Raw genomic sequence first — 144179 nt, 5'->3', positions numbered from 1 at the left:
CTAAGATAACATCTTCATGTTGGAGAGAAGATATGGAAAAGTCTTCTTTGTCGACATAGCTTTGGACATGAAGCCTCAACTTCCCAATCAAGGGAGTAACAAAGGCTTTTTGTCCCTTGAAAGCTGCATCAATGGTTACCATATCTCCCATCTTGAAAGCTTGAATGCCCAACTTGGTGGCCAACTCCACTGATATGAAGTTGTGAGTAGAGCGAGGGTCAAACAAGATGAATGCATCATGCTCTCTTACCTTTCTCCAAGCATAGGAGAGTGATGAGCCTTTGCAATGAGCATCCTCTTTTGGAGCTTCGATGGTGAAAGCCCTAGGAGTCTCATTGCGAGTATTCTTCTTGGGGCAAGAACGATAGCCATGTCCTTGCTCCCCACACTTAAAACACTTATGGTCCTTGCGAAAAGCTTCAAGCTCTTCAAGAGAGAGTTTGTTTTTACCTTTGTAAACTCGCTTCTCCTTGGACCGATGGTTGTTGTTGTTGTTGGAAGTGCCTTGGGAAGAATTTTGAACATTGGTTTTCCCCTTTGCATCATTTTTGTCTTTATTCTCCATGGGCTTGACATTACATCTAGCCCCTTGATGGAAATTGATGCATGAAGAAACCATGGTGTGATGGATTACTTTGCTAATAGTACCAGACCCTTGAGAGTTAATGTATTCGGCCATCTCTTCAGGTAATCCTACACAGAATTGCTACCTTTGCTTGGCAAAGTCTATCTTTTGAAATACAATAGCCTTGAGATGTAAATCCCAAAACTTGTCTACATATTTATGGATAGACTCATGGGAGAGAAGCTTCAAGCTGCCCTGTTCCGTAAGCACTTTGTCCTTTGCATCGCTTGCAAGGAATTGCTTCATGATGGAAACTCGTAGAGTTTTCCATGTCTTTGGGGCTTCACCATCGCCACAAAGGCTAGCCCACCATTGACGAGCTGATTTTTGGAAGTGCATAGCTACATGGCGTAGCTTGGAGGACTCTGTGAAGCCCTCGTCTCCAAAGGCCGCATCAAATTGCTGGATGAAGGCCAACACTTTGTCGGTAGCACCAAAGGTTCCATCATATGTGAGAAAAGAGATACTCTTTCCTCCCTCCTTGAACTTCTTTAGATTTTGTGACCTTCGCCATGCAGGAAATGATTTGCGATGTCCTCCCCTCTTGTATTCTCTAGGAGAATAGCCATAACTTTTGTCAGAAGAGGAGGAAGGTGAAGAAGAAGGAGAAGAGGGTGACCTCTTCCTAGCCCTTTTCCTCCTTTGTTTCCTCTCTTGCCTTTCAGAGTGATGAGGAGAAGGAGTATGTGTTGATATTTTCCTCTTGGGAGGAGTGGGCGATCGTCTAGACCGCCGTCTTCGTGGAGCCACATCTTTAGAGGAACTTAAACTTTCATTGTTTTCTTGCTCTTTGGATTCCTCCTCTTGAATGGAAGAGAGTCTTCTTTTGGGGGTCTCTTCAAGAGGCCTCCTAAGCTCTCTCTCCTCTTGGAGAGGAAGGGAAATTCCATAATCACGAAGTTGTTGAGTAACTTTGGCTTGCAAAGCAGGGTTGCCCATAGCTTGCTGCAACCTAGTGACGAGATAATTCACAAACATGGGAGCATCATCATTAGCACCTTCATGTACAAAATCAAAGCTATCAATGTTCATTCTACTCTCTTGATTATTGTCAGCCATGTTAACAAAGTTTATGTATGTACTTAGTGTATGCTTTGGCAATTCAGAACCTTAGTTACCACTCCTCTTAGCCTTTGAAAATTGGCTCTTAAGTATCTACACCCACAACTCAAAGTGGTTAATTATAGAGAGTAGAGGAGTAGGTCTAACATAGCAGAGCTGCCGAGGGCTAGCTCCTTTTGGACTTCTTATGGCTCAATAATGGTAAAGCCGTAGGCAATTCTAAAAATACTCCATTATTAAGTCCAAAGCTCCCGAGGTGTGCACCATCCCCCACATAGTGGGCTCAACAAAATCGATAATAGATCCCAGTTCCACTTACCCTAATATAATTAACAACATCAACCATTTATAGGCTACTTAAGTACCTCTCTTCTTAAGCAAGAAAAGAGAAACCAAATGCTCTGATACCAATGTAATGGAATTGGCCTATTTAACTTGAGAGTAGCGGAAATTAATGGGAGTACTTTTGAGAAATGACTTTGTGAGCATAGCGGGTGAACATAATTGAAGATAGCAACATAATCATAGCAATTAGTTAACTTGGCATGAAAAATACTTTTGCAAGAGAGAGAATTTAGAGAACATGACAACAGTTGAGGACCGGATTTATGTGGATCCGGTCCCCCCTCCAATAGGCATTTGTATTATGATTTCTCCCATTAAGAGAGACTTGTTACGATACAATCCTTGTGTTCCTTGTAACCTAGGTGATGCAATGAATATGGAAAGCTTTATGCATCACAAGCATAACATAAACTTGAAGAAAGCTTTAACTATCCCAAGCCTCAGTCCCAAGACCTCAAACACCTTTGAAGGTGGAGAGAGCTAGCAGGGAATGAGGGTAGGGAAGAGGAAGAAGAAACATTTCATAGGAGAAAGAATTAGTTCCTCACTTATCATAACTCTTCTTGCTAGCATACATAATAGCATATTAATGAAGAAGAAGGAGATGGCAAGCTTAATCATTGAAGCATGGCTCTTGGTTGGATTTGCACTCCATAGCCAAGAGTGTTGGTGTAGGCTCTCAACCTCTACTTCCTTGGAGAAGGAGAGGGAGCTCTTGCACTTTGCATAGCACACAATGAGAGTGTTTGTGAGTGTCTGTGGGTGAGTATACCTTCTAAGAAACCCCCTAGCTTGCTTGGGTGGACCCCCCCTTGTAGCTCATGCTTGAAGCTCATTGGACCCCTCCAGGCCTAGCCAATCACAAACAGAAGGCATTACAAGCAACAAGGGTAGCCTTGAGACAAGTTTCCCCATTTCCCCTTTGAGAGAGAGGACTTGATAATTGCAAAATCAATTAATTAAATATCCTAAATTATCATTGGACCCCTTGGGTGGCAAAGCAATAGGCTTCAAGCACACCATGAGGGCAACATGAGAAGGAACTTGACAAGTGTCCCTTCTGCTTTCTTTGTACCATGCATGCCTTGTGTGAGTGTGTGGGTGTTCTCTCTCATCCCCCCTCATGTAGGGCTCGCCCCTCCTTGTAGGGATTGAATATTTGACTTTTTTTGACACCTCAAGCCCCTCATGCATAGACCCAATTCCCACCACAAGCTTGGCCCATAAGCACTTTAAGCTTGGGCTGGGTTCTCACCTCAAGTGCAACCCTAACATCTCAAGCATGTCAAGCACCTCAAGCATCTCAAGCACCTCAATCATCAAGCACCTCAAGCACCTCAGTCATCAAGCATGACAAGCAGGCCTAGCACCTCGAGCTAGGTCGAGTTCCCGCCTCAAGCTCAGCCCTAGCTTACCTAAGGTCAAAGGACTTTTACACACATTATTGGAGGTCTTCAATGAAGCTAACCCTAAGTTATTATGCTCCATTGGTTAGCCAGGCTCTTTGATAGACCATCTCTCATTTGAGCCCCTTTACCATTGGCACCATGTTGAGATAGATCTATAAGCACATGTCTATATCTTAACACTTGTTCCCGTTATTCTCCCAATTAAGTGATCAGTTTAATATGAGAAAATCATTTGGGTTGGTTAGATATTAGATATTAGATTTTATGACAGACTTTGTAGGTCCAATTGGTCCAGCAGCTCATAACACTCAATCTCGATATATTATCGGGTCCACTGACTATGTGACAAAGTGGGTGGAAGCCAGGGTGACACGTAAGGTTGATGCAAGGTCAACTGCCAAGTTTCTCTTTGAGAACATTATTACAAGATTTGGTTGTCCCTTTGAGATTGTGAGTGATAATGGTACTCATTTTATAAATGTAGTGATAAAGGAACTCACAAAAAACTTCATGATAGCCCACCATAAGTCCATGCCTTATTATCCACAAGAAACTGGCCAAGCTGAGAGCACTAACAAGACCTTAAATTTCTATGTTGACCAAAATAGTAGAAGTTCATCACACAAATTGGGATTTGAATCTAACATCAGCTCTATGGGCTTACCATACTTCTTACAAAGTGACTATTAATTGTATACCATTCAAAATGGTATATAGACAAGAAGCAATTATGCCATGGGAGTTTGTAATTCCTAGTCTATGTGTAGCTTCACAAGAAGGTTGGGATGGTAAACCTTTAGTTGAGCGCTTATATATCCTTGAGAGGTTAGATGAAGAAAGACAATTGGTTGTGCAAAATGCACTTCTGAAGAAATTTAGGAAGAAGAAATGGTTTGATCGACAAGAACAAAGATATCAATGTTGGTGATAAAGTCCTTATGCATGCAGTGTGAAACGAGAAGAAAAAGTTGAAATATGCGGGAAAAGGACCATATAGAGTATGTGAAATCACCCCACTAGGTACCATTCATGTGGAGACTCTTGATGGAGTTGAAACTATTGGATTCCTCAATGGGAGCAAATTTAAAAGATACTATGATCCTTTAAGCCAAGAAGAGCTATGTGCCCGGGGAGGTCACCTAAGAAAAATGTAACCTATCACGTGAGTTCAACAGAAGGGTATTTAAAGTTCTTGAAACTTACAAATATATATATATATACAGAAGGACATTATTTTTTCAAATTTAAAAACAACTTACAAATTTAAGAAGAAAAGGGTACATTATATTCCTAACAAAATTAACAGATAAGGGGTTTTACAAACATGTCTATATGGTAGTTTTACACATAGTGAACCCCCCGAGGCTACGTGCCATCCATTAAAAAGAAGGCAGCCAAGGCACAAACGGAATTGAATAAGATACAAGCTCAAGTTGAGGCTAAGGAGTGGCAACAACGCATAAGACGCCAACGAGAGGCCAAACTTTGAGTTACACATGCATTCCACGTTGAAACAGAGGATGATTGGTTGGGCTCTGGCACACCTCTAAGATACCCTGTTGAACTAAATAGCACCTATGGGAAAGTGTTATATAACGCCTTGTTAGACACGGGTGCTAAATATAATCTGTTGTCATACGGAGTGTGATGTCAGTTGGGAAATCCATCCCTATCTGAGAGTACTATCCAAGTCAAGAGTGTCAACAAGAAAAAAACTGTGATATTTGGTATCTGGCACACTTCTATCAGTTATGACAACGGGATTGTAGCTCAAGATTTTTTTGGTCATGCATGTTGGAGCTATGGAAGGTCATATAAACCTAGGACGTACGTGGATGATAGCGACCAAATGCACTATTGATTGGGGGACTGGGAGTCTCACAACTTAGAAACCAACTCTTACCCCTACCACTCAAGCCATAGTCCCTGAGCTATTACCTCTCAAGAAAATAAAACTAAAAACATTGCATGTCCAGGAGGTTGAACCATATGTCCCTATAGCCCAACTCTCTAGAGATTCAACTTATATAGTTGAAACAAAGCTTAAGACACACAAGACGCATCCTAATATAGCAAAGAAAACATGCAAGTGGGTCCCTAAAGCTTCTTTAGCGACCATGGCTTATGCTAAAAAATAGGAGCCTTTTAAGAAATGCCCCACTCGCTCCTGGAAATGTAAGAAAATGTTGCGTTGGATCCCTAAACAACTATTGGAAGCCCAAGGCTACTATCAAGCAAATGATCAAATCTGGGTGCCAAAACGTAAATTGTGGTCTTACCTGTCACTTGACCCATGTGAGTCAAATCCTGTGACGACAAAGCCAATGAAAGATCATGGGAAAGGAAAAATCACAGAACACTATACGCCGGATCCAGAGCTAGTATGGGTTCCCAAGCGAGAAAGGCTTGTTTCGCTCCGCTCAACCATAGAAAAAACGAATGAAGCTTCTTGCTCTTCATGTAGTTCCTATATGGAAATAGAAGCTTCGACACAAGCTCCACCTACCATTGTGCATATCCATACAAACAAAAAAGAATTTGCACCTCCCGTTGTAAGTTCATCACCTACAACAATGTTGCAAATAAAATCATGGGAGAGTACCTTACCACCCTTGCAACTATTGGTTAAATCCTTTAGCCGTAACAACTTGGAACAATTGGTTCCAAAGGGTGACAACATTGTTCCAAAGGTATGATCTACCCAAGGAAGGGGGGAGTGTTTTCTGACATCCATCATTCACTTGCTTCCCTCTCAACCTTCCTCCCTGGCCTCTCAATCTCCCAATCTTAGGGAATGTGTATATAAAGCCTTATACTCACAAAAAACAAAAATAAAAAAGTAAAAGAGCAAGAGCCACAAAACAAAAATCTAAAAACCTACGAGCTCTATACATGACTCAAAATCATAAAAACACATTATGCACAAGGACATGACCTTTTGACACGACGCTTATAATATTTTCACTCTAACCATCATCTATCTGTGTGTACAGATATGGCTAGTACGATAGAGTCATCCACTCCTACCTTGGGTGAGAGGTACCCTCTTTACTTTGCACAAGTGTTTCACATAGTCTACTCGGTGCTTGCATGTGAATGGGATTTGGTAGATACGCTAGCGTGTGAGAGGAATTTCAAGGAGTTAGAATGGTTGATACGTCTCTTGACCACGGTTGATCCATACTTAGTAGAGGACGCCTCTCCAATTGCACAAACTTACCCTCTTGACCAAGATGACTACTGACGTCTAGTGATGTTCTTAGTGAACATTTGTGCCTCTAATGATGAGGAAGAATTACATGATTACACGGATGGCACGTATGGTCTCATGGATGATTATTTCGTTTTTCTTGATGATGACAAGGATAGGGGTTTAGCCTTAGGGTTGCCTCCCCGTCTCTACAATATCATGTTCCCTTGACTGTCTCAGGGGGGGGTTGCAAATAATTAGGTTAGGGTTCCTTATGTTGTTTGATTGTGTTCAATAAGGGTTGATGACTCTTTCCACTGATGTGCCTCCTAGCGGTATTCTTTGTGTTTTCTAGTGTGTACGGGATGTTAGGACTTTGAAATTCATGGATTCTTTCTCTCATTCACTCTTCAAATCAAGCACGATCATCAACACAAACAGGTGTTTCTTGACCATTAGCATTGCCCCTTGTCTTTGTTTTTTCATCCATGATTGTCTGCTTTAAATGTGATTGGTAGCACAATATTCCGCACATTTGCTTAGATTAAACATTAGATTCCATATAATTTTTTGACATAATCCCATGTCTAGGTTTTAGAATCAAGCAGTCTGACTAAGCTAGTTTGACCAAGTTAGGAGTTAGAGATCTTCTATTAATACCATGGGGAATTCCTTCCTAATAATCAATGGTTACTTTAGGTGCTTAATCCGATTTAGGCAGCATTGTGCAATGTACTAGGGCTTTCTAGTGGGCTTCATCCCTATTGACCTTTAGCTTAAGTATTATAAAGGGAGTTTACTAGTGTCATGAGCCTGGGGAGGGTAGCAGTGTTATATGACCCCCCAAAATTACAAAATTAAAATGCTGAAAACAACCAAACAGAAAAATCAAAAGTGCCACAATGTAAAATCTTAAGCTAGAAGAAAATTGACTTGGTACTTCACTCACGTGTATCGCCTATAGTACTAAAGCCCTAGAGGTTCCCAGTGTGGGCGTTTTTCCTTGAAAAGCAAAAAACCCAAGGCATACAAAATAAGCACACACATCAAAATTGAATCAATGTGAAAAGACTTTGGGAGGTCAAAGAAAAGAAAATAATTCAGGTGATGATTTCATGAGCAATTCCTTCTATCGTAGCTTAACTACAAGGTCTTCTCGGTATAGCCTCTAGTCAGTCCTCGGACATGAAATACTTGGCTCTCACGATTGAACAGCTTAATTGACCAGAGAAAATTGAGAAGCTTGCCCATGGTATTAATAGTTGACCTCTAGTGCCTTTTGACCATTAAGTTAGCGACCTCAGACTTGTTTAGTTTTTGACCTTTACAGCTATTTATGCATTTATTTATATTAGATTTTAATGTTTATTGTTGACAAATTATTTAATACTCTGTTACCAATCAATTTGTCTGCCTATAACTGCATATGCTTTTTAATTGTATATGAGAATGCAGTTACTGTGCCAATTTTGGTTCATTTTGCAGTGACTGAAGAAGACTAAGGACATTCAATGTCGGATGCACTTCCACCTCGATGAACGGGCTTCACCTCAATAGCTTTCAAGGATGGAATCTACATCAGGAAGGGGGGCATGTTAACCCTCATGGACACCCTATCACCTTTGATGGATGCATATTATTTATTTGATTGAGTCACGGACCGGGCTTGTCGATCCAATAGGTGTGTAGGTGATCGCCGATGAGAGGTGCAACACTTATCTTATTTTTACAATAGTTTTGCAACAACCGGCCACTGTGGACGCCCATGAGTGAATGGGTCAAACTCTTATGAAAGGTCCATTTGACCTAAAAATCCTCATTCTCTGAGGTGTAAGCTAAGAAGTACTCTTGGTCCATCTTTGTTTCCTTCTCCTTCGTGTATGTGTGTGTGTATGCTAGAGAGAGAGAGAGAGAGAGAGAGAGAGAGAGAGAGAGAGAGAGAGAGAGAGAGAGAGAGAGAGTGATCGAGCATTGCGGCGACATCGGCGGCGGCGGCGGCGGCGAGGCGGTAGAGCATGGCATCAACAGAAACTCCTTCTTCTTCGCAGCACATGATCCTTCACGACCGAAGCATTGAGAGGTGAGTAACGCACCATTGTTCTTTGAGCTTGCTAGGACTCTCTAGCTGTGTGTTTGTAGCCTTTCAAGGCTCGCATATAGTGCACAGGCAAGTTCCCATCCTTCGACACATACGGCAAAGCGTACAGCTCAAATAGCTCGTATTAATATCAGCAAGATATTGTATTTTAGTGCATAATTAATTCCATCTATAACTAACTTAAGGTACATGGATTGTAATCCATGTTCCTTTTTGGACCGTAGTGAAATTTTTAAATTTTCTCTACAAGGTATTTAAAAGCTAATACCTTGATATTTTTCAATTTGGATTTTATTTTTCTGATTTCCTAACATTTCTTAAGATTTATGGTATCTTTTGCTTAATATCATATTTTGCCAGTTTTTCTCTAACTTTTGCAACTGGTTTTGTAGCTACTGAGCCTTCTCCTATGACTTAAAATGGTAGAACGCAATGAAATGACAAAACTTTAAAAGATTGCTAATGATGGTGGTGTGTAAAATACTCTTAAAGCAATGAGAAAGTTGGCAATTCAAATGCTTTGAATTCTCAATCACAACACTCTTTGCTACCAAATGACAGATCTAGCCATTCCTTGACTCCTAAACTCTACCAAGTGACAAAACCTCATTTTTGCACTATGTTGCTAGTGAAAAATGGGATGAATTTTCAAAGGTTTTTTGGATAATGCAAATACAATCACAAGGTCAGTCGACGAACATCATGGGATCAAATCCCCAACAGTAGTGCTAATGTTAACAGATCACCAAAATAGACATCTATAGAATAGCTATATGGCACTAACACAATCTAATGTCAATACTTAAAGAAGCAAGCACAATGGGTGATAGCCTCCGATTTCGACACCAAAAAGGCTAAGAAGATGCGGATTTTCTTGTCAAGTCAAGAATTTTATCCAAGTTCATTTGACATATATGCCTACATACACCTTGCTGCCGTATTTTCATCCATTTTTGTAAATGTTATTGGCTTACTTAGTGGGTCCACAGTTGTAAAAGCCAAAGCATGTGATCTATCTCTTGTGATGAAAAGTCAAGCCATATGCCATGTGCATATAAATAAAGCCTTAAGCCTAAGGTTCATAAATGTATCACTTTTTAAGATTTGGAATAAAGGAAAGGAAGTTGGGGGGGTTGTGTGTTTGTCGGTGGTTAAGGAAGTTGGGTTCTTTCTTCCTTTATTAACCCATGAATGTCATCTTCCAAACTCTCTTGGTTGGCATAACTTTCCTGTCCATTTCTTGCTTCTCTCTTGCTTGAATATTTCCTATCTATGGAGGAAGAGAACAAGGATGAAGAAGAAGATGGAGTGTGTGTGTATTCTCTATGTGCCCTAGATTAGGCAAGCTTCCTTGTGTGTGTATGGCTATGGAAATCTTGAGAGAGAAGAATAGAAGTAAAATCTATGTGTGTGTCTATTGAGAGAATGGGAGGCATTACTTGCAGTTTTTATGGCTATGGGGCACCCCAAAGCATATATTTTTCTTGCTCTTGAGCCTGGATCATTGTAGTTTTGTGTGCTTGGAAGGACTCTCTCAATGGGTCACAAAGATGTGTTGGGTTTTCAAGCATAACAGAGTTACTATTGTAAGAAGGTACACTTACGAACAATCACAAAGATCAACACAAAACAATCTATAACCAAGAAAATGCTCAATCCTTGCTCTTATTACTTCAAACATTTGGGAGACTATAGGCAAGGACTAGAGAAACCTATCTAGCTATTAACTCCTCATTTTTGAGAGGTACATGAATCACAGCCCATGTAATTAGTCAAAACATGAACAAAAGTGGTCCATTAGCACTTGCTAAGGCTTCAAAATATTTTCCTATAAAAAAATTTAGCATTATCACTTGAAATACCATTAAAACATTAGATTTATGCTCACATAGTCTAGATGCAAACTTCACCCAGATTGATAGTCTTGGGGGTCATAATATGTAAAACCTATAAGTCACATGTGTTCAAGGATTGTTTATAAAACCCCTTAGCTATGAATTTACCACCAATAAATGAGACCCTTTTCCTATTGGCTCAATAATTTTTTTCTTTAAGATCATTTTTTCAACACCCTTCTGTATGTAAAAATGTGAGAAAATATAGAATAAGGTCATCCTTACTAATGAATCCATATGACATACTTTTTTTTTTTTAATTTTAGTGATCCCCCCCCCCCCCTTCTGTTTTGAGTTGGCAATGATTACACTTAATAGGAAGACCAAGAGGAGAGAAACACAATGCATTTGTTGGAAGTCGAATTGGATTACTAATAAAAAGTTATGCTGATTACAAAATAGCTCTATGTGTTTGTAGCTTCAATCATACATGCTTATCCAAAGTGTCCCCCCTAATCTCATTAAAATTTACCTTTATACCTAGGGCTTCTAAAAAAGGGCATCAAGCTCCAATTTCCATGGTGATGTACAAGCACAACAATGTGAGAAGGGTTTAAAATTACAAATGAGTTAGCGTGCTTATCAATATCTTTACATTAGGTAATAGCAAGAGAGGGTTTTGACAATAGCATTTGCAAACACATGGCAATGAGGTTGGTGGTACTTTGTATTTTACTAAGTTTTGAACTTTGATAAATTATGGATAGTGTGTTTGGGGACCCAAATATAAGAAGATGCATTGTGGAGCAATAAATGCGGTAAATTTTCTTGGTTCCTTGCATCCTTGAGGTTCATGGAATCTTGAGTTTGTTGGAGCGTTTTGATGTTGCTTTGAGTTGACATATGGACCATTGATAATCTATCATGGGCAATGGATTCACTTGTAATTGACCATTTCTTACAAATTAGAGAGTATCCATGGACCACTTTGGTGTATCTTTGGTAGGTATGCATGCATGGTACCCCCAAAACAATTGCTTCATTGATGTCATGGTCAACCATTATATGAAATTGATGTGGAATTTGTTGTCGCTCAATAGTATTTCTGACATTGGCACATCCCAAAATAACCATAATGCCCTTATTGGTAGCTTTAAGCTTTGATTGTTGATAAGCAAGAGGTTTTGTGGATAATCAGCACTAAGTGGAGTGGTTCACGACATTCACTCTAGCTCCTATATCCAGTAATGATCTCTCTAAAGTGCCATTTGGTAGCTAAGCATTAACTCTAACATATGTGCTACCAAGCCCCTCTCGTGATGTTTGAATTACATTACGGGCATTGGTGTTGACAAAGTTTTTCATGGTACTTCTTCTTGTGGTTATGATTGAGATCTTTTCTTGAGAATGCAAAGTTTGGGTTTTTCCTATGCCTCTCAAATCTTGTCTTTCTAATCCATCTTCTTTTCTTTGGGAGCATGAGCTTGCTCAATCATCTCTCATGTGAGAGGAAGGTTATACTTTTTAAGAATGCAACCACTAATCCAGTCAGGCCTTTTATCTCCCTCTAATGTAGCAAGTTTGATGGCACCACTTGGTGATATAGCTTGAATCACAAAGGGTATGTTGCCTGGATTTTTTATTTTTTGGCATGTTTCAAAGTACATACAAGGATATAGTCACCTTACTTAATTTTTTGTTAAAACAAAATAAGTTAAGCAATAATAATTAGCAAAACTAATCATCTATGGTCTTTTGATTTGTATGAAATGAACGCTGATGACTGGAGCTCAATAGTGATTGGTGATTGTCCTTGTGACTTTGAAGGATGCCATTATGCATGCACAATGGATGCAGGGGATAATACTTTTCCATTTGATTGTGGTAAGGTTATATGATGTTGATGTATGTTTACATAATGTATATTTGTACATAAGTTTGTGTGTAATCTACTGCTGAGCATGAATGCTCTAGCAGACTGGGGGTCTAGTCCAACATCTCATGCCCTATCCACTCTAGTTCACTTGCCAAGAGTAGGGTAGAAATAAGAAATTTTAGGGGTAATATAACATTGATCCCAAACACCATGTTGACTGGTGTTGTACCTATGATATTTCTAAATGCCACTCTATAAGACCATACAACTAAATGGTGCTTTTGATCCCAATCTGTTATTGATTTAATTACTATTTTGATGAGTACTGTGCAAAAAATTTTGTTTGTGCTTTTGGATTGTCCATTGGATTGAGGATGGTAGGGTGCTGATATCTCATGAGTTATCATGAATTCATCCAAGAGATATTCATTTACTTTGTTATGAAGTGTGTTCCTCTCATTATCTAAATTGGTAAGCCATACCTCATAAAACCATTCTCGTACAACAATTGTGTTGTAGTCATTGCAAAATTTATTTTTATGTATTCTCTAGAGAGGTGGAGTTCGTCGATGGACAAAGTCAATTTGGGATTTGAAAAAGGCTCTATCCCCATCATAGGTCTCAAATGCATATCATATCTCTTAATTGACACCTTAGTACGTTGGCATTCATGCCATCATTTAACATAGACTTCAACATCCATAGACTTTGAGTCACCAAATTTTAGCAACCTATACTGCATTGGTCATTTTGTCTATAGAGAAATGTCCTTCTGCTTGACCTATGTGTGCTTGCTTAAGGATGGGTATATACTCTCACTCTCTATTGCACACATTCTTAATTGCCTATCTCTCCCCCTTTTGTAGAGGTGATTGAAAATCAACTCATAATCACAAACTTAAATTTTAATGGACTTCATTCTTGCTTTGCTCAATCTCTCTACGAATGTTCTAGTTTTCAAATATTTAACAATGTTGCTGCTCCATTTAGGTACTACTAGCAAGTGAAACATGGCTACAAGATCTTGTGGCAGTTGCGCACTACATGCTTCATACTCTTTGATGTATTCATGAACCGTTTTTTGCATATTGGGTTTATATACATCTAGTCTCATTAGGCATTGTTATTTTTGTACTTTTCCATTGTGAAGAACAATATTTTGATATCTGCACTTGAGCTAAGTAGATTAATTGTTCTTCAGGCTCAATGCGTGGTCTACTCCTTGCTTATAGGGACATACAACCAATAGAAAGAGAGATTTGGATTGCTCAATTATGTGTGGTTTCCACTCTTCACAAAAACTCCCTAATGTGAGAAGAAATTATCAAATTAGTTGTGATAGATGGTCAACCCTCTAGTAGGTTGTTACTTTTTTATTACCATTATGACGTCAATCTCTAGTAATATGATAAACCATCTGATAATACATATTGTATTGTAGGGTTTATTCACTAGATACAACAAGGCTTGATGATCTAGAAAGAAGGTGAATTGGTTTGCCAAGATAGTTTCTAAACTTTTAATTGTGTAGATCATCCCCAACCCTTCTTTGCTCAATGGTGGTGTAATTCTTTTCAACACTATTTAGATGCCTACTAGTATATGAAGTGTGGAAATCCATCTTGACCTCATCTAGCTATAGCATCTAGTATGCACCCTATTGCATAAGTTGATGCATCAATGTGGACATGAAAAATATTTGTTTAATCAGGAGCTTTCAAGTTTGGAGCTAAAATGACAAAATTCTTCAACTAGTATTGAAAAGATTTTTCACATTTCTGTGTACAATCAAAGTCTGTGATCAATTGATAAAGAGGCTTTGCAACAATTACATACTTGTAGCTAAATCTATAATAATATCCATGATGGCTCGTAAAGGATTTTACCTCTTTCACTATTGTGGTTCTAAAAAATTATACAATCATCTTAATTTTTCTCAAATTACTGGTTATTCCATTCCTTAACAAATCGTAGCCAAAAATAATTTCTCATCTTACCATGAAGACACATTTTTCAAGGTTCAAGTAGATTTTATAGGTTCTAAACTTTTGAAATGCTTATCTCAAATGCTCGATGTGGTCCTCTTGCAACAAGGAATGAACACACAAGTCATCCATATAGATTTCTCAAAATATTCATAGATATTCTCTGAATGTGTGACTCATCAATCACGAAAGTTGTTGGAGAATTGGTTAGGCCAAATGGAATGATGCTATAAGCGTAATACCCCATTCATTGGCAAAGGCTATTTTGTGTTGGACTTCAAGTATGATTTCCAATTGGTAATAACCAGAAAAAATCCATCTAAAAATATGTAAGCCCCCTTGTTAGCCACTCTTTATAACATATGGTCTATTGTGGAAATAGGATAATTGTCTCTCATGATAGCAACATTTACATTTTTAAGGTTAATGCACACTCTTGGTTTCCCATTTTCTTGGGCACAACCACAATTGGTAAATCTATGTGCTCAATTTTATACACAAATTTGATCTCTTTCAGTGTGTCTATTCTTGTTTGATCTTTTTGGAAAATGTCTTATTGTACATGTATAGACACTGTCTACTTGGTTTTGCATCACCCTTAAGAGGAATAGTGTACTCAAAATCCACTCCTTTAATATTTCTTCTTCTTCATGGGTAAGGTCATTTGTAATGTGTGTTGGCCTAAACTCCTCTCTTAGCTCTAGTAGGTCAATTCTCTTGGATTTCTAAGGCCCATCATAGGATGTCCCTAGTTCCTTTACTTCTCTCATGGGTTGTAGTATCACAATCCTTCTATTTTGAATTGAGTACATTTTGTAGTGGGGTGGAAGACTAATTTGATCCCACTTGATGTCTTCCTCACTTTCCGTCTTCATTTCCCAAATCTCTCTTAAGGTGTATTTCAACTTTTGGTATTTCTTTCTACCCTCAACTTTGGGTTTTTTTGTTCAATGTCTTTGTATTGGTTATCTTAGGTTTTAGTCTCCTCCTCCCTGGGTTTTCTTGTTTTTTTGTTAAGCGATTGACATACTTCTCAATGATTTTATCTTGAACACAATCTATTATGCCCAAGAGCATCAAATAATGCATTTTTCCCATTAGTGTTGGCATGGGATTCTCCCTTTTGGTTTCCTATTTTTTGTCTTGTTTTTCTTTTTATCATGCTTGTATTTTTTATTTTTGGCTAAGAAATTCATAGAACTTGTCCTCGTTTCTCAAAATCAAGTCTTTGGCTTATGATATACCAATTTTTTCTTCATCTACGTCCTTTTGTAACGGTATGATTCTATAGAAATCAAGAAATCATTGAAGATTTCCTTTGCCTCGAAGAGATATCTTATTGAAATCTTATCCCTCACTCATCTACATGGTACATCTTTTGGACACTCCTTTTTGTTGTTATCCGGGATCTCTCAATTTATTCCAACCATCTAGAAGGAAATAATGTCGTATCCATCTTTGTCACAAAAGTTAGTAGGGATGATTCTTTTACACATGCATCCAAGGTGGCTAGTATCTGAATCCACTCAAGAGGTTCAACACTCCTCGAGGAAAGGCTCAACTATATTGGCATCAGCCTCCATTGATCTTTTTAATTTACAGTCTTCATTGAGGAGATTACTACAACCAAATGCCCTACATACCCAAATGTGAGTTTTTGTTTGAAGCCATGAGGAATTTTAGGTTCACTTATCATGGCCAAGTTAACTCCTCAATGGGTGTCCAACTGACATTTTTGTATAAATGATCATTCTTACAGAGGCTCATTCTCGACTAGTCATCTCCTTATATCTCAAGTAGATATGATCATAACCCCAATTTTGAACCATTATAGCTGTCACGTAAATGGAAATCCCAATATAATGTCAAAATTATTGTCATTTCAAAAATCCACAGTCACAAACATTGTTTTTATTCAATGCCATCGGATGTGACTACTATTTTCTCTAAAATTCCCATAGGCATTTCCACATAGCCATTTGCTACTTGTAATGTCATGTGTGTCTTTTGTAGGATTAGATTTTAAAATATATATATATATTTTTTGTATCTATGGCTACACCCTCTCCACTATCAAGAATAGACAATGTTTTTGGGGTTTTGTATTTCATGGGTAGGGTAGTGTTTCTTTCTTCGCCTTCACAATATTGTCCCACCTTATTTATAGACACTAGCTCTGTGCTCTTTTGTTTTGTGTGTTTTGTTTTCTTGGGCTCTGAACCTATGTGTTTGAATAGAAAACTAATTTCCATCTTTTCCAAAAAAATCCCGCTTTGGCCCATACTTGTGGTCTTATATTTAGCGATTCATATAGCATAATTGTGCATTCAATAAGGACTAAATAAGAGTAGACAATAACTCTTGTAAAATCCTTGAATGAATCATCTTAGGCATTGTTTTCCATTGTAAGGTTACAACCACGTTAGAACTCTTTTCATGCTCTCCCATACATGATGATAGAGTCCTCAATGTGCGTGGTTTTCTCTCTTTGGATGCCATAGCACCAAATGTCATTGTGACTCAAATTCTAGGTTTTGGTGCTCATGCTCTAGATTTATCTCAAGGACTGGGGAACATTGGTGGGTCACACATCCCTTCTTTATGTTCCTAATGGATTCCCATAATTCATTTGGTCATGGTTCCTCAATCTCAAGGATAGGTGCCATCAGATATGATTTACTATCCTCTTTAGTGTTGTAACCACTTGTTTGTTAAGTTGAATTTTTGGTTTGCCATTGGCTCATACACAATGCTTTTCATGTGAGCCTACTTAAGCCCTACCAAGGAGAGACACCAAGAGAGCCAATTATCGAAGACCCTCCAGAAATCAAAGACCAAGAAGAGGGGCTACAACCCAAAGATATCCTTTGGCATGAAGACAAGCTACTAAAACATGGTAAGATTATCAGATGGTATCTTATTAAGTTCAAAAATTATCCTTTTGAAGATACAATGGTGTTTCTTTTAAGTGTGCAATGGTGTTGTCAAGATTTAAATGATGGACTTCTTCTTTTTGAGGGTTGTAGCCTCTCTCTTTGAAGAGGTGACTTTTTATTGTAATGCAAATGTGTTGTGCTAAAGTGCTCTATAGATATATTTCAAGATTATAATAATGTGATAGTAATATTATTTTATGGAATTACTTTTTTGTTACAATTTGGCACATCCACCAATGCAAAGAATCACTTGCACCCATAGATGGCTAGCCGCTTACAATAACCTGGCAAGCCTACCTCTCCTTTGCCAACATATTGAAGAAATGTGGAGAGGTTTTGAATGGTGGATAGAAGTGGGGCCTACAAAAATGGCTAGAGAAGCCCATTAAAACTAGCTTCATGAATTCTCTTGTCCCTTTAATCCTCCACAACATTAGATTTAATCCCTTAAAATTAGGGATTGCTATATGGAAATTTTTTTAAAGAGAAACCTTACAATCCTCTATCTATCAATCAACCACCACCATCAAGATATCCACTGGGACACAATAATGTTAGGCTCAAGAAGCTAAATCTAGTGCTAAGACAACAAAATCCAGTTCCTAAGCAAATGAGTTGTTATTAGATTCAATTAGCTCATTGAACCACATGAAAACCAAGCTCTAGGGACAATTTTAGAATAATATGAAGAGCTTGGTGAAGTTTATGGTGTAGCTACACAAACCATTCCATATGGGAGAGATTCCTATTCTTCATGTAAGCACAGGAATCCAAGTATCCAACCATAATACATGTCTCAACTAGCAAGGGATCAATACTTGATGAGTGAGAATACTTTGATGTTCATATCCAACCTAAATAACAAATCAAATGCATATTCACCAAGGCAAGGACAGCCATCACTACCACAATAACAACCTCAATAGATAAGACCATGCTATGAGTGTGACAGTGATCACTATGCCAATAATTGCTCACATAAGGGAGAAATAGTGAGAATATATGTAAGATTTTCTAGAATGTGGCAAAACACATCTCATTCTTGTATTGCTCAAAGCACCCTAATAGAGCAGGAAAGACACCAAGTTCAAGTGGTTCAACTATAGAGAAAATTGTCGCTATCAATCTGGTAACAAGAGCCCATGCTTGAGAAGCCATTAATGAAAAGAGAAATGAAGAGAAACCAACTAAGAGAAACCCAATGGACACAAATGTTAAATCCATTAGGACTCGGCTAAATCTTAGAAGACCATGAGAAGAAGGATGAAAGCAAAACAAGAACTCAAACAAGCAACCATGGTAGTGGATCTCTCTCAAGCATAAGAACAATTGAAAGAACACCAGGTAAAGGAAGCTTGCATGGTAGAACCAAACAAAACCCCAACATTTAGTGCATGAGGATCTATGTTGGTAGACAAGGACTTGGATCCATTGGATGCCTTATTGCGCAAGCATATGAGGCTACACAAAGATTTAGAGAAAAGATAGATGACCTATCTCTGCCCAAAAGTTGAGAAACAAAGGTGAAAAATGTGTAAAAAATTGATAGAGGTTTCCCAAGCATTGATGGGACAACCTGTTCAAGCCATTCCACACCTTGAGATAAGACAATAAGATTGGTAAGCCATGCCATTGATTGGCTTCAAGATTTGAAAAGGACCATAGTAACTTTTTGCTAGTTTAGCATAATACTTTTGATGGTCCATAGGAGTTTTTCCATAGACACATGGAAGCACTATTTATTGGGGACTCCATTTGTTTTGCGAACGGACCACCAAAGTCTCAAGTACTTCATGATGCAAACCAAGCTTTCCGACAAATAAATGAGGTGGGGAAATTTTCTTTCGCAGTTTTATTTTCATATTGCTCACATTGTTGGTAAGCATAATCAAGTGGCCGATGCACTTTCATGACAACCAAAAGTCAATATGGTGTCTATAGCAACTCACAATTATCTATCTTCTATGATAGAGTATGCTATTGACCTTGAATTTAAAAAAATATGTCAGCCCTTGCTTTGGGGAAGAAAGAGAAACCATTCACCTTGCAGGATGGTTATCTTCTCCGTGGAAATAGGCTATGCATTCACCTTGCAGGATGGTTATCTTCTCTGTGGAAATAGGCGATGTGTTACCCAGTCCCTTTGTGAGAAATTCATGTAAGAATCCCATGCTCCTGCCTATGCGGGGCATAGAGGTATTCAACCTACTCTTTGAGGAGTAGAGACGTACTTCTATTGGCCTAACATGAAAGTGAACAAACAAGAGTATGTTCAAAATGTATGGTATGCCAAAAGACCAAGAATGATAGAGGGAAGCAACGTGGATTACTCTAGCCATTTCCAATCCCTAATTCACCATGGGAGAGTATACCAATGGATTTTATCTTTGGATTACCCAAGTCTATCCATGGGAATACATGAATATGGAGAATAGTCGACAGGTTTAGCAAGCAAGTACACTTTATTCCTATCAAAAAGATTATTAAGGCACACCAAATGGCAACTCTCTTCATATCTCAGATTTTCAAACACCATGGATTTCCAACATCCATCGTGTCAGATAGAAATCCTAGAATGACCAGTAATTTTTGGAAAGCTCTCTATGAAAATCTAGGTACAAGATTGAATTTCTCTTCGGCCTATCACCCACAAATGGATGGCCAGAGTGAGATAGCCAATCTTACGACTCTCGATCTACTAAAGACTTATGTTACGGAAGTAGATCAACGCTCACAATGGGAAAAGTACTTACCCCTTGTAGAGTATGCGTACAATAATATTGTCCTTACTACTACGAAAGGCACCTTTTGAGATCATAGAGAGAAGACAGAGTCCCTTGCTACTTCAAGTACATGGGAAGATCTTTTCTACTAATGAGTATAGCCGTGTCATACAAGAATCTTTTCAAAAGATTAAGGAGGCTCAGGTGTAAGAGCGTAGATGGACGGCTTCGCGATGAACTCGTCGGCTATGGCGGAGAGGTCACAGATCTGAGCAAAGAAATAGAGGAGGCTTGTGGGCATCCATACAGAGGCTTGCAAGAGATCTCTCAGGAGCTTCCTAGTGCTCACAGATCAGTCCACAATTCCTCTACAGATCAGCCCACTGTGTACAGCATTTTCCCTCTTCTCAGCAAGCTTTGCAACGGCTACATCGGCCGACAGATTGGAGCTTGGAACTTCCATAGACATGGAAGCATTGTGAGATTGATGCATTTAGTTCACGCATCGAGGTGGGAAGTGAGTTTGAGCCTTTCTATGAGCTCAAAGAAGCACAGAAGAAAGTCATTCAATTTTTGACAGTTTGACAGAAGTCCACTATTTTGCTCATAACTTGCGCTACAAAGCTCCGATTCCAAAACTTTTTTGTTCAAAATGGAGCTGGCTTCAAGCTCTACGACTTTGTAGAAGGAATTGTTTTCTGATTCGGAGTGCAAGTGGGTCTGAAATTAAAAACACAGAGACTGTTTTTCAGGACAGTTTTGGGCTCTGTTGTTTTCTTTGTTGTCTGCAGACAGCTTACCCGCTTTCGTTATGGTTGCAGAGAAGAGCATGTACGATTGCATTTTAGCACAGGTGTAGCTACGAGCAAGTGTTACTGCGTGAGAAGCTACGCTCCGAGTAAGAGATTCACAGATTGGATTTGGGAGAGCCAGAGAGAGATAGAGAGACGGATTCTCTCTCGGCTGATGCACTTGAGGCTATGTGAGCCATGGGTTATGCATCGGTGGATGCTACTCGCACAGGATACAGGTACTCTTGGTGTAGGTAGAGATCTCTCGGAGATCTGAGACAGCGGGTTGCTTCATGTATATTGTATGTGGAAGCTTTATGCTTGTTTGAGCATGTTTTCTCTCTTGGATAGGTTTCTTCCAATTGCCAAGATCTTGGATGGATTCTCTTACAAGTTTTTGCATTCTTCTCTGAGTAGATTTTGTGAGCTCAAGACTTAGGCACATGTATGTGACATGTATGGTCATATGAGGTGATTTACATGAGAGCTTACTTGACTCAGGTTTGTGGAGATTTGAGCATGTTGTGAGTGTGGATGATACGCATTTGGTAGCTCTTGTTGTGAGCTTGGTGTTCACTTTATGGTTATTTGGGTTTATAGCCATTTTACGTTAAAACTCTGGCGAAATTTTTCGAAGAGTTTTATGCGCATCATTTATGCGATCTAGGTAGAGACTGCATGTTGCACTCAGCACTTGCCTGCGGTGTTCTCTGCAGGTGGGAGATTTGTGTGTGTGTGTGTGTATGCATCGATATCGCACAGTGTGGGCTTGGTGATTAGCTCACAGATTGCAGTGTGATACTAGAGCAGGCGAGGCTTGTATTGACATTGCGGGAGCTCTATTTTGGAGTGTGTCTCACAGGTTTTACATTGTGTTTCTAGCCATATTTGTAGAGAGTTTCCAGGTGTTGTTGGTGAGGTGATTTTGCTATCTAGCTTGCTACTTGTGCTCATGGCAGAGACAGGTGATCGATCAGATTGTGACCTCTCACAGATGCGCGTGTTTGATGGGTCAAACTTTGCGGCATGGAGAGATTGTATGCTTGATGCACTGACACAGCGAGGGTTGCATCGACCATTGAGTGGTGATGCAGGTAGACCTTCAAACATGTTTGACGATCAGTGGCAGGAGCTAGAGGAGATGGCACTATCTACGCTCTCTTTGCACCTTGCGGAATCTGTATATGCTCTTGTTATGTATGAGACTACTTCGAGAGCACTTTGACGCAAATTACATGATATGTATGATAGATCTGAGTCATCAAGGACTCGTGTGAGACATGTACATTCACGAGTACGCCGACAGGTGATATGTTGGTATTGTGGTCATTTTGGACACGTTAGACAGCGTTGTTTTCGTCGTATGCGACATCGTAGGAGACATGGAAGTCTTAGAGATGTATATAGTGATGCCATGGACTCAGTTGCTTTGATAGTTGAGACAGATGTAGTGTCGGAGTATACTAGTGACGGGGATGTCACTTTTACCTCGATCTATGCACGAGATGCTATACATGTGGATAGTGCACTCCCTTCGCAGTGGTTGCTAGACGCAGATGCTATGTTTCATGTCATGTCGCATTGTGATTGGTTTTGTAGCTATTCTAGCGAGATGCTTGGCAGTGTACATTTGACCGATGGATCGGTGCATGCGATAGCAGGTGCAGGAGATGTAAGGCTGTCATTACTGAGTGGTGCATCTTACTTGTTACAACATGTGCGCTATGTACCAGATTTGACAGTGAGTTTGATCTCGATTGGTCAGCTTAGAGATTGTGGATGTTAGATTTCGCTTCGAGAGAGAGATTTTGTGATGCATTTGGGTTCGCTAGTGATTGCGAGAGGTGCCAGAAGTGGTCCAGGTTACCTATTGCATGTGGATCATGGGAGAGACGGTGTTGTCTCTGTGATCATGCAGCCATGTAGACAACGAGAGAGCAGGCGAGTCTCTTTTGCTTGTGGGTTGCAGGGTGCGGTGCTTTGCATGGATCGTAGAGTAGTGAGCTCATTATGCACACAGTTGGGGCACGACTTGAGCAGTCACACAGAGAGGTGACAGAGTCAGACATGCATGCTTTACTAGTGACTCAGCAAAGCAAAGAGTTAGTTGTGCGAGATACTTCTATGCAGGATAGACAAGTAGAGCGGTCTTACTCTAATGAGTCACGACAGGAGGAAGTTGTGCAAGAGTCTATGCATAAGGAGTTAGAGCATGAGAGCTCTAGTAAGTCACAGCAGATTGAGTGGTCATGTTTGCAGTGGATGATTGTAGAGGAGGCTGAGACGTCAGCGATTATGCAATCATTCCTTTCTATGCTCGACAGTGAGCATGGGGATATAGTTGTGCAGGATATGTCTTCCAGCAGACACCTAGAGCAGTTGGTTTGCTCTGAGGTTGCACGACAGGTTAATGCATCTTTTGCGGACAGTCAGGAGATGAATGTGGGTGACACGCCTTGTCAGCCAGAGATGCCTATTGCCAGGGATATATATGTTGATGCATGCTCCATAGAGCTAGCAGGGCCCGCTAGCATTGCATCGGCATTCGGTGGTCTCATGTATGAGATGCTGATCTTGAGACCGAATATCGCAGCTGCAGTGGGAGCATTTGCAATTGGAGTTGTCAGTCGTTTGTTGATTGATGATGGCATAGTGCGTCTGGTGGTGTATGGCCGGATGCACACAATCACAGCCAACCAGTGGGCATCGATTGAGAGCGATTTTCTCTCGCATTTTGTAGTCTTTAGATTAGGTTCCCTTGCTTAAAGGCACAATTGCCTTTAAGTGGGAGGTTGTTGGGGTATAGGCGCATGTGCCTTGCCCGGCTACCCAAAGTCTGGGCGCCCACCGACTTGTATACCTTATACATAGCATAAGTGTATAAGGGGTTGCTTACTGATTGAGTCTCCCCACCCATATCTGTGTCGTGTGCCTGTGCCTTGTCCGGCCGTTCAGAGTCTGGGCGCCCACCGACTTGTATACCTTATACATAGCATAAGTGTATAGGGGACTGCTTACTGATTGAATCTCCCCACCCATATCTGTGTGTCGTGTGCTCTTCTCCTTCCTCTTCTCTCCTGGACAGTTCCTTCACTTAAAACATTTGTGGTCCTTATGAAAAGCTTCAAACTCGTCAAAAGAGAGTTTATTTTTACCTTCGTAAATTCCCTTCTCCTTGGACCGATTGTTGTTGTTGTTGGAATTAACTTGGGAAAAATTTTGGGCATTGTTTTTCCCCTTTGCATCACTTTTGTCTTTGCTCTCTATGGGCTTGGCATTCCTTCTAGCCCCTTGTTGAAAATTGACGCATGAAGGAACCATAGTGTGATGGATTACTTCGATGAAAGAACCAAGCCGTTAAAAGTTGATGTACTCGACCATCTCTTCAGGTAACCCGCACAGAATTGTTGCTTTTGCTCGGCGAAGTCTATCTTTTAAATGACAGTAGCCTTGAGATATAAATCCCAAAACTTGTCTACATATTTGTGGATAGACTCGTTGGAGAGCAGCCTTCAACTACGCCATTCGGTAAGCACTTTGTCCTTTGTAGCGCTTGCAAGAAATTGCTTCATGATGGAAACTTGTAGAGTTTTCCATGTCTTTGGGGCTTCGTTGTTGCCACGAAGGCTAGCCCACCATTGACCAGCATATTTCTGAAAGTGCATAGCTACATGGCGTAGCTTGGAGGACTCCGTGAAGCCCTCGTCTCCAAAGGCTGCATCAAATTGCTACATGAAGGCCAATACTTTGTCGGTAGCACCAAAAGTGTCAACATAGTTGAGAAGAGAGATACTCTTTTCGAGAATAACGGCATACAGAGAATTAGAGTGAGCATTTTTTAGAGACTAGTTTGAGAATACAGAGGGTGAACTTAATTAGCGATAACAACATAACCATTATACTTAATTAACTTGGCATGAACAATACTTTTATGTAGAGCCAATCCCCCCTCCAATAGGCTTTTGTATTATAGATTCTCCCATCAAGAGAGATTTAGTACAATACAATCTTTGTGTTCTTTGTGACGTAGGTGATGCAATGAAGATGGGAAACTTCAAGCATCACAAGCATAACACAATCCTTGGTAAAAAGCATTAACCATCCCCAGCCTCAGTCCCACGGCCTCAAACACCTTTGAAGATGGAGAGAGCTAGTGGGGAATGAAGGTAGGGAAGAGGAAGAAGAAACAGTCATAGGAGAAAGAAATAGTTCCTCACTTATCATCACTCTTCTTGCTTAGCATAGCATAATAGCACAGTAATGAAGACAAAGAAGATGTCAAGCTTAAGCACGCATTGAAGCATGGCTCTTTGTTGGATTTGCATTCCATAGCCAAGAGTGTAGGCTCTCAACTTCTCAACAAGCTTGGAGAAAGATATGGAGCTCTTGCACTTTGCACTTCACACAATGAGAGAGAGAGAGAGAGAGAGAGAGAGAGAGTACCCTGCAAGCAAGCCCCCTAGTTGCTAGGGTCGACCCCTCTTTCTAGCTCATGCTTTTTGCTCATTGGCCCTCTCAAGCCTAGCCAATCACAAGCTTGGGTCAAGTCAAGTAGTACCGTCTTCGGACAAGTGTCCCCCTTTTCTCTTTGAGAGAAAGGGCTTGATAAATGCCTAAACAATTAATTTAATTAGCTAAATACTCATTGAATCTCTCTAGGGACAAACCAATCAGCTTTGGACACTCCTTGAGGGCAATCTAGCTACGGGCTTGACATGTGTCCTTCTTGCCTCTTGAGCAAGGGGTGCCCTTTAGGAGAGAGAGAAGTCATCCAACTATATCCCCTACTTGCATGGCTCGCCCACTCCTTTGTAGGCTTGCATGTTGGCATTCAAGCCCAAGATACTTGGCCCCCTACTTGCTTAAGCACCAAGTCATCAAGCATAGGGTTAGTAAGAGTATGGCCTCTCCTAGTATTGCCTCCCGAACTAACCACGATGTTGTCTTAACAAAGGGGAAAGCAGACAAGGTGCTCATAGATGACATACTTGAGGCCGCCACGAGGAAGTGAGCAAGGATACTTAATTCTTGATCAAGGAGCATATTAGGGAGGAACGAAAACAAGAAAACACAACTCTCAAGGAGAAGATCAACAAAAGAGACCCTATCAATGATACTGCTAAAGAACATCTTCTATGGCTTCTTCATGCGAGTGACCATCTTACCAACGCTCTTTAATGTATCCTAAACACACACTGCCTTGAGGAACATCACAAAATAAATTTCATTAAAGATGGATTGTAGTTGTCCCAACTTTATGTACCATTGTAAGCATAACTATGGAATACAACATCTATTAATCACTGATATCCTTTTTAATTAGAGTGGATCCCTATACCTAAGAGTGGAGAAATAGCCACTCCCACATGAAGATAAGGCTCTTGTTAGCAGCTCCCATATAGAGATAAGGGTCTTGTTAGTCATTTTATTTTATCACTACAAAGAAGAGGGATAGCTGAGTCTGCTGCAAAAAGAGCTCTTTGAGCACATTATGGTCAATACTCAATCTTCGCTTATTTTAATCCACAGTAAGTGCTTTCATTGTTGATCGCCATTAATAGCAACGAATGTCCCCTTTCTGCACTCTTTCCTACTACTCAAGCTCGTGTGGTGAGCTCTAGCACATATTCTGTGTTTCAATAGCATAATCTTACTCGTGCAAGCTTGTAGATGCTGCCCTGCAGTGGTTGGCAGGTTTGGGTTGCGCTACTTGACTGCATCCTCCAAGCGCATTGATTATGGTTTTTTCTTTCTTACAGCTCTGTGTGTGTGTGTGTGTGTGTGTGTGTGTGTGTGTGTGTGTGGGCATTGCATCATCGCATACCGCCCAGAAGATGTGCAATTAACTAGTCTCTGCTGCAAGCACCAAAACTACACAACTCACAAGCACAAGTGATGAATGTATGTATGCGTGCCTGTGTGGGATAATAAATATCACTACAAAGGAGGAGAGAGACCTCATCACTGCAAGTTTACATCCCTCCAATATTTCAGCAATCTGGTGTTTAAGGAGACATACATAACAATCCGCACACGAAATTGAAAGCACAAAATTGTTCAAAGAGTGATATGATAGCACCCACCATGTTGGCAGATGCCAAGGATCATGGTTTTCACAATTTAGCATTGCAGCATTGTGCTCCTAAAGCATGAAAGCCTTGGAAAAACTTGAGAATGTGACCATTGACCACCTCTGGTTGCTCTAACTGCAAAAAATGGTGCACACCTTCAAGAATTATGGTCTCCTTAAGTGAGGGAACATCTGTTGCCATTCCATGTTTAATGTAATCCTTGGCACCAGCAAAATTGTAGACAACATCTCGGTCGCCAACAATGTAGATTGTCGGAACTGTCACCTTGCTTCCTGCCCATGCGGCTACGAGTTCCCAAGACCTACATTCATAGTTGCCGACACCAGAATTTCCTGAAGCTTTTAACAAACGTACAACATGTCATCAAGCCTTTTGCATGGGTGCATTGCTCATCCTAACTGGGCTTTCAACAAACATACAGATTAACGTCTGCACGCATTTGCATATTGTATTGGCCCCAACAGAAAAGACCAGTATAAATCAAACATTTTCCAAGCATACATACTAAGGTTTGATGCAACACACAGATAAGTAGTCCCTTCAGAAACAAAAACATTCGGAGCCTTACAGATCCAAAGCCCGGTAATAATTTAGTGCAGGAGTGAACCCATGCTTTGCAAACTCGGAAACGTAGTATGCAAGGTCCTTCTCTGATGTCCACTCAGGAAGAAGCACCTTCTCGTTTGTTTGGCTCAAACCTTCCAACTTATGGTTCAGCTTACCGCCATACAATTTCCTGAGAAAGAGCTCTGGTGTAATTTGCTCAATCTTAGCTTCGATCTCACTGGGTGCCTGGGGAGATCAAAATTTCAAGAGTTCGACAAAAATATTACCATGCAAAAGAGGCTCTTATGCCTTTTCTGACAGAAGAGCTTCTACTGCAATATCTCCTCGTGCAAAACAACAAGCATCCGTTCTATGCTGATGGTCTGTTTTTTTGGCAAATCTATTTGCATATGTTTCAAGGCTTAGCGTACTGCAAAAATGGATTTTGCAACATAAGAATGACACCCTTTGTGGAACTTGCCTAGCTACATGTCCCCAGGCATACCTGAAATTGACAGATGTAATGATCTTCTCCGACAGCAGCTCTCATCAACTGCACAAGGCTCCCAGAAGGGTGCCGTGGAAAAAAATAAACACTAAGGGATGCCAGTGCGATGATTCGGTCTGGACGAAAGAGGGCAAATTTCCACCCAATTACTGCACCCCAGTCATGAGTGACCAGATATACCTACAAAAATGTTGATCCATAACATATTCCTGAGAATGTAATTTAATTCAAAGCTGTATGGGAAGGCATCCAGCTTACACATACCTTTTCCACTTGAAGAGCATCCAGCAAGCCGATTAAGTCTCCCACAATATGCAAGTAGGTGTAATTTTTGACACCCTCAGGTGCAGAGGTATCTCCATAGCCACGCATATCTGGGGCTATTGCACGGTATCCTGCTCTTGCAAACACAGGAATCTGCTTGCGCCATCCATACCACCCCTCTGGAAAGCCGTGGAGAAATAATACAACTGGGCCTGCACAAATTAGGCAACATTGGTATCTCTTCTTTGAAGCCAACACTCTCTCTCTCTCTCTCTCTCTCTCTCTCTCTCTCTCTCTCTCACCCACCTGCGCCCATTTCAACAAAATGCATAGAGATTCCATTGGTGGAGATGGTTCGGTGCGTCGCGCCCTCCATCGCCAGCAGCTACTACTCTTTGGCGCATAGGTGGAATCGACGGGCTAAGTAGTGACCCCATGCACAACGGATGGAGCTTGGAACGAAGCCCGGTTGAACCCACGGCTGGAAGATCCACATAGGCATCGGATGGAGCGTGAGAGCTGCCCGATGCACTTTCCGGTGAAAATGTAAATTCTGGTGAACCCAAAATGTCAACCATGGAAGCCGGCAGCAAATCTACGGTGGCGATCTTGCACATCGCCACCAAAAGCATGCCCGCCCTTGATCCCCTCCCACCATTCCTGTATCACTTAGATAGACTGCGCACATGCCATATGCCGACCGGTCAAAATAGCCGGGAATCTCCACCGGCCGTATTGGCCGCTTTGCGCACATGCACCGTCGGCTACAGACTTACCGGACAACATCGGCCATGAGGCTGCGCACATGGCTCAGAATCGGCGGTATTTTCGTCAACCCTGCAGGTTATAATTGACTGCGCAGCCAAACATTCAGGCGAATGAGGCCAACTGCCAGCAGTTTAGGGTTCCGGTTTAGAGAGTCCTGCACTCCATGCGAACTTTGCTGAGCACGTTAATTTTGTATGTTATCAAATTGAATTACAACAGTAGCCTACTGTATCGGTTGAAGAGAAAAGAAAACAAGAAATGCTAAACATTGTAATTCTCACAGCATGCTTAGGCATAAGTTTCATCTGCGTTGCTGCAGTAGATATGATGCAGTTACCTACTACTGTCGAAGGGCTTGTTGTTGCAGCGGCATTTAGCTCTCCTATTGCAATGTGCAGGTGCGCGTTGCCGAGCAAGGGACTGTAGAGGCTTAACTTTTGGCGCAGTAGGCCTCCATAGCAGTCACATGAAATCTGCCCATGTTATTTTGTATGGCTATGGCGAGGCTATTTATGCACAGGCGCTATGGCGAGGGAGTCTACATAACCTGCCAGAGCTTCACATGCAAATAACACTAATTTTAGTACGCCACCGCTTAAGCACCGTTCCAAACGGCTAGGGGGAAGGCGTGGGTTTCCGATTCTAGTGGTGGAATCACGTTTGAGCGGCGGTACACTAAAGTACAATTTTCAAGTGGGGTCAATAGGAATCTGCAACGGCCAGCGGGTGCTTTTGGGTGCATGTGCGCACCCTAAGAGAGGAGGGTGTCCGAGTGATGAAAACCCATGTCAATATAGCAACAACCGGCGCATTACCACTTGATTATACTCCATAAACTAGTAACTAACATATAACTCGCAAATTGAACCTTTGATGACCACCACAAGGTGAAAGACTATCAATTTCAGTATATTTATCGAAGGGAAAATCACCAAAATGTCCTTGAAAGTTGTGGAAATTCCCAAAATACCATTGAAATTTCAAAAAAAATCAATATACCCACACTGGTATTATTTTTGGATGGATTGCCCCACTTTTTTGCATACTCTTAACTTAAACTTTATCACAATAGAGATCTATCTTCAAGTGCCTTAGACAAAACCGTTTACCAATGAGCTCACAAAGAATAATGAATGATTTCATCTTGAGAGCCTTGTACAAGGCATATCCACCAGTCATTACTTATTCCAGCCGTTACTTATAACATTTAAGGTCTAAAATTTATTTTGATCTTAATATCTGTGTGGCTGTCTTGGGGGTCTCACGTGATCTCGAAAGTTACACTATTTAGTTTCCTAGAAAAAGCCTTTGTAATCTTGTTCCACACATCAATGAAGAAGAAGCATCTTGTTTTATCTTATCTCAGTCTGCGCGTATGTTCTGTTTTCTGTGTGTTTTATTGCTTGTATATCACTAAAGTTAACACTGCGATCCTACGAGTTTTTGTTTGTTCATAGCAGATTAAGAACGAACTATAGACAAGAATCAAATGAGAGGAATGTATGTCTTATATGGAATCAAGAAGGTTAGGGGATGTGTATTTCACGCGCTCTGTAGCCCGAAAACTAGCAGAAGGGGGTGTGGATGGGAGGAGCATAACCTTCCGTTTGATCAACCCGACCCATTTAAATATGATAGGGATGATGGAGAGTAGACACCAATAGACGAGGAGGCTAAAGATGATTCACAGTTAGACACGAAGGAGGAAATATTTTTAAGAGAACAAAGAGCAAGGCACCGCGTCCTTTTTGCCCTGATTGTTGGAGAATTGTCACTTACAACAAGAAGGCAGTTGGTGTTTAATCCAACAATTTTAGGAAACCGATCTCTACAGAGGAGGATGACTGTGGCACCAGACCAAATCTCAAATTTGAAGGTCACGTTCGGGACATTCAAGGGGAAAAAGAATGAAGACCCTAATTGTCATATAGATGAGTTCCAAACAAAATGGACAGCCAGCGGATACGACCTTCTGTATGTGGATCCAGAGAAATTGCATCAGTTTGCAGGCAACCTTGGAAGGGAAGTCCATGCAGTGGCTTAGTGGCTTTCAAGAAAATACTTTTGCAGAATTTGATGCACTAAAGGTTGCATTTTTGGGATGGTTCCGAAGAGAGAAGACGCCCAATGAATTGTTAAGGAAGACCAGAATGAAAAAGCTGAAGAAGTTGAAAGTGGATAATTATGCCCAAAAATTGAAAACAATCTTGAACAGGTTGGAAGTGTATGAAAAACCAACCAATGAGATGATGGCAATATATTTTATGCGGGGATTAAGGAAGGAGTTGAAGAGTGGAGTGGCAAGTTATGATGTGGCCGGGGGATTTGATGGGTTGGTTGATTTGGCACTTAAAGTCAAAAAGAGGCCGAGGCTTATAGGAATAGGGGGATCAATTACGAAAACGTATTCGGATTCAGAAGATGAGAGCGATGATTCAGATTCAGAGGAAGATTCCGAGGATGAGGATTCCAAAACATCAAGAAAGAAGAAGAAGAAGGGAAAGCAAAGGAAGCACGATAAGAAATCCAAAAAAGCTCGCAAGCAAATAAAAAAGAAGAAAGAGAAAGTAGGGGATCTTAGTTTTTGGTTCAACAATTGAAGAATCTGGGGACTTGAGATAGTAAGGATACCAAACCGTTTTGTGAGATTTGTGATAAGCTTGGGCATGCAATGGTAAATTGCCAGTATAATCGGAATTTCAAAGAAAACGTACCACAAATCTCTCAACTACGAGGCCCTTCGGTGAATCGGGTGGACACAAAAGCATAAGAGAGAATGGACTAGAATTGGTACCCACATGAACAGAGGAGGAATTGAAGACCTCCAACTGGTAGGGGAGATTTTTGAGGATATCCACCAAGATGGGATAACATGCCACCACATTATCAACAAGGTAGAGGAAGAGAGGGTTTACCACCATGGTTGAGGAACAATGCCAATCAAGTTCCACCACCGAGGGGGTCACCTAATTTTAATCCTCCAATAAGGCAAGAAGATCCGCCGGTACCACAAGCAAACTTGGTGGTTATGGAGATAATCCATGAGGAGAAAAGTGGCATCAAGGAAATACTGGTACATGTGACTGTTACGCTTGTATAACAGAAGTGCAGAAAGGCAAGCTATGGTAGTGACCAGAATTAAGGCTAAGCTCAAACCAACATTGAATTGGGAAGATCAAAAGGACATTCATGAGGATGTTATAGAGAAGTTGAAGAAAGTTCACAAAAATTATGAGCATGTTGTTGCAGAAGATAAGCAGGATATGAATGAGTTCTTTCAAGAATTGTTGAATGCCATGTTGAACATCACAATTGGGCATCTATTGTTTAAGGAAAGGATGATGAGGAAGTTGAACATACTTCAACAAGAGAATGCAGATAATCAGTCTTATGGATTGGAACCAAAGGATGATGATTTTTGGGTACTTATTGTTCAAGTGGAAATACCACAATAAGAAATTTGAGAATGTGCTTTTAGATGGAGGTTCAGGGGTTAATGTTCTCCTAGATCGGAATACAAGAAAATGAAGGATTTTTCGTTGGATCCTGCTCCATTCCAGATAAAGATGGCAGACAAGTGAAGGATTCAACCAATTAGGTTGTTGAGAGGGCAAGAGATTATAATTTTGGGATTAGCCTTTAAGGTTAGTTTTGTTGTCTTAAGAATGATGGATATGGAGGATTCCATGTTACTAGGGCAACATTTGTTGCGAGTTGCGAAGCTAAAGTGAGATTGGGAAATTAAGAAGGTGATTTTCAGGAAGGGGGAAAAATCAGTCAAGTGTAGCATGAAGAATTAAATCAAAGTGGATAAAACAGTTAAACCATTATACACACATCTCAAAGCCACTGTCCTCAAAAAGATAGATTTTGGAGAGCATAAAACAATAATTTTGTGCGGGCTTAACTGAAGAAATGGCGGAGTATGTCAACTCCCAAAGGCCACGAACCATATCGGTAGTTATACACCATACTTGTAAAGAATGAGGATGCAAGAGATTTACACAAAACAAGCACAAAGCACACAGAGATGGAAAGCTTCTTCTTCTTCTTCACAGAAAAGAGAGTACAAAATGACTAAGTGCTAAAGCTGAAAAGTAGCACATATGTACATGCGGTCACAAAGTGTGAACTCGCTAGAAGCGTACTAGGCTGGCACTATAAGTGTAGTCCAGCTGTAGAATCACTGGCAGAGATCCTCCGTGTCGGTCACCTAACGCGCCAGTGAGTAAATGCCGTAAGCGGCCAAGACCCGTAGTGGATGCCAGCTCAAGGTGTAGAGCTCGACATCTCAACACTCCCCCTCGAGCTCTGCATGTCGCAGAGTCCAAGCATAGTCCGGAAACGTCGAAGCTTCTCAGCTCCGAGGGCCTTGGTAAAGATATCCGCTATCTGCTCCTCTGTGCTGACGTAGACCAAGTCGATGTCGCCCACCAACACTCGCTCTCGAACGTAGTGGTAATGGACCTCTATGTGTTTGGTCCTAGCATGGAACACTGGGTTCCTAGCCAACTGCATGCTGCTGAGGTTGTCACAATGAATGACAATCTGCTGGTCCACCTCCACTCCCAAGTCCTCAAGTAATGTGCGTAGCCAAGCTACCTCGCACGCCGCAACTGCTGCACCTCTGTACTCGGCCTCTGTGCTCGATAAAGCAACCGTAGGCTGCTTTTTGCTGCTCCAAGTAACAGCAGCACTCCCAAAAGAGAACATGAAGCCACTCGTAGATCTCCTATCAACAATGCTACCTGCCCAATCTGCATCTGTATACCCATACAATGCTAATGGTGCATCTGCTGCATAGAACAATGCGTAGTCAAGAGTCCCTTGCACATACCTAAGTGTGCGTCGTACTCCATCCAAATGTGGCTTCCTTGGAAGCTGCATGAACTGACTCTCCAAGCCTACTGTGTAGCTCAAGTCTGGCCTTGTGATAGTCAAGTAGATTAGACTACCCACCATCTTCCTATACATATTGACATCCTCAACAACATCACCCTTCTCTGTACTCAGCTTTGAATTCACATCCAAGGGAATAGAAATCGGCTTACAATCAGCCATACCATACTTTGACAACATGTCCAAAGCATATTGTCTCTGTGACAGCCATACACCCTCTGGAGTCCTGATCACCTCAATGCCAAGAAAGTAGCGCAACTCGTCTAAATCTTTCATTTCAAACTCCTGTTTGAGAAGACCCTTCACATGGTCAATCTCCATAGCATTGTCACCAACAATAATAAGGTCATCTACATATATGGTAATGACCACAATCCCCACATCACTCTCACGTACATAGAGTGAATGATCAGCATGAGCTCTCCTAAAACCAATACTGACAAGAGACTCGGCAATCTTGTCATACCATGCTCTAGAGCCCTGCTTCAAACCATACAAAGCTTTGAGAAGTCTGCATACATAATGTGGGTAACCTGGATCGACATAACCAGGTGGTTGATCCATATACACTTCCTCTTGCAACTCACCATTCAAGAAGGCATTCTTTACATCCATTTGATGCATAATCCATCCTCTAGATGCAGCCACTGCTATGACAGCTCTCACAGTCGTCATCTTTGCCACTGGAGCAAAGGTCTCCTCATAGTCTATGCCATACGTCTGTGCATAACCCTTTGCGACCAGCCTTGCCTTGTGACGATCAATGTTACCATCAGCCTTATGCTTGGTTTTATACACCCATTTACAGCCAATAGCTTTCTTGCCACTTGGCAATGGCACCAACTCCCATGTGTTGTTCGCTTCCAATGCAGCCATCTCTTCATTCATTGCATCATCCCAATGCACATTTCCAACTGCATCCTCAAAACATGTGGGCTCCACATCCTGTATCACCTTAGCCATGTAGGCTTGGTGATGCGCTAGATACCCATCATAAGTCAATTTCTGAACTGGATTTCTGACTCTATTAGATCTGCGCGGTCCTGGGTCACTCCTTTGCCCTCTAGCATCTTCTTGTACTTTCCTTACACCAGGTGTCCTGACAGCCGGAATTCCAAATTCCTCATCAAGACTTTGTTCAGAACCATCTGAATCCATGTCTACATGTGAAAAACCTGATGATGCATCAGCCATAAAGGGAGGTTCATCAACCTTTTCCTTTCCTTTTCGTGATACATTCCCTGTACCTGTTGGTGGAGTAACCTACGTACGTAGTCTACCATTCCATGGTTTCTCAACAGAGCCACGAGAAGAGGACTCTTGTGGTCCACTCAAAACCTGTGACTGTGGCCTCACATTTTGTACAACCACATCATCTTTTACATCAGCCCCAATAGTGCCATGTGCATTACTGTACCAGCTGCTCATCTCATCAAAGACTACATCTCTGCTCACTCGTATTTCTCGTGTAGTAGGATTGTAGCACCTGTACCCCTTTTGTTCAAGGGAATATCCCACAAGAATACATTTCTCTGCTTTAGGATCCAATTTCCTACGCAACTCATCTGGTACATGCACGTAAGCTATGCAGCCAAACACTTTCAAGTGTGCCAAATCAGGCTTTGTACCTGAAACTTTTCCTCAGGTGTTACATCATGCACCGCAGCTGTAGGTGTCCTGTTCATAATGTACACAGCTGTATTTACGGCTTCATCCCAGAAATGATGAGGCATGTTCTTCTCATTCATCAATGCACGTGCAACCTCTGCAATGTGCCTGTTTTTCCTTTCTGCGACCCCATTCTGTTGTGGAGTATATCTGCATGTAAACTGCCTGTGTATACCATGCATTCGCAGAAAATCTGAAAAATCATTGGAGAAGTACTCTCCCCCTCCATCTGACCTCAATGTCTTGATTTGCATATCTGTCTCCTTCTCAATCATGATTTTGAAGTCTTGAAAGTGACCAAACACTTCACTTTTGTTACGCATGAAGTAGATCCATACTTTCCTTGTATGGTCATCAATGAAAGAGAAATAATACCTGCAACCATGTATACTTGCAGTATCGGTTGGACCCCAAACATCTGTGTGAACCACCTCAAGTGGCTTTCTACATACATTGCGCTCATGTGGAAATGAGCCCTTTGACTGTTTTCCAAACTGGCATGCTGCACACACTTTATGCATACCATCCACCTTGAATTTGGGCAAACCTTTTACAATCTGTTTTGATTGCATGCTGCGCAATCTTTGCTCATTGACATGGCCAATGCGTTTGTGCCAAATGTCAACATCAGCCACAACACCTGTGCCCTGTGCAAATAATGCAGCTTTTACCTCAGGCATGTCTACATTTAGCGTAAACATTCTGCCCACACATTTGCCCTCTGTGATCAGCTTACAGCCATTCTGGAAATCTTCTACATAACAGCCATTTGGATTGAATCGAACCTGCAAACCCTGCTCAACCATTTGTCCAACAGAAACAAGATTCTTTGTAATGTTTGGGACATGAAGTACATCTGCTAAGTACTTTGATTTCCCACTCTTCGTATTTAGAGGTATGTCCCCTACATGAGCAATAGGGTGAGCTGTGTCATCTCCTGTCTGCACATAGCCTGACACATCTGGTTTGCGCATATCTCTAAACCACTCTCCACGAGACGTCATGTGATTAGAGGCACCTGAATCCACATACCAAACATCATCTTGGGTGGAATTCTCTGCAGTCATTGTATTCATTACATGCTGCATAACAAACATGCGCTCGTTTTCGCTGTCATCTGCATCTCTGCTAGTAGATGCATAGTTGCCATGTTCTCTCTTTCTACTTGCTTTTCCCTTTGGACAGTCACGTGACATGTGACCTCTTTCACCACAAGTCCAACATTCTCTGCTATCTGGAGTATGTTGCTGCCTGCTTGATCCTGCACCACGACCTCTTTGACTCCCCCTGCCTTGAGACTGGTTTCCCCTGCCACCTGTATTGTTTTGATTTGATTGACCTTCCAGAAATTGGCCCCTGCAACCCCTTGGGCCTCGACCACGACCTCTACCTCTACCTCTGTTGGAGTTAGAATAGAAGGCCTGTTCAGAATTATTTCTACCATGAGAAGAAGATGTGTCAAGGTTCTTCTCCTCAAGAATAAGCATAGAAATCAAATCTTGGAACACGGGGATGTCGTCTCTTGTATTCATGGAAGACCTAAAATGTACATACTCATCTCCTAGACCATCCAAGCATGCACGGACAATGTCATCGTCTTCCACTGAGACTTTAATAGATCCAAGAGCCTCAATAATACTCTTGATCTTCAAAGCATAATCATTGATGGAGAGGTTGTTCCTCTTAACCTGATTTAGCTCCGACTTTAGTTGAAGCTTCCTGGCCTTGGTGTTCACCTCGAACACTCTGCCTAAGTTTCTCCATGCAATGGCGGGGGTTTCAGCATCCTGTAGATAGCCCATCATGCCATCTGTGATGCTCATAGACATCCAATACATCACTTTGCTCTGGCCTTGTTGCCAGTCCCTCAAAGCTTTCCTTTGTTCTGCTGTAGCATTTGCCTCGGGAATCTCTGGTTCCTTTTCATTGTCTCCTTCTACATAGTCCCAATAACCTTTTCCTTTTAGGAAATTTGTTATTCTGAACTTCCATGCAGGGTAGTTATTTTTCTCAAGCTTCTCAGTAACAATCTGACTGAAACCGTCAGACATCTTGAAGCACCAAGACAAAATAGCTGCAATCTGCAAAAACCTGCAAATCTGATGAACCTGCTATCGTGGTTCCTGTAACGCTTTCTACACTCAACGAGTGTCCACAATCAAGCGTTTCACAACCACTGTACTTGTACAGTAAATCTCTGTATACTGCACTTTGGAGACCTGTTCAGAAACTTCGGCATCTGGTCGTGGATTGCGAACGAAGGGATTGTGATGCTCTTGCTCTCTTAGCCTCTCTTGCCTACACCAGGCTCTGATACCATGTAAAGAATGAGGATGCAAGAGAGTTACACAAGACAAGCACAAAGCACACTGAGATGGAAAGCTTCTTCTTCTTCTTCACAGAAAAGAGAGTACAAAATGACTAAGTGCTAAAGCTGAAAAGTAGCACATATGTACATGCGGCCACAAAGTGTGAACTCGCTAGAAGCGTACTAGGCTGGCACTATAAGTGTAGTCCAGCTGTAGAATCACTGGCAGAGATCCTCCGTGTCGGTCACCTAACGCGCCAGTGAGTAAATGCTGTAAGCGGCCAAGACCCGTAGTGGATGCCAGCTCAAGGTGTAGAGCTCGACATCTCAACAATACTATGGTGACTTCTCGAATCAATTTCCAAACAGGGGCTAAGAGAAATTCTAAGCCCACGAAAAACAAGGGTTCCAATGAGCCTAAGGGGAAGGAGAATGTCCAAAAGTCTCCTAAGGGCAATTCCAACAACAACAAAGCTAAGGAGAAGGGAGTTACAAACTCTCTCCTAAAGAGCTTGAGCGTTATCGCAAGAATAACCGTTGTTTCAAGTGCCGCGAGCAAGGGCATGCGTAACGCGCTTGTCCCCAAAAGAACAACCGCCATGAGTCTCCTAGAGCTACCTTGGTCGAAATCCAAGAAGAGGAAGCTCACCACAAAGGATCTCCTCTATACCATGCTTGGGAAAAGGTAAGAGAACATGATGCTTTTATTCTCTTTGACCTTGGTTCTACTCACAATTTCATATCGACAGAGTTGGCCACCAAGCTAGACATCCAAGCCCATGAGATGGGAGTTATCCTACCCGCAGATGGTGCATTCAAGGGGCAAGAAGCTTCAGTAGGGATCTAAAGGGGGGCCATCTGCAAAAGAGCAAGGTGCAACAATGGGCTTTAAAGACCCTAAGGTTTAGCCCATTAAGACTTCCAAAATGCTAAGGTTCCAAAATTCAAAGGTTGAGTTCAATGGTCAAGCTTAGAAAAATTGGATGCTTTGTGTGTGTACAAAAAGTCTTCAATGATTCCTACATAGGAGGGGGCGAGCCCTGTAAGTAGGGGATGAGAGATAAACACGCACACAAACTCACAAGCTGCCTTTACACAAAGAGAATGAGGGACACATGTCAACTCCCTAGCCCAGATGCCCACAAGGTGCACTCAAATCCTATTGGATGGCCATGGAGGTGGACCAATGAGAATTAGGCTAGAGTAAATCTAGTTTAATTAATTTAAAAACACCTAATAAAAGAACCAATAAGAATTAAGCTCTCTAGAAGACTATTGGACACTCTCCCAAGGGATCCAATGAGCATTCAATAGGCCAATGGCTTGCCTCATTCCTATTGGCCAAAAGACAAAGGGGTCCAATAAGAGTTTAGTTGCATTAATTAATTACCTAAAGCTCTCACAAAAGGGGAAAGGGGGACACATGTCACAAGACTATCACTAATGCTTCTTAAATCCTATTGGCTAAGCCTGGAGGGGTCCAATGGGAAGCCAACAAGAGAAAATAGCATGAGGGGCGACCAAGAGAGAGAGGGGGGGCTGAATTTCTCAAGGCATTATTCTACACACTCACACAAGCTCATGTGTGAAGCAAGAAGACTCTCTCTCTCTCTCTCCTTCTCAAGCTTTAATGGAAAGCTTATCATCTACTCCAAGCTTGGAGAAGGGAGGCCTACACCAACAACAACTCTTGGCTTTGTGATGCAAATCCAACCAAGAGCAAAGCTTCAATGCATGCTCATCTCCTCTACCATGCTAATTATTAAGCTATGCTATGCTAATATGAGTGATTATATGAAGAGATGTACATCTTTCTCGTAAGACTACTCCTCCTTCCTCTAAATCTACTCTCATATCCCGCTAGCTATCACCATCTTTGAAGGTGTGTGAGGTCTTGGATCTGAGACCGTGAGGGAATTGATGTTGTGTTTTATAAGTGTTTGCTTAGTGCTTGAAGCTTCTATCTTCATTGCACTAGCTAGTTATTGAAGGAACACAAAGAATTGTATTGTAAAATGTCTCCCTTGATGGGGGAAACCTATAATATAAAGCTTTTTGGAGGGGAGACCGGCTCCATGTAAATCCGGTCTTCAATTGTTGTCAATAGCTTAAGTTCTCTCTTTTGAAGTATTGTTCATGCCTATCTAACTAGGTGTTATGCTTTTTGTTGCTCTCTCCACCCAATCACTCTTGTTATGCTCATTAGGAATCTATTCTAATGAAATGCTCACTATGTTCATGCTATTTTCCGCTACACACGTGTTACTAGGCCATTTAATGTTACACTGTACGTGGCTTCAAAAATGTGTCCATGGACCTTTGTATCTCTAATAAGTAGCACCCCAACTGTCTTTGATCTCGAGAGTGCATGATATCTCGGAAGGTAGGCTACCCTCTGAATAGGGGCTCGTATTGGTCTCTGATATCCGCAAATTTTTGCATCTGCAAACAAAATGCTCCTCACTCTCCACTTCCGCTCTCCATACTCTATACTCTCTCCTCCCTAGAAATGTCATGAGCTTGCCCCACCTCAATCTCTAGTCTATGTAATGACACTCTCAATTGACGAATCGCCACCTGTGATCTGTGGCATGTAGGTGTCCATACAGTGTGGTTGTTGTATGAACCCATCCTCCAATATGGTGAGAGAGAGAGCGAGAGAGAGCACATTGTTACATATATCTTGGAGGTTCATTACACTTAATCCTTACATTCTCTCTCTCTCTCTCTCTCTCTCTCTCTCTCTCTCTCTCTCTCTCTCTCTCACACACACACACACACACACACACACACACATCTAATTTGAATATTTTTGTGATTCTCACACAAGTGAAACTACAAGCAATCAAAAAACCCACAAGGATCACAACTATCTATTTTTTAAATGATTGTATATATGCAATAATTATCTACTTGACCCAATTCCTACAAAACAAATTCCCCTATTGAATCGCGGATACATAATGGATTTTTGGCCTTTGAGCACAGATTGTGGAAGGAGTAAATTTTCTTTGCCCAAGTTCAAACGATGATGACTTTTTATATGATTTGATGGATGTTAAAATGTTTTAAGCGTTTCTAGAAAGATAAGCATAATGTTATTTTTTAAAAGATTCTTTTAAGTATTTTATGATAAGACAGTTTATCCTCTATCCTATTTGTGAAGATAGTGTCTGGTTGTGTGTGTGTGTGCGTGTGTGTGTGTGTGTGTGTGTGTGTGTGTGTGTGTGTGTGTGTGTGTGTGTGAGAGAGAGAGAGAGAGAGAGAGAGAGAGAGAGAGAAGAAGAAGAAGAAGAAGAAGAGAGTTTAAATGTAGTAGGAAACTATCGCAAGAGACCTTAAAGATCTAGCCGACGACGAGTTGAACTCAAGACCTGTTATGAGAGAGAGAGAGAGAGAGAGAGAGAGATTATTCACTTTCATTGTCAATTTAATATTTACACCGATTATTTGTTGACATTAATCTTGAAGCTTCGATTAATATTTAATGTGTAATGTAAAAGTAAAACCATTTTAATTTTTATCTAACAGTCTATAAATCTTTAGTAAAAATGCACTACCAAGTTATGATGGTTTTGAAGAACCATGACAAAGATGCTTTGATTTATCATCCAATAGGAATATCATACAGAATAAAGCAGGCCAAAAGACCCCCCAAAAAAAAAAAAAGTTCCTATTTTTTGACAGCAAAAAGAATGAACATCGCGCAAGCCCAAATTTTCCCTTTTGGCAGACCAATCACAAACACAATGTATGCATCAATGCAGTCATGAGCTCAGATACTAAGGCCAAAAGTGAATACAAAAGCCAACGACAACGCGAAAAGATTCATTAACCAAAACAAAATGTGGGTGCATGACCCGTCCTCCGGACGCGAGAGAGAGAGAGAGAGAGAGAGAGAGAGAGAGATGGCAATCAGAGAGCCCTCACCCAAAAAATGACGCGTCGTTTAGCAAAATGGAAACTATGCTTCCTTTACATGGCAAAATGGGGTCGTGGGTTAATGCCTACTTTAGCTCAGAGGAGGCCAGAGGCCCGTTCTGCAAAAAGCTGCTCCTGGTCTTATGCTCCCATACCTGCTGGAAGCTTCTGTTGTGAATCAATGTCGCTGCTCTTCTTGTGGATGTTGCTTGCCAGAAGATTTATCTGGCAGACAACAATAAGAGAGAGATTATCATTTCTATGCATTCAATCGATACAGCCACTTATGCTTGACAAGCCAAGCCACACAAAAAAAGGTTCCTTCTATAGACTAGTACAACCAACTTGATAAAAAAGAGGTCCTTGCAATCATTTAAGTGTTCAAAGCAACCATTCTGAGAAACCCATTCTGACAGTCAGGGTCGAAGTAATCCTTGCGAAAATCTATGCTAACAAGCGCTTGTCAGAAGAGGCAAACCTTCAAAATTTCAGACTTCGGATGAGGGAGGAAGTAAGCCGCAAGCACACTCAAGTGAAAATCCTGATGGGAAATTTTAAAAAAACTCCATTAGCTAATCACATTCATTTCTGCCCAGCCATTTTCTGCAAAGAAAACATGAAGAAAATCATTACCCGGAATGGATCTCCTCGCAGTGATTGAACATAAATGGAGGCTTTTGAGCCTCGACCCTGAAACATGCAAGGAAACAATTATTAATGTACAGAAAAAGACACTGGAGTCTTTAGGCATGGGAGCCACACATCCAGGATAAGCCCAGATTCAGCTTTGAAGCAAAACACAAGGTATAGACCCTTGGCACTCATCCACAAGATAGTATAACTATAGCTCCATCATGCACAGTATTGACTAAATACTATCACATCCCTTTAATGTCATTAGTGCCCAAATATACACACACAAGTGCATGCAAAGATTTTGCAATTAGTTTATGATATGACTCTAGAGATGCCGGGACACTACTATATAAAGAAGCGTGGCACGAAAAGGTTAAGTTAGGCAAAATAGTTGCAATATAAAGTAGTTCATAGGGCAGATGAACCACTGAAGATAGCAAGACACATGTCACACAATCCCCAGACTCGCACACACAGTGCACACTGTCACAACTCGCTGACATGGCACTACCAGGACCTACCACCAAGCACACAACGCCCAGGATCGCGCACACACAGAGAGAGAGAGAGAGAGAGAGAGAGAGAGAGAGAGAGAGAGAGAGAAATGAAATGAAATGTTATATTAACGTCTTCAAAAGGCCAAAATGACCTATGAGACTAGAGCGTTACAATGTGCTGAATCTGATACAGAGTCAGAGTAACAAAATGAAATGACAAAATGTGTTAGGTGGTGCAGCGGAATGATTGTTTGCGCTTTGCTCAAGATGAGTGCTCCGAACTGTGCTCAAGGTTCCTTTTAGTTCTTATGGAAGGTAGAGCCTCCCGTTCTTAATGAAAGTGCTATGATCACGAACAAAGTGAATGGACAATGTGCGTGCAAGTGTATGAGACTGAGAGACAGAGAGAGAAGAGAGATACGACACCAGAGACGTTGTAAAACCCTCCTCCGAAGGCCCCACTCTCGTAAGCGAGAGTGGTCTACTTTTTGATTGCACAAAGTGGTACAATGCGTATGCAATGGACTGATGCAACTTGGACTATGCCGATGACGACGACAGAGATGACGACGACGACGACTTGATGGCTGAAATCTGTCATCTTCTATCTGCTGATTTTCGGGACTGTTTCGGTGGCTGAAAATGACTGTTTTGGCTGCGTTTTCATGGGCTGAAATTGGGGGAACTTCTGCAACCAATTGGGGTTGTTTCTACTGCTGTACCATAGGCTCAAACCGCTGTTGTCCTACTGCGGTAAAGGCTGAAAATGAAATCGCTGACGCCTTCCTGTTGCTAGCCAAAAACGCTAGGCTGATCTGGGCTTGGCGGGCTCTCTCAACAAGAGAGGAACTGATCACATCATGCATACTACATGGGTCAAACAATATGACAAAACGGTGCCCCGATGTATGACCATAACATTTAATAAGAGAATCATCAATGGGAAGGTCCTGAGAAACTTGGGGCACACTCGTGTTATCATTCATTGCATTGACAGATGTAGTGGGTGCGGTGCTGTGGGTTCTTTAGAGTCATTCGATTCAAGCTTAGGACATGTTCTTTTTATGTGACCCTTAATGTGACAATGAAAACAACGACCTTCTTTAGAATAAGTGCTTTGTTCTTCCGAGGTGATGTAACCTCCTACAATTCCTTGTGCTACCTTTTCATCTGGAGTAAGCTTAGGTTTAGCAGTTGTGTTAGCCTTACCCTTAGATTCATTGGAAGAATTCTTTGATGAGAGACTGTTGGAAGATTGGTTAGAAGAGTTATCATTCTTACCATTCTTACCGTTCTGCGGGTTCTGAGAAGTCTGCAAGGTACTTGTGGAAGTCTTGTTCTCCTTAGGCTTTCCCTTGTTGTGCTTCATCTCCAGTGCGAGAGCAATCGCTACCGCCCTGTTGAGATCGATTGGATCGAGTACTTGATATACTCGTCCAATCCAAAGAGAAAAGCCTCTTTGCGCTCATCATCCGATTTGCGTAACTAAGTGCCTAGCTGCAAAACACGATTAGAAAAAGACATAAATGGCATATTATTTTGCTTGAGAGAGCGCCAATCGTCTTTCAATTGTGCGAGGTACTGAGGTAGCATAAACCGCGCCTTGAGCTTGTCTTGGAAATCAGCTCAATCGAAAGAAAGGGGCAATCCATTGGCTTCCTCTAGGTGCGCGGCTAGCTGTGCCTCTTGCCATGCGTGGTACCAATTGATGGCATCACCGGCAAGGTACATAACTGCCGTCAAAACTTTGCTATTTCCTGTCTTCTTAGTTATCGCAAAATAAGCACTAAATTGATGCAACCGAGAATGAATAACCGTAGCATCCATCTTAGCGTCATACTTACTGAAAATCAACTTTTCTGGACTTGATGGTTGAAATCCGCGTCGTGGCTTGCGCCACTTGATGAACTCCCACGATCTTTGGGTGGTTCAGTCCTCGAGGCTAGCACTTGGGAAATAAATTCTTGAGTGCGTAGCTCCCTTTGAGCTTCACGCTCAAGCCTCCAACGCCGCGCTTCGTGTTGCCGCTTCCTCCTTCCTTAGTTCTTTTCTGTCTTTCCTTGCGTCGCGTTCGCGTTCTAAAGCAAGGCGCTTGTCTTCCTGTTGTGCGGCAAGTCTGGCGTTTCTTTCGTCGCGCTCGCGGTCCTTGGCTTCTTGTTCTGCGGCAATTTTTGCAATTCTGTCGTCGCGCTCACGGTCCTTGGCTTCTTGTTGTTTTGCTTTGCTTGCGAGTTGTGCCAATGCAATTCGATTCGTTTCTTGTTGTTGTGCCATCATGTCCAACATCGACTTGACCATTATCTCCATAGGAGTGAGTACAACTCGTAGCGTAGATGGCGAAGGGGGAGGGTTGAAAAAGTCTCCTGGTGGGGGGAAATCTTTGCCGCCTCTCTCATGCTCATCACCTGTATGCGAAGTATCCATTCCGCTTCGGCTGACGACCATGCACTATGATCTTTGGTTCTTAAGTTCGCGAGGAACTTGGGGTTCTTGAGAGTCTTGAGTGCTTGAGATTCTTGAGGTTCTTGATTCTTGAGGGTCTTGGGTTCTTGAGTTTCTTGAGGTTTTCTTTCGCTTGCAAATCGCGTTGGAGAAGGATCTTCTCTTCACCCGAGTTCTACTCTTTTCCGCGGGCGCACCCCTTGGCGGCCTTGCGCTCAAACCAAGGTTGCTTTTTCCCACCTCACTTTGATTGGCCGGCCGCTAAGTGCACAGTCCGCTCTCAATGACTGAAAAGAGACACAAGGGGAGGCTGGACAAGCCCTTCTTTCTTGGGATTCCTGTCACTCTTCAACAAAACACAATTAGGAATCGACACGCCCAAGCGAACTTGGGTTCGTGCGACCTCAACAAGCAAAAAAAAGAATTTGTGGTTCCTGTGGTTCTTTCCTTGAGTGATACAGAACACTGCCAAAGCTCTGATACCAATGTTAGATGCAGCGGAATGATTGTTTGCGCTTTGCTCAAGATGAGTGCTCCGAACTATGCTCAAGGTTCCTTTTAGTTCTTATGGAAGGTAGAGCCTTCCGTTCTTAATGGAAGTGCTATGATCACGAACAAAGTGAATGGACAATGTGCGTGCAAGTGTATGAGACTGAGAGATAGAGAGAGAAGAGAGATACGACACCAGAGACGTTGTAAAACCCTCCTCAGAAGGCCCCACTCTCGTCGGCAAGAGTGGTCTACTTTTTGATTGCACAAAGTGGTACAATGCGTATGCAATGGACTGATGCAACTTGGACTATGCCGATGACGACGACGGAGATGACGACGACGACTTGATGGCTGAAATCTGTCATCTTCTATCTGCTGATTTTCGGGACTGTTTCGGTGGCTGAAAATGACTGTTTTGGCTGCGTTTTCATGGGCTGAAATTGGGGGAACTTCTGCAACCAATTGGGGTTGTTTCTACTGCTATACCATAGGCTCAAACCGCTGTTGTCCTACTGCGGTAAAGGCTGAAAATGAAATCGCTGACGCCTTCCTGTTGCTAGCCAAAAACGCTAGGCTGATCTGGGACTGAAATCCAAAAACGCTGAAGCTCTTGCTTGGCGTTAGTGAATTGCTGCAGTGCTGGAGTTGTCGGTGATGCAATGTTGTGGAAAACGCTAGGACTTTGTGATGCTGATGTCAAAAACGCTGATGGGGCTGATTTGCTGGCGATGGCTATAGATGGGGAAAAACGCCAAGGAAGGGGGAGGCTTGCTGGCGCTAGGTCTTGGATCTTGCTGAGAGAGGGAGGGAACACCTGTTGCTTGGAAAGCCTGTTGTGCTCCTTGCCCATCTGCCCAATTGTGCTAACTTGGGTTTGCTTATATATTAACTTAGCAAAATTGCCCTACCTACTTTTGTTGGAAAGTCACTTAAAAATAATAAGTGAAAATACCAAAAACAGGGAAAATAGGCTAAATGCACTCGAAAATTCCCCTGACTGAATCTGATGGATCCTGAAGGGAATACTAATAATCATGCCGTGTGCAACCAAAGGATATGCATCTACACTAAGTGACTGGGCATGCACGGTCTACGAATAGACTCACAAAAGTGCCAGATCACTGCTAATCTAGACTGATTGGACTGACTGAACCTTGATCATGCTGTAGCTTGTCCACGTACACATAGGGTTGGGATGTGTCACGTGACAAAATGATAAAATGATAAAATAAAAGTACTATGGGATCCTAAACTGGAGGGTGTGAACTAAGCAGCTAGCTGGGATAGCTAAATCACAAGTCACAAGAAATCCAGTATCGATCGCTAGCGGATCTTATCAATCTCCTCCATGGACAGTAGTCTGACCGGGCGTCGTGCATGCCGGGCCAAAGTGATCCGAATCCTCTAATGTAGCCTCCCTCGATGCTGTGTAGTCCTCCGCAGTCGTGGGCGTCTCGATCTCGCCAGCTTTGTCGCTCGATCGATCAGTGTGCCTCTGGTGTGAGGCGACAAGATTTGTTGTGGTAGTAGCTCCTCTGGACACTCCTCCGCAGTCGTGGGCGTCTGGATCTCCTCAGCTTTGTCGCTCGATTGATCAGTGTGCCTCTCGTGTGAGGCGACAAGATTTGCTGTGGTAGTAGCTCCTCTGGGTGTCCAGTGTCTGCTCTAAAGAAGTCTGTGATGTATCTCTGAGACTGGCTAGCCTCTCCTCTCATCAGGCTATCTCTGTGTCTGCGCAGCTCGAGCAGAAACAAACCCAGGCATCTATGATCCTCGTATCTCATGATTCTGGAGAGTGGTCCAAAGCCCTCTCTGAACAAGCAATGGAAGCGGCCTCGTATCTCGTAGTAGACGGGGCAGTGGCATGTGTAGTGTAACTCTGTCTCAGACTCCATGTCACACAGGGTGCATGTCCTGCCTCTGCTGGCACTCCGTTGTATCTCCTAGTCTCGATCCGCAGTTGGTGTAAAGATGTATGTATATGGCCAATAGCACCCCGTATCCCATGAGACAAGTGGGTGTCCATCTATTTGGGCCTCGTCACAAAACCGTCCGTCGTAAGCTGGAGAAGATGCTCTCTGTAGAAAGCCAGCTCTTGTGCCCAGCTCTTGTGCTGGCTGTACCCATGTCCTCCTGGTGTCTAGCTGAGTCAGGTCCTGGCCGATGAGCCTGGTGGTCTCGGATTGTGTAAGAGTCAAAGAGGGTGCATCTAGTGAGTACTAGAAGGGGGGCAATCTGTCTATACTAAACCCATGTGCTTGGGAGAGAGAAATGAAATGAAATGAAATGTTATATTAACGTCTTCAAAAGGCCAAAATGACTTATGACCAAAAAGTTACAAGTGATGAATCTGATACCATGTCTGAGTATGGAAATCACAAAGTTGAAAGTTACCAAGTTACAAAGAGCTAACGCTACCACTAACGCGAGAACACTAAGGAAAAACGAAATAGGGGGGGGGCGGTAGGGGAGGGGGGGTTTGTGGGTTCAGATGAAATCTCTCATCGGTCGCTGTCGGATCTCATCGACCTCCTCCATGGTCAGAACTCTGGTTGGGCGTCTTGCATGTCGAGCTAGAGTGATCTGTATCTTCTGTTGCAACCTTCGTCGGTAGTGGGAGACCCCCCGAGGTCGTGGACGTCTGTATCTTCCAAGTTCAGTGGCTCTGTCAAGCAGTGTACCTCTAGTAGGAGTAGGCTCTGAGATCTGTTGTAATGATTGCTCCGTTGGCTCTCCTCTGTCCTGTGTAAAGAACTTTGTGATTCGTCTCTGAGACTGTCTTTCCCCTGATGTCCTCAGCAAGCTCTCCCTAAGTCTGCGTAGCTCTAGCAGGAACAATCCGAGACACTTCTGATCCTTGTATCTCATGACTCTAGAAAAAGGTCCGAACCCTTCTCTGAACAGGCAGTGAAAGCGGCCGTGTATCTCATAGTATGCCGGGCAGTGACATATGTAGTGCAACTCTGTCTCTGGCTCTAAGTTACATAGGTGACATATCCTGGCTCCTGCCGGTACTCCTTGAAATCGGTCAGTCTCGATCTGGAGCTGATGTGAGGATGTGCGTATCTCTCCAATAGCGCATCTTATCCCAAAGGATAAGTGTGTATCCATGTATGCTGGCCTAGTCACAAAGCCGTCTTTCGTGAGTTGGAGAAGGTGCTCTCTGTAGAAGGCAATCTTCGTGCCCAACTCCTGTGTCGGCTGTATCCATGTGCTCCTGGTATTTAGCTGAATCAGATCCTCACGTATGAGCCTGGTGATCTCGGTCCGTGTGAGAGACAAGGAGGGTGCATCAAGGAGTATTGAAGCGGAGGTAATCTATCCATGTTGAGACCATGCGACTGAAACCATGATGTCATTTGTCCATACCAACATGCTGTATCGCCTTGTAGAGCTAGTTGTCGAGATGACTCCAGGGCAAGCCGAGCGTATCTGTCTCTGGGGAGATCCCATAGACCGTGCATAAAGGAGGTTGATCTCGTCAGTGCCTCGACTACAAAGGGGGGGGGGGGGGGGGGCCGGCTAGCTCGGCTCGGATAATCTCATGTGGTACTGAGGCCTTAGCCCGAATCATTCGAGCGATCATCGAGACCAGAGGCCTCTCCATACATCTCCATCCATCTGTGTTGCCAGATCTCCCACGGTGGTCTACTGAGGGTCCCCATACCTGAACTCCATAGAGCATAGCTGGAGTCACTAGAGTGTCAGAGCCAAAGCTTTGTTCGCGGTTCCTGAAACTGAACCTGCGAACACATCCTCTCCAGTCCTCCCAGAGCTGCATATGCTCTCGTCAGTCTAGTCTCTGATGCTCTCCTTAGCGATAACACCGGTCCACTGAATACTAGCCCAAGATAGGTATATGCATCTGTGTACTCCACAGTCTCCTAACCGTACATAAATGTGGATGTCGACCTCCTGACCCACTGTGGTGTGGTGTTGAACACCATAACCTTGGTTTTCCCCCGATTGACCGACAATCCACTATCACGAGCAAATGTATGCAGAGCATCCAAATGACGTTGCATCCCCTCTAGGGAGTCTGAAATCAGCACAATATCATCAGCATATAGTAACAGCGGAATCCATGTCCCTGCTAGTTGAGCCCTCCTGTCCCCCTGCCGCTCTACATAGTCTGAAAACTCATCCACATATATCCCAAAAAGAGTCGGGGATAGAGGGCATCCCTGCTTTACTTCAATAGTGGAGTGGACCATGTCAGACATTTCCTCAGTGGTGCGTACCCACCCCATCACTGTCTTGTATAGAGCCAGAATACCCCATATCAGCTCTGTGGGCACACCCATGTCCTGTAGTCTGTGTATAAGTCTGGCTCTCGGCACTGTGTCAAAAGCTTTGCAGAAATCCACAAAGCTACAATAGATTCTCTTGCCATGGTGTCTACCCTCCTCAATAATAGCTCTAAGTGTCAGAATCTGGTCAAGAGTGGAGAAACTCCTGAAACCTGCTTGCCCTGGTGCTCTTATTCCCTCTCGCTCTGCCCATCTACTCAGCTCCTGCTCAAGAACGGATGCATACAACCTAGCTAATGTGTGGCCAACCATGATGGTGCGATAATTTGCGGGAATCATGGGATCTCCCGACTTGAAAATAGGCACAATCGTAGACATACTCCAAGTCTCCGGGAAGCCTTCATACATGGCTCGATTAAACATCATAGCCAAGAGCTCTGCAAGCATATCCCTGGCATGGATGAAGTGCTCTGCTACCAGACCATCATGATCTTGTGTTCTCCTTGTCTTCATCCTGTCAATGGCTTTCCTTACCCTCTCGGCAGTAAAGAAAGAACATGTCTCTAGGCATGTCTCTAATGGGTCCGGCAAAGGTGGTTGCCCTATGTAGAGCGATGTGGCATATTCCCCCCATGTCTCAGTGGAGGTGACCGCGGGCGGTGGTGAATGCTCGTGGAATAGCCTCCATGCTTCGCCTGAGTCCTGACTTATAAATAGCTGGTATAGATCCCGCTCTAGCTGAGATAGATAGACCCTTTTCTTTCGTCGCACTAGGCGGTGAAAGATAATCCGTGACTGTCTATGTGTGGTAATACCCGTGAGCACTTCCCTCTGTAGTTTGATCCTCGTCTCTCTGCACTCCTCATCATACCAACTGTTTTGGGGCATGTTCCCAGATCGTCTCCGTGTGGGCTGGCTGTGGGGGTATGCCTCTGATGCTGCATCATGGAGCGTCTCTGTCAATACCTGAGTGAGTTCATCTAGTGGCCGTCCCGGCTCCTGGGTGCATAGCTGCCTGTATGTCTCATCCATATACACAGAATCCGTCTCCCTCATGAAAGTATACCGAGTGTGCGTGGGGACCTCTCCTAATGGAGTTGTGCTGAACTAAAAGGTCAGGGTGAAAGACACGATAGCATGATCAACTGCTACTCCAACTGGCCTAGTGCCCACCATGATATCCTGAAAGAAAGGGATGAGACCTGGATGGGCCATAACATAATCCACTGTGCTGGCACCATGTCGGTGTGGAAAGCAAGTAAAACCTCCAGCTGTCGAAAATCTTTGTAGGCCATTCACAATGGCCAATCTGTGTGTGGTTCCCATATCTATCAAGTATCTGCCATATTCAGTGTATTCCTCATCTTGTGATAGTCTGGATAGACCCATCTCTGTGACGTCCAGCTCCCTAAGCATCTCTTCGGAAGTATCATAAAATATTGTCTGATGGTGGGCAGTTTTAGCATTGAAATCCCCTAGTATGATAATGTCACCATCCTTGGAAAACTCCCATATGTCATTATCCAAAATAGCAAAGGGGGATTGTCCTCTAGGTAATGCATATACTGACGTACTAGGAGGAAAGTAACAAAGAGCAAATGTAGAGATATCTGCCCGTCTCTGCCCTGAGCCTCACCCACATGTACCTACCCTGTTCATCCTTGCGTGCTATATATATCATTGGCTGCAGTTCCTCCCTGAATAGAAATGCCACTCCCCCTGAGCCCCGTCCTCGATGCTCGGATCTGGTCTCCTGTCTGCAGACTGTCTCCCATCTATATCCGCTCACCTGTGGCATGGATTGTCCCGGTGCTTGATGCGTCTCAGAGTAGAAAATGATGTCTCTCCCCGTGAAGCTATCCTCAAAGGCCCCTACATCAAGACGGAGTGACCCATTACAATTCCAGGTTGCCATCTTTAGTGTGGTCCCATAGGACTCGCACCGTCATGCGGGGCGTCACTCCAATATCACCACCTTTCCATCCCTGTAAAAAGCAATCTTCCCCTTTTCCCTTGCTGCTCTTATTTCCAGCATTACTTCTTGCATATGAGCAATCTGTGAGAGGGTGAGGTCATCTCCAAGAAAGATGCCCGTCTTACTTAGAGTCGCTCTCTTCTTCAAGAAGTCTTTCTTCGTTTCCATGGAGGGGAGCGGAGAATGAGTGCCCTTTCCTTCGAGGTTTCTCCGTTGCTCCCACTTTTCTTAGTGCCCACTCTCCAAGCCCTCCTTTGCGTCTGCTCGTTGACCCCCACCAGAGTCATGAGTTCTTTCACCTCTTTATCTACACTATCTTGGTCTCTGAGGCATAGTCACAAGGGACGCATTCCGGGACGGGGGAACGGGGGATGGGGGACGGGGCTGAAATGGATTTTTAGTGTAAAAAAGAGAGCGGGACGGCAAGTGGGGACGGGAAGCCCGAAAAAGGGCGTCCCCTGTTACTATGCTCTGAGGCCACATATCCTTACGTGTAAGGCCCGCACACGTCTCCTTTGCTCCTCTTCTAGTGTCAAGTTGATGATGGTTGGTGTGGGGGTGGGAGTTATTTCCTTGCCTTTCCCTTTCTTGACAATTCGATCCATTTTTCTGCCTTTTCTGCTTTTTGCTGGGTCTTTGTGATGACATCTACCCACGAGGTCGTCATTTCTTTTGGTTGCTCCCCACCTTCTTTGATGGCCCGTACTTGTTCCTTAATCGTTTAAGCTCTTCAATGACAAAGGGTTGAAGTTCTCCCTCTTCGAGGACATTCTGCGATCGCACCTCTACAAGCTCTTTCTTGAGTAGTGCGATTTCCTCATCTTGGGCCTTCACGCGATCTTCAAGTGTATGTATCGTGCTTTTCTGGGTTGCCACGCGTGCGTCAAGTCCGTTAATAGTACCTAAGAGGTGGCGGTTGATCTTGCTGATGGACTCGCTCAATTCTTCTTTGCATTTTTGGATGGCATCCTCCACTGGGTCATCCTTGCTATTCGGCTTTCTCATGATTGAGAGGCCGTGGCAGGGAAGGGAAAGGGAAAGGAAGGGAAAGGGGTTTTTTTTTTCTCTCTCTATGCGGGCAGACCTATTCTCTCTCTACGCTCTTGGATTTCCTCTCTGTACGCATTCTCTCTCTACGCCTCAAATCCATCCACTCTCTCTACGCCTAAACTTCCTTCTCTCTCTATGCTAGAAAAAGATCCATCCACTCTCTCTACGCTACAACTTCCTCCTCTCTCTACGCTTGTGCAAAAAGGTCCATTCTCTCTCTACGGGGGGGGGGGGGGGGGGGGGAAAGGTTAAGATTGCAGGAAAATGAGGCACAGGGACGGGAGCAGAGAGCGCGCAAGGGCGGGTGTAGAGCAGCCGCGAGCAAGGGCGGCGGGAGCCCGCGCCGGCAGGCCGGCAGTGCGTGAGCGGGGGGGGGGGGTGTGCAGAGCGGCGTGCGAGCAAGGGAGGTGCAGAGCAGCGCGAGCAAGGGGGGGAGGACAATGGGAGCAGGGGGGGACAGCGGGAGCGGCGGGAGAGAGGGAGAGGGACAGCGGGAGCACAGAGAGAGAGAGAGAGAGAGAGAGAGAGAGAGAGAGAGAGATTTTATTATCGTCCTCGGAGGTCAAATATGACCTATGGGACCAAAGTTACATGTGATGTAGTATGTGTATGGCTGATGAGAGAGAGAGAGAGAGAGAGAGAGAGAGAGAGAGAGAGAGAGAGAGAGAGAGAGAGAGAGAGAGAGAGAGAGAGAGAGAGAGAGAGAGAGAGATGAAATGAAATGAAATGATATATTAACGCCTTCAAAAGGCCAAAATGACCTATGAGAGCAATGCATTACAAACTTGTGAATCCGGTACCGTGTCTGAGTACAAAAAAAGAAATACTAAAATGAATCTTTAAGTGCTACTAGCTCGAACTGTGGGGTATGTGTGATCACTGATACAATGGGTGCCCAATCCAGGAGAAAGATACAATGGGTGATGAATCCATCCTCATCTGTACTCTAAATGTTGAGATAGTATGGCTCGAATCCTCTGTTGTAGTCTTAGTCAATGCTGTGAAGCTCCTCTCCTCAATCCTGGGCGTCTCGATCTCCCTTCCAATGCTCGGTTAATGAGAGTACCACGGGTGTGAGTATGAGTTGAGCTTTGCAATGGTGGCTGCTCCTCTATCTGTTTATTGTTTGGGGTGAAGAAATCAGTAATCTGTCTTTGGGACTGTCTCTCTCCAGGTCTCCTCAATAAACTATCTCTGTGTCTGTGTAACTCAAGTAGATACTGGCCAACACATCTCTAGTCCTCATAGCTCATGACTCTCAAGAAGGGTCCGAAGCCTTCTCTGAATAGAGAGTGGAAGCAACCTCGTATCTCGTAATACAATGTGCACTGACATATATAATGTGTCTGTCTTTGGCTCTGTATGGCTTAGGCGGCATATCCTGCTAGTTGTTGGTATCCCTCTGAATCTACCGGTCTCAATCTCAAGCTGGTGTGAAGATGTCCGTATCTAACCAATGGCACACCGTAACCCATGAGATAGATGTGTATCCATAATGCTGGGACAAATCACAAACCCATCCCCTATGAGTTGAAGGAGATGTTCTCTACAGAAAGCCATCTTCGTGCCCAACAATTGTGTCGGCTCTATCCATGTCCTCTTGGTGTCCGACTGGGTCAGGTCCTGGCGAATGAGTCTAGTAATCTCCACCCGTGTAAGAGACAACGATGGTGCATAAAGGGAGTATTGGAAGGGAGGCAAGTTGTCCATGCTAAAACCATGTATCTAGAACCATGATGACATCTGTGCATACTAGCATGATGTGTCCCACGGTAAAGCTAATTGTCTGGAGTACTCAAGGGCCAATCTGGCATATCTGTCTCCGGTAGTATCCCATAAGCTGTGCATAAAGGAGACTAATCTTGTAAGCGCCTCTATCTCTATTTGGGGGGGGGGGGGGGGGGGGGGGGGGGGGGCGCTAACTCCGCTCTAATGATCTCTTGTGGCGCGGGGGCCTTGGCTCCAATCAGCCGAAGCCAGAGCTTTGTTCGAGGTTCCTGGAATTGAACCTGCGAACACATCCTCTCCAATCCTCCCAAGGCCGCATACGCTCTGGTCAATTTAGTCTCTATTGCTCTCTTCAAAGAAAACTTTGGCCCAATGAAGATTACCCCAAGATAAGTGTATGCATCTGCGTACTCCACAATCTCCCGACCATAAGTGAATGTAAGTGTTGATCTCCTGATCCACTACGGTGTGGTGTTAAACACCATAACCTTGGTTTTACCAAGGTCAACACAATATTATCAGCATATAACAACAATGGAGTCCATGTCCTTGCCAGTTGGGCACCTCTGTCACCCTCTCTGTAAATGTAATCAGAAACCTAATCTATATACATACCAAATAGAGTAGGAGACAATGGACAACCTTGTTTCACTCCAATAGTCGAGTGAACTAAATTAGATATTCCCTTTGGAGTGCATACATGTCCCACCACTAATCTATATAGAGCCATGATCCCCCAAATCAACTCAATGGGCACTCCCATCTCCTGTAGTCTGCGCATCAGTCTGGCTCTGGGCGCCATGTCAAATGCTTTGCGGAAATCCATGAAGCTACAATAAATCCTTCTCCCATGTGCCCTACCCTCCTCAATGATGGCTCTGAGTGTCAGCATATGGTTTAGGGTTGAGAGAGAGAGAGAGGGAGAGAGAGAGAGAGAGAGAGAGAATATTAACGTCTTCTAAAGGCCATATTGACCTATGAGACTAGAGAGTTATTGAAACCGGCCCGTAGGGCGGTAGACTTTAGCTTTCACCCAATTCTTTACTTGATAAACTTTACTTGACTTTACGACACAGATGAAAACTTCACAAATAAACCTGTGACTGGAATTAACACTTCAAACAAAGCACGGCTTGGCCGCTAGATTGCTACTGAGCAGACAGTGACACCCTGTAGGCCCCAAAGACTGGCGCCCCTTTCGGTATTTCTTTATTCTTATAAAACTTGGGAGAAAACCTGCAAGTTCCTACGAGCTCTCCCACTTTTACCGGGCTGAAAATGACCTACTCTAGCCCGATTTCGGTAGCATAACCGCAGCAGGAGGCTTCACACACAAATTCCCCATGCCAAAGGTGACTTTCCCGGCGCACACGAACACTTTCCTAAACCTGGCGAGAATCTGCAGCACGCTGAATCCTCTGTTTTCTGCCCTGAAAATGCACCAGATCACCTGTACAGTGATCCCAACGCTTTCCTGAAGCTCCTGGGGGTACTAGGGATCAATTAGGTCCAAAACCTTAAACCTGCAAAAATACACAGCAGGCTGTATTTTTCTGTTTTGGGCTCTGTTTCGCGTGCCAGTCGCATCTGTAGCAAGCCCTCGAGCTCCCACACCTGTAGGGCTACTTGCCCTTTGAATCAAACAAGATTTCTCGCGTGAAATCTCTCCGAATTCACCTGTACCTGCAGGGGATTTGCAACTAGCTAATCTAGTACCTGTGCAAGAGGCTGTTGCCTCGGCAATCGCGCATGAACCCACACAACTGTACATACAGATGAAAAGCCCTCGAGCGGGGCATCACGTTTCTGTATTCAAAGGGGGAGAGAGATGCAGGATAGCAGAATCATCGCGCTACATAAGACAAGGGAGAAGCCAAGCTTTCCATTAAAGCTGTGATCACTTGCACCCACTACTCATACACACAGTAGTTCACTTACTTAGCTAAAATCAGCCTCCCTTCTTGAAATGGGTGCCCCCTCTTCATGCAAGTTGGGAAAACTGCTCTGGAGCCGCCATGTGTCCACCTTGCCTCTTTTGAGTTAATTTCCTAGTACCCACCGACTTATAAGTGTAGCGAGGGGCCTAAATGACTTTGAACTGAGCCTAGACACCCTTTTACAGCTTGGATTCCAGTGCTGACTGGCCCGACCATCTCGTGGCGACTTGCCTTTCCTGACTGCACGTGAAACTCTCGGCGGCCAGCCATTTCACACTGGCCACACAATGTCCGACCATTTGTAACTTCAAAAAAGAGGGTCCCAAAAGTTAAATAAAAATCAAGGGAAAGAAACCAACAATTAACGTTAGTGGTTACCACAGCCTTCTGACATACCCCCCTCTTGAAATCGCAAACGTCCTCGATTGCATGCCAAATATACATGACATAGATGATTTAGTGTGATTAGCACCCTTTTATCATCACATGTATCCGCATGAAAGTCCATGAAACATGGATACAAATGACTTAATGAAACCTTTATACTTTTGTCATTTCATCTACGATAGAAGTGAGCATAATACCTTTAGCATTTGTAGAGCAGTGTCCACTTCTATTGACCTAAATCCGTATGTACATTTGATGTGCTAGCTCCATCATTACCCCTCTTTCGAGCACGTTGGGTTGGGGCATACGTAGATTGTAACTCAAAGGCTTCAAGGTAAAGTTGCAATACATTTGGTCACTCCAAAAGTTCACACTCTTCCATCTAGTTTGCATCCATAGGTGGATAGTTCTTGAACTTCACCAAATAACATCCTACAACCTGTCCCTTAACTTTTCTTTCCTTATGTGCCAAAATCTGCTAAGGTACCAAGGTCTCATCAAGTTCCTCAACTTCTGGCTGATTTTCATCAGGCATATCTTCTGGCACATCTCCCATGAAGGGTCTTAGAAGACTCACATGAAACGCATTATGAATCTTCCAAGTATCAAGCAATTTCAGCCTAAAAGCAACATTGTGATCTTCTCAAGTACTTCAAAAGGCCCATAGTAACGCATGATGAGCTTCAGAAACAACCTTTCCTTGCCCTTCATCTTCTTTAACCTTGCCTTTTCAAACCGTAAAAGCACCCAATCACCAGGTGAAAACAACAATTCAGGACAATGACGATCAGCAACCCTTTTCTGCTTTGCCTTAGTCTTCTCCAAGGCAAGCTTGATTTCTTATACATTTCATCCATATTCTCAACATAACGATCTGCTTCGAAAATTGTCCTTTGTGTGCAAAATGAGAGGAACCTTTTTCCCACCCTCAACAATCTCAAAGGGTGCCTTGCCTGTTAACGAATGCACCGTATTGTTGTACGCATACTCAAGCATAGGTAGATACTGTTCCCACTTGCCCTTATTATCTGACACATAACACTTCAGCAGATCCAAGACAGTAGAATTAGCCTCTTCTAATTGTCCATCAGTTTGTGGATGAAATGAAGCTGAAAACTTGAGCGTGGTGCCCATGTTTTCAAACAAGCCTCTCCAAAACAGGCTCTCCATACGAGGAACACGATCACTGACAATTGATTGTGGCATACCATGGTACTTCAAAACATTGTACATAAACAATTGTGCCATCCGGTCAGGTTTTATCTTCTTCCTGAAAGGAACAAAATGGGCCTACTTGCTCAACCTGCAAATAATGGTCTATACACCATCATTCCCTGTCGGTGTTCTTCGAAGATCGAAGATAAAATCCATAGCAATGCTTTCCCATGGCTTATTTGGAATAGGCAGTGGCTGTAACAACCCTGGTGCCTTTTGTCTGTCAAACTTGACCTTTTAGCAAATCAGCATGCTCGCACAAAGGCATCCATATCTCTCCTCAAAGTAGGCCAATAAAAGAACGGCTTGACCTCTTTCACCGTCACATCTATACCACAACGCCCGGCATACGGTGGGACATGGCTTTCTACCATAACCTTATGTTGCAATGGCCTAGTGACACATAATCTGCCATGCATCATCATAAAAGCGTCCTTAAGGAGGTAGTGCTCATGACGTTGCCCATCTTGCAACTGTTCAAAGATTCTTGCAAAATCTTCATCAATAGCATACTATTCCTTCATGTCATCAAGCTCATGATGATAAGGAATTGACACAACTGAAATTTGTGGCTTTCTTGATAACGCATCAACCACAAATTCTTCTTGCCTTCCACATACAAAATCTGAAAGTGGAACATAGAGAGAATGTTTGCCCCATCGCATATGCTTTTCGGATAGCTTTGACTGTGTCAAGAAGTATTGCAAGGTCTAGTGATCTATCTGGACAACAAAATCAGCACCTAACAGGTAGTGCTTCCAACTAGAGAGGCATGAATGACGGCCAGTAGCTCTTTCTCGTAGATTTGCTACTAGGTGGAGCGGAAGTGAATGTTGAACTTTGCTCAAGATGAGTGCTACAAACTGTGCTCAAGGGTTCCTTTTACTTATGGAAGGGAGAGCCTTCCGTTCCTTTAGTGAGAGAGTGCAATGGACACAAACAAAGTGATGAGCACTGTGAATGAAGGTGCTGAGACTGAGAGATAGGAGAGAGAAGAATACGACACCAGAATGTTGTCAAACCCAAGGCCCCACTCTCTATGGCGAGAGCGGTCTACTATTGATTGCACAAATCTCTACAATGCTTGGACTTGCCGGCGATGTCGACGATGATGATGACAACGAGATGGGCTGAAATCTGAAAATGCTAATGGCTGAAATCTGCAAATCTTTATCTGCTGAATTCTGACTCTATGTCGGTAATGACGGCGATGACAACGATGCAATGACGACGCGCTGAAAACGCAGATGCTGAAATCTGCGTTTTCCAGGCTGAATCTGCAAACTACGCTGGATCTGATCGTGCGGCGAGGATCTACTGCGAGAAGGTGAGATCTGCGAGGTTTGGGACTTCTTCTGCGGTGTCTAGGTGGTGAAAACTGAAAATGTTGATGCTTCTTGGTGTTCCGTCGCGGTGAATCTGCAAAACGCTGAAGGGTTGTGCTGATGTAGAAACGCTAGGACTGAAAACTGTTCTGCTGCTGCCAGTTGTCCTTCAAATGCAAAACGCTAGGCTTCTTGACCTGTCTTGCTGCCGGGGCTGATCTGCTCTGCAAAAAACGCCAAGCTGCCTGTGGATGAAAACGCTAGGTCCTTGCAGATGCAAAAACGCTAGCTCTGTTGATGTGGGGGGTCTTGCTGAGAAGGTGTCTGTTGAACTTTGGTTCCTGCTGCCTCTTTTGCCAGAAAAGTGCTAGCGCTAGGTTTGCTTATATACATCATTGCCCAAATTGCCCTACTCAGTTCCCAACAGAAGTCACTTAAAAATAATAAGTGAAAAATGTCAAAAATAGGAAAAATAGGTCTATGCATTGTAAAAATGCTCCTGATGGGTTCTGACTGTAATCTGATGATCATGCTGTGTGCAACTAGAGGATATGCATCTAATCTAAGTGTCTGGACATGCACGGTCTCTGAACAGACTCATAAAAGCCCAGAACACTTCCTAAACTAACTGAACTAAACCCATGTCATGAAGTAGCTTGTCCATGTACACATAGGGTTAGATGTGCACGTGACATTTGCATAGTCTTTTCTGACCCTTGCAAAATTCTGCTCTCGTAAGCTACTACCCAACCATCTTGCACTAGCATTGCCCCAATACTATTGCCTCACGCATCCAACCGGACTACAAATGACTCCCTGAGATCTGGTAACACAATTACTGGATCCGAAGTCATCTTTTCCTTTAAGAGATTAAAAGCCGAAATCTCTTTTTGTGTCCACTTGAACGTGACACTCTTTCTTTTGTAGAGCATGAAGGGGTGAAGCAATCTCGGCAAAATTCCTAAGATAAACCTTCTGTAGTAAGAGCATAAGCCCAAGAAGCTACGGACATCAAGCATGGTCTTTAAATTTGGCCATGTCCTAATTGCTTCAACCTTAACAAGATCCATTCAGACACCATCCTTTGACACTATGTGGCCAAGAAAGTGAATCTCTTCGAAAAAGAACTCACTTTTCTTAGGATTAACGAGCAACCTGTGACTGTGTAGCTCTTCGAAGACAATGGTCAGGTGACGCCTATACTTCTCTTCATTCTTTGAAATTTGAAGAGACTATCATGTCATCAAAGAATGTGCCGACAAACTTTTGATGTGGGCGGAAAATCCGATCCATCATTCTATTGAACGTAGCTCGATCATTTGTAAGACCAAACGGCATCACTAAGAGCTCATACAGACCAAATGTCGTCCTAAACGCAGTCTTGTGCACATCCTCTGGCATGATACGAATTTGATGGTACCCACTCTTAAGGTCTATCCTGTTGAAAATTGCAGCACCCTCTAATCTGTCAAGAATATCATCAATCCTTAGGATAGGAAACATGTTCTTGATGGTATTCTTATTCAGGGCATGGTAGTCAATACACAGGCGCCAAGAGCCATCCTTCTTCTGCACTAAAAGCACTAGGGAGCAAAAGGGTGAAGAACTAGGTTGAATCATCCCTTTCTCTAGCAGCTCCTCTACTTGGCCCATAATCTCTTTCTGTTGAGCCACACTAACCCTGTAGGGAGACCTATTTGGTGGGCTACAACCTGGCACCAAATCTATCACATGAGCCTTAGGCCTCTCCGATGGCAACCGAGACGGTAATGAGTCAAAAAAAGTCATTAAACTCTCACAAAAATGCTGACCTTTCTTTATCTAGCACAGATAAATTTGAATGAGAATTATCTGAAACATCACGTGCAAAAACCAAGTACGCAAAAAGATGATTCTTAATTACAGAAGTGATAGCCAAAGCACATACAATAGGGACAAACTCCCCTTTAAGCTTTACATCCAGGATGTGAGTTTTGCCCATATGTTGAAGGGTGATCTTTTTGTTGAAGACATCCAGCACTCCATGTACACGGAACAACCATGGGATTCCCAACAGCGCATCGCACCCTTCCAGTGGCATGATGTAAAATTCTTATGTGTCCACATATGACTGAATATGCAGACATAGCTTTCCAATGATAGGCGTAACACACTCTGAGCGGCTAGGACATCCAACAATGCCTTTGTTGTGTACCCCATCTCTTCACCCAGCTTAATGGCCAATTCTGTTGACATAAAGTTTGCTTTAGCACTTGGATCAAAGAAGATAAGTGTTCTCTGGTCTCTGACTTTACCCCACGCTTTGCATAGCTCATTGGCATCTGAACTTGGCCTATCACCCACCATATCTGGCACTAGACATGTCGTGGGTTTAGGCTTCTTGCCTTTCCTGTCCTCTTTATCATCCGAATCAGCTGGTCTTCTTCTTTGTGAACAATATGTAGCAAAGTGACCAAGTTGTTCGCATATAAAGCATTTGTTCATAGCCATTAAAGCCTTCTTTTCCTCGAACAACTTGCACACAAAAGGCTTCCTTTTCATTTTCTTGGCCTGTCTTTCAGACGTCTTGGCTGAGTCCTTGCCTTTATTTGCCTTTTCAGACCCCTAGGATGCTTCAGGAGTCGCTTCACAACAGGCTTCTTTGCTGAATTTTTCTTTTGCTGCCCCCCTTTCACGTTGCCCGGAAACCCACTGTCCTCTTCCTTCAACAAGGCAAGACTGGTGTTGGCAACTTCCATAAGCTAAGTGAGGGTAGCCACTCTGTTCTTTGTACAGTAATCTCGAAACCCTTTAGGCAACTCACAACAATACTTCTCAATTTGCTCTGTCAGTGGCACAAACCTGTAGGAGGTTATTGAGAACAACGCTTTACAAAACCTCTGATTGTGCTCCTATAGGCTCTTGCAAGTAGCCGCAGTGAGTTGGTGTTAATCTGTCATGACATCGGCTTCAAATTCATTTGACATCCATGCAGATGAAAACATTTCCTTGAAGTATACCCATGTGGTGGGTGCCTGTCCTTGCATCAACAGTGTCGTTCACCATGTAAGCGCATTGCCTTTCAAGAAAGTGGCAACTTTCTTAACATTGGAGGCCTCTGTAAAATCCCCCCCTACATAAGTTGTATCAAAGTGTTGGAGGAAAGTAAGAGCCTTTGCTTTATCCTCAAAGCCGCTGAAAGTATCAAACTTTACATTTGCACCACCTTCTTTGTATTCTTTTGGCTTTCCAATGCTCCCAAATTGTCATAGGGAAACGTCTACAACATGAGCATTGTACTAGGGATCATTGGTGCCCCTTGGCCATTCACATTTTGTGACATCGGTGCCATATGTGGCTGCTGGTCGGGAAAACCAGCAATGCCAAAATTGCCTTGTGGCACCCGAAACTGGCCCTGAGTGCATTGAAACCCTTGTTGCATGCCAATATTACCATACATGGGGTTTGGCATCATGCCTTGCGAACCCCCAAACATTGTTCCTCACATATATTGCTGGTTTCCAAGCGCATAACCAGCCATGCTTTGAAACTCTGATCCACCACCAAAATACCCAAGATGTACCGTGGGTGGTGGAAAAACCTGTTGCATAGCTTGGAAACTGGTTCCCTATCCATTTAATGCAACATGCGGACTCTAAAAGGTGGCTGGCTGAATTGGTAAAGCCTGTGGAATAGGCGTCCTAACCACCTGTTCGTGGACAGAAGGAACTTGTCTTGGAGCTCCTTGTGACTCCACAACATGTGAGTGCTCCCCACCCTGCTGGGACGCACAAGGGACCTGGGCTTGAGCCTCAATAGGCTCTATTGCATGAGACGGTTGCCTTGTCTATTGTGACACTGGCGGCGCTTGCAGATATTCCATAAACCTAGGATTCTGCACCAACTGAGAGAACACATTCACATTAGCAACCAACTGTGTCCTGAACGCATCCTCGTCTAGTTGCCCAATCATAAACCCTTGACCTTGTGGAGCATTCACATCAACAAAAGGTACAGACAAGGGTCGCCGTGAACTCTCGCCAACCTTAAACACTAGAGGAATAGCTTGTCTGTCTTGTGAAGAGGAACCCTCTTCTCTGGCATCTTGTCCTTTCAGCCATAGTGTAATTCCAAGTTCCTGTACTCTGTGTCTTCGTCGTAAACCAACCAGGGCTCACTTATCGAGGAAAAAGTGATTCTGTCCCAACGATGGAACCATGAAACCGGCCCGTAGGACACCCGATTCTTTACTTGATAAACTTCACTTGACTTTACGACACAGAGGAAAACTTCACGCATAAACATGTGACTGGAATTAACACTTCAAACAAAGCATGGCTTGGCAGCTAGATTACTACCAAGCAGACAGTGACACCCTGTAGGCCCCAAAGACTAGGACCCAAAGATTGGCGCCCCTTTCGGTATTTCTTTATTCTTATAGAGCTTGGGAGAAAACTTGCAAGTTTCTACGAGCTGTCACACTTTTACCGGGCTGAAAATGGCCCTACTCTAGCCCAATTTCGGTATCATAACCGTAGTAGGAGGCTTCACAGACAAATTCCCCATGCCAAAGGTGAGTCTCCCGGCGCATACAAATACTTTCCTAAGCCTGGCAAGAATCTGCCCTGAAAATAAACCAGATCACTTGTACAGTGACCCCAACGCTTCCCCAAAGCTCCTAGGGGTACTAGGGATCAATTAGGGCCAAAAATCCCAAACCTGCAAAAATACACAGCAGGCTGTATTTTTCAGTTTTGGGCTCCGTTTCGCGTGTTGGACGCATCCATAGCAAGCCCTCGAGCTCCCGCACCTGTAGGACTTGCCCTTTGAATCGGATGAGATTTCTCGCGTGAAATCTCTCTGAATTCACCTGTACCTGCGAGGGATTAGCAACTAGCTAATCGAGTACCTGTGCAAGAGGCTCTTTGCCTCGGCAATCGTGCATGAACCCCCACAACTGTACATACAGATGAAAAGCCCTCGAGCGAAGCCCTCGAGCGGGCCATCACGTTTCTGCATTCAACGGGGGAGAGAGACGCACTAGAGCGAAATCATCGCACTACATAAGACAAGGGAGAAGGCAAGCTTTCCATTACAGCTGTGATCACTTGCACCCACTACTTACACACACAGTAGTTCACTAACTTAGCCAAAATCAGCCTCCGCTCTTGAAATGCCCCTTCATGCCAGTTGGGAAAACTGCTTTGGAGCCGCCATGTGTCCACTTTGCCTCTTTTGAGTTAATTTCCTAGTACCCACCAACTTATAAGTGTAGCGAGGGGCCTAGAGGACTTTGAACTGAGCCTAGACACCCTTTTACAGCTCGGATTCCAGTGCCGACTGGCCCGACCATCTCGTGGCGACCTGCCCTTCCCGACTGCGGGTGAAACTCTCGGCTGTCGGCCATTTCACACTGGCCACACAATTAACTGTCATTTGCGACTTCAAAAAGAGGGTCCCAAAAATCAAATAAAAATTAAGGGGAAGAAACCAATAACTAAGGTTGGTCGTTGCCATAGTCTCGTGAGAGTTACATCATGGTGAATCTGATACAAGGTCTAGATAAAAAGAAAGAAAGAAACTAACTAAACAAAAACAGTACTAGAGCTGCAAAAGGTGGGTATCAAGAGCCTAAGAGGTACATATACAAAAAGCGGGTGCGTATATCTAAAAATAGATACAAAATGGTGGATATGTGTATCATAAACCAAAGATGGCTCGGATTGGTCGCTTCATGATCTTGTCGATGTCCTCCAATAGTGAGAGTTTGCACAAGGCGTCTCCCATGTCTCCCCAATATAGATCTCATCCTCTACTGCAACCTCCTCCATCGTTGGGAGCATCCCCTCATCCTTGGCCTCCAAGATCTCCCCAATGGGCCTACTACTCTCTCAAGGGGAATTGCACCTCTTCAGTGTCAACTCTAGATTCAAGTGTTAAGTTACTTTTCAGTCTTTTGGAGTTGTTTGATGCCTATTCAAATGATTTTCCTGTTGGCATGTCGTGCTAGCCGATTACAATGGTATCATAGCTTAGCAGTTTGCTTTTGCAACGAGCAAACCGGTCCAAATTCTACTAAAGACTTGCAACATGGAAGCTAAACAGTAGTTAAAAAGTGGTAAGGAAGCCCCCCCTCATGGGAGGATGTCAGGTGTAGCGGAATTGAATATGGTGAAGATCTAGTTTTACACTTCCACAAATCCTTCAACTTCTTTCCTTGTGTTAGTGATTCTTTTTAGCTTCAATTATGGTTCCTTTTACTTTCCCCTGAAGAGAGGGGTTGAGAGACTGCAATAGAGATGTGTAGAGGGAGGGAGAAAGAGAGAGAAGAGAAGAGTGACACGCGATGGGGTCCCAACCAACCCTCTCAAGGGCCCCCCACACCATTGCCGATGTGGTATTTGCTTTTGATTGCATAAATGGAATGTACACACAATGCAATACCTCATGCAAACTCTACTGACGCGAATGATGACAATCGCCGCGGTAACTCCCCAAGAAGCTGATTTGGTGCACCTTGGATCCTTCTCGATGTGGGATTGTGGATGGCCACCAAGGGGCTGATTTGCACTCCCGATGTGAGGAATGAAGGGTTGAATGTTGGCTGCAAAAACGCAGATCTGCAACAAAAAACGAAGCAGATCTCTAGCATAAAGCGGGGCTGAAAGCGCAGATCTCGATGACAGCGATGGTGTCACAAACTGGTGACATGGCTGCCCAATACACACACACAAAGCCTCCCCTGCAGGAACTCCCGGAAATGCGGGCAGAAAAGCTGACGTGGCAGCCTCCGCGTTTTGCAGCGTGATTCACGGACCTGTACAGAATTTCCGCTTTTTGCGGCACTGATTACGGCAGCAGGGCAGAATTTTGGACTTGCTTTTTGGCTACGCAAGTTGAGAGAGAGAGAGAGAGAGAGAGAGAGAGAGAGAGAGAGAGAGAGAGAGAGAGAGAGAGAGAGAGATGAAATGAAATGTGATATTAACCTCTTCAAGAGGCCAAAATCACCTATGAGACCAAAAAGTTACAATTGGTGAATCTGATACCATGTCTGAGTACGGAAATTAGAAAGTTACAAAGAACTAACACTAACACTAAGACACTAAAGCACTGGGGGGGGGGGGGGGGGGGGGGGGGGGGGGGGGGGTGTTTTGTGGGTTCAAATGAAATCTCTCATCGATCGCTGTCGGATCTCATCGACCTCCTCCATGGTCAGTACTCTGGTTGGGCGTCTTGCATGTCGAGCTAGAGTAATCTATATCTTCTCTTGCAGCCTTCATCGGTAGTGGGACTCATGGGACTTGGGAGACCCCCCGAGGTCATGGACGTCTAGATCTGCCAAGCTCAGTGGCTCGGTCAAGCAGTGTACCTCTAGTATGAGTAGGCTCTGAGATCTGCTGTAATGACTGCTCCGTTGGCTCTCCTTTGGCTAGCGTAAAGAAATCTCTGATTTGTCACTAAGGCTGTCTTTCCCCTTATGTCCTTAGCAGGTTCTCCCTAAGTCTACGCAGCTCTAGCAAGAACAATCCGAGACACCTCTGATCCTTGTATCTCATGACTCTAGAAAAAGGTCCGAACCCTTCTCTGAACAGGCAGTGGAAGCGGCCGCGTATCTCATAGTATGTCGAACAGTGACGTGTGTAGTGCAGCTCTGTCTCTGGCTCTAAGTTACATAGGTGACATATCCTGGCTCCTACCGGAACCCCTAGAAATCGGCCCGTCTCAATCTGGAGCTGATGTGAGGATGTGCGTATCTGTCCAATAGCGCATCTTATCCCATGAGATAAGTGTGTATCCATGTATGCAAGCCTAGTTACAAAGCCGTCCCCCGTGAGTTGGAGAAGATGCTCTCTGTAAAAGGCCATCTTCGTGCCCAACTCTTGTGTCGGTTGTATCCATGTGCTCCCAGTATTTAACTGAATCATATCCTGACGTATGAGTCTGGTGATCTCTGTCCGTGTGAGAGACAGAGAGGGTGCATCCAGGGCGTATTGAAGTGGAGGTAATCTATCCATGTTGAGACCATGCGACTGAAACCATGCTGTCATCTAATCTATCCATACCAACATGATGTATCGCCTTGTAGAGCTAGTTGTCGAGATGACTCTAGGGCAAGCCGAGCGTATCTGTCCCTCGGGAGATCCCATAGGCATAAAGGATACCGATCTTGTCAATGCCTCCACCACAGGGGGGGGGGGGGGGGGGGGGGGGGGGGGCTAGCTCGGCTCGGATAATCTCATGTGGTATTGAGGCCTTAGCTTGGTGCTCATACTTTCATGTGCTCTTTCTACAAATGTGTCATGCCAAGGAGAAGACATGGAATGTGATTTCCTTGAATGCATACTTTTCAGCTTTTCATGAACAATCCGCATACATTCGTGCTCATTCACGAGTGAAACGTGCTCAACGTACAATATGTCATGCCTAGGAAAAGGGATCACATAAAGACGCTGACTAAAATACAGGAAACGATCACGAATGAAACACTCGAACAATGGGTGTTGACACAACCAATCACCAGGGCTTGAAAACACCAACAGGCAAGCCCCGTCGGATTCCACTTTTAAGACCATAGCTCTTGACAGTGATGCCCCGTTATCTGCACCAAGGAGGCGCACTGCAAGACTGAAAAATTCCTATTCTACTTACTCAATTGCAATTAATAATACCAATTATAGCTAGCTTGAGGACCTCTCTGCTTGAGCAAGAAAAGACCCCGAATCATCTGAGCGATCATAGAGACCAGAGGCCTCTCCATACATCTCCATCCATATGTGTTGCCAGATCTCCCATGGTGGTCTATTGAGGGTCCCCATACATGAACTCCATAGAGCATAGCTGGAGTCACCAGAGTGTCAAAAAGCCAAAGCTTTGTTCGCGGTTCTTGAAGCTGAACCTGCGAACACATCCTCTTAGTCCACCCAAACCTGAATATGCTCTTGTCAGTCTAGTCTCTGATGCTCTCCTTAGTGAAAACACCGGTCCACCGAAGACTACTCCAAGATAAGTATATGCATCTGTGTACTCCACAGTCTCATGGCCATACATAAAAGAGAGAGAGAGAGAGAGAGAGAGAGAGAGAGAGAGAGAGAGAGAGAGCTTTTGCTTTATTTTTGAAAGCTTTTAACTTTGAAGCTTTTGGGGCTCTGCTTTTGGCATCCCTTGTAATGAATAAATAAGTGGGCAGGCCTCCTACTTCTCAGAGCATCTCGACGTAGAGTCTAAGAGTGAGAGCCTCCCACTCCCTTGTACTTTGAGTTGCAGATTAATGCAAAAAGAAATACCGAAAGGAGCGCCAATCTTTGGGGCCAATATCTCTAGGCACGGAACTCCGTCTGGCCAACGTTGAATCAATTGTGAACTGTGAACTGTTTTGAAGTGAATTCTTGTGGTGCCGGGGTAGAATCTCGACTTGGAGTGTCCAAGTCTGTTACAGTGCTATCAGAGCACGGCCGATTTCTCTTCTACTGGGAAATCCGATCCTTTTTATGCGGCACTTATGGATTCAAGCAGAGATCAATCGACTTCCTCTGCATCCGTAAATGCGGGAAGAGAGAACGAAGAAGATTCACGCGAGGAGTATGGCCCGCCTCGGGCTACTCAGGCGGAGTTTGAAGAGATGGAGCGTCGACGATTGATCGACAATGCAACAAAGATGATGCTAAATTTTGCGAAGGACCCAAAATTTGTAAAATTTACGAGCCAAACCTCCTTCCACGAGGTGCACTCACAGTGGCGGCAAACCACAGAACCACCCCTCAAACCGGCACTCAAGAAACCTCCTACTCCAAGGATGTATACAGAGCAAGAATTAGAAGAGGTGGTTGATGCACAGATTTCTCAGCTTTTTGACGTGAATAACAAAGCAAAAAAGCACAACAAAAAGCTGCTTCTTCTTCTTCTTCTTCTCCTTCTCCTTCTCCTTCTCCTTCTCCTTCTCCTTCTCCTTCTCCTTCTCTTGTGCTGCTCCTTCTCCTTCTCCTTCTCCTTCTTCTTCTTCTTCTTCTTCTTCTTCTTCTCCTTCTCCTTCTTCTTCTTCTTCTCCTTCTCCTTCTTCTGCTTCTTCTTCTTCTCCTTCTCCTTCTCCTTCTCCTTCTCCTTCTCCTTCTCCTTCTTCTTCTTCTTCTCCTTTTTCTTCTTCTTCTTCTTCTTCTTCTTCTTCTTCTACTCGAGCGAAGAAGACAGAAAAGGCAAAAAGCAAAGCTTCGAAAAGGGCAAGAAAAAGGCAAAGAAGTCTAAATCTCGCCCAGTTGTTGACAGTTCTACATAAGACTCGTCTTCGGATACTTCGGACTCTGATGACAGCAGCTTTTACACAACGAAGAAGAATTTCTATAAAGCTAACCAGTATGACTTTCTAGAGGATAAAAGCAAGAAAGTCCGAGAGTTCAAAGAAGGTGGACAGTCAATTAAATTTGACACGTTTTCTGGATACCGAGATGCTTCGAAGGCTTTGGCCTTCATCCAACAGTCTGACATATCTTTCTTTGGAGGCGTTACTCAGAGCACTCCAAGATTCGGACGGCTACCTCTTACTTTAAGGGAAATGCTCGAACTTGGTGGTCCACGTTTCTATTGAACAAGACAGCGCCAGTTAAAAGGCTGAAATTTAAAAGGCTTTTTATTTCTTCTTGGCTGACTCGAGAGTATAAACGCGGCATATGAACTGCTTGGAACCATCTTCGGATGATCAAGAAGGATACATTGGACGCACATTGCAAGAGATTCTGGAGCTCTTTTCTGCCAACCTCTTCATTTAAAAAGATCTCGTTCAAAGAACAGATTAAGCGGTTTACCTTGGGACTTCCTACAGAGATCCGAGATCACTGCTTAGAGCAAAAGTCAGATTCCATATAGGAACTGATGAGTCATGCGAAATGGGGTTTTGCCATTCACTCAAGTAGTTTGACCTACCCCACATATGAAATCATGACGCAAAGGACCGAACAGACTTCGAACAATGAAAGTAGAAAGAGAAAGAGCAACCCAGAAAAGAAAGAAAAGGATGCACGACCCAAACTCACTCCTCGAGAGAGAGCTCTTTACATCAAAGAGGGGAAGTGTTTTGGATGCGGAGAAATTGGGCACATCTCCGCAAAGTGCCCTAAGAAGGCACTGAAAGAACAGAATGACAAGGATGAAGACAGGCCTTAAGTTTCGAAAGCAGCTGAGGAACATGGACGAAAAGGCAAGATGAAAACAGGACTGGTTCCAGATTGCATGGGTATTGACCCAAGCACGATGGACGAGAGTACAAAACTTTGCTGAGCATGGGGCAAAGTGAAAGACCAAGAAGCCCTGATCTTCTTTGATGGAGGAGCCAAGGCCAACTTCATTTCACCTGAATTGGCGGTGCGGCTCAAGATCACACCCAATCGGATGGGACCACTAGCTGCGGCAGTTCTAGCGGCACCCAACAGGGACGTAGCCATTACACCTATCATTGGCAAACTTTGGTTGCATTGTTTGGGGTATTTGGGGCATGAGGACTTCTACATAATGCCCTTGGAAGGTTGTGATGTCCTCTTGGGAATTCCCTGGTACCACAACTATCGGGCGAGAAAAGCGACTTTGACTACAGAGAAGGACAGAACCATTGTACTTGATGTAAAACTTAAGGCGAGTCTATTGTACTTGATGTAAAACTTAAGGGCGAGTCTGTCCCTATTGTATTGGCTTCGGCCGTTTCAAAATTAATGAAATCCAGTCTTTTTGTTTACTCGATCATCTTGAGAGAGTTGAATGATGAGAATAGGACAAATATGTCTAAACTTGATAAAGAACGCCAAGAATTTCTCCACACTCATGGCAATTGCTTTTCAGAGGGCCTGCCAGGCGAGTTACCACCAACTCGTCCTGAGGATCATACCATTGATCTGATACCTGGAAGCACACCATCGAACCGGCCACCTTAACGTGTGAGCGGAGCCCAAAACAAAGAAATTATGAACCAAGTGAAAGACCTCTTGGAAAAGGGTCTTGCCCAGCCTAGTACTTCACCGTACTGCTCTCCAGTGTTGTTGGTTTTGAATAAAGACGGATAATGTGCATCGATTATAGAGCTCTCAACAAAATCACCATCAAGAACAGATTTCCGATTCCTAGGATCGATGATATTCTTGACCGACTACAGGGATCCTCGTGCTTTAGCAGGATCGACTTGAAACGTGGATATCATCATATCCGAATCGCGCCCGGAGATGTCCACAAGACATCTGTTCGGACGCCTTTTGGGTTATTTAAGTTTTTGGTCATGCCTTTTGGCCTAACCAATGACCTGCGACATTTAACCGGATGATGGATAGGATTTTTCGAGAGTACAGACTATTTGTTGGCACTTTCTTTGACGAAATCATCATTTTCTCCAAGGATGAGACTGAACATAGAGAACATCTGCTACAGGTCTTTCAAGCATTACGAGATCACAAGTTGGTGACTAATGCAAAGAAAAGTGAATTTTTCCTACCAGAGATACACTTTTTGGGACACATTGTCTCAGCAGCAGGAGTGCAGATGGACCCGGCGAAGATAGAGACTATCCGTGATTGGCACGATTTGAAGAATGTCCATGAAGTTAGAAGCTTCTTGGGATTGTGTTCGTACTACGGGCGGTTCATTAGAAAGTTTGCAAAGGTTGCTTCCCCTTTGCATATCTTGACACAGAAATGAGTCCCTTTCTCGTGGGGACCCACAGAGATGATTGCCTTTCAGACATTGAAAGAGAAATTGACTACAGGACCAGTTTTGACTTTGCCGGACTTGCAGAAGTCATTTGAAGTATACTGTGACGCTTGTGGTCATAGTCTGGGTGCGGTCTTAATGCAAGAAGGCCACGTCATTGCCTACGAGAGCCGACTATTCTCAAGGCCGGAATTGACAGCACAGATTTATAAGAAAGAGCTTTTGGCGGTTATCCATGCTCTTACTCAGTGGCGACATTACATACTCAGAGTGGATTTTACTGTCTTCATAAACCATCAGAGTTTACGCTACTTCTTGTCACATAAGCAGCTATCAGAAAAGCAGATGCGGTGGGCGAACATCTTGTCACAGTTTCACTTCCAGATTGTCCATGTGCAAGGACAGGAGAATTTGGTGGCAGATGCTTTGTCCCGGAAGCCGTTGGTTCTGGCTATTCCCGCGATACATCATAGGAGCTTCGAGGATATGGTCGATCAGTATGCCACAAATACAGATTTTGCATATATTTTCACTCAGATATGGAATGGGGAGATAGTAGCGGGATATTCCATTCGGGATGGCTACTTGATGAGGAAAACCATGTTGTGCGTTACACAACCGTTGAGGGAAAAGGTTATGACAGAATGCCATTGTCCACCTTTTACCGGTCACTGCGGCATTTCTACCACCTTGAAAGGGATAAAGAGATACTTCTTTTGGCCGAGACTCAAGAAGGATGTGGACGATTTTGTGCACAGTTGCTTGGTATGCCAGAAGGTCAAGTTTCACAGGCATAAAGCACAGGGATTGTTCCAGCCTTTGCCCATACCCACCGGCCCCTGGGAAAGTATTGCAATGGATTTCATTTTTGATCTCCCGAGAACACAGAGTGGTCACGATGATATCTGGACAAATATTGACAGATTTAGCAAGCAAGCTGCCCAGATCTTCAGATTACGTGGCATGCCCGAGACAATTGTCTCCGACAGGGACCCCAGATTCACGAGTTTGCTTTGGAAGGCAATTTGGGAGAACATTGGCACGCGGTTGTGCTTCTCATCATCTTTCCACCCGCAGACTGACGGGCAATCTGAGATTGCCAATTCACGGGTACTAGATTTATTGAAGTCTTACATCTCGGATCAGAAGACTCAATGGGAAAAGTATTTACCTTTGGTGGAATTTGCCTACAACAACACGATACACTCTTCGACGGGAAAGGCGCCATTTGAGATTATTGAAGGTGCTATGAAGGTTCCACCCTTCCTAAGCACGAAAGGTAAGATTTTTGAAGCCGATGAGTACACGCGTGACTTGGACACGGCTTTTGTCAAGGTCCACGAGGCTTTGCAGAAATCTCAAGAAAGAAAGAAAAAGGCAGCAGATCGCCATCGTCGCGATTTGAAATGAAGGAGAACGATTGGGTTCTCTTATGTTTTGAGAAGGCACGCCTGAGAAAGAAAAAGGAAAAGGAGAGGCTTTTTCCAAAGCTTAGTATGCGATACTACGGACCTTTTCAAATCTCCGAAAAGATAAATGATGTCTCCTTCCGACCGAAGCTGCTCAATACTTGGAGAATTCACAATGCTTTTCATGTGAATCTCATGAAGCCTTTTAAAGGTGATGTGCCTGTAGATGGGGAGCCTGATGAGCAACCCGAAGTGGAAGAAAACAAGGAGATCCTTGTTCCCGAACAGATATTGGCACATAAAGATAGCAAGATTAAGGGTAAAGTGATAAGGCGGTTCTTGGTTAAATTCAAGAACTATCCTGCATTGGATGCGAAGTGGATGGAGGAAAAGGACCTAGCAGATACTCCTCAAATTGTGAATCTTTACCTTGAAGCTTTTGGTTTAGCATAGTCTATTCCAAATGGAACCCCGAATTCAGCTTGGCCGGAAATCTGGAACAACGGGTATGCACAAGAGGGGAGTTACTCCGCTCCTTTGTCAACAGATGCCTCGATTTTTGATACTAGAGTCACTGATGTCTCTTTGAGCTTCAGGGATACTGAGAGCTAACAGTATTCTATTGTAATGACTTTATGAACTGGAATTCCCGATAATATGATACTGATTTGTTCTTGACTTGTTTAAGTACAGGAACTGATAGACGAAATGATTGCAGCACTTTGGTCTGAATGATCTCGATAGACATGGTTGCAATAGGGATTAGTCAATCGGGCATCTATGAGGTCTTGAGTGGCTCTAGATGCGATTGCTAATTGCGTTGCCGATAAATCATCGTCTAAGATCCGAATAAATTTTGAATGTGATTTGTCCTGTGATGTCAAGTGATGTCCTGTGATGTCGTGTGATGTGACTGTCGATTTGGTACTAACAGATGTGTGTTCCTAGTGCATCGGTAGTAACAGTCAGTGTCTGCTAAGACAGTTTATGGTTTCTGTCTGTTTTGCAGGCATAATCGAGAGCGATTACAATGCTTTCAAGAGGGGGGTATGTCATAAACTGGTGACGTGGCTGCCCAGTACACACACACAGCCTCCCCTTGCGGGAACGGCAGCCTTCGCGTTTTGTGGCGTGATTCAGGGACCTGTATGGAATTTTTGCTTTTTACGGCGCTGATTACGACAGTAGGGCAGAATTTTGGACTTGCTTTTTGGCTACGCAAGTTGCGAGAGAGAGAGAAAGAGAGAGAGAGAGAGAGAGAGAGAGAGAGAGAGAGAGCTTTTGCTTTATTTTTGAAAGCGCTTTTAACTTTGAAGCTTTTGGAGCTCTGCTTTTGGTATCCCTTGTAATGAATAAATAAGTGGGCAGGCCTCCCACTTCTCAGAGCATCTGGACGCAGAGTCTGAGAGTTAGAGCCTTCCACTCCCTTGTACTTTGAGTTGCAGATTAATACAAAAAGAAATACCCAAAGGGGCGCCAGTCTTTGGGGCCAATATCTCTAGGCACGGAACTCCGCCGGGCCAATGTTGAATCAATTGTAAACTATGAACTGTTTTGAAGTGAATTCTTGTGGTGCCGCGGTAGAATCTCGACTTGGAGTATCCAAGTCTGTTACATGATGGGCAGCAAATGTGAGCACTCAATGCCGGCGAGGGAATGGCCGAGGGGAGGCTTGATGGGGTGCCGAAGTACCGAACCGCAACGGAGAGGTCAACTGTCAAGTGTAGCGGAAGTGTTTATGGATTTAGCTCGGATCTAGTACTCTGCACAAACACAAGGGACACTTTCCTTCACTTGAACAAACTGAACTGAATTGAAAGAAAGAGAGACAAACGAGAGAGAGAGAGAGAGAGAGAGAGAGAGAGAGACGACACCGAATGTCGGGTCCCAAACCCTCAAGGGCCCCCTTGCTCTGTTGCCAGAGCAAGTACTTTCTTTACTCTTACAAAAATGCTCATACAATGACTGAATGCTGAGATGTTGATGCTAATGGGTACTGATGCTATTGATGTTGGGTACTACAAGTTCTATGTCGAGCTCGATGACGACGACGACGATGATGACGATGGTGTCGACGATAGCAACGACGGGCCTACGGCTGAATGCCGAACTGCTAGCGAGGTCGATGGTTAGGGGTCTGCAACCACGACGAGGCTAGGGCTGAAATCTGCACTTTCCAAAGCTGAGATGGTTGTCTGTTCTTGCTGCAAAACGCTGGCTTCCTTGGGCTGAAACGCAGGTTCTACCTGGCTGAAAACGCTGAGCCTGGAGGCTAAAAACGCAGGTGAGAAGGGCTGAAAAACGCTGATGCTGGCTTGCCCTTTCCTGGTCTGCAGGTTCCTTTGCAAACGCTGCCTCTTTTGCCTTCTTGCGCTGGCCATGGGCTGCATTTATAAGAGGTGAGGACTGGGTCGAGCAAGCTAATAAATCAGTCCATGACCATTTAATCACAAGGCTGAAATTGACTTATTACCTAATAAGGTCCTAAGGGGTGGTTCACGCGGTAAAATACCGAAGTGCTGAAACGACTGTTCTGTGCAAGAGAGGGTATGCAATCTATTGACTGATATGGACATGCACGTCCTGCTAGAGGCTCACAAAGGTGCCAGGCTCAGTCCTAAGCTACTGGATCATGCTAGACTGTGGCAGAACATGTCCACGTAGAGCAAGTGAAGTGCACACTTGACATCAACGAGGCCAGATCCAACCCGATCAAGCGAGGGAACGGCTGAAAACTGAAAATGCTGGCTGATCTACAAGCTTGAAGCTGGCACAAGGGCTGAAATCTGCAAACACTGGCTGACCTTGTCAAAAACGCCAGGGCTAATCTGGGATCTCCAAAATGCTAGGGGTGATGTGAGCAAAAACGCTGAAGTTGCTCTGCTCCTTGCTAGCGCTCTGCAAATCTTTTGCAACTTGACTCAAGAATGGGAGGGAAGCTCTCCTGCTCCCTTTATAGGTGAGGTATAGACCATAAATTTTATTAGGCCTAGGTAGGGCAAGTGTCCACAGAGTTTTCCAACAAATAAATCAATAAATTGATTTATTTTAAAAACGAGCAGGGGTATCCAAACCGGGTGAAACTGTCGCACGTCTCTTTCCAGGAATCAGATCAACGCGAGGAATGGCTCGTTGGATTTCTCTAACCTAAATCTACATGCATGTCATGCCAGATACCCACCGTAGTGTAATAACATCCATCAAAACACGTGTACAAACCATTTATGCAAGAGGGTTCAAAAACTCGAAACCTAATCTAATTGACTTGTCCGGACATGTAGGTCCTGCGAACAGGCTCACAAAATTGCCGGTACTAATCCTCCTAGGATTCTAGACATCCCTATCAAGAAAGAAGGGAAAAACTGGCTCTGGAGATCAATGAAGCATGTCCACCTGGCACACAGAGCCATGTGTACGTGACAGGGGACCACCTTGGGTGGTGCCAAATATTTTTTAAATTTTTCGCCCAAAAATTTGGGAATTTTCACAATTTCAAGGCACAGTCCACAAATTGATACATGGGGCAGCTATGTGCATCAAAACGCCCAATTGTCACTGCTAAAATTGACCTATAAATCCTGAAATTTGTCCAAAATTGAACCAAAAACACCTGTTGTTCACAAATTTCCAGCAATTTCCACAATTCTCTTACATAAGAAACATGCTCACACCCGAGAGTGAAGCATACTCAGAGGTGCAATTTCTGAAATTTACTTGCTGTGAGAGAAAGGAACTGTAGCAAGAGAGTCGGAGAGGAACTTGCTTGCCAGAGAAACTTCCCACAAAACACTTCCTAAAATGGGAGAGAAAGCTTCTCGAGGGTGTAGGGCTGAAATACTCAGTTGTTCACGACGAACTCCTCGAGAGGAATTTCCACGAGGCTCTGATACCAGTTGAAAGAGAAGGTTCGTGAACCTAAGTTCGATGAATTTGGGCAATGGAGTGTGTGCGGCAGGTTGAGTGCAAAGAGATAGAGAGAGGCAGCGTGAAGTAGTCCAAGTGGCCCAAAGGCCAATAAATGAAGTATAATGCCTATACAAGCCCAAAATGATGGGCTAAAAATATACAGGATAATATATCTGTGAAGCTCCTCGATCAGAGCTACATGGTGGAAATGGTCCAGAGGTGATGTTTGGGCATTTTCCCAACATGATGCACCAAGAGCAGAGGAAGGCAATCCGCAAGCACAAACACAGAGGCGAGAGAATTTTCCAAAGACAGTGTGTTTATTGGCTGAAATCTGAGAATGCCTCAATAAGAAAATCTCCAACAGGACCATGAAGATCTACAACAAATCGCAGTAAACACCTACTGTACGGGTCCCTTTTGGTGGGTAGAAGACAGATTGGGGGTTGATTTGATTCAGCAGAGGAAGCCAAAAACGTTAAGATAGGGGCTTATTAGGAGTCGTTTTTGTAGACCAGAGGGTGGAGAGTGCAGCCCAAGCTGAGCGAAAAACCAGATTAAATAGATAGAGAGAAAAAAGTGTGGCGAGAGCGTCAAGAGCCTTGTAAGCTTTCCATGGTGGCTCACACATTCCCCACACCCCCAAATGCTGATCTCACCTCTAGAGAGCACTCCTGAGGCTTCTGGAAGAAAGAGAAAGCTGCTTTTTCAGTCTGTATAGCCTTCTTTAACTTGTTTTGTGATCAGAACTGCCCACTTTCCCAGTTTCTAGGGCTAGCTTATTTTTCAGTTTGCATGGCCATTTTTAACCTGTTTTGTGGCCACAAAACTGCCCATTTTTCCAGGTTCTAGGGTCGAACCCTCATTTCTGAGACTGGAGCGAGTACTGGAGAGTCACTCTCAGCCTTATCCTCTGATCCTTAACCTCATGTCATCGCACGCAGGGGCGTGTAGTTCCATACTGGTCCTTGAACACATAAATCATGGTTAGGGGGTCATTGTTAAGCCGTTTTGATCTCAAAAAATTATATCAGATTCCTTAATCAACCCCCAATCTTAAATGAAGGTTCTTAATGCATCTGGCACTCTCTTGCCACACCCCCTTGTTACAAGAGCTTCTTGAGCAATAAAAAATGCTGATCAAAGGTCACTTTTAGGCCATTTGGTCCCTGAAAAAATCCATGGGACCCCCTAGAGCAAATCCTAGCAGCTTGTGAATATTTCAACGCTCATTACTCTGGCACTGCCACTCCCAATGGTTTTATGGCCCGTTTCAGGGCAGATACAGGCTCGGCATGCCTCAAAATTGCAATCTCATCACAGAGAAACAGATTTGAAAGATCAAAATGATAATGTGTGGCTCTGAAGAGTGATTCAGCCTTACCAAATTACCAACTTGGTGACAAAGGGACCCTTTAATCCTCCTAAGAGGAAGAATGTAGTGCTAAGGCGGGGTTCAGGCGTCTACTACACACAATGGAGGGGAGAAAAAAGAACCTGCAATAGCATTGACAAAGATAGCCCCACCTGTGCCCCCACTTGTCAATCAGCAAAGAAAACCCTTCTCCAGGAGTCGAGAAACTACAAGTGTAGATGGCAGCCATGAAAGCAATGCCATCACGAAAAGAGGAATTGTGAACTCCAGACAAAGTTGCATATATGAGATAGAACACAAAGCTGATACTAGAGGAGCAGACTGAAGACAACAAAGTGAAAGAATCCAGATTGAGGTAAACTCAACACATTTCGTCGAAAAGGTTCTATCGGCAGTTATGGAAAAAGAAAGGGTTGAAAGCGCACTTAAATACAGAAATACGGTCTTCTTGAGGATTAGAAACAAGGAAAGCAAGAATCAAAAGACTTTTTCATAGAAACGGACATCATGAAAGAGAGACTCAGTAAAGGTGTCTTGCTCGTCGACTAGGGGACCTTGTGGCCGGGGCAAACACCTGAAGGTGATGTCCTACAACCTCAGAGAAAAGATAGCAATCACGAGACAAACCGTTGAATTTGCTTCAGCATAGATTTCCAATGAACTCGCACCTCTCAAACTAGCTAGCAATCTAGCTCTTGGAAGCGCTATTGTGCGCATGTGAACTTCATAGCTCTCATGGTTGTGTCGTGCTAACCAGGTAGAGCTCCACAAATTCCATTTCATTGTGGAGTTGTGTATCAGCATAGTTCGCTGCCATGCTAACAGGCCACTACGATGCTATAGGAACACTTGCAAGATGGCACAACCCTTCAAAGTAGACACAAAATTTAGGGGGCAGAGTGCTGTATTCGTTACCCCAGCCCAGGTCGCTCAACACCTGCAAAAGAGAAGTGACAACACCTGCAGAAGATGCCACAACCCTACAAAGAAGATGCAAAACTGAGACGCGAAGGGGTACTGTATATATCACCCCAGCCACCTAAAATGTCACCCCATTAGATTCCTTGGGAATGAGGGGACCTGCCCCTCTCCTGCGAAAGCATAAATAGAGCTAACGATGAAACAGCTGACAAGAAAATCGGCAAGAAGGGAAAATGCCTAAACGACCCTAACCTCAAAGCTCCATGCAGCATCGATGGCCAGCCCAAAACAACCAACTAGCCATACAATCATGTCAGAATGCAGAAGTATGAAAAGCAGGAGAGGACCTCTAAGAGATTTTTTCCGTAAGGCAACGACAAAGCTTTATATCTGCTCTTTGTTGTGCATAAATACCATCTAAATTAATACTCAACATCATCTTTTATGCGCATTTTGATGATCAGACAATGTACCAGAGCTCTACAACCATCAAAGTGTAACCATTTTCAACATAGAGAACCTTCTGTTGGCAACCAATTGGTCAGATAGAGAAATATACGCAACTGTAACAATCATAAGTCTCCTACCTCTAGTGCAAGATCACGTAAGCGACGTCCTGTTTGAGCACAAAAAATACGCACGACATTCTCTTCACAGCTCCCTGAGATGATGTAGTCACGTCCATTCATGTAATATGATCTTGTATAGTTTTGATTACTTCCGGAAGGGGGAATACCAAAGTCTAAATGTAATCTTCCATCTACTGCTAGATGTTGCCTAACCTGAAAGGAAAGCAAAAGTTACCATGCTTCAGAAATGTCATATGTAATGCTTAAAAATAAGAAACAAAAAACAAGGGTGGCCATCCTATAATATAGAACTAATTAATCCCACTGTACAAGGCCCTACAAACAACCTCTGAGATTATGTAGGCATTAAATTCAATATTTTAGCACTTAGATAAAGAATACTCTCGATGTCTCAGGTGAAATTATGAAGATCAACAGAGCAAAAAATTACAACGCACGTTAATGAAGCATCAACAACACAGTTGAAGACAGCACAATAACCACATTACCTCATTGTCAACAGCCGATGAAAGAAGGTAATAATCATCTCGTGAAAAGCACACCATTACATTGCCTCCTGTGCTTTTGACCGTGTAAAGAGGCACTCTTACCCTCTGCCTTAAATCCCACATCTTTATTTCCTTGTCAAATGAAGAGGTGGCAAAAAGGTTTGGGGAGTGATGGGCGAATTTGACCACATTAATGTGTTGCTGATGTAGATCATTAAATACTTGGAGCTGCTTACCAGTACAAAGATCATACAATCCTACATTTCCAGAATAGCCGCTAGCAAGGAAATATTCATCATTGCAATTTACATGCACAGAGGTCAACTGCTCGAAGTTTTCGTATACATGAACAGCAGGATTCCTTCTGGTCCTCCTAGAATTTTGGGTCCCATAATCCGAGCTGTTGAATATGCTACCGTTCCATGCTCGCATGCGATCAACGTCATATAGTTGCAATGACCCATTATCAGCTCCAGCAACTAACTATCACAACATAACACGTCATCAATTTATGCAGTTGAATACGATACCATACCAAAGACAATATGGAGGCCACACACCTTGTTTGGATCTCTGTTCAGCCAGCACAGCCCTAGAATACTTTGTGAAGGGCCATTAGACTGCACTTGGCCGACAATCTTGTCGCTCTCATGATTGACAACTATCACCTCAGCATGTAGCGTTCCAAATACCATCAATGAAGGATCGGATGGATGATACTCAAACTGACGTGGTTTGTACTTCCTGCTCAGTTGTGGAGAAGCATTCTTTTCCTTGCATAGGGGAACACAGGAGGGCCATGCACAGGATGACATCTTCAAAGCACACACAGACCTGGTGAAGGATATACCAATAAAACCCATGCCTGCTTTTGTCTTTGATGAAGAAGGATAAGCCCCTCGACTTGATCTTTCTCGGCCCTTCAACACCTCAACCATGCTGTCTTTCTTGTGGCAACTGTTGGCTAAACTTTCGAAGTGCTCCACGTACACTGAGCGAGCCTTTTCCCTTTCTGTATCAGTTACAGGTAAATTGTCTAGCACATTTAGTCCAGGTAAATTAGCAAGCATGAAGTCTCTGTAGTGTCTCTCAGAGCAGATTAGTGAAGGGTGATTGAAGCCACCCCGTCTTAACAGCAGCGATTTTTGCAGATTACTCAAGCAGTGGGACCCATCTTCCTTTTGAGAAACGTTTAACCTATACTGTACTGTAGAGCCTTCACTACCTGCAGTCATTATGCCAACAGTCTCTGGGCTTCCCTGTGAGACCTGTTGTAATGCTTGATGAAAAAAACCAGTGTCACTTGTTAAAGGAACAGATTCCTGTTCTACCTCCACATCTGCTAGCACATTCTCGGCTCCTGTGTTACCCTGCTCAGTCACCGAATTGGACACATCAAACATGTCTACCGTAGAATTCAATTCATCATCCACACTTGTTAAAGGAACAGATTCCTGTTCTACCTCCACATCTGCTAGCACATTCTCGGCTCCTGTGTCACCCTGCTCAGTCACCGAATTGGACACATCAAACATGTCTACCGTAGAATTTAATTCATCATCCACACTTGCCATCTCGAGAAGATGCCCGTCTAACTCACCTTCACTGTCAGTCGAAGCTTCTTCACTGGACATATGCACTCGATGCAATAGCATTGTTGAGTCAACATCAGAGTAGGAATCATAGTAATCACAGCCATCTGTGTTTGAAGAGGTTGACCCCTCTGAATCTAAACTCAAACAGTCATCAATATGCATAGGATGTGTGTCTGTGTACTTCCAGATACTTCCTAGATGTTTCAAATTTGTGCTGCCCCCTAGAGACCGCTCATTTGTTAGCAAGGATCTGCAATGCCCTGTGCCTTCACAACATTTACAGCTCTGAAATCGTAGCTCCACAAGGGCTGAAAGTTTTGTCAAAGCAGCACAAGTAGTCCATAAATTTGCTACCTTAGTTTCACACATTGAGATTCTGGTTAGACTTGGTGTTGCTTTGAAACAGCCTTCCGGCAAATCTGTTAGATACACATTAAAGTCCAGGATAAGCGTATGCAATTGTGGAAAATGACCGATCATGTCCAATTTTCGAAATCTGGAAAAGCTCATATTCAAATATTGGCATTGCATCCCCCTATGTAAAAGGTCCCTGTAATTGGCAGTCCTGTTAAAGATGGGAAAACTACATTAAGAGCAGTAAAAAGACACATGAATTGTAATTACCGCATTACATCTCTTCCAAAGGTAGATTTTTTTAGATCTACTATCCTAAGCTTTGGTCCTACTGAACGCAAGACTCTTAGCAGTAATTGGCCATTATGAATTTCTCTGTTATGCGTGACATCCACTGCATGGCAATCAAAACTATTTATGTAACTAAGCATGTCAGCAAGGGCCATCATATCTGCTTCCGTTAATTGCTCCATGTTCAGCTTCAATATGAAATCTGATGGTGAATCTTGTGCCTGAGATTACAAAAGAAATCATTACACTCTATGAGTTAGTAAAAGACTAAAAATTGTAGAAAAACGCAGAAACATGTATCCTCATAGATCCTACCTCAGAAATGGAGTTTTGAATGTCAAGGTTAGCCACAACCCCATGCTTCTCACATGCCTCCAAATACCTAAAAAACCCATCAAAAGTTTGATAGAATAAGTTATGGCAGGAGATCCATTGACATGCATGTGATGACAGACAACAGCTTCAAAAGGTGAAAAAGTAAAGCGAAAATCCAAATATCAACATATACTATGGAGAACACTGTTGCTACAGATCATGGATGGGAGGAAGTCAAAATTAACCACTGCACGTGAATAAGGGAAACAATCAGAATGTTACGAAAGATTATATAATTGTCAATTTGTCCATAATAGAAAGAGACGGAACATTGTTGGAGACCGTGTCATCATTGCATGACAGCAGTTGGGGTGCATTGCATGCTTGTATTGGTTATTTTGACCCTCTGCATGCATTTTAGTCTTTTAGCCCATTTTTTGGGCAAGATGGCTCGTTTTGGACACCCTCTTTTTTAAGCTGACCTCAAGGTTCATGGCCAGGCATATCTTGAAGCATTTAATACGATTGTTGAAAAAAAAAAGAGAGTGAGAATCTCCTGAGATGCGAGGCTGGAGTAAATTCACCGAGGCAGGGCTGCGAAGTGGCATTGAAGGCGGGGGAGAAGCCGGACGGACGGCAGGACTGCTAGGTGGCAGTGAAGGCGGGGCAGACCGCGTGGCTCATGAGGACGCAGGCACAGAACTGTCCTGTGTTAACGCTTTTTTTATTTAAATTTTGAGATGGTGTAGCACAATAGCGTGGGCGATTCGTTCGCTTTGAGAGCTACTCTAAAGTGGTGACTGCCGACCTGCGCGTGTTCGAAACTGGTTGCTTCCTTTTGGAGAGTGAAGGTATGCTGGAGTTGGGAGGAATCTCCGAAAGAATTGAATAAATCTAAGGGAGAGTGAGTAGGAGCTTAGCGATTACAATTAAATAGTAGCCATCTGGTCATTTTGTACACATTGACAATGTGCTCTCTCCTTGAACACCGAAGGTTATGCACACACAACAGACTTTTGTACATGCTTGGGAGACACTTGCCAGAAAGCTGTCATGGTAGAATATCTTTCTGGTGTGTTTTTTCATTTCAACCTATACCTAACCTTAGCTGCAACCTGCTCTCCCAGCTTATCACTCGGCATGTAAAGAGCTCATCAGTTCAGCATCGTACACCACCCCAAAATTGAATTATCATCAGAACACAAAGCCCTGTACAAAAACTCATAAAAACTGAGCATGCAGACCAAGTCTCCAGCAGTTATGCTTTCCACTCAATACCAATCAAGGTTGCAGCTCTCCTGGAATTCCACAATGAGAATATGGAGGAAGAGAATCTAGTCATCATCCATGAGAAACACCATAGGAGGCACCAGCTCTTAAATAGTTATGACATTCTTGTATGGGGCCTTTTTTGAGGTTCAGAGAAAGCAGGAAAGTTTAAAATGGCAAATGAAGTGACCACCTCCACCTGTAGTGTGAATGTAGCATGACTCAAATGCTCTGCCTCGAGGTGTGAAATATCATGACCTTAGTTTTCCCAAGGTTCACTGTGAGACCCCTCTCTGTGCAAAAAGCATATAGAGCCTGTAGATGTCGCTACAGTCTTCCTAGAGACTCAGAAACCAGTATGCCTTCATTAGCATATAGCAAAATATGAACCAATTTCACCTCCACTTACTATACAGGTCAGCCATCTCTCTCATCAATGTAGATCCCGAACAGGGTGGGGGAGAGTGGGCAGCCTTGCTTCACACCAATGCTGCTAGCCCTCATGGCATCTGACTCTCCCCAAAACATCTCAAGGTTAATGCATAATCTATACTAGAGAAAGCTCTCCTAAAGCCTCCGTGCTTCTAAGCCCTCACGCTTTGCACGAGCTCAGCTCTGCCTCAGGCACTGCTCTGTAGAGAGGTTGGCCAAGATATGGCCAACTGTGGTAGTCCTGTAGTTGCTCAGATCGAGCATGTCACATGTCCCATGCTGGATTCGGCACAATGGTGTCCATAGTCCGCTGATAGATCCTCTAATCATAGTTCTTTCCATACACACATGGTATTTTTTCCAATATTTGCAAACATAGGAAAAAGGTAAGTATAATATTGCATATCATACTCCACTTACAGTTTTTAAAGTCTTCGTAGGCCCAACTTTGAGGTGCTTTTGTTAGAGACTATGGACGATTAATTAGACTAGCATTCATAGATACCTAGATGGATCCAGGATAAGCCCAGAATAACCTTTAGAGGAAAGTGCACGTAGCATCATGGTAGCCATCCACAAGACAATCTGAAGGTTAGCTCCATCATGCATAGTATTGACTAAATAATACGCCATCCCCACTAACGTCGGCAGTGCCCAATAGTGGATGTAGACCTGGGTACCACCATATACTCCCACACAGACATCACACACTCACGAGCGTACATGATCAGGGAGTACTCAATTGACACAACGATGTAGAAACAAAGTAACCCTAGCTTTGCATTAGGAGATGAAAGCGTGTACAAGCATTCTCCTTATAATCGGCAAGCCACTCGCGAGGTGGTAAACTCACTACAAGAATCACCAAACTGAACCGAAACAGCAAACACTTGAACGTGAACGAGAGAACACTCGATGGTACACAAGAGACTCTTGGTAACTTGAACCGCAGTTCAAAACTTCAATGCAAGGACAAAGTCAGGCTCAAGAGCCAACGGTTCTTCCAACAACAACAAGAAGCAAAAGGGTAAGAAGAAAGGCAACAATAACAAGAAGAAGAAGAAGACGGATGCTGAGAAGGAAGCTTTGAAAGCGAAGCGGCATTGCAACAATTGTGGAGAGAAAGGAGAGAAAGGCCATTATTGGTAGAAGTGTCCAAAGCCGGTTGGTGTAATATTTTAGCTACTGCTACAGATAATAAGAAAATGATTTCTATGCACACAGAATGAATTTATGAACTCATGAATTTATTAGTACCAATTAGTTATTTAAAATAGAACGGGTAAATTTTTCCAGTGTAATCTGGATTTATCCGTGTCCGGATAGTATGATAAGTAGAGCACTAGACGGACGCAGTGCAGAACAGCTCAGAACAAGCGCGTGAATAAGATGTGGTCCTTGGTGGGCTCAGAAAAGTCATAATTAAATATTTTCACTGTGGCCGCCCATGCAAGTGGCCGGCACATAGTGCAAATACGCCACGGCGCGAGTAGACAGGCTGAATCGATAGAGGCATGAAACGAACGAGCTAGTTATGCTCCAGTTCGGTCAAAAAACCGGGTTTTTATGGCCATTGCTCACTCCTCCCCCCTCCTCCCGTGCTGTCCAACCTACCTGCACGCCAACTGCTGTTGCACGCTACCCTGCCTGCGCACCCCCCCCCCCCCCCCCCCCCCCCCACACTGCTTGAGAACTGTCTTCAGAGCACCAGCATTCGTGCCTTCGCCTCTGCCGTTCACCTTCGCCCTCCCTTCTATCAGCAGCAGACACAGAATGACGGCCCCTGCTCCACCTCAGAGGGACTCTACAGAAGCCCCCTCGCCCGACAAAGCAGAGCCGACCCTTCGACTTGCTCTCTCGCCAAAAGAGCAAGCGAGCTTGATTACCAAGGTGGAACGCTTGCAAGCCACCTCGGTCATCTGCAAGAACATTGGTACTCGACTTAGTCGCGGTGAGGTTTGGGATTTGCTTCAGGCCAGTCTCGTCTCCGATGTGGGCAAGATCACCGATGTCCAAATCCTCGAGAGAGGATACTACCAAGGTAGAGTTCGAGTCTCAAGAGATGACGACCAAGGTGATATCGATGAGCCCGCTCGGTATCCGAGCAGCTCGAGCTTACTACAGACAATGGCCTGAGCAGAGAGCACCTCCCTTTACTTCCCAAATTGGTTCCATAATTGGGACGGTTCTGGAGTCACCACGCACTGCAGCTTCAGTTGTGGCCAAGGCCGCAGGTTTGCCTACTGTGCGGGTTCTTGTTCGAGACATACTCACTTCTGAAGGTGATACTGCTACCTCGTGTGAGTGGGGGTTGGATCAGACAAAGTGTGGAGTATTCGGGTCTCTCAAATCGGTTCTTCATTTGCAGACAAATGGGCCATCTGGCAAAGGCCTGTCCTCGTAGGAGATCTCGACCCACAGCGCATGAGCAGCCTCCCAAGGTTGAGCATGACCAACAGTCAAATACTCAGGACACGCAGGTTGGTACCTCGACAGAGGCCAACGATCAGACAACAGACGGTTGGCAGCAGGCGCATGGCTGCCGTTGACAGGGACGGGCTCGTCACACTGCTCCCCTTGGTGGCCAACCTCCTGCAGCTCAGCAGCATTGGGTTCCGACAGGGAACCATTTTGACCCCCTTCAACAGGACCCCCCCCTGAGGAGGCTCCACCCACTTCAGCTTCGCCGCCTCCATCTCCTCCTCCCTCAGACGTCGCTGCTCCGCCTCCTCCACCCCCTCCACCTCCTCCACCTTCACCCCCACCTCCCGCTCCTCCTCCCTCCCCGGTCAGATCATCAGCCTCATCTTCTGACCCCTCCCACACTCCTCAAACGCAAGGGACTAGACACATGTCTGCAGCGAGGCGTTCTCTTGGTAGTGCTTTCGCTTTGAACCGCGTGGCTCGGGAGGGACAGCCCCATCTGAGGCTGCCACTCCTGGCTCATACTTCTCCTTTTGCAGCAGTTCCTCGGGGTTTGACTAGCTTTGACATTCGTAGACAATGGGACTTCTTCGACTACAGCTTCACACGATTCCTAGGTGATTCTTCTCTCGACTTGGAGGAGGCTTGCTTTCAAGTCCACGTCCTCTTTCTCGCAGCTCGAGGCACTAAGGCTCTCGACACAGCGGTAGGTTTCTCCTTTCCGCTATGAGGCAAGGATCCTACGGAGTGGACCCTGCACACAGTTCTTGACTGGCTCCAGATCCACGCCACTAAGTTCTCACACCACACAAGGGACCTAGGGGTGACAGGTTTGGTACAGACACTTTGGCCTTTAGCCAAGTTCGGCGTGACGCCGCTGGCTGCAGCAGGTCGCAGGCACACTGTGATGCATTTGTTTACTGACACTCAGAGCCCTCCTTGCTATGTATATTCGGCGTGACGCCGCTGGCTGCAGCAGGTCGCAGGCACACTGTGATGCATTTGTTTACTGACACTCAGATCCCTCCTTGCTATGTATATGTACATGAGGATTCTTGGACAGAGGATGTAGCCTTACACGCTGCACGCTCGGCCTGGGCCTGGGTGGGACAGTCACTCTAGACTCGCTTGCCTAGAGGTCGCTCGGATGCGGATTACTCCCCATCCAAACCGGCCTCAAAGATAGCGAGGTTGGTTGTTGTTGCAGCATTTGTTTTTCTCACTGACTCCATAAGGATCGTCTCATGGAATGTGCAGGTATTAGGAGGGCCCGAGTTTCAGCGTCAGAGGGATCGGTTGCATCAGGAGCTTCAGCGTTGCCTTGTGGGTGGTGGGATTGATATTCTTATGCTACAGGAGCATCATCTGTGTGTGAGCCGCATAGACGAGATTTTGCGTGGTCGTTATGAGACGTTTTGGTCAGCTGCATTTGGACCTGGAGGTATCCAAGGAGGGGTATGTATGTCTATTGCGGATTCTTTGCAGCAGGCCATTGTGGGCACAGGTATTATTGTGCCAGGCAGAGCTCGGTCGATTACTATGCAGGTTCAGGGTTGCCTCATGGGTTTCCTGAACATATATGCGCCCAATGTGGTAAGTGCACGAGCAGAGTTTTGGTCTCAGATTGTTGAGTCTCTGTCGCATGCAGAGCAGTGGTGTGTTGGGGGAGACTTCAACATGTTGGAGGACCCCTCTGACAGAATTGGAGGAAGCCATGCTACGGTGCACAGGGCTGAGTTGGCAGCTTGGGAGCGGTTATGTATGACTATGAGGGTTTATGATGTTTGGCAGCACTCAGACTTTGTGAGACCGCCATACAACTTGCCTTTCTTTCGCTTTGATCACAGAGTAGGAGGAGTGAATCTATCTCGGATAGATCGCTTCTACGCCAGTGACCACATTTGTCACATGGGCGATCTGTTGGCATCCTTGCAGGGACCATGCGCCAGTGATTCTCACAGTGACAGACAGACATAGGAGGGGGGGCGAGGTGACGATATGCATCCTCGAGCGGATCTTGCTGGATCCAAAGCTTAGAGAGCGAGTGGAGGCACTTTGGTCGGAGAGTCTGGACACGCAAGACACCCTTGCTGGTAGAGTGGCCTCTAGCTGGCAGAGCTCAGTCGCTTCTTCCTTCATGAGTCCGCAGCCTGTTTGGTTGCAGCCAGGGAGGATGAGAAGCGTCTTCGACGGGGCGTTGCTTCCTTACAGAGGATGCACAGACAGCCCATGGTTGGAGGAGCACATGCAGAAGGCTAGGCAGGAGCTGACTAGCATTGAGGAGCGACGCCATGAGTTTGCCTTCCATCGACACGCATCTCAATGGACCCAAGTGGGTGGCTGAGTTACTGAGGAATTTTTTGAGACAGTGGGGCCACGTCATGCGCACACCAATGTTAGTCAGTTGAGAAGACCTGACGGATTAGTGGCCTCACAGCCTGTGGATATGCGTGCAGTTGCTATTGACTTCTACCGTACTTTCTTGTCAGCTAAGCCTCAATCAGAGCGCCAGGATGCATGCAGCAAGCGGGTTTGGGCACAAATGCCTTGCCTCGTTACCGAGGATATGCGACAGAGACTCGAGCTTCCTCTCAAGCTAGAGGAGCTCCATGAGGCCCTCTGAGCACTCCCCCGTGGTAGTTGTCCAAGGGAGGATGGTTTGACCCCATCTTTTTCTTAAGAGTACTGAGACTTGCTTGGTTCAAATCTTTGCAGCGCATTTCAGTCCGTTTTGCACACTAGCGAGATGCCTGACAGCATAAGTGAGGGTTTGATATACATGATTCTGAAGGAGGGAGGCTCTTTGGATGAGATTCGGCAGTGGAGACCCATTACCATCCTCAATTTATCCTACAAAATTCTAGCAAAGGCTCTGAGTTTGAGGATTCAGCCACTACTAGAGAGCGTTATACATGGGACTCAGACAGGTTTTGTCAAGGAGCGCAGTATCCTAACATCTTCACTTTTTGGGAGGCATCTGCCCTTGCGCGTCTCCCAGGAGAGGATTTGGTGATACTCCTCGACTTTGAGAAGGCCTACGACAGAGTTGATTGGGACTTCCTGGAGGGCACTCTACGCAGGATGGGTTTCACAGATGCTTGGATTAGAGGTGTGTCAGCTCTCTACAGGCGTGCGCACAGTCAGGTGCTCTTGGCAAGGGGGCCGAGTGGAGCGCTTCTTATGCACGCCTTCGATCGGGCAGGGTTGCCCTCTTGCCCCCTTCCTCTTTCTGTTCTATGCTGAGGCGATGAGCAGATTCTTAACTTCTCAGCAAGTTGGCCGCCTGGCCTTGAGCTCCCTATTAGGACAGATGAGCTTCTTGATGTTGTGTTTGCCGATGACTCAGCCTTGTACTTGGAGGGCCAAGAGGTCAATTTGCACAGGTGTCAGCAGGCTCTTAAGGTGTTCTGAGGGCATCAGGTGCTCTGATCAAGTGGAAGAAGACAGTTGCTTTCTGGGTTGGCAGTGCTCCGACACCTGAGTGGTCGTCAGGTAAGGGTTTCATATGGATTCCCCCAGGGACTGCAGTTCGCTAATTGGGCTGTCAGGTTGGCTTGGACTTGTCTCCTGAGCAGCAGACTGCTCCTCTCCTCTTGTCCATCAAGAAGAAGTTGCTACACTGGAGTTCGGCACGGCTCTCTTTGGCAGGCAGAGTTGTAGTGACCAACCAGGTGTTTTTAGCTGCTATGTGGTACATTACATCTTGTTGGATCTTCTCGAGCTCTTGTATCAGCCAGTTGGAGAGGTTGATCAGGAATTTTCTTTGGTCAGGGCGTGACACTCCGTAAGCCCGGGCCAAAGTAGCCTGGCAGGTCATCACTCTACCATGTTCTCAAGGGGGGTTGGGGATTATAGACCCAGCACAACAGAGTAGAGCCCTTCTTGGGAATTTTGTTGTTAAGAGGACTGCTTCTAGGGGAGGAGCCCTGGAAGGAGTTGTTGCTTCAGTGGCTGAGAGCTCGAGTGCCTCATGCAGGAGGCCCTTGGAGTCCATCCATCAGGTGGATCTTTACAGAGATGCGCAGAGTTGGTCTGAGCAAGAGACTGGTGGATCGATTTGTCGCGAGCCTGCTGCGCTCTTGGGAGCAGCTGCGGAGTGGCCTGGAGCAGCACGAGCCCACGTGCATGGAGGAGCGCTTGAGACAGCCCCTTGTTTGAAACCCAATGGTTATCACTTAGAGAGGCCACTTGGTTGGTAGTAGGCCTCATGTTTCTTGGGGTCCTATGGCAGGGGGTCCAGCACGCACTTTAGGCGACTGGCTTCAATTTTCACGTTTGCCAGAGGAGGTACAGAGCATCTAGCTTCAGGGCATCAGAGGGGTGCAGAGCATGTAGTTGAGTGGCTCACTCCTCTAGAGACAACAGCCCCCAGATGGATGGGGTCCTTACGCGACTGGAGGTCCTCATTGCAGTTCGCGCTTGCTCAGAGTCCATACCCTCCATGTTCTTTGAGATCCAAGGCGAGGGTCGACTACTGAGTGTCTCAGTAGAGGCTCCACAAGTTGCGGAGTGATGTTTTCAGAGTATACGAGTAGTAGGCATCTATGGGAAGACTTGTGTCATAGATCCTGACCCAGCAAGTCTTAGAGTCAGGCCACTGGAGGCTTTGGGCTTGGGAGAGATGCCCTCTGGCACGAGTGCAGTGGGACCCTGGAGAGTGGTTTTGGAGAGACCCCTTCTCTTCAATCAACCACCCTGGGATCCCTTTCTTTCAGTACATTGTTCGACACGGGCGTCACATACTGGCAGCACAAAGAGAGGCTCGTCCTGCTGCAGCACTTCATTGGCAGGAGGAGGGGTTCACAGCTCAGTTCTTGTCAGGCTTTTGGGTACGGTTGTGGGACTCCAGACAACCGAGGCGAGCCGCTTTGTTCCGGTGGCTAGTTGCACACAGAGCTACAGTAGTAGGGAGTTGGCTAGTGCACACTGGCTTTTTGACAGCCTGTGCAACTTGTGGTCACCCTTTGGAGAGTCAGCGACACTGTCTGTGGGACTGCCCCATGGCACAGGTTTGGCTTCGGGTTCTTCAGCTGATGCCGGCTCTCTCCACAACCCGGTAGTACCCTTGGGGTGCTGCAGCTTGGTCGACACTCACGGGCCCTGCGCTCCAGTTTGAGTTGGCTTCCACTAGCAGGATGATAGTGATCCAGCGGGGTTGACCTACACTCCAGCTAGCCACAGAGCTTACCAACGAGAGAGAGGTGTGTTGGGAGCTCATTTGCGGCCTGACACTCTCGTTCATTTGGCGGGCCCGCTGCTTTCGCATCTTCGAGGCTCCTCCTGTCCCCCCGGCAAAGACTGTTCGGGATTTTTGGTTGGAGCTGATTCACACTCTCACGGGCCAGTTCGAGACTCCAAAGCAGCTCCGATCGCATGCAGGGCCTTTTTCCACCATGGTCCAGGGGACACCTAGATGGCACTACCGTCCACCTATGTGGCTTTTTCCTCCTCCCATTTCTTGATTTAGCCCATTGTACATAATCTGTTTTTTTTCATTGAGAGAGTCTCCCGTTGCTATTGTTGTAGCCCTCTCTAGCAGAGATGGTTGTAGCCCTATGGGCAGCTTTATTAACTATTGGAAGGATCTCTTTCTCGGAAAAAAAAAAAGGAGAGATGGTCCTTGGTTGAACAATACTCGTCATGGCAGGACCAGCAAAAGAGCTTGAGCGGCTCAAGCAACGAACGGCAAAATTGCACCCCGCTCTCGCTCAATCACAAGTGCAGGAAGTGCTTAAGACCCTTGAAAAAGGGAAAGTCAAGATGGTGGTCATCTACCTCAGAATCCCCCAACGCCAACTCACGGAATACCTCAGATTGGGGCTCCAACATGGTCTCAGAGGGACCCTACACTAGGAACCTCCCGACAACATGAAGAAGAAGAAGAAATCCCTTTGCCGACTTATTCGCTAAATTACTCTTTCATAAAGAACCTAGACAATATCATTCTGATGAGAAACTTGAGCTACCCCCATACGAAGCTATAGATCAACCACCAAAAGCAGAAAAGCAAGACAAGGGATATAAGAAGAGTCGGTATAGAATTCCGGTGAACAAGGATTCCAAAGCCTTCACCAAGAAGCAGTCCCGATAACACAAGTGACAAGAAGAAGAAGAAGATGTTCAAAACTAGAGATAAAGATGTTAAATTCGAATGTTACAATGGAAAGAGGATCGATACGAAGGCTCTCGCTTTTATTCGACAATTCAAGGTGGCCTTTGCAGAAGGTAATTTCTCAGAGCGCTCAAACTACGCCATGTTAGCATATATCTGAAAGACAGCTAGCAACTCGTGGGCTTACCACAATTCTGGAAAAACCCAAACCGAAAGACTGGGAGGAGTTCAAAAGGGAGTTTTATGCTGTGTTCCTTCCTCCCGACTTTGCTGATGATGTGAAGAAAGAATGGGATTGGCTCTCCCACAGAGAGCATGAAGTTGTGTCCGACTATGTCTACAAATTTTGGGCGGTCCTCCTTAAAGTTACTCTGTTCATGAAAGTTTCTGATGAAGAGAAGATGCGCAAGTTTGAAGCTGGACTCCAACCAGTACTTTAGAAAAGTATGAAACGTTATCCCCAAAACACTCTTCAAATTATGATGCAATCCGCCCTGATAGCCAATAACTTGCATTCGAAAGGAGCTCCTCGTAAACAAGATTTTAGTTTCTTTCATGCAAAGCAGAAGGCTCCCACTACTGAGGCAGAAACCTCCACTCGAAAGCGGCCTTCATGTCATAGACTTGGACACCCCAAGTCGGGAATCTAGCATGTCACATAAGAGAATCACTTAAAATACTTCACAACTTTATCACACTTTAATAATCTGATGTCGATTTTACTAATTCATATTGCGATCACGTCCATGGATTCCGTTTTGATCTAGGACCATGATTCCTGGCAACGTATTTAGCAATCGCACCTAGATCTATCCCAAATCTCGCTGATGTCGGATTAGCTAATCCCATATTGCGATCATGTCCATAAATTTATGAGACCAAAATGCTGCAATCATTTAGTTAATCATTCCATCTACACTCGAGCACTGTCATGTGCGAGTAATCATTTCCGGGGATCCCAATCCATCAATCAGACACTAAGTTCATACCGAACAGAGCGTTTCAATCATTCAATTCTACCTTTGTGGCCATCTCATCCCGCAGGAACTCTTGATGCACTCACAACAATTCCATTGAATCATTCATGATTCTTTTCATTGTCAGATTCATTTTGGAGCTGTTATTGCTCCGAATTCATCATCGTCCCATTCTCAAGCCCGTTATCTACACACAATCTTCCATAAAACATTAGTTTCATACATAAATCAAAGTCACCTTCAAAAAGTCCTATTTCATAAATTTATAAAGCAAAATCCATAATTTTCTATCTAATATCTCTTCTGGAAAGAGTATCTCCTCGCCCCGTTCTATTTTCGATCTATCAGCCATCCTTATTCTTGTGTCTTTCTGGGGCACCGTGCAAAGATATGTCCTTGTTCTCCACATTCAAAACACTTTCCCGCTTCAAAACATTCATCTCTTTGTTCTTCTCTCAGTCGAGATCGTGTCTCTCTCTGTCGTCTGCTTCTGTTTTTGAAGGTTCATATGGTGGATAAGTCAAGTTACCAAAATGTATAGCAAATCCCCGCTCATCATGTCCCATTAATTGTTGTATAGACTCGGACTAAGTTCTGCTCAAGACAATAGCCTCGGATCTCTTTGAGAAGTCCACAACAAAACCGCTCGATTTGCTACTTGAAATTGACCTTCTTAAAGGATGAATCAGGTAAGAAAACATCCCAAAATCTCTCACAGTAAGTATTCAAAGGCTCTGCCTTGACCATCCAAAAATGATTCCAGTCAGTATTCACATTCTGTTCGTATTCTTGAGTGAACCACGAAGAGACAAAGAGTCTCTTAAACTTCAGCCACTTGGTCGCTGCTTCTTTTCTTAACAAAAGAGTGGACCACCATTTCCGTGCATTGCCTTTCAAAAAGGATGCTACCCGTCTTATCTTGGAGTGCTCTGTATAGCAACCTCCAGAAAATGCTATATCAAATTGTAGGATAAAGGCTAATACCTTGGGAGCATCTCGAAACCCTGAAAAGTATTCAAACTTTACGGCACATCCACCCTCTTTGAATTCCTTGGTCTTGTTGCCCTTGTCTTCGAGAAAATCATATTGATTAGCTCTATAAAAGTACTCCCTTTTTTAGTAAAACGTATGGTCCCTTCGTCGTTTCTTGTCCTTTTTGTCCTCATCACTCGAGTCATAAGAGGATGAGTTGTCTGAGCTGTCAGAAGACGATGAGGTCAGAAGAAGATGAGGACGAACTCAACAATCCTTCAAAACGTACATGCTTCTTCTGTTTTCTTGCATTCACAAAAGAGGATTTTCGGCCCAAGTAACCAAGGAAGTCAGTTCCCTTGTTGTGTTTCTTTAGTTGCTTCTTCTTTATCCCCAACAATTAGTTGACTCGTCTTTCAATCACATCCTCAAGTTCTGTCACGTGACACATCCAACCCTATGTGTCCGTGGACAAGCTACAGCATGATCAGGGTTCAGTTCAGTCAAGTCGGTCTAGATTTAGAAGTGATCTGGCACTTTTGTGAGTCTATTCTTAGACCGTGCATGCCCAGTCACTTAGTGTAGATGCATATCCTTTGGTTGCACACAGCATGATCATAAGAATTCCCATCAGAATACATTAGAATCAGTTAGGGGAATTTTGCAGTGCAATTAGCCTATTTTCCCTATTTTTGGTATTTTTCACTTATTATTTTTAAGTGACTTTCCAATAAAAGTAGGTAGGGCAATTTTGCTAAGTTTGTATAAAAGCAAAATACAGCTAGCACCATTTGGCAGAAGAGGCAGCAAGAGCTTCCCGCTCAACAGGCACCTTCTCAGCAGGAACCCCCATCAGCACCCTTGGCCTTTTTGGTCTCCATCCTCGCCATAGACTTCAGCCCCAGCGTTTTGGTATTCACCAACACCATCCTCTGCCTGGCGTTTTCCAGTTCCCATGATCGCCACCAATCCCCCAGGTTCAGCGTTTTTACTAACGCTAGCAGACCAGTCCAGCGTTTTCATTTTCAGCCTGTTTTGAAGCAAATGCAGCAGCGTTTTCAGCCTTCAGATCAGCAACAGATTCAGCCCTAAATGATTGCAGAAGATCTCCATTTTCAGCCATAGAAAACGCAGCCAAAACAGTCATTTTCAGCCACCGAAACAGCCCCGAAATTCAGCAGTAGAAAGATTGCAGATTTCAACCCTTAGGTCGACTTCGTCATCACCGTCGTCGTCATCGGCATAGCCCCAAGTTGCATCAGTCCATTGCATACGCATTGTACCACTTTGTGCAATCATAAGTAGACCACTCTCGCCGACGAGAGTGGGGCCTTCGGAGGAGGGTTTTACAACGTCTCTGGTGTCGTATCTCTCTTCTCTCTCTATCTCTCAATCTCATTCACTTGCACGCACAGTGTCCATTCACTTTGTTGTGATCATAGCACTTTCCATTAAGAACGGAAGGCTCTCCCTTCCATAAGAACTAAAAGGAACCTTGAGCACAGTTCGGAGCACTCATCTTGAGCAAAGCGCAAACAATCATTCCGCTGCACCTAACATGCAGTGTTCTGTATCACTCAAGGAAGGAACCACAAGAATTTGTTTGCTTGTTGAGGTCGCACAAACCCAAGTTCGCTTGGGCGTGTCGATTCCTAATCGTGTTTTGTTGAAGAGTGACAAGAATCCCAAGAAAGAAGGGCTTGTCCAGTCTCCCCTTGTGTCTCTTTTCACTCATTGAGAGCGGACCGTGCACTTAGCGCCGGCCAATCGACATGAGGTGGCAAGGGGTGCGCCCGCAGAAAGGAGTAGAACTCGGGTGAAGAGAAGATCCTTCTCAAACGCGGTTTGCAAGCGAAAGAAAACCTCAAGAACCTCACGACCCTCAAGAACTCAAGAACCTCAAGAACCGTGTAAGGTGCAGCAGAATGAATGTTGTATTTTCTCAAGATTAGTGATCTTTATTGCTCAAGGTTCCTTTTCGTTCTTTAGGGAAAGAGAGCTTTCCGCCTTGTAGAGTGTTGTGGTCACGAACAAAGTGAGTGGATATTGTGCGTGCAAGTGAATGAGACTGAGAGAAGGAGAGAGAAGAGATACGACACCGAGAGGTTGTAAAACCCTCCTCCGAAGGCCCCACTCTCGTCGGCGAGAGTGGTCTACTTTGATTGCACAAAGGTGTACAATGCGTATGCAAAGGACTGATGCAATGGGACTATGCCGATGACAACGACGGTGATGACGACGGCGACTTGAAGGCTGAAATCTGAGTCCTTCTATTCGCTGAATTTCAGGACTGTTTCGGTGGCTGAAAATGACTGTTTTGGCTGCGTTTTTATGGCTAAAGTTGGGGGGACTTCTGCAACCGGACTTGGGGGCTGATCTGCTCTGTGTCTAGGCTGAAAACTGCATTCTCTTCAAGGCTGAAATCTGCTGATCAAAAACGCTGAGAGGCTGAAAACAAAAACTCTAAGATCTGCTGTTGGGCTGGCGTTTTATGTGAGAAAAACGCTCGCTGATTTGGTGGCGTTTTTGCAAGCCAAAACGCTAGGCCTTGTGCTGAACTTCCGGGGTACTATCGCCACAAGGGGGAAACTGCAAGGCGATGGGAGATCTGTGAAAAACGTTGAAGAAGTGGGAGGTATGGCGATGGGTCTGATGTTGTGGGGGGGTACTACTGAGAAGTTGCCTGTTGAGCGGGAAGCTGCTGCTGCCTCTTCTGCCAGAAAGTGCTAACTTGGGTTTGCTTATATATTAACTTAGCAAAATTACCCTACCTACTTTTGTTGGAAAGTCACTTAAAATTAATAAGTGAAAATAACCAATAAATAGGAAAATAGGCTAAATGCACTGGAAAATTCCCCTAACTGATGCTAATGGATTCTGATGGGAATTCCGATGATCATGTTGTGTGCAACCGGAGGATATGCATCTATGCTAAGTGACTGGACATGCACGGTCTACGAATAGACTCACAAAAGTGTCAGATCACTGCTAATCTAAACTGACTGGACTGACTGAACCCTGCTGTGGTGTAGCTTGTCTACGGACACATAGGGTTGGGATGTGTCACGTGACATCCCCTCCTTTTCAAAGTGAGGTACTGGTACCGAACTGTATGGCGTCGAGGGAGATCGCCAATAGCATCCGGAATCCTGGAAGGAACTCTTCGCCGGCCCACTCTGATGTGTGGGTCGTGCGGTACTTGAACTTCATAAAGGTCTGCAGCGCTTGCTTCTTTGGGCCGCGCTGAAAGCGACACAAAGTCTTCTGTGGCTCCTTCGATGCTTCACCTTCGTTTAGAGTCATGCTTCCTTCTTCTTCAAGAATCTCCATGGCTGAAAATTCCTGAAACCATTTCCAACACAAAACCATGAACATACCTATTCCATGTAAAGTGAGTGGAAAAAATCTTGTCTTCGCTAAAAATTGTGTATGCAATGTAGATGAACATAGAGACGGAGTGACAACCCGTTCATCAAACACATGCAAACAATGCGATCGAATCTTTTCTGTTTGATCAAAATCAATCAACTGTGGCAAATCACAATGGAAATGCCCATGCTTGGTGCTCATACAATCATGTGCTCGTTCGGAAACTGTGTCATGCCAAGGAAGAGACATGGAATGTGACTTCCTGACATACAAACTTTTCAACTTTTCATGGACAATCCGCATACATTCGTGCTCATCCATGAGAGAAACGTGCTCAACATACAATATGTCATGCCTATGAAAAGGGATCACATAACCATACTGACTAAAATACAGGAAACCGTCATGAATGAAACACTCGAACAATGCGTGCGTATCAATCATGCGAACACATAATACTTCCTGTGAGGGTTCTTTGGACCAAGGCTCGAGAGCCAAGATCGGTTCGTCCTTAATGATCGAATCGTCCTGTGGGGGTTCTTTGGACCTCGACTCGAAAGCCAAGATCGGATCTTCGTGATTGATCGAATCTACAACGAGGTTAGCTTCGCTAGAAAAAGCATCCACTAACACATCATTCTTGTTAACAATCACATCATCTTCCTGCAACTCATCATGCTTGTGAGAAATCACATCTGGATCATGCAAATCATCATGCTTGTCATTGGCATCCAAATCATCATGCTTAGCAATATCATTCAAATCATCATGCTTATCTTTGTCATCCAAATCATCATGCTTCACACAATCATGCAAATCCTGTGTATCATGCTTTGGAGAAGAAGAGACTGAGAGAGTCTCCTTTTCCCGAATCTCTTGCTTCGATGTCGGCACTTGAGAAAAAAGTCGCAACATCTCTTGCAGTCGTGCTTTGTTCTCACCATAAAATTCTGCTTGTCTTGCTTGGTTCTCTGCTTGTCTTGCTTGGTACTCTGCTTGTCTACGTTCCATTTCTGCTTTTCTTTCTTTGAATTCACGATCCAATGTGGCTTGTCGTTCTTTGGCTTCCAAGCGTGCCATGTCTCTTCCTTGGCATGAGACAGTTTTTGAACGAGCACATGAAACTATGAGCACCAAGCATGGGCATTTCCATTGTGAATTGCCACAGTTGATTTCTCTAGATCATAAGAGAAAGATTCGATCTCATTGTTTGCGTGTGTGATGAACGGGTTAGCACTCCGTCTCTTTGTTCATCTACATTGCATGCACAGTGTTTGAGGAAGACAAGATTTTTTCCATTCACTTTACATGGAATGGGTATGTTCATGGTTTTGTGTTGGAAATGGTTTCAGGAATTTTCAGCCATGGAGATTCTTGAAGAAGAAAGAAGCATGACTAAAGACGAAGTTGAAGCATTGAAGAAGACTTTCGACACGGCCCAAAGAAGCAAGCGTTGCAGACCTTTATGAAGTTCAAGTACCGCACGACCCACACATCAGAGTGGGCCGGCGAAGAGTCCCTTCCAAGATTCCGGATGCTATTGGCGATCTCCCTCGACACCATACAGTTCGGTACCAGTACCTCACTTTGAAAAGGAGGGGATGTCACGGGACACATCCAACCCTATGTGTCCGTGGACAAGCTACAGCATGATCAGGGTTCAGTTCAGTCAAGTCAGTCTAGATTTAGAAGTGATCTGGCACTTTTGTGAGTCTATTCGTAGACCGTGCATGCACAGTCACTTAGTGTAGATGCATATCCTCTGGTTGCACACAGAATGATCATCAAAATTCCCATCAGAATCCATTAGAATCAGTTAGGGGAATTTTCCAGTGCATTTAGCCTATTTTCCCTATTTTTGGTATTTTTCACTTATTATTTTTAAGTGACTTTCCAATAAAAGTAGATAGGGCAATTTTGCTAAGTTTGTATATAAGCAAACTAGAGCTAGCACTGTTTGGCAGAAGAGGCAGCAGGAGCTTCCCGCTCAACAGGCACCTTCTCAGCAGGAACCCCCATCAGCACCCTTGGCCTTTTTGGTCTCCATCCTCGCCATAGACTTCAGCCCCAACATTTTGGTTTTCCAGTTCCCATGATCGGCACCAATCCCCCAGGTTCAGCGATTTTACTAACGCTAGCAAACCAGTCCAGCGTTTTCATTTTCAGCCTGTTTTGACGCAAATGCAGCAGCGTTTTCAGCCTTCAAATGAGCAGCAAATTCAGCCCTAAATGATTGCAGAAGATCTCTATTTTCAGCCATAGAAAACGCAGCCAAAACAGTCATTTTCAGCCACCGAAACAGCCCCGAAATTCAGCAGTAGAAAGATTGCAGATTTCAACCCTTAGGTCGACTTCGTCATCACCGTCCTCGTCATCGGCATAGCCCCAAGTTGCATCAGTCCATTGCATACGCATTGTACCACTTTGTGCAATCATAAGTAGACCACTCTCGCCGACGAGAGTGGGGCCTTCGGAGGAGGGTTTTACAACCTCTCTGGTGTCGTATCTCTCTTCTCTCTCTCTCTCTCTCAGTCTCATTCACTTGCACGCACAGTGTCCATTCACTTTGTTGTGATCATAGCACTTTCCATTAAGAACGGAAGGCTCTCCCTTCCATAAGAACTAAAAGGAACCTTGAGCACAGTTCGGAGCACTCATCTTGAGCAAAGCGCAAACAATCATTCCGCTGCACCTAACATTGGTATCAGAGCTTTGGCAGTGTTCTGTATCACTCAAGGAAAGAACCACAAGAATTTTTTTTGCTTGTTGCGTTCGCACGAACCCAAGTTCGCTTGGGCGTGTCGATTCCTATTCGTGTTTTGTTGAAGAGTGACAGGAATCCAAAAAAAGAAGGGCTTGTCCAACCTCCCCTTGTGTCTCTTTTCGCTCATTGAGAGCGGACCATGCACTTAGCAGCCGGCCAATCGACGTGAGGTGGGAAAAAGCAACCTTGGTGTGAGTGGAAGGCCACCAAGGGGTGCGCCCGCAGAAAGGAGTAGAACTCGGGTGAAGAGAAGATCCTTCTCAAACACGGTTTGCAAGCGAAAGAAAACCTCAAGAACCTCAGGACCCTCAAGAACCCAAGAACTCAAGAACCTCAAGACCCCAAGTTCCTCGTGAACTTAAGAACCCAAGACTCCAAGAACCCACAAGAACCCACGACTTCAGAATGGTCATCACTCGAAGCGGAATGAATACTTCCCTTGGAGGTGATGAGCACGAGAGAGGCGAAGAAGAATTTTCCCCACCAAGAAGTTTTTCTAACCCTAACCCATCTACGACAAAGATTGCACTAACTCCTATGGAAGAGTTGAAGCAGTTGTCTATGAAAAGAAAGTTAGAACATGAAGAAAGAAAAGCACAAAGAGAAGCAGAAAGAAAGGCCTACGACGAAGACATGGCAGCCATAGAACGTAAGTACGACTTGCAAGAAAAAGAAAGTCAAGCAAGATTTGATCGCGAGAACAAAGCAATAGTGCAAGAGATGTTGCAACTCTTTTCTCAGATGCAGGCACACATTCAACAAGAGATTCGGGAAAAGGAGACTCTCTAAGTCTCTTCTTCTCCAAAGCATGACACACAGGATTTGCATGATTGTGTGAAGCATGATGATGATTTGATTGACAATGACTTGCATAATGTTTTGATTGACAAAAATAAGCACAATGATTTGGATGACAAAGATAAGCATGATGATTTGAATGATATTGCTAAGCATGATGATTTGGATGCCAATGACAAGCATGATGATTTGCATGATCAAGATGTGATTTCTCACAAGCATGATGAGTTGCATGAAGATGATGTGATTGTTCACAAGGATGATGTGTTAATTGATACTTTTTCTAGCGAAGCTAACCTCATTGCAGATTCGATCAATCACGAAGATCCGTTCTTGGCTTTCAAGTCGAGGTCCAAAGAATCCCACAGGACGATTCGATCATTCAGGAAGAAGCGATCTTGGCTCTCGACCCTAGGTCCAAAGAGCCCTTACAGGAAGTATTATGTGTTCGCATGATTGATACGCACGCATTGTTCGAATGTTTCATTCGTGACCATTTCCTGTATTTTAGTCAGCATCTTTATGTCATCCCTTTTCCTAGGCATGACATATTGTATGTTGAGCACGTTTCTCTCATGGATGAGCACGAATGTATGCCGATTTTTCATGAAAAATTGAAAAGTATGTATGCAAGGACGTCACATTCCATGTCTCTTCCTTGGCATGACACAGTTTTCGAACGAGCACATGAAAGTATGAGCACCAAGCATGGGCATTTCCATTGTGAATTGCCACAGTTGATTTCTCTAGATCATAAGAGAAAGATTTGATCTCATTGTTTGTGTGTGTGTGCTGAACGGGTTAGCACTCCGTCTCTTTGTTCATCTACATTGCATGCACAGTGTTTGAGGAAGACAAGATTTTTTCCATTCACTTTACATGGAATGGGTATGTTCATGGTTTTGTGTTGGAAATGGTTTCAGGAATTTTCAGCCATGGAGATTCTTGAAGAAGAAAGAAGCATGACTAAAGACGAAGTCGAAGCATTGAAGAAGACTTTGTGTCGCTTTCGGCGCGGCCCAAAGAAGCAAGCGTTGCAGACCTTTATGAAGTTCAAGTACCGCACAACCCACACATCAGAGTGGGCTGGCGAAGAGTCTCTTCCAGGATTCCGGATGCTATTGGCGATCTCCCTCGACGCCATACAGTTCGGTACCAGTACCTCACTTTGAAAAGGAGGGGATATCACGTGACACATCCAACCCTATGTGTCCGTGGACAAGCTACAGCATGATCAGGGTTCAGTTCAGTCAAGTCAGTCTAGATTTAGAAGTGATCTAGCACTTTTGTGATTCTATTCGTAGACTGTGCATGCCCAGTCACTTAGTGTAGATTCATATCCTCTGGTTGCACACAGCATGATCATCACAATCCATTAGAATCAGTTAGGGGAATTTTCCAGTGCATTTAGCCTATTTTCCCTATTTTTGGTATTTTTCACTTATTATTTTTAAGTGACTTTCCAACAAAAGTAGGTAGGGCAATTTTGCTAAGTTTGTATATAAGCAAACTAGAGCTAGCACTATTTGGCAGAAGAGGCAGTAGGAGCTTCCCGCTCAACAGGCACCTTCTCAGCAGGAACCCCCATCAACACCCTTGGCGTTTTTGGTCTCCATCCTCGCCATAAACTTCAGCCCCAGCGTTTTGGTATTCACCAACACCATCCTCTGCTTGGCATTTTCGAGTTCCCATGATCGCCACCAATCCCCCAGGTTTAGCGTTTTTACTAACGCTAGCAGACCAATCCAACGTTTTCATTTTCAGCCTGTTTTGAAGCAAATGCAGCAGTGTTTTCAGCCTTCAGATCAGCAGCAGATTCAGCCCTAAATGATTGCAGAAGATCTCTATTTTCAACCATAGAAAACGCAGCCAAAACAGTCATTTTCAGCCACCGAAACAGCCCCGAAATTCAGCAGTAGAAAGATTGCAGATTTCAGCCCTTAGGTCGACTTCGTCATCACCGTCGCCGTCATCGGCATAGCCCCAAGTTGCATCAGTCCATTGCATACGCATTGTACCACTTTGTGCAATCATAAGTGGACCACTCTCGCCGACGAGAGTGGGGCCTTCGGAGGAGGGTTTTACAACGTCTCTGGTGTCGTATCTCTCTTCTCTCTCTATCTCTCAGTCTCATTCACTTACACACAGTGATCCCCTTGCTCTGTTGCCAGAGCAAGAACTTTCTTTATTCTTACACAAATGCTACAATAATTAAGTGTTGAGATGCTGATGATAATGGGTACTAACGCTACTGATGCTGGGCATTGAAGGTACTGATGGTACTGATGTTGGGTACTGGTACTGAGGTACTGCTGGGTCTATATCGACGATGATGATGTCGACAACGAGGTACTGATGGAGTCTATGTCGACGACGAGGTACTGATGGAGTCTATGTTGACGACGATGATGATGACAACGAGGTACTGATGGGGTCTATGTCGACGACGATGATGACTGTGACGATGACGACGATGGTGTCGTCCTCAAGTCCGGGATCGGCGATGACGATGACGATGACAATGTCGACAACGACGGCGTCAAGGCTGAAAACTAAAAACGCTGGCTAATCTGTAGGGCTGAATATGGCGCTGATGGTTAGGGCTGAAAACTGGAAACTGTGTCGTGACGACGATGATGTCAATGACGGCAACGACAAGGCTGAAAAACGCTAGGGCTAAAATCTAAAAACTATCGCAATGGATGGCTTTCCGACGAGGATCTGCTGCCGGGAAGGGGATCTGGTACACAACGAGGCTAGGGAAGGGTACTGCTCCAAAAACGCTGATGGCTGAAACTGCTCCAAAAACGCTAGCGTTCTCGGGGTATTGCTGCGTGGTGTTGGGTTAAAGGCCTAAATAACCCCTTTTTGTACATTTTTATACTTTGTCCAGGTTCAATATGAACCTGGATACATTTTTTAAAGGTCACTTATAATAAAAGTGGGAAAACCCAAAACTCACTTATTGAGTTTTCCCCAAAAACGTGAGCGCTCTCTCTCTCCCTCTTCGTTCTGCTAGCGCTTCCCTTCTGCAGCACAGTGCCTCCGCTTCAAGCCTCAAGGCTTGCACATCTTCGCGTGCTCTATCACTTGCACACACGGCCGCACGCTCATCAAATGGTATCAGAGCCATATTAGGGTTTCAGAAGCTTTGCGCAGGAGGCTGGACAGCAGGCGTAAGGCTTCTCTCGCGTCAAATTTCCGCTTTCATCGCAAAGCCCCTTGCTTTCGGTGTCACGTAGGGTGATTAGAATTCCCAAAACAGCTTAAAACAGGCTGAAATTAGGTCAAAACAGGTAAAAACCAGAAAATGACACGTCAAAACAGCAAAACGCAGGTGTTCTAAATCGATTCCCCTGAATGCCCCTTGCTTTTCCCACTCAAAACAGGTCCATTTGATGAAAATTGATGCGCCAAAACAGTAAATTTGCAGAAAATTCAGAATTGTTTTATGTACACAAATTGAGGTTTATGTACGCCTTTTGTGGGTTTATGCAAGTTCGCATTGGGGATACTTGTTAACTGCTGAAATTTTCAGCACATTGTATGCAACGTGCTATACATTGTGATCACTTGAAATTTTCAGATTTTGTGTAGACACTTTCTGCTGCATTTTTATCCATGCAAATAGCCTCTACTTCCTCGTCGTCTAATGCCAAGAGCTTGATGGAAATCAAGCGATTTGACGGTACAGGTTTCAACCTATGGCAGGACAGGATGCAGGGGATTTTGTTCCTCAAGGATTGTGAGGACGCCCTTTTGGCTGTAAAGCCTGAGGATATGCCGGATGAGGATTGGGCTAAGCTCAACAAGAGAGCAAAGGCCTATATCAAAATGGCTGTGACCGATGACATTCTGGTGGACATAAAGGGCTTGGACAGTGCACATGCAATTTGGCATAAGTTGAAGGCCACTTATGAGAATGCCACCCCTGTGAATCAAGTGCATTTGATGCGCAAACTGGTGAACATGATGCTTGACGAAGCCAAGTCGGCTTCTGAGCACTTAAGTGCTTTCACCAGTGTTATGAGTCAGCTACAGGATACTGGGCTTCAACCTTTTGATGACAAGTTGAAAGCCATATTTTTGTTGATGACTTTGCCAAACTCTTGGGAAACGCTTGTGGTTTCTTTGAGTAATAGCCCCAACCTCACATATGATGGAGTGCGAGACTCCATCTTAAATGAGGAAATTAGACGCAAATCTAGTGGTGGGAAAGGTGGCCGTTCTGCTTACAATGCGAGAGGCAGAAGTCAGAAGCAAAATACAGGTACCAAGACTCAAAACAGGAGCAAAAGCAAGTCTAGGGATAAGGATGTGACTTGTTACAAGTGTGGCAGAAAAGGTCATAAGAAGCCAGATTGCAGGTATTTCAAGAAAGAGCAGGAAAGAAAGAAGGAATCACAGGAGAAGAAGAAGACAGAGGATAAGAAAGGGGGAAAATCAGCAGGTACCTCCTCCAAGGATTCGGAGATTGTCAATGTATCCTCTAGTGTGGTTATCACCGTGTTATCCGACAGTGAGGAGATCTTGGTTGCAGCTTCATGCCCCTCAGATTTTGTTGTAGCAAATGCAGAAGACGTGCTTATCTCACGTAGAGATCTCATTGATGCATTGCTAAGTGCAAATGATGGCCTTACAGTCTTGGATAGTAGACTCGGGTGCCTCATTTCATGTGACTCCATCTGTGGAGTGTTTTGCTTCTTATCATGCAGGCAAGTATGGCAAGGTTTACCTTGGGGATAACCATGCTTGTGACATTGAAGGAATGGGCACTGTGCGCTTGGCATTAAACAATGGCCAAGAGTTTATGCTTAAAGATGTAAGGTATGTACCAGGCATCAAGAAGAGTCTACTGTCTGTTGGCCAGATGGATGCACAAGGTTATACAACCATTTTTGCTGGGGGTTCATGGAAGTTGCTTAAGGGATCAATGCTCATTGTCAAGGGATGCAAGAGTGGTACATTGTACTATTTACATGGCAAAGCTTTGCCTGGCAAGTTTCTTGCAGTGGCCGAAGTTGCTTCTCATTTGGAGTTGTGGCACAAAAGACTTGGCCATATGAGCCAGAAGGGACTTGATGTGCTCTCCTCTTTGAAGAGGGTTGATGTAAAGGGCACCAAGTTAGATTTTTGTAATGACTGTTTGTATGGTAAACAAAAGAAGTCTTCTTATTATTCTGGTGTCTCGCGCAAAGCTAATGCTCTTGATTTAATTCACTCCGATGTATGTTCAATGCCTGTTAAGTCTTTTGGTGGTGCATTATACTTTGTTACATTCATTGATGATTGCACTAGGAAAGGCTGGGCATATTTGTTAAAGAATAAGAGTGAGACATTTAATGCATTTAAGAGGTTTCATGCTTTTGTGAGCACGCAAAAGGGTAGTAAGCTTAAATGTCTGAGATCTGACAATGGGGGGGAGTACACGTCTGCTGAATTTCAGCGTTATTGCGAAGAATATGGGATTAAAAGGGAGTTGACAGCCCCTTATAATCCATCTTCTAATGGTGTGGCTGAGAGGTATGACCGTATTGTATGTGAGAGAGTGCATTGCATGTTGTCCACGGCTAATCTCCCTCATGGGTTTTGGGGAGAGGCTTTGAAAACTGTAGTTCATGTATGCAATCACTCTCCTAACAGTACGCTGAAAAATGACATTCCAAAGGAGGTTTGGTCTGGCAAACCTGCCTCTTATGATCATTCGAGAGTGTTTGGCTGCGAGGGCTTTGTCCATGTTCGTAATGACTTGAGGACAAAGCTAGATGCCAAGTCCATCCAAAGACTCTTCCTAAGTTATGGGGAAGAGGGTGAAATGGGCTACAGGATATGGTTGCCTCAGTTTAAGAGGGTAGTACGCAGCCGAGATGTAGTGTTCAATGAGGCTAAATTGCTAAAAAATGCTACATCTTCTGAAATTGACAAGAAATCGGTCAAATTTCAGCCTCTCTTGCCACCTATTGATGTTGAAAAAGAGCCTCAGGATGCATTACCGCAAGCTGAAATTGATAATCAGCCGGTTAACCTTGAGCTCGAAGAGGTAGGACATGATTTAGATGCTCCAAATGAGGATGGACAACCACCTGTCATGGCTGAAAATGATTTTCAGCAGCATGAGCATACTGAAAATGAGTTGCCTCCTGATGTAGAACCTATGCCTGAGAATGTAGATCATTGGGTACGCAGGTCTACTCGTGTCAGAAGGTTGATACAGCGCTTTGACCCCTCTTTGCATCATGTTATGTTGACATATGAGGGAGAGCCTCTTACATATAAAGAGGCAAAATCATGTGAGTTAAAACTTAGCAAAGCCGATTGCCCAAAGGATGACGTGGCAGTGAATGCTATGAAGGGAATCCCTTATGCATCAGCTTGTGGTTCTCTTATGTATGCTATGGTTGCCACTCGTCCTGACATTGCCCATGCGGTGGGAGTTGTTAGTAGATACATGTCCAATCCCGGCAAAGCACATTGGGAAGCTGTGAAATGCATTCTGAGATACTTGTCAGGTACACAATCTAGGTGTATATGCTATGGCAAAAGTGACCTGAAGTTGCAGGGCTATTGTGATGCAGATATGGCAGGTGACTTGGATACCAGGAAGTCCACTAGTGGCTATGTGTTTGCTATTGCTGGTGGTGCTATCTCTTGGTGTTCACGACTGCAGAAAATTGTGGCATTGAGTACTACTGAGACTGAATATATTTCAGCCACTGAGGCTTCTAAAGAGGCCATATGGTTGGGCAGACTTGTCAAAGAGCTTGGTATGCCTGCTAGTACTCCTGTCTTGGGATGTGATAGCCAGAGTGTTGTCTATTTGGCCAAGAATGCCATGTTTCATGCACGGACAAAGCACATTGATGTGCGATACCACTTCATACGACAGGTATTGGAGGATGGTCTAGTCACCTTGACTAAGATTCACTCACAGGATAACCCTGCAGATGTTCTCACCAAGAGTCTTGCTAAGGCTCAACATGAGCATTGCATACAGCTGGTGGGAGTTGGTTAACTTAAAGGCGTCATTTATGTCTTTAAGTGGGAGGTTGTTGGGTTAAAGGCCTAAATAACCCCTTTTTGTACATTTTTATACTTTGTGCAAGTTCATATTGAACCAAGGTCACTTATAATAAAAGTGGGAAAACCCAAAACTCACTTATTGAGTTTTCCCAAAAACGTGAGCGCTCTCTCTCTCCCTCTTCGTTCTGCTAGCGCTTCCCTTCTGCAGCACAGTGCCTCCGCTTCAAGCCTCAAGGCTTGCACATCTTCGCGTGCTCTATCACTTGCACACACCGCCGCGCACTCCTCACGTGGGTACTGCTGCTTGAGAGGCTCTGCTGCTTCTCCTCCTCTGTCTAATTCTACAAACGCTAGGTCTCCATTTATAAGAATTATATGCTGGGTCACGCAAGCTTCCCAACAAACCCACAATTTCTAAAAAGAATTCCAAAAATCACTTATAAATAAATGACCTATAAGAGGTGGTTCACGCGGTAGAAAATGCTCATGCTGAAGAAATGACTGTATTGTGCAAGAGAGGGTATGCAACTATGACCGGCATGGGCATGCACGTCCTACTAGAGGCTCACAAAGTGCCAGGCTCAGTCCTAAGCTAGGCTATGACTGTTAAGCGGCGAACCCAAAACGGGAAAATGCTTGTAAATGTGCCAAGTGGCAAATTCTCATGCACTTGCCTCTTCCAGAAAAATGGGCGCTGAAATTTAAGCTGGGAGGAGCTCCATTATGCATTTGGTCACAGGATAAGAGCTATGGAGTGCTTCCTTTCCCCCTTATGTACAGTGCGGTGCCAGGAGTGATGCCCTACACGCTACGCACTGCTCTCTCTCTCCCCTACGAGCAGTATGTTATGCCCCACTAATGGCCTTTTCATTTGACCAATGTACAGTTATGTGGGTTCATGCGCGATTGCCGAGGCAAGAGCCTCTTGCACAATTACTGGATTAGCTAGCGGCTAATCCCCCGCAGGTACAGGTGAATTCGGAGAGGTTTCACGCCAGGAATCTCGGCAGATTCAAAGGGCAAGTAGCCCTACAGGTGCAGGAGCTCGAGGTCTTGCTACATATGCGACCGGCACGCGAAACGGAGCCCAAAACAGGGAATTACAGCCTGCTGTGTAATTTTGCAGGTTTAGGGTTTCGGCCCTAAACGGACCCTAATACCCCAGGAGGTTCGAGGATGCGAGGGGACCACTATACAGGTGAACTGGCGCATTTTCGGGGCAGAAAACAGAGAATTCAGCGTGCTGCAGATTCTCGCCAGGTTTTGCAAAGTGTCCGTATGCGTCGGGAAAGTCACCTATTGCGTGGGGATACGGACTGTGAAGCGTCCTAGTACAGTTATGCTGCCGAAATCGGGCCAGAACAGGTGTTTCTTAGCCTGGATTGTGCGGGGCAGCTTGTAGAAGAACACAGGTTTTATTCCCTCTGTTAAAGAATAAAGAAATACCGAAAGGGGCGCCAATTTTGGGGCCTACAGGTTGTCGGCGTCTGCTCAGAGCATTCTAGCTCCCGAGCCGTGTGCGTACTTAGCTGTTAATCCCCGTTACAGGTTACCTTTGCAAAGTACTCTGTGTGTGTCTAAAGTAAAGAATTTCGGGTGAAAGCCAACACCTACCGCCCCACGGGCCGGTTTCAACCACCAGCAAAGACTGTTCGCGATTTTTGGCTAGAGCTGATCCATACTCTCAGAGGACAGCTTGAGGGAGTACAGGGCAGCTCCGACCGCATGCGGGAGCTTTCCTTCGACTCTGGCGTCCTGGGCCTTTTTACACCATGGTCCAGGGAGTACTCCAATGGCATTACCGACCACCTGTGTGGCTTTTCCCTCCCCCCCTTTCTTGATTTAGCCCCATTGTACATATGTTGGTTTTTTCATTGGGAGTGTCTCCCATCATGGTTTGTTGTAGCCCTCTCTTGAAGAGGTGGTTGTAGCCCTATGGGCAGTTTCAGTAACTAATAGAAGGATCTTTTTCTCGGAAAAAAAAAACACCATATATGCTCATACTTCTTGAGTCGGGATCTCTTCCAATTGAGGTTATGGGCATGGAAAGGGTTGTGGAGTACATGATAAAGATGCGTCAAAACCCCTCACATCGACTTCCTACAATTGCATGGGAAGCAAGCAAAAAAGTTCAAAAGACGCATAAAAGGCTAAAGCAAGATCTTGAGCACGGGATGGATGCAAGACATAAAAAAGTGGTTTAGGAGATGGGATGCATTACACTTGCTACATGATGCTTCAATTGACTCCCAAGTGAATGAAGCTTTTCTACAAAGCCGATGTATTACGGCTTGGGAGAAATCCGGTGGGTCACGCTTCATACATTACACCACCCATATTGCCCCCAACTACAAAACCATCTTCTTCGCTCAAAGAGGAAACCGTACTCATACTTACATGCTTGAGCCTATCCCCTTGTCGGCGATACGCACTATCGCAGCCATTTTTCTTAGCTCCCATTTCCTTCGATGCGAGATAGGGCGTTGGGGCAATGGAGGAGAGTCAAATCGATTGTGCACATTATGCTCACTGCAAGCTCGAGAGTCTGAGTACCACACACTACTAGAGTGCTCAGCTTTTGGTCACAACCGAACTTGCTTCTCTCACATTTTCAGCCATGACTTAGACCTACACACTTTCCTCTCCCAACCACCGTGTGGGCTCTCCATTGCGACTCTCATCACCACAATTTTGGAGCATCAAGAGTCACTCATCAACCATACACATACTACATCCCATGTAACTTTGATCCCATAGGTCATATTTGACCTCCGAGCGATAATAAAATCTCTCTCTCTCTCTCTCTCTCTCTCTCTCTCTCTCTCTCTCTCTCTCTCTCTCTCTCTCTCTCTCTCTCTCTCTCTGTGCGCCAATTCTCTTGCGATCTCTCCTCTCTCCTAGCACTACTTCCCCCTCTATCCAAACTCCCTACTTGCAATTGTTTCAATTGCAGATTGTTCCCGTGCCCGTTCGGTGGGTGGCACATTGTGCATCTCCAACGGGTAGAATGGCAAAAGAGTGAGCCCTTGGTACAATTTAAAGGCCCTTGGCCATTCAAAAGCAGTTTACATGAGAAGCATCAGTCTACAAGCTACTGGTCCAAAAGCAAGCACCCAAAGGGTTGTCCGTATAGCGCTGCCATGTCATCAGCTATCAGTGAAAATTGTGAGCATTCGTACAACAGGCTACCATGTCATCATCTCTATGCAATTCGTGTGTGTGAGTGAGGCTCTGCTTTATTAAATTATTTAGGCCCCGTCAGACAGGGTGTTGTAAGTTGGTTGGGGGTTAGGATTAAAAATCCTAACCCTTTTATTATTTGGGCCACTCGGCCAAACTTCATAAGCTGGGATTTGTTCTGCTTCTACTTCTCGGCCGAGATCTACAGGTTAGGCTCAGGGAACCCTAACCCTCTAGGTCTTCAGAGGCTTGACATGTCAGCAGTTTGAGACAACTCCCCTTCTTGAAAGAAGAGTAATTGTCCGCGATTATATTTGCAAAACAACTCAAGTTAGATTAAAATAGTCGAGGGTCATTCGGAGGATCAGTCCAAAGGTCATTCAATTTTCTTGTTCCATATGAGAGCTCTTGATATTCCGACGTAGCAAAAATTAGCCATCACACCCAATCCACGCTGATCTGTAAAGGGTGTCTCGATGCAGGTGGTTGACACGTCACAATACAACACATACGATTACAGATGCATGTTACAGAACGTATAAACATACACTCGCCGATGAACACTCCCCCTGCAAATAACCAACAAGGTCCGGGCCATGAACTATTCAATGACTCCCTCATCACTCCTGCAAATAACCTAATAAGGTCCGTGCCATGAGATATAGAGGCCTTTTATAACCAAACGCTCCCGAGACCGCAACCTGCGTATCTTGGAGGTTCCAAGAGTAAACTTTTCTCAGACTGTAGCCAATTTTCTTTTCGATACTCCTCCCGAGAAAGCCTGAGCCATGAGTAAAGCACCACGTTTCAATCATTATCTCCTATTGAATACTCCTCCCAACAAAGCCCGAGCCATGAGATATTCAGACATTATTAAGCATCAATTTTTCTCTTCAATACTCCTCCCAAGAAATCCCGAGCCATGAGTAAAACACAACATTGCAATCACAATTTTCTCTTGAATACTCCTCCCAAGAAAGACGGAGCCATGAGTATCCAAAAGTGTTCCGAAAAACATTAAAACCAGTGTCAAAACCAGAATCAAGCAATCTCAAATCGGCACCAAAATGAGTTCTCGTTGCAAAAGAGTGGATCTCCAATTTCGTACTCCCAAATGTTTCCAATATTACTTGTTGTCTACAAAAAGCACCCAAAACATAATTTTAACCGATACTCCAAAAACCCTAATTTTTCAAAAATTGTCAGAAATCTGTTTGCGTCAATGCGTGGGGCTCATTGAGAGGATCAACTGTCTTATACCTCACATGCAAAATCTCAACCATTGAGGAGAATTTTAAAGGCCTTTGCAACACAAAAAAGCATCAAAAAGCATGTTTTAAGAGCTTTTTCGGGTAAAAACGAACGTTTGTTTCTCCTTCTCCTCCTCCTCTTGTCATTTCTTCTTTATCCCACTCCATAGCTTCCATCTATAGGTTGACATAGAACCGATTTTCCTCCTAAAAAAGGAGAAAACAAATTATGTAGAATCTGGCATCTTGCTCTGTCTGCTCTTGATGGACTAGCATGCTATCAAAAAATCACACGTCTGAGGCTCTGATACCACTGTAACGGGACGGGCACCACATGCCAACTAAGAGAACAGACAGAACAGACTTCTAGACACTTCAAAACACTTGAAGTGAAAGAAAGACTTCACACGAGACACAAAGTGACGTATTTTCATTCCCAAAGTGCATCAACCCCAAACTGTGGCGACCTGTAAGGTACAGCAGAATGAATGTTGAACTTTGCTTAAGATGAGTGCTCCGAACTGTGCTCAAGGGTTCCTTTTACTTACAGAAGGGACAACCTTCCGTTCCTTTAGTGAGAAAGTGCAAATGACCACAAACAAAGTGAATGACACTGTGAATGAAGGTGTTGAGACTGAGAGATAGAGAGAGAAGAGAATACGACACCGAACGAAGTTGTCAAATCCTCCTCCAAGGGCCCCACTCTCGATGGCGAGAGTGGTCTACTATTGATTGCACAATCTGGTACAAGGTGCTCATGCAAATCTAATGGGCTATGTCGAGGCCGACGGTAGTGACGACGAGGACGAGACTATGGCTGAAAACTGAATGTTTCGAATCGCTGAATTGATGCTGTTGCAAAAACATTGTGTTGCTGGTCTCTTAAGCGTTGAATTTCTGCTCTTTGAAGCGCTGGTTTGCTGGAGCTGAAAACGCTGATCATAGGCTGCTGAAAACGCTAAGTTGGCTGTTCTTTAACTGCTGCAGAAACGCTGCTATGTTGTCCCTTTGTTGGCTGAAATCTCCTGCTGAAAAACGTTGGAAGTGCTGCTGTAAAACACTGGCAGAATTGCTCCTGGAAGCACCTAGTGCAGGCTGAATTCGCTGATGCCAAAACGCTGGTATGGCTGAAAAACGCAAGGCTAAATGGCTGAATCTGCAAGCTGTAAAAACGCTGATCTGGTTGATCAAAACGCTGGTCTTAGGGGGTTCTTGTTCTTGCTGAGAATTGGCCTGTTGAGCAATGCTCCTGCTGCCTCTTCTGCCAGAAAGTGCTAACTCTGATTTGCTTATATATTATCTTAGCAAAATTGCCCTACCTAGTTCCCAACAAAAGTCACTTAATAAATAAGTGAAAAATAAATGTCAAAAATAGGGGAAATAGGTCTATGCACTGTAAAAATGCTCTTGATGGGTTCTGACCAAAATCTGATGGTCATGCTGTGTGTCACAAGACGGGCACCACGTGCCAATAGAAAAGAATAGACTGGACAGACTTTTAGCACTTTAATAACGACTGAACTGAAAGAGAGAGACGACATGCGACACAGTGGCGGAATTTCACCCCAAAGAGTATTGGCCCCAAACCTTGGCGCCCCTTTCGGTATTTCTTATATTGCATCAACACAGTACAAGCCGGTACTCGAAACTCTACACCTTCTCCAAGAAGCATACCAAAGAATGAGCCCTAACCTCATATTTAAAGGCCCTTGGCCTAAAAAGAAGTTACAGTAAAAAGCCTTCAAACTCAAAAGCATGTGGTCCAAAAGCAAAGCCAAAAAACTGCCAGCGTAAATCACGAAAATCCGTACAGCTGCCACGTCATCAACCAGCGCAAATCGCGGAATTCTGTACAACATGCCACGTCATCATGTCAGCGCAATTTTTGAAAATCTGCCACGTAATCAGTTTTTGTGTCTGCGGGTCCTGCTTTATTTTAATCCTTTGTGTCACTTGGGGCCCCATCGGACGGGGTCCCCATAAGTTGGTAGGACTTCTTCTTCTATTACTTGTTCTTCTTAGGGTTTAGGCCCCTCGGTCAGCATCTGTAAGTTGGCTCCATTCTTTAGGCTTTGACACGCCAGCAGTTTGTTACATCTCCCCTTCTTGAAAGAGAGTAATCACCCGCGATTACAGCATATCTGCAAAACAACTCAAGTTAGCTCAAAAAAAATTCCGAGGGACATTCCAAGGGACAATCGGTGTGCTCTTTTTATTAAGGAGTTAGCTTCTCATTTCTGCTCTTTTGATCAAGGAGTTAGCTTCTCCTTTCGGCTGTTTTGATCAAGGAGTTAGCTTCTCCTTTCTCCTCTTTTGATCAAGGAGTTAGCTTCTCCTTTCGTCCAGATCGGAACTCTTGATATTCCGGCGTAGTAAAATTAGCCATCACACCCAGACCGTACTGATCTTCCACGGGTGTCTTGATGCACTAAAATTACATACCTAGGCAATCTCATCCAATTAGGAATATTCAATAATTGAGACATCACAATGCAACACAAATGCTCAAATATGCATGTTACAAGACACAACAAACAGCACCGCTCAGCACTCCCCCGAGACAAACGGTCTACGGTATGAAGCTACTCAACGACTACCTCATCACTCCCCCCGCAAATAACCTAAAAAGGTCCGGGCCATGAGCTCAGAGGACTGTACAACCAAACGCTCCCCAAAACGCAGTTTGCGTCACTCGGAGGTTCAAGCATACAACCAAACGCTCCCCATGCATCGGCCTGCGTCATTTGGAGGTTTTCTAGCATAGAACGAAACGCTCCCTAGGCATCGGCTTGCGTCATTTTGAGGTTCAAACAATATATCTCACTTCTCCACCCGGGAGTTAAAATCACCAATCAATGAAACCAGTATTGAAACCAGAGAACATTTCAAATCGGCACCAAGACAGGTTTAAAACAGATAGCATCCATTTTAAACAAAGTTCAAACAATACTTTCTCAAACAATGTTCAAAAGTATCTAACTAGAAAACAACTAGAGAGGTCATTCAAGGTTTTGTTCGGACAACCAAACTTTGAGGACAACGGGCTTGCCCTTCTGCATCACGATGATGGTTCGGTTCCGGACCTAGAGAGTTGCATCATTCTTGTCGTGCCAGGGCATGCCCAAGAGAACATCGCAATTGCCCAACTTCATAATGTGGAAATCGGTTTTTCCATGATAATCTTGTATAGTCACTGGAAGTGCACCAATGAGCAGTACCACTTTCTAAGTTTGCCCCGTGGCTAGCTCAGCTTCAATTTCTCCACCCTCTGCATCATAATCAAAGTGCATCTGCTTCAAGAATTCTGGATGGATGAAGTTCTCCATAGCTCCGGGGTCAAAGAAAATAAGGACTTTCAAGCCGTTGACTTTTCCATAAGCTCTGCATAATTCATTAAAACTCTCGAGGTGTATACCATAAATATCAAGTACTAGTCCAATAGCAGGTCTAGCCTTCTTGGCCGGAGGTGGCCGCGGGGATCTGTCTGTCGTGGGAGCAGAAGGTTGCACTGAGGACGTCGAGGCTCGCTCAGGACATGTATTGAACGTATGCCCTGTTTGGAAACATTCGAAGCATCGGCCTTCTTGTAACAAGGCGTCTCGTTGACGTTGTTTCAGACGAGGCCGTTGAGGTCATGTAACTACGTGCAAAAACTGTCTTGAAAGCTTGCCAGGTCCTTAGAGCATGCAGTTGTGTGCGATTGAACTCCACCATTGCATAGCATTATCTTTAAGAAATCCTGCTGCTCGAGAAATCTTGGATTCTTCTGTATAGTTCCCCAAAGCATAGATGTTGTCGAATTGCTGTAGGAACTGCAATGCTTTCTTGCGATCTTTCACCACGGAAAAAGTGAAAATTTTGAATGTCGTGCCACCATCTTTGAAATCTTTGGGTTGGTTAGGCGCATGTCCCGGGTATGGATAATAAGGGTATCCATATGGGCTCCAAACATTGTAGCCTGGTGGCGGTGGTGGTGGAGGTGGGGGCAATGGCGGTGGCAAAGGCGGTTGCACTGGATCAGGGTTAGATGGCTGCACCATATTCTTGAAGACTCCCCCGATCGGAAGAGATGGCTGAGAAGGTTGCCGATTGGAAGCTCTCATACTTTCTGGTGCCGGAGGAGGAGGTACCACCTGGGGCATCACAGGGGGTAACATGTAGTTCAAAAATTGTTGAAAACTTTGCAGCATCGAAAGATTTTGCTGAGGATGCCGCGAAAGAATGTCGTGAAGCTTGTTGACTAGAAACTGCAAATATTCTGTTGAATCTATGAATTCCAAGTATTGGGTTCTTTATGGCTTATGCCCTGTAAGACACTGCCATGAAGACGGGAGCGCGTCCGATGCGCGATGAAGTAAGGGTGGGAGTGGCTAATAAGTCCGGGTTGGAGGGCGAAGATACCTCAAATAAAAATTCCAATAGCTCTGTCTGCTCTTTTGTAGGACCGATATGCTTTCAGAAAAGCACACGCCTGATACTCTGATACCACTGTCACAAGACGGGTACCACGTGCCAATAGAAAAGAGCAGACTGGACAGACTTTTAGCACTTTAATAACAACTGAATGAAAGAGAGAGACGACACACGACACGGAGTGGCGGAATTTCACCCCAGAGAGTATTGGCCCCAAACCTTGGCGCCCCTTTCGGTATTTCTTTATATTGCATCAACACAGTACAAGCAGGTACTCGAGACACTGCACCTTCTCCAGGAAGCATGCCAGAGAATGAGCCCTAACCTCATATTTAAAGGCCCTTGGCCTAAAAGCAGTTACAGTAAAAAGCCTTCAAACTCAAAAGCATCTGGTCCAAAAGCAAAGCCAAAAAGCTGCCAGCGTAAATCATGAAAATCCGTACAGCTACCACGTCATCATCCAACGTAAATCGCGGAATTCCGTACAGCATGCCACGTCATCATGTCAGCGCAATTTTCGAAAATCTACCACGTCATCAGTTCCTGTGTGTATGCGGGTCCTGCTTTATTTGGACGGGGTCCCCAAAAGCTGATAAGACTTCTTCTTCTGTTACTTTTTCTTCTTAGGGTTTAGGCCCCTCGGCCGGCATCTGTAAGTTGGCTCCATTCTTTAGGCTTTGACACGTCAGCAGTTTGTTACACTGTGTGCAACCAAAGGATATGCATCTATTCTAAGTGTCTGGACATGCACGGTCTGCGAACAGACTCACAAAGTGCCAGATCACTTTCTATTCTAGACTAACTTGACTGAACTGAACCATGATCATGCTGTAGCTTGTCCACGGACACATAGGGTTGGATGTGTCACGTGACACGACCCTTTTTGTATGTCTTTGTATTGATCCAACAAAGTACAACACTAGCGGCTCTGCTCTACATCTCCTGCAGATAGAGTGCCACAGAGTGACCCTTAGTACATACTTGAAGGCCCTTTGCCAAACGCAGTTTACATGAAAAGCATCAAGTCTAAAAGCTATTGGTCCAAAAGCAACCCCAATAGGGTTGTCCGTACAGCACTACAACGTCATCAATTGTCAGCGAAAATCGGAGGCTTCCACAACATCATCTCTATGTAATTCGTGTGTGTGAGTGAGGTTTTGCTTTAATTAACCTTTAAGGCCGCATCGGAGGGGGTGTTGTAAGTTTGTTGGGAGTTGGGATTGAAAATCCTAACTCTTTTATTATTTGGGCACTCGACCAAACTTCATAGGTTGAGATTTGTTCTACTTATGCTTCTTCTAGGGTTTAGGCCACTCGGCCGGGATCTGCAGGTTAGACTCAAGGAACCCCAGACGTGCATGTCCAGGCCGGTCATAGTTGCATACCCTCTCTTGCACAATATAGCATTCTAGCCTATTGTCATTACTGCATGTGAACCACCTCTTATCATGCTATTTTATAGTAACTCATTTTCAGCCTATTATTGGCCTGGTTGTGGGGCTGCCCTTGTCCCTCCTCGACCCAGGGATTGCACAGCACCAAGCCGTGCCGCAGTAACCAACAGTACCAGCCCCTGACGACTAGCGTTTTTCAGCCCAAGACAGCCAGCGTTTTCAGCTTGAAGCACCAGTCGAACCTTAGCCTAGCCTCGTCATTGGTTGCAGTTCCTTAGCCATCGACATCACAAGCAGATTCCGGCATTCACCTGCAGTGCCGTCGTCGTCGTCGAGGACACCGTACCCCAGCACCTAGTACCCCTTGTGCCTTGGCTCGACATAGGGATCCGCAGAACATCGTCGTCGACATCATCGTCGTCCACATAGACCCATCACTACCTCATCGACGACATCACAGTCGTCAACATGGACCCATCAATACCTCGTCGTCAACATCATCATCATTGACATAGACCCAGCAATACTGGTCGTCGACATAGACCCAACAGTACCTGTCATCGTCATCATTGTCGTCAATATAGAACCTCTCAATACCTCAGTACCCCGTAGTGCCATCAGTATCTGAGTAGTACCCATCAGTACCCATTACCATCAGCATCTCAGCATTTAGACAATGTATCAGCATTGTGCAAAAATAAATAAAGTACTTGCTCTGTCAACAGAGCAAGGGGGGCCCTTTGAGGGTTTGGGACCCGACATTCGGTGTCGTCTCTTTTCTCTCTTTCTCTCTCTTGTGTCTCTTTCTTTCTTTTAGTTCAGTTCAGTCTTTCAAGTGAAGTAAAGTGCCCTTTGTGTTTTTGCGGAGTATTAGATCCGAGCTAAAACCTTAAACACCTCCACTGCACCTGCCAGTTCATATGCTTGTATGATGAATTCTCCCCTCAAACAAAGTAGCCATAGGAGCTCCCATTCTGCAATGTAGCCATTGTGAACTCTTTATCACTCATTTTGGGAATAACCCCTCTCATTTTATACTCTAACCTCATGGTCGGGATGGCATAGCCCATAGGGCAAATTCTACAACTGCTAAAAGAATCTTCATTGTACACAAAGAAAAACCAAAGATGACAAGTGAGGCTAGTTATCAAGAACGGGAAATCGGAACCAAGAACGGGGAACGGCAACTAGCATGAAATGCCATTCTCTGTTATGGATATTCACATTTGGTTATAGGGGACGGAGACCTGAGAATGGCCATTCCTTGTAACTATGTGCTGCTGTAATGAAAATGCCTGCTGCATTGTTTGTAGCAAGATAGTACTCAACCGTAGATCTCTCAAAAGAATCCAATCAGTGATACTACACGTCAATGTGTTTCATTCAAGCGTGAAACGCTGGGTTTTTTGGCATTGAGTAGTTACATATGAGGAAAGCCCAACTCCATCAACAATGTTCTAAGCCAAGTAACCTCATTAGAGACAGAACAAGAAAACCGATACTCTGCCTCTGTAGAAGAGAAAAAAGTTTTAATTGTCGTTAATGCTCCACAAAATAGGTCCCATTTCAAGGGTGCAAAAAAACTCCAATGCTAGATCCCTGAGACTCATGAACCAGACCAATAAAGTAATAAAAAAAATACAGAAAGACGCCATAGTTTGATGTACTTAAGAACGGAAGCGACAAAGAGCACACCGCAAAGGACGTTCACCTTCTGCAAGAGGATGCAATTACATGCAATCGTGATAGCCCAGAGATAATGTAGGGGCTTGAAATAAAGGCATTAACAAATGAAGGGTTAAACACGCGTGTATTGCCAACACAGAAAAGATCAATTTGCACAGCATAGCAGAAAGATAACAAGGAGGGGTGAGTAACGAATCACATTGAGCACCTTTGTAGCAGAGTGATGCCGGAGCTTGCAGAAAGAGCCATTGAGGATGGACGACGATGCGCAACAGATCTGCTAAAGTCGTTCTCAAGTCTTGCAGAGAAATGCTAATCTCAAATTTTTAACGTCGTACGACGAAAATTGCTAATCCAAACTATTGAAACGTCGAAGGAACGATGCTGGTTACGTATTTCTATCTTGGTCTACTAATAATAATTAATAATTAATAATATTATAAATGGCACATAAATGGCAAGTATGAAAAGAAATTGATCAACGAGTGTCGAGGTATTTATTTTGTGAGGGGTGAGCCGGGAAAGCACAAAGCTCCTGGCTATGGGAATTAAGAGTGGGTTCAGACTAGGCGGCGGAAGAAAAATGCAAAGGGGCATCGATCCTTCATGGCGAAATTTCATTGGTTGGAGTTGAGGCACTCTTCCGCCGGGCCCTCCATTTTTCTTCCGACCCCCCCCCCCCCCCCCCCCCCCCCACCCCCCTTGAAAAATTTTATGGCCTCTCTCAGCCCCCTTCACTTTTTCACTTTTTCTCCTCCAGATTGTTCACACTAGGCGGCGGCACATTTAGGAAGGCTTGTTTCTTCCACCGGTTCAGTCTGAACCCAGCCTAAGAGAGAGAAGGTGCTCGACACAAGAAACAAGTGAGAATTGTTCTTTGTCAACAAGCTTTAGTATTATTTAGCAAAGGTGCGCTGTATACAACCAGACATTCAACTAAGTAATAGTAATATTCAACGTATCCTTGTCCAAGAGTGGGAAAGAGAGTGAGATGCCGCCGATGTAGAGAGAGAACACGGGAAAGGTGCAACGATTTTCTTCTTCTTCCCCGTAGCTTGCTCTTCCCTCTTTTGTAGGTTGCCTTCCTTTTTCTCCTCCTGTGCTCCGTCAAGGAACCACAACTCCCAATGATCTCCAATGTCGAAAACAAAAGAAGAAAACATAAACCGCGATGACCCCCTTCTTTTTTAGCCTTCTTCCCCTTGAAGTTGAGAGAGAGAGAAGCACGATATAACCTACCCTCCAAGGTCGAGAGATAAAAACAGGAACCTACCCTCCGAGGTCGTGAGAAGCATGATATCCTTGCTCTCGTTTTTCTTCTTCAAAAAACCTGCAAAGTCTTCTATATTTTGCCTATTATTGTCCGTTCCCTGCTCATATCCCCCAAAATTCTTTAAAAAATCCAACCTCTTTTTTAACTGAAGTCGAGATCTTTTTGTTGGGAAATCCTCTTAGTGACATGGCAATTGACTTATCATACATGTATATCAAAGCATTGATAATTGCAACATTCAATGTACACATTGTTATAAACATTGCCAAGCAAAAGATCCCAAGTTGTCTTGCCATTACCATGTGGGCATATCTCACAATCAATCCCAAGAGACAACATTCTTGGACAATAAGATTCTTAAGCACTTCGTTATTTAACATAACTTGGCATCAATGTCCTCAAGAGTAAGCTCCTCAAGTACTCCTTATGCTTTCTGAAGTGCACCACATTTGGCATACTTTTCCACCAAAGTAGTTTCAAACATAACACTTGGCATGTATATCCACCAAGACATCACCAAACATGACTCATTTTCCCAATAGTGTACACCCAAGTAAGTATCAAGTGCCAATAATTCGTATGAGGGATGATAATGCCCAAAATTATGTATCTTGTCTAAGTTTCCCTTCTGTGGATGTGGAGCATCACGACACCAAGAGATTCTTTGTGACATATCCTTAGTGTAGGATGACTCGTGGGAAGGGTTGATGGAATCTTTGCAAGAAATGGCAGGATGTTTTTGTATTTGCTCGTGAAAGGCTAGAACATGCTAATCTCTAGTCAAGCATGCTCTATATATACCCTTGGCCTGCTAAACATAGAGACCCCCTTGATTGCATGTCCATCCTGGTCCTTGGCCCTGCCCGGTCCTACCCTTGGCATGACATTACTGCCCCCTTGGAGAAGCGTTTTCGTCTTCGAAACCAAGAGTGCTAATACACAAATGTTTTCCACATTGGCATCCTTCATGGATCCAACTGTTTGCTTGATCGGACCACGGTTCAGTAGGAGGTTCAATGAAACCAAGAGTAACATCTTGATTTTTCACATTGTTGTCCATTTGCAACCATCTTGTGTTATCGGCTCTTATCCAACATAGTGTGTAGACTCCATTTAGAACGCACATGAGCATGTTGAACGAGTTATCACAACAAAGATGTACCCAAAAGAGTACCTCTTTTCACTTTCCATGAAAGTAACTGGCTGACGTAACGTATCATCAAAATATAAGTCCTTGACTTGTTCTCAATTTTCATTAGTAAAAAATCCCACCATAACTAGTGTTCAAGGTTAAGAACTTGAATTATACGTGAAGAGACTAAACCTAATCGCAAATATGCTTTAACTTATGATAAGCAAAGTCCAACTAGAGCAATAAATGCTTACTAATTGGATTGCTTGGTGCTAACATACGCACTTTGCATATCCTTTAGCATAAGATTACTCTTTGTAATCTGCCTATCCCCTTGGATATTGATAGTAGTGAGGTGTGTGGGATTCCCCACGGTTTACAGAGAATCTTCCAAATGAGTGGTAAACGGGGATCACAATGTTGTACAACATTGCTAAGAAAATAACAATGTCATGAATAATCATCGTGGTTAAGGGGAAAGATCCACAAGCACCCAATCTGAACCATGACCTATATTGGTGATTGGTAGATCCAAAAATAATCTCATAGAGATACTTCACATAGAGTGAAAAATGCTTCACAATCAACTAATGTGAGGAATATGCATGTCGTTCCGAATTAGCCTTTGCTAAACACTAGGGCTTATAACACCTAGTGTGCATGCATTTAGCAAAAGACAAATCTGAACCTGTATATCCCTGATCATCCTTGCCAATACTTATGGCAAATGTAATGCTCCTAGCACACATTAGAGAGGAGTGTAAATAGTTCTAAAAAGAAACTAAATGCTTTCGGCTGCAATCATTTGCAAGCCTTGCTGAAACATTTGAACCATAATAGAAGGTGAAACATTAATCACTTCTAAGTACAAACAATGGGACCTTATCATTAACAACTCATAGCCTTGCTATATGCATAAACAACCATCCGTTAATGTTGTTTAGCCTCACTTGTAACCTTAACAAGTCGTTCTTTGTATCCGATAATTTTTTGCCATTCAAATTGTTCCTGATACAATGTGCTAAAAATGACCTAGAAAACGGATCGACCAGCACCTAGGGACATTGTTGCGACACATAACTGAAGTAGCGACGCCAGTGTCAGTCCTAGAGACTCATATTATCCACATATGGAATATGTCTCAGGTAAGGATGTCTGAAAAAAAAAACATCCTTCGAGTACGAGATGTACTTGGGTGTGGAGGTAACTACACACTCTGCGGCGTGAGTGAGAGGGACCCTCATTATCCTTACTCCACACTGTCTAAACCGAACTCCTTGAGTTCCTAGACCATGTTGTATCCCATGTGACAACATGTGCCAAATCAAACCCTATAAGTGGTTCCATAACTGTGTAATGTAGAAATTGAATTTGGACATTACAACCCAAATTTCTTGGCTCTTACATGACCTTGTCATTTCTCTGAAGAGCAGAAATGGATAAAAATATAGAAGATTATGCATCCTACTTGGAAAAGCAAACAAAAATCAGATGCGTACCTGGAGGTTGAACATAGTGTTCACTTATCCGTAGCGTAAGGCACCTGTCCAAGTGTCCCGCTGCAGAGGCCTAGGAGCTCTAACTGAAAATGAGTGATGTTCAAGTAGTATTGTACGTGTAACCTTGGGTGTTGCCTTTGCAATCCAAACCCCTTGGTTAAAATCGACATTGTCAAACCACGTGGTTAGACTTTGTAGGGAAACTGCTCTACTAGCAGCCAACAGTATCTGAATTCAACTTTGGAAGTTGAAATTATCCACTACCCCTTGGCAGCTTATGGACTTATTTCCTTGAAAGTGCAAGTGTGATGGTTCCAAGAATTGACCATCAACACCTTAATAAGTGATTTAATAACCACGAGCTGGGTCTTACCCCAAAACTATACTCATATAGACACTCGTAGTGCTATAGATAAAATAGGAGATCCACTGAAGTTGGAATTGCATTCACAAATGGATCTTTTCTAGACCAAAAAATCCATAATCTTGGTTTTTATGAAGAGACATGCTGTCTAAAATGATGGCTTCATCTATACTCCTTGGTAGAGATAAGCCCTTACGAGTTTAAAACATTTAAAAAGTCAACTTGATCTTCACTCTTAAAGTATGTAGTACTGAAATAATGCCAAAAAAATTGCTAATGGCAAGACTCTTGCTTGTCCATTAGAATCAATGGGTACGCAACAAAATAGAATTGTTCGATCTTGAAAGCAATCACTGATGGATTACAAATAGATGGCTCTTAGCCATTCCAAAATAGGTGGCAATCGATGGATCTTAGTCCTTCCTGTTCTCTCTTAGCCCTTCCTGTTACCGTATTGACATAGAATTTTTTCAATAATATCATGCCGAGTTTCACCTTTCCCGCATAGGGGAGAGAGAGAGAGAGAGAGAGAGAGGGAGAGAGAGAGAGAGAGAGAGAATGCTGGGCGGAGGAAAACCCCTTATTTGAATGTGATGTATGCCCCTTGCATATGCTCCACTGCAGACTATGTCTATGTCATATCTTATCCTATAAGCCTACAATAGTGTGCTTGTACAACTCGCTCGTAGAGAGAGGGAACACAGGTCACTTCTTGACCCATCTACCTTGGATGTGAGCGTGAATGTATCAGGGTGACTTTAAATACGGCACTTTGCCTGTGAATAAACATAAAAAATATTTTAAGATATGAGTTACTTACCTTGTCCTTGACAGAGTAGTTAGTGTTTAGCAAAAGCGTATACAGTGATGGAGTGTAATACATCCATCGTACTAGTGCATACATATCAAAAAATAATAATAAACCCTTTGCTTCAATGACAATCTCAACCATGTGAGCCCCTGGTATACCTGCCTTGCACGATTACACTGGCATGGATACATCAAAGTGCAACATTGCATATATTGTGAGCTTATATCCACGTAGTGCTAAAGATGTGTGCCATTATCATTGATCTAAATCAATCGATAATACCTTTTCACATAGGAAATCCCTTGCTTAGCAGGAGATCTGGCAAAGCACTTTGTTTGTAGAGAGATTTGATTATTGTCCTTAGAGATCAAATATGACCTACGGGACCAAGGAAACATACATTGCGAGGCTCTTGCTAAAATAGTACACAGAGAACATAACTAAATGTGGATACAACAAAATTGTGGCATATGCCACTTAGGAGGGTGAGGGGAAGTTGGTAAGGGAGTGGCTTGGGGGACCCAAAACTCCTTAATGATAGCCTTGCCAAATGGTACACGACCCATTTTCTTGCTGCTCGTGCATCTCCTACTTTTTGAAGCTCTTGCTTCTTTACTTTAAGTTGAGTGGGTGTGGTGTTAAGGACTCACTGATCTAGATATTAGTGCCCTTAAGGAGTCGTGCTGGTTGTTGAAGCGCGATGCATGCCTCTTAAGTTTTGGCGACAAGAATGCTTTAGATGCTGCGAATGTCATGGTGAACCTTCTTGATTGTGTCGAGGTCAAACCCAGTTGGGTGAATGGCTTGGTTGAGATTGACTAGAGTCAAAGTGTAGGTATCGTCCTCCACCCATTAAGTAGAGGGCAAACCACCGATGCGAAGAGAGTGCTAGTCCTTCTCGTCGTCGGCATCCTTGCATGCACTCTTCTACCTTGAGGAGACGGCGACGATTGCTTCATGGAATTGGGTGGCAAGATTGGCCACGCTTGAAGTGAGAGTGTGCTCAACTTCTTTTGCTTTGTTGAGGAGGTGTTTATTGTCCGCTTGCTTTTGTGCCTACCAGGAGGAGAGACACATATCCAAGGCTACAGAGCTCTTGAATTTCTGCTTGAAGTTGGTCCATTGGATCCACTCATGAAGTGGCCGCAAAAAGGTGCATTGTCGGAGTGCGCAGTTCTCCAAGGTTGATCGGGAAAGCACTGGGCCTCTGGCTGTAGAGAAGAGCTTAGCAGACACTCAAACTCGGATAAAGAGTGCATATAGAATCAGTTAATAGTTTAATACACATACTACTGATGGTTAAGGAGAGTTGAGAGAGAAGATTGCAAATAAGAACGCTAGTAATTGGTAGGACAATAAGAAACAGAGATTCGAGACTCAATACATCTATTGAACCGACGGGTGATACAACTTCAATTTTTATGATTGCCCTTTTTACAATCCAATTGCATACGACACATTGGTACGCCTGCTAAATTTTGCAACCCTTCAACTAGAAAACTCCCAAAAATTGAACCGCCCGAGTCTTTTCGTGCTCTCAATGCTCTCGAACTTTTCTTGTCTTCTCCAACTACTCTGAAGAACAAGAACTGCCCACCGCTGCAGTCGGTTCCCCAAAACCCCTCCCAATAACCCTCGAAAATTGGACCCCCAAAAGAAGAACCCTCTAAAATTGTGTGCTTCCCCTTTTATAATAGTGGCTAAGCCCAAAAGAAAGAAATTGGGTTTTTATATGCTCGTACAATCAATTTGAGCTCAATATAGCATCTCTTTTGCATTGCATACAATTGGCATTATCCCTTTTAAGCATTCTTGCATGGGCCCGCCAGATCGGACACTTTCCCCTTTCATCTGCAAGTGAATAGCTCCTTAGCCGGCAACCTTGGCCGCCCTTGCCCCTTTGATTGCCTCTGCTTGAATTTGCCCCGGCCTTTGAAGCCTTTGAACTCTCTCTCTTTCACTCTCTCTCTCTCTCTCTCTCTCTCTCTCTCTCTCTCTCTCTCTCTCTCTCTCTCTCTCTCTCTCCACCCTTTCCCTGCCCTGACCACTAGCAAGGTTGCTAGTGGGGGGCTTTGCCTTTGCCTTCAAACAAAAGGGACCTTTTGGGGTGCGGGACAGAGCCCTTACGGGCATGCCACATCAATGCTTGCACGCCGCCGCTAACACCAAGGGCCGCTTGCCAAAGCCACCTACGTCGTCCCCCCACGGCCAAAACACCGCCAAGCATCGCCCATAGGTGCACGCAGAGCTGTCGAAAGTGCACGCCATATCCATGGAGCTCCCTCTCCCTTGTACACATCTCAAATGGTCACGCTCTCGGACTTATACCTCTGAGTCTGGCTTCGGGTCATTGTATGTGGGCTCATCTGAGTGCCACATGGTGGTCTCAGAATGACTGCCCCCCACACTCAATAAGTTTCATAAAAAAAACCCATGAAAATCATTTTATCCCCCCCACTTCATAGGCACACCATTTACTGCTCAGGGATCCCCTTGCAAATTTGTAAAGCCATGCTTATAGGTTGGTCTCGAACTATGGTCCATGTAGGCACCACCCCATTTCAATCTTGTTGGGCTCGCAATCTGAGACGATAAAACTTAAAAAAGTCACCTGCAACCACTTCAACTCAACTGCTCGAGACTTCCACTTGGCATATCTCGCTACCTGAGACTCCGATTGATGCACCGCTAATTCCTGCTAATATCACTTGGTGTATACTACCTTCTCAAATCGAGTCGAGGTTTTAAAAAAACACAAGACGGAACAATTCTCGATGTAGTCGGGCGGGCACATAACTGACCCCTGCCAAAACTTTCTTTGCTAATATCTCTCTCACCTTGGTTCTGATTGCTGATCTGAAAAGACTAGCATGCTCCATAAATCAAGCACTACACATCTATACACTGAAACTGGCTTGGACTACCTGGCATCACCTGCCCTGTCCGTCTCAGATTTGCAATGCACTGCACCTTCAAACTCAAATATCTTAGGCTTTGTAGCTCGGTTTGATGAGCCATCTAGACCAATTTACTCAGCATTTCAAGCTCTACCTTTGTAAGCAGGATACTAGTCTCCCATACAATCTTCACTTGTCAGCCCAATTGGTTCATTTTGAGGCACTTTTGGTCTACAAAAACCCACATAATGCATACATTTTTGTCATCTCCTGACATCATGGCAGAATCTTGCCTGAATCATCAGTTTGGCAAAACCATGAAAAGGCAAGCATATCCTCGTCTTTCACTCCGTGCCCGCAAAGTAGCACTACATCCACCCCCTCTAAACTTGCACATCCTCCGGTATGCACCAATCTTAATTTAACTTTGAAGCATAAACCTATAAACACATAACCATTACCCCACTGTGTGCATGCTTTGAAAAAATTCCAACCTGTGGCTTCATTTGAATATACCCTCCTCCAGGATCATAGGGAAAATATAAGAATTTCCTTATAGTAGAACATAAGTATGAATTGGCCCATAAACCGTAATGAACACCACCTAGATCATATGTCATATAAGTCGACAGCTCCAGACCATGAACATATTGAGCTCTAGCCAAATCAAATGGCATATCCATCAATTGGCATATCCATCAATTGGCTTGGACCATGCGTATAACCTTCCCCGCCTGGATCAAAAGCTAGCAGAAAGTTCCCTATATCATAGGGTAACATCAAATCCCATAAAGCATTCGGCATTATTAGATACTACCATATCCCTTGTGCAACCTACTCCGCCAATTGTTGATCATCAATTACGAGTAGGAGCATTGGTAATGTAGCTTCATCCCCTCGAGCAGTAGACTTTTGATCCTGCTCATCAGAATCTGTGAGTGCCCTGGAAAACCTCTCTTCATGTGGTTCCCGAGAATCATCAAGAAAAGATTCCCTTTTAGGTACATACCCAAAGTCTAGTAGAACCTCATCCAGCAATTGCATAAGGTCCTCTTCAACTGCATCTGGATAAACTTGCTTATGCTCGAAATCAGATTTCTCAGTATCCTTAGCATCCATAAGTGAGAATCCTTCCAAAGCTTCGACCAGTAAACACATAAGCTCTGAGTCCACCGCTTTAGAAGAATTCTCTACCACGCACATCTCAAGCAACAAACTAGGCTTTTCACATATGGCATGCACAATACTAGCCATACCTGCTATAGACTGATCTTGAATTTTCTCTTCCTCATCCAAATATCTTTGAACTTTTGTAGTACAAAGCTCAGCATGCTCATGGAAAATAGCATCGACCGCCCTATCCATATGATCAGCACAATGAACCCAATCATAGGCAACACCAAGAGATTGCACTTGATCGTGCACCCCCTCTGAATAGGCACCATCAAATCGAGGATCAATCTGCCACACGGTGCCCTCTGCATCACCAAATCTTGATAAAGAAGGGGTCTGCACCCCCTCTAAATCATCACCTTGCGGATCTTCAAGCACATTTTCTTGCATATTCAGGCCCTCAAAATCTAGTGTGTCCAAACCCTGTAGATGCTCATGCACATCTACACCATGTTAACCCTCATGTGTGGACAAACCCTATGAATCATTATGCCTTTCTTGACCGTGTAAGTCTTCAACTTCAACCTTCATCATGAAATCTGCAATCCCCAACTTTGCATAGACTGCCCAAACAACTTCTTCATCATCTTTATCCCGTAATAGCCTTCCATCCTCAAGCAAACACTCATTGATAGCAGTGTCAAGCTTAGTCTGAACCTGATTGCAAACCTTCGCATAAATAGGTACATTACCACAATCCCCTTCATCTTCATATATGCTTGGATCCCATCATTCATGGATAATATCAGCTTTAAACTTGCTCCAGCTATGTAGATGTTGTTTGCTAAAGCTCTTGGACGTGCTCAATAAAATTTGGAATCACAAACCTGTCAAAGTTTAGAATCCGGTTCTCTTTTGGCACCCCATATAGCTCTAGTTCCTCTTCATAGCGTTGCAAGTAATGTGCAGGATCATAGCCATAAAAAATCCCTTGCTGATAAAAAACTAAACATTTGACATTTTCAAGTGCCAGTTGCTCCACCATCTCCCATTTTCTGCTCTCGAAATCCACCTAATTCACCTTTTGCAGACTACTGCAATTCCCAGTTCTTGATTTTCAAACCGGTACCCAAATTATGGTTCATAAACTATGCTTGATTTGAATATTGTTGTTGCAAAAGAGCAACCATCATCCCTATAATTTGCTGCATCTTTGTCTTCTTAGTTTGTCACCATGGCTGGATTCGTCTACCTCGGTCAATTTGCGTCGGGTTCACCAATTTGTCGAAGTGCGCGGTTCTCCAGGGTCGACCGAGAAAGCACCGGGGCTCTGGCTGTAGACAGGAGCTTAGCAGATGCTCAAACTCGGATAAAGAGTGCATATAGAATTAGTTAATAGTTTAATACACGTACTACTGATGATTAAGGAGAGTTGAGAGAGAAGACTACAAATAAGAACTCTAGTAATTGGTAGGCCAACATAGGCTGTACGTTTGCCTCATTTGAATCTGCATTCAAATTGCCACCATTAAAAAGAGGCAACAAACTATCATAAATGTCCTATGAGCTTACATTATTGTCTCTAGTACATGACATCAAGGGCTGAATAGAATCTTCCACAAACACAACATCCTGTGAAACCAAGATACACTTTGTTTGCGGATGATACAACATGTAACCTTTGCTTTCAATAAAATAACCAACAAAAATGTATTTGACAGCCTTATCATCCAATTTTCTACACAGCATTTGTAGCACCAAAGCATAAGCGAAACAACCAAAAATGTGCATGTGATCAATAGATTGCTTTCTAGCATGTCATGCTTCATATGGAGTCATAGACTGCAAAGCTTTCGTAGGACACGTGTTAAGTACATAAGTGGCACACATGATAGCCTCAAGCCAAAACGAATGTGGCAAAGCTTGACTCTTGACCATACATCATGCCATTTTTGTAAGCCACCTATTTTTTCTCTCAGCAACACCATTTTGTTGAGGTGTACATGGCACTGCAAATTGGTGTTTTATCCCGACGACTAGCTAGAAATGCATCAAACTCATGAGACATATACTTCCCCACTCGATCTGAATGAAGAGTGCCCATAGTACATTTAGAGACATTTTTAGCCATAGCCAGAAATTTCTTGAAGCACATAAACACTTTGGACTTAGCTTTAAGCGCATATACCCCCTCCACGTCTGGAGTAATCATCAATGAAATTCATGAAGTAAAGGTAATTGCCAAAGGACGGAGTTTTCATGGGACCACAAACATCACTATGCACAAGCTGCAACTTGCATGTAGCCCTAACTGAATCATCCTTTGGAAACTTTGAACGTTGCATCTTATCCAAAATACATGCTGAACATGTGCTTCAAGAGGCGAAAAAGAAGCAACCATATCAGATTTTTGCAAACGCAGCAAACTGGCAAAATTCAGATGTCCAAAACATGCATGCCAAAATTCAGATGTCCAAAACATGCATGCCAAAGTTTTGCATATGAAATAGCCTTAGAATCCACGATTGCATTTGCAAAATTCTTTCCACACTTTTCATACAAAGTGAACTTATATAGCCCATGGCATAAATGGCCAGATGCAACAGTTTCATCACGAAAACTGAGATTATGAACTGTACATATTTCATCCACAAATTTGACAACAAGTCCAAGTTTAGCAAGTGCAGATACATACAAAAGGTTCTTCTTGATCCCAAGTACATAAAGTGCATTGAAAAGTGTGAAAGAACTGCCATTTGTAGTAGTTAGTGCAATCTTTCCAACTCCCTTGATCAGATAAGGGGCATTGTTTGCACAAATGATTGTATTTCCGTGAGGGACATCCTTGAGAGAGGTAGACAAGTCACAATAAGAGGTAATGTGCTTCTTTAGCACCACTATCAAAGTACCACACATGAGCATTTGCAACAACTGACATACATGCATCAAGGATAGAAGGATAATAGGTCCACTATGCATTAAAAGCCCATTTTGCATCTACATCAGCATCACAATCTCCTTTCTAGAAGACTCTACTAGCTACACTTGTAGTGGAACCGACCTCTTTCTTCTTAGCCTCTTTTGCCTTCAATTTTGGACACTGCTTGATCAAATGATCATTAGCTTTACACTAATGGTAACATATCTTTGTTTGTCGTTTTCACTAGAATTACCAAACGAAGTACTACCGGCAAAAGCATTAAGAACATGTGATTTATCGCGTGGAGAAGAACCATGAGAAGTGGTTGCATTGCTGTTACCACTTTTTCTTTGAGCAACAATAAAGGCATGTTCAACTACACTCTGTTTAGCCCTATTTTCTTTTGAGAAAGTGACTCTTGCAACAACAATGTGCCTAATGCATCAAACTTGACAACTTCATGATATCCTTGGGCATAAGCCTCCAAGTACTAACAATTTGGTAAGAATCTGGCAAAGCATAAAGAACAGTTTGCACAAGGGAACTATAAAAAATGACATCACCGGCAAAGATAAATTTCTTATTAATATCCTTGAAACTAGAAAGGAAAGTGTCCATTCTATCTTAGTCATGCATAATCTTTGACTCCAACTCTTTACGCAACAATGTAATTTTAGCCTCATTGCGACTTTCATAAAGACCGATGAGAATATCCCAAGCCTATTTTGCAGATTTAGCTGAACAAATGTGAGCAGTAATAGTGCGCTTCACAGATAATGCAATCAATGCATGAGCCTGCACATTCCTTACATCCCAATGAGCCTGCTCAACCCTAGGCAAAACAACTCTAGCATCAACAATCCTGCCACCAAAACCTACAACATCCTTAACATCCCCTGTATCCTCAGAACCAGGATGTACATCAATGCCCTACAAAACATTCCACATGCCCTTTGACACAAGAACATGTTGCATCATGTAAGCCCACATTGGGTACTTGTCCCCATCTAGTTTATCCTAAGCAGCAAACAACTTGAACACATTTGTGTTGTTGTCAGCCATGGCGAATGCCTACACCTGATGTAAAACTACCCAAAAAGAGGAGAAATAAAGTGGGACTAACGCTTGCTATATAGCACAAGCCGAAGAAGACTATAAGGGACCTACTATGTAGAAAACAACACTGACAAAAATTTTGCACAAAAGGAAGAAAGTGCCTGTGCAATACTGCCTGTAGTGGAAATGGAGGCCAAAATGAGCTCGAATCAAAAATATGAGAAGACCCAGCTCTATGTCCCAAAGTATTTGTCGACCTGTCAATGCTCACCAAAGCTCGTTGAAATTGGAGAAAGCAAGCAGATGTGTGTTGGCGATGCTGGCGACTAAGCCCAAAAGGATGCAACTTACTCTGATACCAATTGTTGGAAATAGGGTTGCAGGGAAACAACAACTTACTCTGATACCAATGGTTGGAAATATGCTTGTAAGGAAACACACACAACTTGGAGAAGACAAAGGAAACACGCACGACTTGGAGAAGACAAAGGAAGCTCAAGGCACACAACAGAGAGTAGTATTACTTAGTGTGCAATGGAAAGATAAGGTAGCCCTAGAGTGATGGGCATATATGCAATGCATGGGTGAAAAAACCTCCTAGAGAGGGAAAAAATGCATGAGCAGTTCTAAGTGTGTTCACACACATGACTACCACATGTATATGGTAACAAAATTTGAACTTTCTATAGCTTAGCTCTAATGGATATTTTGATGGCTTTATTGGATTCAAAAGGGGGATAAAATAGAGTTCACTTGGTCAAAATACTCATGGAGCACTTGTCTTCCTTGTGGAGGGTTAGAAGTTGAATCTTGTTGAGAAAAGTGGGATGCATGTGATGACACGATTCCTAGATTCTCTTTCTCTCTTCATCACTTGCATGCATGCACCAAAAAATAGAAATGGTTGCTTTTCACTCGTATTCTTAGAATAGTAGGTAAATGGGAGTTCTATTTACAATGCTTCTTTTGAATGGTTTTTGAGAATAAAACATAAGCAAAATTAATAAAATGCCCAAAAGTAGTAATAGTGATGACAATCCTCCCTAATTGAAGTTCAAGGGGGGTTAGGGCCCCAAAACCCTAACCCTAGCCAATTTATTGAAGACGGCCGAGGAGTGGCCTCAATTGGAAAAATGAGTCTTATCGTAGCTCGAGCAAGATTTTTTGCACGACCTAAAACCCAAGCAAATGTCTAAATGGTCACGACCCGTTTTGTGCTATGTGTTGCACTCTATGTTGTGGTTAGTGACATGTTCTTTGCATTCTTGTTAGTATGCACATGCAATGATGCTTCAATATCTGAAGAAACCAAAGTGCAAAAAAAAAATGTTCATGCACTTACAATTTTTTCAAACAAAATAAAAGAAAGAAATGTTACATTGTTTATCTAATTGGGAGACTCGTGCAATTTGTATTATGTGCAATATTAAGAAAAATTAAACATTTGCATGCCAAGAAAAATAAAGTCACACTTGTCTTCGTTTCAAATGCCAAATTTGTGTCATGTGCATCCCTAGGTATATGTAATCGCACCTATAATTTTGAAATTTACCTCGAATCTTAAATTAGGAGATAAGACACCTATAGAAATTAAAGAAATTTAGCATAAAAACGTTTAAATCTAGCCAATTTACCTTTAGAATTTTCTATGTGAAGGTTTTCCAAGCTCTCTAGAATTGAACAAAGAACGAGCACTAATTTAGCGATTGTGGGCAAAAGAAGAATTGGGGAGAAAAACCTCCTCCTAATCTGCCTATTAGATGTTAGTGGGTATAGTTATAATCACTCTTGTGCTCTTGTAACTCTTTTATCATTAAGCCTAGAGCAGACTTTGGTTCATATTATTGTACTCCGATTACACTAATCCAAATACATATTGCAGTTCTAGTTTCCATTTTAGCTCGTCTTGTACTTCATTTCAGTCTTTGTTTGCTTTGATATTTGAAGTTTCTATGTGATTTTGCTTGGCTGATCAGAACTAGCTCTAACCAACCAACCTAGAATAGCTATCACAAGTGACTAGCTCGTTCCATTTGGGCGATCACGCTGGCTTGAGCTAAGTTTTTCTTTACCGAGGAAATATCTCTCAGTTGGTGTTAGAGCTACCTGACAATCACCATGCCTCCTAGACGAGTTCCATGGAGGCAGAAGGCCAACAACGAGATTCATGGATGATCCGATCGGGTCAACACTATCCTAGAAGAGTCAAAGCAAGGCTCTAATACTAAGAGGGATCCTGGGAATGAGACAAATACTCCTCCAGGCCCAGGGACACCTGATGAATCAAGAGCTTCTCAACACTCGACTCATTCTAGGAGAAGAAGTACAGAAAGAGAAGACTGACGGACTCGATATCTAGTGGATCTCATCGTAGTGGAAAACATACTGATGACATTGAAGGTAGTGAAAAAAAGTCAAAGATCAGCAAGACAGAAGTCAACAAAGAAGCATGAAATGCATACAACGACCGAGACTAATGACAACGATAAATGGAAAGCAAACATAGATCATTACAGTAAAAGATGGTCCAAAGATAAGAAATTGGTTCACAAAGCCAAATCTCCCCAGGAACGTTCTACTGATATGAAGATTTATTTTCCAATCTTCAAAGGAGAAAAGAAGGAAGATCTAGACGTACACAATCAGCAATATGCTAAGTTAAAGGATATAGACGAGGATGAATGGGGAGAGTATTTTCCTCAAACATTGAAGGAAGCAATTACCATTATCCAAAGTGTCAACTTAGATTGTACAACAAATTAATCAGGGCATTTTGTCTGGAATACTCAGATAACAGAGGAGATGAAGATATTTTGTGAGAGATGGACAAGATAAAGCAGGGCAAATTGTCAGGAGCTATCTTAGGAAGATTAAAAAATTGACCAGGCAATTGTAGGAACCTCCATAAAAAGAAAGAATGAGGGCTTGGTTCCTTGATAGCTTTAGAAGTAAGAAGCTAAGGGAACAGGAAGTTCTAGCTCCTACAAAGAAATTCAATGATTTGGTTTAGTGAGCCCTGAAATTGGAACAACAAGCCAAAAAGGAAAAGGAGCCACAAGAAGAGAGATTCCAGTGATAGCAAAACATCGACTGAAGGGTCAGATTCCAACACAACTGCCAACTCATTTGATACCCATCTTATAATGACCCAAATGAAAAATCTAAAAGCAAGAAGAAAGGGTCCTGGACCAAGAAGCTGGAAGAAATGTCAAAACAACTAGCTAAGATGGTCAAGACCAGATCTTCAGTGGGAAAAGCAAAAACGTGGTGTTCCAAGTGTAGATCTAGAGACCATAGGTCAAATGAATGTTCCCAGTGTACATATTGTAAAGCTTGTGGGCATGTGTAGAGCAATTGTGGCATAAGGATTTATCACTTCAAGAAAGGGAAGGACTTATTGATGATTGCACCGACACATCCAGAAGTAGTAAAGACTGACAGAGCACGTGGCTCCGAGGAGAATGAGACTTGTACGAGTACTGGAGGTGGTTGAGGAAAATACCAAGGGGGTATTGGCTGGGACAGAGGTAGAGTTGACTTTTGGAAAAGGAGTTTAAATTGCTATACTTGTGGCAAATATGGCCATTTTGCAGCTCAATGCCCAGAGGCTGCCAAGCTAAAAGGATATGAATAGAAAATACTTGAGCTAGTGCCAATAAGAGCGGTAACTAGAAGCAGGGGTGTAGTCATTTAGGAGATTCTAGAAGAACCTAAGAAGAAGTAGCCTACTGAAATCAAGAAACGGGAGTTGTAGAGAGCCACATGGAAGGCAAAAGGAAAAAAGAAAGTAGTTGATGAATCGGACCAAACAATGAGAGCTAGTAGCCAAGATTACAGAGAACCTAGCAAAGAAGATGCTAGAATAGCCACAATGTTTAGCTGACAAGATAATTCAAAAACTACAACCTCATACTTTAGCGGCTCAGGCTGAGAACCAACTCAAGAAATTGGATAAGGAAACAACAGCTGGATTGAATGAGTCTATGATAGCTGGAGTACAAAGTCTAGTTGAAGAGGTAAGGAAAATCAGATAAGACTTGACCGCCGAGGTTGGAGGCACTGACTTGGGGAAGGATCAATCAGAGAGTCCATCTCAAAATCACCTAGCTACCATAAAGAGGAAGTCAACTCAATGGAAATGTGAAGATAGCTAGATGGAGGAAAGATCTCCCAGTTTAGATTGTAGTTCTAGTAATAAACAAGATGAGATATATGTTAAATTCTCATAAAATGAAATTAGAATTGGATGACATCAGACGCAAGTTACCAAAAGTTGCAAAGTTCATTAGACAAAAGAGGAAGGTAGAAGCTGAAGCAATTACAGTGGACTTGGCATCCATCAGGGATGATGTTCAAGTTCTTCAAGTTGATTACAAGCTAAGGAAGCATGGGGAATCATTTTCTAGAGTAATACTAGATGGGGGAAGATGGAGCTAATATCCTTGGAGAACATCTGAGGTAAAAACTAGGAATTCAAGATTTAAAACCAACACCATTCAGGGTACAAATGGCTGACACATGGTAGTCCAGGACATAGGGCTAATTGAGAATATGCAAAACAGAGTGGGTAAAGAAAAATTTTAAACCAACTTCTTAGTTTTGGATGTACAAGGAGCGTATGGAATGTTTCTAGGTAGACCATGGCTCAAAACTGTTGGTGCAATGCATGATTATGCCAAACAAACACTGACAATCCAAGGGTCCAACGGGAGAATCCAGATCAAGACAGACAATACAAGGAGCTAGAAAAAGCCTCTCAGATTAGAGGACCTTTGTAAGAAATATGACACTAAGAAAATTGAGAGGATGTTAGCCTCGATGAACATTTTTCCTCTTTATAGAGATTGACCTAATTGTTGTTTTGATGGACAAAGAGAAGGTTGATAAGCAGAGAAAGCAGTACCCATATCAATTCATGGAGTCAAATACTGGGGAAAGGATAGTTTAGCTGGATGGGCATGACCCAGAACAATCAAATCACAAGAAGTTTAATTTTAGATCATCATAGCAGAGCCCAGTCAGACAAATGTGGGAAGTTTAGGTCAAGCTACTGATAGGCCAGAGATGGAGCCTAGACTTGTAGAGCTAGCGAATCCATTTAATGAATATACAATAGATATTTGTATAAAAAAGGAAGCAAAATCATTGGCCAAACAAAAAGGAGGAGGTCCAAACTGATTACTCTTAGATAACCAGGAGGTGGAAGAATGGAATCTTGGCACATATGAGAACCCTAGAATGGTCAAGATTAATAAGCATCTGAAGCCAGAGATTAAGGAAAAGACTAGAGCTTATTCAAAAAATACAAGGATGTGTTTGCATGGGAACACATTGATTTGAAAGGAGTCAATCCTGAAGTGTGTCAACACATGATACCATTGAAACCTGATGCCAGACCAGTGAGACTACAGATATCCAGACTGAACCCTAGCCATGCTAAGAAGGTCAAGGAGGTGATTGACAATCTCCTGAAGGCAAGGTTCCTTACTGAGGTTGCAAGCAGTGATTGGTTATTTCCAATTGTAGTGGTTTTGAAGAAAAATGGGAAGTTAAGGGTATGCGTGGACTACAAGAAGCAGAATGCTCAAACTATTAAAGACCCCTTTCCACTCCTATTTATTTATATACTGATCGACAAGATTGTTGGCGTCTCCTTCAAGCACTAAAACCTTTGTTCACATTCGTGGGTCCAAATGAACTTCTTTCTCTTCTGGGTTAATTCATACAAGGGAATGCCTTAGCTACAAACATATGGATCAATGTGCAATAAATATTAACATATCCTAGGAAAGAGCTGAGTTTAAATACATTTATAGGCTCTCTAGCTTGCTGAACACACGTAATCTTATCATTGGACATTTCAATACTATGCCTAGAGACAATATGTCTTAAAAGATGGCCTTTCCATACCATGGAATTGTTTAAATGGATTCAAGCAAATCCTTTTCTCTCTGCATCTCTCAAAAACCATTTCCAGAAAGAGAAGATGCATTTCCTTAGTAGAGAAGATAGTAAAATCATTCATAAATATCGCTAGGAACTTGTGCAAGAATTCACTGAATATTTCCATCATATACCTTTGAAAAATTGGTTGGAGCATTCCAAATGGCATGACTAAGTACGTGAATGCTATCCAGTCAGTGATGAACATGGTTTTGGCTTTATCTTCTAGTGCAATTATTAGTTTATTGTAGCCACTATAGCCATCCATAAAACTAAAAATCGTGTGACGCTTAGAAGAAGCCAGTCCTTCGTCAACTAGACTGGGATGTAATTTTCCATGTGCATGTGGATGTGGATACATCTGGAATGGCGATGAGGGCTATATTGGCCTAGCCTAATGGGAAGACGGACTATCCAGTTTATTTTGCTAGTTGTCGATTCAATTCATCTGAACAAGGGTATTCCACCACAAAGCAGGTCGGATTGGAAATGGTTTTTAATGTCACAAAGTTCAGACACTACTTGTTGGGGGCAAGCTATTCCGCTTCCACATCAATCATTACGCACTCCTCTTTCTAATCAACATAGTAATCATTCAAAGTAGGTTGATCAGATGGATGATGTTTTTGATGGAATTTTATTTTAGAATCTTCCATAAGCTAGTAAAAACACATTATGGTGCAAATTTTCTATCAAGAAGTATCAAGAAGTACAAAGGGCATCTGAGATACATCACTGAGGGATGAGCCAGTAGATGTCAAGCTATTTCATAATGCAGCAATAGAAGGACCAGATCCAGAATGGCAAGATGTGTAAGACTTCCTTCAGTTTGGAAACTTTCCAGAGGATTGGTCCCAGGCAAAAAAGGCACCAATGATATTAAAGAGTTTGAAGTTCACCATCATTGGAAGAGATTTATATAGAAGTATCAAGAAGTACAAAGGGCATCTGAGATACATCACTGGGGGATGAGCCAGTAGATGTCAAGCTATTTCATAATGCAGCAATAGAAGGACCAGATCCAGAATGGCAAGATGTGTAAGACTTCCTTCAGTTTGGAAACTTTCCAGAGGATTGGTCCCAGGCAAAAAAGGCACCAATGATATTAAAGAGTTTGAAGTTCATCATCATTGGAAGCTATTTCATAATGCAGCAATAGAAGGACCAGATCCAGAATGGCAAGATGTGTAAGACTTCCTTCAGTTTGGAAACTTTCCAGAGGATTGGTCCCAGGCAAAAAAGGCACCAATGATATTAAAGAGTTTGAAGTTCACCATCATTGGAAGAGATTTATATAGATTGGGTATTAATGAGGTACTTTGCAGATGTGTGCCTATGCAAGGAAGGATACGGGTTATCATGGAGGCTCATAGTGGGGATGTAGTCTGGCACTTCTCCACTGACATTACTTACAAGAAAACCCTACAAGCAAGCCTTTAGTGGCAAAACATGATGGCAGATGTTAGAGACTTTTGGGGATTGGACTTCATGGGTCCATTCAAGAAGATCACTCCTAGGAAGAATAGGTACATCACTACTTGCTATGTGAGTAAATGTGTTGAAGCCAAGCCATGTTCATATAACATTGCAAAATCAACAACAATATTTGTGTATGAAACATCATTTGCAGATATAGAGTCCCATCGAGATAGTCTCAGATTAGGGTACACACTCCATGACTAAAACAATTCAGATATTGACTAAGATATTTTTAGTTAAGCATCGAGAATTCATGCCATACTATCTTAAGTGCAATGGACAAGTAGAAAGTAGTGACAAAATGATAAAGACAATCCTAACAAAGATTGTTCAAAAGGAGACACATCAGTGAGATGCAAAACTTCAGACAACATTATGGGCTTATAGAACTGCCTAAAAGGTCACCACTAGCATGACACCTTTTAGAATGATATATGGTGTAGAGGCAGTGGTTCCAATGGAGTTTGCAATCACGTGTCAAGTTAGTAGTGGATGGATTTCAATAGAAATATAAAACAAAGATGAGATAAGTTGTTGCATCTCAGATAGCAAGCCATGCTAGAACAAGAAGTGGTTCAGCATCGGAGGAAGAACTGGCATGATAGCAAGCTCAAAGTCAGGGAGTTCAATAATGGTGATTTGGTATTGCTTCATCATTCTAAGTTGGGGCCCAAGAAGCCTAATCTAAAAATTGCATGGTTAGGACCTTATGAGGTAGATTGGGTGTTTTCGAATGGTACAATAAGGTTGAGAGATCTATCAAAATTACTATTGTCAAGAGGTTACAATGGATCTAAGATAAAGCTGTACTATGACATATCAAATGAGGTAACAACACTAGTGAAAGAGCTCAATTTAGAATAATATCATGAACCATTGAATCTATTTCATGTCAAACAAGTTCTAGAAGTGACATAAGATTTTCTAGAACTAGTAGACAACTTGGGCATAACTCCATTTCAAATTCAGACATGTCAAGAACCAGTAGAGTTTGATAATTCTAACGATCATTGGTATAAAGTCTTGAAGGAAAAGATTAGGTGGTCCGCTGACCAAAGCATGAGTGCCACATTACATACAACGGCCATAAACCCAAGGTAGCAAGAGCATGGAGCATTCATGGTGAGAATACACATAACTATGCATAGAGTGCACAATTCCACACTTTACCCTCAAAGACTTGTGCAACTTGCTCCTTGGCATGTAGAAACCACTGTCCATGCCTGCTTCACCTTCTACACAACATCCTAGACGTGCATCATCCTCACCATCTCTTTCCGCTTCCACTACGTTCGCAACATAGCCCAAAACACCTAGGGTTTCTTGCTTTGGTTTTCCATCTACAGCACGTGAGTCCTCCTCTACTTCATAGGATTGCACACCTAATCACCCCCTACTTGCAAAAATAAGCCTACCTTCTGTGGATCCACTCTTTGCCTTTGGGAAACACCCCTTGGCCCTTGGGAAATATGCTTGAGACATGCACCTAGCCATATGTTTCTATTACTTAAGTGGCCATGCATTGTACACACATCCTAGTGTTGATTGGTTATTCCATTCTCAAGTATATTTATTCAGAACCATGCATGTGTGGTGTAGAAAGGGGAAGAGGAGATACACTCTTTGTGGGTGGAGAATAGAGTGACAAGCTCTATCTCCTTATTCTTTGTATATAAAAGATTAAGGTAGGTTAGTGCAGTCAGTGGGTGGCTGGACACCAGACGTCTGGCCTGGGGCAAATTTACATCCACCTTTAACCCCAACAAACTCCCACTTAAAGGCGAATGTGCCGATAAGTAGGTCCTATTAGCTAAACTACTAGTATGTATAAGAAAATAGGTGAGAGACTCTCTCTGCCTATGTCCATTGGCTTGCTCACTTCATTTACATGCAGCCATATTGGCTCCAGTGATAGAAAAGCATGCGAATCCATGCTAGATCTTGC

General features: G+C 43.8%; 2 protein-coding genes across 3 annotated transcripts; both read right to left on the bottom strand.

The window, feature by feature from the left end:
* Window positions 1-26795: 26795 nt before the first annotated feature.
* Window positions 26796-28785, bottom strand: LOC147464271 (epoxide hydrolase 3-like). The gene is made up of 5 exons (XM_086513808.1): window positions 28592-28785; window positions 28286-28497; window positions 28019-28201; window positions 27536-27759; window positions 26796-27268 (listed from the first exon to the last, which is right to left on the bottom strand). Exons 1-5 carry the CDS (start codon window positions 28659-28661, stop codon window positions 26989-26991), a joined length of 969 nt encoding a protein of 322 aa, XP_086369934.1. The 5' UTR covers window positions 28662-28785; the 3' UTR covers window positions 26796-26988.
* A 12952-nt stretch (window positions 28786-41737) lies between these two features.
* LOC147464270 (transducin family protein / WD-40 repeat family protein) lies at window positions 41738-122112 on the bottom strand. Of its 2 annotated transcripts, XM_086513805.1 has the most exons (10): window positions 121956-122112; window positions 83688-83754; window positions 83352-83593; window positions 82596-83277; window positions 81693-82502; window positions 81133-81615; window positions 80642-80836; window positions 42483-42539; window positions 42328-42390; window positions 41738-42074 (listed from the first exon to the last, which is right to left on the bottom strand). In XM_086513805.1, exons 1-10 carry the CDS (start codon window positions 121994-121996, stop codon window positions 41991-41993), a joined length of 2724 nt encoding a protein of 907 aa, XP_086369931.1. In that variant the 5' UTR covers window positions 121997-122112; the 3' UTR covers window positions 41738-41990. The 2 variants fall into 2 exon arrangements, with proteins under 2 accessions (XP_086369931.1, XP_086369926.1); XM_086513800.1 differs by having other exon boundaries at window positions 81693-83277; window positions 121956-122111.
* Between the last annotated feature and the right edge of the window lie 22067 nt (window positions 122113-144179).

This window comes from Adiantum capillus-veneris, chromosome 1 (genome assembly GCF_014529385.1).
Source record: "Adiantum capillus-veneris isolate H3 chromosome 1, ASM1452938v2, whole genome shotgun sequence".
NCBI lineage: Eukaryota > Viridiplantae > Streptophyta > Polypodiopsida > Polypodiales > Pteridaceae > Adiantum > Adiantum capillus-veneris.
This window is presented reverse-complemented; position numbering and strand designations above follow the sequence as displayed.

Bases quoted from the DNA above. Each gene is read 5' to 3' on its own strand.
- LOC147464270 (XM_086513800.1), bottom strand. From the start codon at position 121,996: ATGGCTCTTTCTGCAAGCTCCGGCATCACTCTGCTACAAAG. The intron at 83,755-121,955 runs GTGCTCAATGTG...TGGGTTTTTTAG, and splicing joins GGCATCACTCTGCTACAAAG to GTATTTGGAGGCATGTGAGA. The intron at 83,594-83,687 runs GTAGGATCTATG...TTGTAATCTCAG, and splicing joins TTCAAAACTCCATTTCTGAG to GCACAAGATTCACCATCAGA.
- LOC147464271 (XM_086513808.1), bottom strand. From the start codon at position 28,661: ATGGAGGGCGCGACGCACCGAACCATCTCCACCAATGGAATCTCTATG. The intron at 28,498-28,591 runs GTGGGTGAGAGA...TAATTTGTGCAG, and splicing joins TTTTGTTGAAATGGGCGCAG to GCCCAGTTGTATTATTTCTC. The intron at 27,760-28,018 runs GTATGCCTGGGG...TGATCTCCCCAG, and splicing joins ATTACATCTGTCAATTTCAG to GCACCCAGTGAGATCGAAGC.